Consider the following 142,382-nt stretch of genomic DNA (forward strand, 5'->3'; position numbering starts at 1 on the left):
TAAAACTATGCATTTATGACCTAATAGTCTTTCAGAAATGCCCTTAAAAATGCCTTAAAAATTGAGCTTATATAATTGGCTTAATAGAGATATTAATATTTAGACTAGTAATTAAATTAAATTCTAGTACCAACAGTAAAGTTTATTTAATTTTACATAATTTTTCTAAGTAATACACTTCAATTAATTATTTCACCTGAAGTAGTTCCATGTAGTCCACCACAAGGCCACTCTTATCTGGAACTAGCAGGTATAGAGGAGTCTATATTTAAGGGGTGGTTGGACTGACCCATTACATAGGGGTGTACTATGTTAAAATGACAATATTTGTATACAAAAACGATTAAAATAATATACAAAATAATGGGTATTAATGGACAAAATATGTAGAGAAAATATCAAAGGAAATAAATAATATTTTACATTAATAATGGAGATTTATGCCCAAAATTAAATGAAAAAACCCCAAAAAATCATCGAATAAAACAAAACATGCACTTATGAGTTGTAAGAAGTAAAAAATGCAAAAAAAAAATGCCCTAACAAGTATGTTTTAAAACACAGTTTATCACATAATATATAAATAATAAAGCAGCAATGCTTCTGGCTTACTAGATAAAAGATGCAATTTCATCAAAATCCTAGCCCTAATCATTAACATTACTATTAAATACATCTACTGCATAATATTATCATTGTTCATCGCCAAACTACCGATTAGCTACTGTGAGATGTGTTAAAATGAGTAAAGTATGCTATAAATTATTCTTAACGTTTCCAGACATTTAATTCTTCAGTGCATTACATTCATTTCTCAAGTAAGATCACTTAAAAGATTCATTATCCTATAGGAATACACACATTGATACCATAAATAATATATTTCCATCATTCCATATTTCAGTATGCATTCTAAATGATATGAGGCGAAAAGCGAAAAGGGTCGCAAATTAAAGATTTTTAGTTTGTTTTCAAATTCAGCATTACATTTTGAAAATTTTTATACCAAATTTAGAATTCTAACTAATAAATTGAATGAGTTATGCCAGTTTGAATATTTGTTACGGAAATGAGATTCTTTGAGAAAACAAGCTTTAAAGCTTAACATTGTCACTATCAATATAATTTTACATATGAGCCATTCAGAGCAGAAGTGGTGTAAGTCAAGAATGGGTAATGAGGGTTGAAGTAAATATTCTGTAAAATACAGCGCAAAGTAGCAATTAATATTCACTTTATTTAAACTATTAGTAGTCAGTGGATAGCAAGAACGACATATTAGTTGCTACTTTGCACTATATTTTACAGAATTTTTACTTTAAACCTCATTATCTAATTTTGACTTACACCACTTTTGCTCTGAACGGCTCATATTTAAGAAACTGTTAAATCGATATGAGCTTGAACAGGACAAACTAAGCTATAATAGTTGACAACGTACCAGCTTCGATATTTTCGACCCCAACTATCCATTTTGCTTGTACTAAAAATTTTACTTCCCCGACAAGAGGTCCCTTTTTTCGTCCCGCTTCACATATATTTAGTGATTTCCTAACATATCAATAAAATTAATTCAAATTAAACGAAAGTAACCGTTCTCAAGACATACACCAGCATCACACCACTTCCCACAGACCTTGTGTGACCATCTGACCATATCCTCAGTTAAGTCAGTGACGCGTCATTACCTCAAGTGGCCAGCACATGAATTCGTAATATTGGACATGCACGCACTTCAGGTATAACATTTGAAAGTCGTCAACCTGTAAATAGATTGTCAAGCAGATAAAACAAGAATAATCTTTCAATGCTGTCGCAGTAGAACGACTTTTAGTTTAAGTGTCGATCACGTCTCGCGAGGTGTCGAAATACCTTGCTATACCTTCTCCTTTGCGTGGTGGTATATGATGTGCCATTTAAGACTGTCTAACAAGCAATAACACTTTCTTCTTCTTCTTCGTTCTCTTTCTTGGCCTCGGGTTCAATTCAATGATCCCATGTAGCCAGCTAAATTATCTAATGTAAAATTGTATTCTCTTATGTACTGAATAAATAGCACCGAAGTACCGCACCGACCGGTGACTAACTATTTAAAAAAAAAACATGAATGAGTTGTGGATGATGAACGATGACAGTGCTCAATAACACTTTCCACACATATCGCATTTAAATTCTTTCTTACCAGTATGGAACTGCGCATGCTTCCTGAGATAACTGGATTCAGAAAACGATTTCCCGCACTCATTGCATTTGAACGGCTTCTCGCCTGTATGCATACGTATGTGGCTTTTCAAGTGAGCCAACTGCATGAAAGACTTGCCACAGTGATCGCATTTGAACAATTTCTCGCCTGTATGTAGACGAGCATGTGTCTTCAGATGTCCTGAATACCAGAAACTCTTTTCACAAATTTCGCACTTGAATCGTTTATCGCCTGTGTGCTGCCGGGCATGAGTTTCCAGATATGCCAACAAAGAGAAATACCTTCCACAGTCATTGCATTCGAAAGGTTTCTCGCTCTGGTGCAATATGATATGCTTTCTGAAATGCCCGGCCTCCGAAAAACACTTTCCACAAATATCACACTGGAACGGTTTTTCGCCTGTATGGACACGTACGTGTCTTCTGAGCTGTGAAGATTGCGTGAAAAGTTTGTCACACACGTCGCATTTGAAAGGTTTCTCCCCCGTGTGAATGCGTAAGTGTTCCTTCATAGTTTGCTGGGACGCGAAACATTTTCCGCAAAGGTCACATTTAAATGGTCTCTCACCTGTCTGCACGCGTGCATGTTTTTTGAGACATTCCCGTCGCGAGAAACACTTGCCACAAACATCGCATTTTAATTGTTTCTTGCCTGGGTGAAACCGTGAATGTCTTCCGAGTTCACCAGCACCTGAGTAACACTTACCACAAACGTCACATTTAAATGGTTTCTCACCTCTGTGCAAGCGCATGTGCGTTTTTAGGCTTTCACTTCGCGAGAAACACTTCCCACAAATATCGCATTTCAAGGACTTCTTACCTTTACGATTCAGCAAAGGACGTTTGGAAGGAGAAGAACTTGTTGAGTCCTCGTCCAAGGTATTGGCCTTGATTGAGGTGTTGGCCGATTTACTGCGATCCGAACTCTTCACTCTGTGACTGCGAGGTCGTACCTTCAAATCTCCTTTCCTTGTGAGGTCATAATTTGGACATTCAGCGGAAATCTCACGGGCAAGTTTCTCTGAAGACGTTGAGTTCTTGCATCTCTTGCCCCTCGTCACCCTCTCTTTGCGTGGATCACTGTCGCTCTGTGTTGATGCTGTATCCATTTGCGTGGCGGGAATGCTATCATGAAAATGCACCAAGAATTGTAAGGGTGATAAATTCACAATAAACAAGCATCAATATGAAAATGCATAATGATTCCTCTTCTGCACTGTGTCCAAGATGTCATGGAAGGGTTTCAAAAGATTATACGTTTTAAACAGATTATGATACATACATTAAACATGAATTAAAATTAGAAAAGAAGTATAGTTTTTCTCACCGATTATCACAGTCTATGTGGACTTCACTGGCACACAATAAAATGTCTCCAATACGTTGAAACCTTCAAGAAGCTTAAAGCATGTCTTCGTAGAGTCCGCCCATCAAAAGCTACGATAGATAGTAATCTTTTCCACGACAATGAAAGACCGCACACCAGTCTATACACCAGTGGCGAGATTACGAAAATTGGTTGGGACGTCTTGCCTCACCCAACATATAGTCCTGACCATAAGACTTCCATCTGTTTGGTCCACTAAAGAAAGCTCATCATTGGCAACACACTTTGAAAATGAGGAGACCCTGAAAAATTCCGTACGCCAATGGCTGAAGAAGAAGGACCCTCACTTTTTTTTTCACACAGGAATACATGCTCTTGTTCCAAAGTATACAAAAACTGTGAAAAAAGACGAAGATTATATTGATGAGTGACAAATTAATCGTGAATGATGTGTCTGTTATGCTATGTAAATTAAAAGTGGAAAAATAAATAAATAGGCATTACGATCTCACTGTCCTTCGTATATTATTGCACAGCCTAGATTCTTTAAAATTCTAGATTAAATCGTTTGTGTCTCCGGGGAAACACTACAGTTAGTGCTCCCTTCAAGTGGAAAGCCTACCACAGATTGTTCAGGAGAGCGCCCTTGATATTCAGTAATGTCAATGCAAAAAATTACTAGCTTGCATAGGATGGAGATAATTTTTCTTCTCTTTATTCAAGAAGATGATCTCTGCTATTCCACTTCCAGCAGGAATGCCAGATACTTATTCATTCTGCTAATATGGTACTTACTTCTCTCAGTTTTTTTTTAAGGGCATGTAAAATGGAATCCCATGTCTGGGTCAATATGAACCTCTTCTGGTATTATGTTCTGTGTCATAATACTTTAATAGAAATGAACTTGTTAATTCGACATTCCAATATTATGTTGCATGTTCACTGGTTCCAAAGTCAAGGTTGAACTGTCTACACTGTTCGTCTTCACAACATTTAACACTTGAAACTGAATTAGGAAACTTTTTAATCTGTCGCTCGTAATGGTCATAAAGTATGCCAGGGGTTGCAGCACGCTTTAGACATTTGCAGGCCACCCCTTCTCGAAAAAATCAACAGAATCATACCCTCTACATTCCAAAAGTCTATCGGATAATTATCCCTACAGATCGCACAATGTTGAATTTCTTCTTCGTTGACATTGTGTGATGCCATTCCATCGACTGCATGTTGGACTTCTTGCACACCTGAGCACACTCCTCTCGAATTGTCACTTCTGAAGTAATCATATCCACACACACAATTGAGAAACAATTCGAGTACAATAATACACAGTCTTCTAGCCATGGGTACTGCTTCAAGATTTATTTCCTTATACTAACATTTCCCAGTAAATTTTCTGATCCAATGCACGTTTCGGACTGCACTCAGAATAAAATTAAATTAAAGCTTCATTTGTGTTTCACATGTTAAGGAACACAGTACATTTTAGCAGTGAAAGGGGTGACTTAACCTAACTGCTTACGTTATCACAGTGCAGTAAAAAGATTAATATAGTTATAGATCACTCTGTACATTAATGACAGGAGTGAACCAGCAATAGCCGATTTCTTGAGATAGTTAACATACAGAACAATTCCTACTGAAAATGCATAGAGTTGTACGAACTGTGAATCAGAAAATACACATACATTGTTAAGGGCGAAGCCAAGCAGCAGTAGAGAACGATTCGAAAAAGAATTCAAAGAAATTGAATAATTCGTAATTAAAACAGAACAGAGTGAAACAAACTGACGTATAGAAATACTTAACAGCGTGTAAGATCCCAACACCTAAAACGAGTTGGCAGTACTGCTTACAGACATTCTTGTTGTAGTTTTTATCATAAAATATTAATTTCATTAAGTACAGTATATTCAGCACTCAAAGCACGATATTTTTAATCTGTATTCTTTGTGGAACTTATTTAAAAGTGTAGGATTTGAAAATTACATCTTGATTTTGTGATAAAATAAATAAAAAAACAGAAACGCTTACGAAACCTATAAGTCCCACTCGTAATGGTAACAAAATGCTTTTATGTTAAATCATTACACAATATATGAATGCGATATTTTAAATATGACTATCTCTTAACCATAAAGGTCTAGCATCGAAGTTCAAACAGAAGAAACTTGCAAATATTCACAAACAGAGCAGAACTGTTATATGATTATAGTTGCAAAGAAATACAGGTCAGAAGTTTATCCCATCCATAATAAAATTAGTTCTATATAATTACCACTAATAAATTAATATATATGTTAATCACTTATGTCACAGTTAAATAGAGGCTGGAAGATTTGAATGAAACAGTGTTCCTATAACATTCAAATTTTTAAAGGTTATTCAAGCCAGATAAATTAAGCTAATTCTTTGAAACTGTCCCACCCATAATTATGGAATTGCTGCATCTTCTATGCGGAAAGCCTCAAACAGAATGTGAGATATGCCATGTACAATTACGGTCAGATATATTTTATTGCATTGAAGGAAATATGAGTGTCCATTGACAATACGCATTCGGCTGACTCTACTTGGGAATGATTTTAATTCTGCAAATGTAGTTCTGATATTTTTATCCAGTAGGCTACAGGACTTGACAGAGTGATTTAGTTTTTATTGACCTGTTGTTGCTTATTTCTTAAATCATGAGGGTACATTTATTGTTATATATTTGTATTTATTTATACTTGACATTTCTGACCTTCTTCATCCGAATGTTTTATAGAATTGCGATGTTATGAAATCCGCCAAATAATTTGTTTGCGATTGTAATTGTTTTATTTTGTTTCTTTTTTAAACACTGCCGAGGGTCTACCAAGAACTGCTTGTTTTTATGAATTTTACGAATCACCTTTCCGGTAATGTGTTTGTGTACCTCCTTTTTAATGTGACAACGTTTTTAGTTCGTGTTAGCATTCAGCATTTTGTATTGTTTGTTTTTTTTTTAAAGAATATTACATGAGTGAGCAAATAGCATTAGTAGCTGACGCCCCCTTTTAAACCCCATTAACCAATCATGAGAGAACTATTTCTCCATGTTTTTTTTTATTGATGGTACAAGGGAAAATAAATAAATACTTAAAGAAATGTTACTTGCACAAAAATAAATAAAATAATGACGTACTTTCGCAAACCCTATTTCAATCAATTAACCATTATCTGGCTAATAAATTGACAATGTTTTAACCGCTTAATGTTGTTTCACCTCTGACATGTAAGGTGATTAATGTACTTACAGCACTGACCAAAATCAATGAGACGATGCTATTGGCAGTACTCCAGAACACCTAGCCACTCGACGCAGTCTAAAGGAGGACGAGCTCAAATAATATGTTGCATTGAAGAAGTGAGAGGAAACATTTGCGTCTTTATCTTGTTTCTCCATGTAAGGCTGTTTGTTGCTATTTTTTATGAATCTTCATGCATTCAATCATGACTTCTTGGAAGTTCAGGAAAACGCTAATCAGTTCCTCAGGAGAAATCCCTTGAAGAATAAGAACATACTATTTAACACACTAGTAACAATTCTTCACTGTGACATCATTATTGAAAGAATATACTATCAGTGTTATTATTACTAAAATTATTATAATCATCATCCCGCATCCTACTGCAAGCCATATACCTAGTACTCGTGTAATGGAATGCGCGCTGGTTTGTCCTCACAGGGAAGCAATTCGGGAGCTACGCTAAGTAGCAAAATCCGGTTACGAGAGCCAGCTACAATGGCTGGATGCATCATCGTAACAACCATACAATACTTCCGTTCTGATTGGATGATCGTATACCTCTACTTCGGCATATGGGCGTGAGACTAGCAGCCAGCAGGTGGGTCTGGACCCTTAAACGGCTGACGCGCCACGCATTATTATTATTATTATTATTATTATTATTATTATTATTATTATTATTATTATTATTATTATTATTATTGAGTACATATACTGAATAATATTATAATTGCTCTTCACCAAAGTACAGATTAGCTATTGTGTGGTGTGTTAGAGTGAGTAAAGGATATTATAAATTATTCTTAACGTTTCCAGACATGTAATTCTTCAGTCCGTTACATTCGTTTTCGAAGTACGATCACTTAAAAAATTCATAATCCTAAAGGAATACACGCATTGAGGCAATAAAAAATAATACATTTCAATCATTCCATAGTAGCGTATCTGTATCCATTGCAAATTATATTTATGATAACCTAATACAACAATAAAACTAATTCGAATTAAGCAAGAGTAACCGTTTTCAAGATATCCACCAGTAGAATTCAGGTGTAACATTTGAAAGTCGTGAAGCTGTAAATAGATTATGAAGCAGATAAACCAAGAAACATCTTTCAATGCTATCGAATTAGAATGACTTTTAGTTTACGTGTCGATCACGTCCCGCGAAGTACCGAGATACAGGAACACTTTATTGCTATTCCTTCTCCTCTGCGTGCTGGTGTATAATGTGCCTCTTAAGACTGTCTAACAAGCAGTATCCCTTTCCGCACATATCGCATTTAAATTCTTTCTTACCAGTGTGGAACTGAGCATGCTTTCTGAGATAACTGGATTCAGAAAAGGATTTCCCGCATACATCGCATTTGAACGGCTTCTCGCCCGTATGCATACGCATGTGGCTTCTCAAATGTGACAACTGTGTGAAGGACTTATCACAGTGATCGCATTTGAACAATTTCTCGCCTGTATGTAAACGAGCATGTGTCCTGAGATATCCGGAATACCAGAAACTCTTTCCACAAACTTCGCACTTGAACGGTTTGTCCGCTGTGTGCTGACGCGCGTGAGCTTCCAGATATACCAGCAAGGAGAAACACTTGCCACACTCGACGCACTTGAAGGGGGCGTGTCCGTCGCTCCCGTGTAGAACAGCGTGACTTCTGAAATGCCCGGCCTCCGAAAAACGTTTTCCACATATATCGCATTGGAATGGTTTTTCGCCTGTGTGGACACGTATGTGTCTTCTGAGTTGCGAAGATTGTGTGAAGTGTTTGTTACACACGTCGCATTTGAATCGTTTCTCGCCCGTGTGAATGCGTAAGTGTTCCTTCATAGTTTGCCGGGACGAAAAACTCTTTCCACAAACGTCACATGTAAATGGCCTCTCACCTGTGTGCACGCGTACATGTGTTTTCAGGCGTGTACTTCGAGAGAAACACTTGCCACAAACGTCGCATTTCAATTGTTTCTTACCTGCGTGAAGTCGTGAATGTCTTCCAAGATTATAAGAACACGAGAAACACTTGCCACAAACATCACATTTCAAGGACTTCTTAACTTTACGATTCCGCAAAGGACGTTTGGAAGGAGAGGAACTCACTGAGTCCTCACCCAAGGTATTGGCCTTGATTGAGGTGTTGGTCGATTTACTACGATCCGAACTCTTCACTCTGTGACTGCGACGTCGTGCCTTCGAATCTCCTTTCCTTGTGAGGTCATAATCTGGACATTCAGCGGAAATCTCACGGGCAAGTTTCTCTGAGGACATTGAATTCTTACGTCTCTTGCTCCTCGTGACCCGCTCTTTGTGTGAATCACTGTCGCTATCTATTGATGTAACTGCAACACTATCACGAAATTGCACCATGAATACATGCAAATGTAAAGGTGAAATGCACAATAAACAAGCATCAATATGAAAATGCATAATGAACCCTCCTCTACACCGTGTTCAAAACGTCACGGACGGGTTTCAAAAGATTATATGATTTAAACAGACTATGGTACATACATTAAACATGAATTCAATTAAAAAAGGAGTCAAGTAGTTTTTCTCACCGGTTATCGCAGTTGTATGTGGGCTTCACTGGTGACCTCCAAATGTCTAAAGTGTGCTGCAACCCGTGGCGCACTTGATGAACGCCATTACGAGAGACAGAGTAAAAAGTTCCCTAATTCAGTTTCAAGTGTTGAATGTTGTCAAGACGAACAATGTAGACAGTTCGACCATGACTCTGGACACAGTGTACATGCAACATGTCAAGTTAAAGTATTATGTTCCAGAACAGAACACCAGAAGAGTTTCATATTGACCCAGACATGGGATTTCATTTTACATGTCCTTAAAAACAGAGAGAAGTAACTACCATGTTAGCAGAATGACTAAGTGGCAGCTATACCTGCTAGAAGTGGAATAGCAGAAATCAGCTTCTTGTAAAAAAGAACAAAACTATCTACACAATATACAGGCCAGTAAATATTCTCTGCATTGTTATTACTGAATATCCAGGACGCTCTCCTGAAAAACTGAGGTGCACTTCGCAACTGCAGGGGGAATTAATTGTAGTTTTTCCCTGGAAACACCGATAATTCCAACTTTTCATCCATTTATTACACATAAATGACATTACATGACAGGGTCAAATTAGAATAAAACAGTAGTACAGTCATTAGGGTTATTTAAAGTTCAATGTAAGCACCAGCATTTGCTGCACATTTTTCCAGACATGGCTGAACGTTCTGTAGTGCCCTCACAAATGTATCATTCAGCAACTGATCACACTCTTCTCGAATTGCAGTGTCTAAAGCAATTACATCCTGCGCTTTCTGGCGTATACATTTTCTTTAAGGGTTCCTCACAAGAAAAGTCAACAGTGTTAAATCTAGGCTTCTTACAGGCCACTCGACATTCCCACAACACCCGATAAATCTGTCCAAGAAGAAGATTGGTAAGCCATTCCCGTATTATCAATGCACTGAGAATAACATTAAATTAAAGCTTCATTTGTCTTCAAATGGTGTGGAAGACAGCACAGTTTAGTGGTGCATTGGGTCATTTAACCTGACTGCTTACGCTACTACAATGCAATATGCTAACCAAGATATGCCGCATGGATAAATATATGAGATGCGAAACTGCGGTCAGCACCATCTGGCGGCAGGGGGCTCAAATAAGATGATCAGCGCCCAACGTCGTAGGTGGTGAACATTAGAACTACGTGCATTACCCAGAGTTCTCTATTTATCCGTTCGAGATATTGCTCGAGAAGCCAAGATGGCAGACACAAACTTGCTAATAAGTGAACATCAAGTGATATTACGTGTATGTATAAGCAGTGTATGTTAAACAGTGATGTTTACGGACGTTGTAAAAATAGTCTTGTTGAATGTATTGTAAAGTAATAGTAATATAATAAATTGAACTATCTAAGTAATTCGTGCAGACTTTTCCATTGCGCTGTACAATAAATACCCAAGGAATACCGGTCGAGGTGGGTTCCTCCAAGTGGTGACCGGGGGGTGCAATGGTGGCTCTCGTGCTCTTCTTTTCGGCCATTTTTCGTCCCATCACCAACCACTCCTCTTCGTTCTCTCTTCTTTTTCATCACTATTTCTCTCCGCCGGCCGCCATTGCATGCGGAACGTCCACCACATCATCATAGCCATTTTCACCTTTCCATCCCCGCTGTTTTTGTTCTTGCCACGTCCGCCAACATGACGGGATTTGTTAACAATGCCTGATGAGGCTTTATTCTTCTTCCCCTTCTAATTCTTATATCTATTATTAGGTTAAGTTTCTTAGGTTTATAACTCCCGTCTCACCGGCGGGGATCTTTCCTATCTCCGTGGTCCTGTCCCACGGTTTCGAGCGCGACTTCCAACTTGTGTGGCCCGACAGGGCGCCCAGCAACGAAGCAATAGTGGACCCTTCATACTGCCCCTATATGCAAGTCTAGGTGCGGAGCCCGGACCAGTAGTCTTGTACACTCACGTGGAGCCCCAATGGGGGCCCGGAGCGACTTAAACGTCCCGGTGACCGATTCTGCTCGCCGGGGCGGATATATCGCTCCGACGTGTTACCGCTGACGTATGGGTGTCGCAGTGTAATCAACCACAAGTCCCCTGAAGCTGCGTGCGGTCTCGGATTGCTCCGGCTTTGGGAGGGTCGGTCGGAGTTAGCCGCAGTAGTCTGGCACTTGTATTCAGTGTAGAGTGGGGAGCCACGGGCGGTTATTCCCGTGGTAGGGGCATAAAACTGCGACACGCCTCTGGTGTAAGACTTGCCATTAGGTGTGTAATGACCAGTTTGAAGGGTAACTTGCGTGAAGTGGGTTGCTTGGGATCGGGCTGTGGGGGGGTCCCCACGGCCGGCACAGACCAAGAAGACTTTTTTGGTGTCTTTTTCTTCCGTCCCCCCGGTGGCAGGCTGACGCCGACGGTTCCGTAGGGGGGGGCCAGTTTCAAAATGGCTTCTACGCGCTCTTCTTCTCCTTCTTCAGAAAAAAGTAATAAGAAACATAAGACAGGAGAAAGTACGACTGGTGGTCATATGACGAAAATTGCTATGGAATTGGACCCTGAGAAAGTTACTGTAAAAGTGCCGCCTCCAAAGTTTATCAGTATCACATTGGACGGAACGGAAAAAACTATGAAAGACATTAGTCCATTCTACGTGAGACGTGCGCTCGATGGACTCGTTGGAAAGGTCAGAAATGCAACTCGACTCCGCAACGGTAGTCTCCTCGTTGAGACTGCATCTGCAAAACAGAGTGAGACGCTGTTGAAAGCAAAGTTGCTGGGGTCATACCCCATCAGAGTTGAACGACACTCCTCGCTTAACACCACGCGAGGAGTTGTGCATACAGATTCTCTAGATGGTCTATCAGATGAAGAGATCCAATTAGAGCTGGCGGAACAGTCCGTGTCCAAGGCTTACCGTTTAATACGGAAGCGGGACGGACGGACTGAACCCCTGAGCACAGTCTTTCTGACCTTTGAAACGTCTCTCTTGCCAGAATATATCTTTGTTGGGTATGAGCGTGTCCCTGTGCGTGCGTATGTGCCGAACCCAATGCGGTGCTTTAGGTGCCAACGGTTCGGACATACGCAAAAACGTTGCACAAACAATATCATCTGTGCAAAGTGCGGCGGTGCAAGACCATGGGGATTCCCCATGTACTGGCGCCGAGCACCATGCTTCAAATTCTAAAAACTGCCCAAAGTATATGCTGGAAAAGACGATTCAAGAGCTTCGAGTCCGGGAAAATATTAGCTTCTTTGAGGCACGTAAGCGTATTTTAGATAAAGAAAAGAAGGCAACTGAAAAGTCCTATGCGTCTGTACTGCAGAGAGCAACAGACGGAATCGATGCCACCACACAAACGCCACCTCTTACGAACATACCTGGGAAGCGAATTGAGATCGCAACCCAGACATATGTAGACGCCGCTACTCAGACTGCTGAGTCAGACGACACTTGTGGACTTGACATCAGGCCTTACGTCCCTAAGAAAATTATTGCTATGACAGCAGAGAAGGATTGTAGGCCTAGTAGAACACCAGAACGTCGCACTCCTAGTTCGGGTGGCAGGTCGAGATCACGTTCTCGATCACGTCCTCGATCAAGATCGCGATCAGGAGTGCGACGAACTGCAAGTGAGTCGCCGGAGTCGAAGACAAAGCAGTCGCAGGCAAAAGCATTTTCCCATAGAAAGGAAAAGAAGAGAAGATCCCCTGTTAAGCCACCAACATGATATAGCTCCTCTTGATGACTGATATTGTACAGTGGAATGTGAACGGTGTACGCAGCAGATATACAGAACTACAGCAATTGATCTATCATGAAAACCCTGCTATTTTATGTCTCCAGGAGACACACCTTCGGTCCGAAAACTCCCTAAGTATCTCGGGATACTACGTTCACCGGTACGATCACCTTGCCGGTATTCGTGCCAACGGAGGTTGTGCTCTCCTATTCCGCCAAAGTATCTTTTCCTCTGTTATCAACATCAACAGCCCACATCAATGCATAGCCGCTCGTGTCACTCTACCTTCCATCCAGTTCTCAATAGTCTCTGTATATATACCCCCAGACACACCTTTCACAGTGCATGACATTGAAGACATTTTCTCGCAGGTACCTGCTCCATATCTGGTAGTGGGGTTTTTAATGCATCCCACCACTCATGGGGCTCAAATTCCGATGATGACAGAGGAAATAAAATAGCAGAGGTATGTACCCGTCTAAATCTTGTTACCCTGAATTCAGGGGAAGCAACACATCTCTCCTTAGCTTGCGGTACATACTCCATGATAGATATCTCCATTTGTAGCCCAGTTTTGTCCACGCATTTCGAATGGTCTGTGATTCACGACCTACATGGTAGTGACCACTATCCCATTCGAATGCGTATGTCCGCTTTACGTCCGGCGGAATCCCGATCTGCAAACTGGGTTCTTAAAAAGGCGGACTGGGTCGGATTTTCGGAGTCCATATCATTCGATGATAACGGACATGAAAATGTGGACTCCGTAGTAGACCATTTCTCAAATGTGGTTATAAAGTCAGCGGAATTATCTATCCCCCGGTCGTCCTGCAGGCCAAAACGCTTCTCTGTCCCCTGGTGGACGGATGCCTGCAGAGATGCAATCCGTGACCGCAAACGTGCTTTACGCCAATTTCAGAGCCATCCGACCCAAGAATATTTTGTCCAGTTTAAACGTCTTCGAGCCAAAGCTCGTCGCATTGTGTGCGATGCTAAGAAGACGTCCTGGACAAATTACGTCAGTTCATTGAAAAACAACGTCCCAGCTAACACCATATGGGACAAAGTCCGTCGAATAATGGGGAAACGTAGTTCTGTAATTCCGGGCCTTCTAAACAATGGAGTAACGACCACCAGTCCAATAGACATTGCTGAAATATTTGCTACCACATTTTCACAAATAAGCAGCTCAAATAATTACGACCCGGAATTTCTGAAAATCAAAGATACTGCAGAAAAACGAAACCTAAATTTTCAATCTGACAACACTGAAGACTACAATGCACCGTTCACATCCGAGGAGCTGGAGGCGGCACTAGACATATCCCCTGACACCTCCCCTGGCCCTGATAACATCCATAACCGCATGCTTCGTCATCTTCCACCAGCTGGAAAATCCTTTCTTCTGTCTATGTACAATAGAATCTGGACTGAGGGTGTATTTCCATCTGCTTGGCGTTCTGCCATTGTAATTCCAGTCCAGAAACCGGGAAAGGACCCTTCTTTACCTGGCAATTACAGGCCAATCTGTCTCACCAGCTGTGTGTGCAAGGTTATGGAAAAGATGATAAGCAAACGCCTGATGTGGGTACTCGAATCTGGAAACCGATTATCTAACATCCAATGTGGTTTTCGCAAGCGCAGATCCGCCGCAGACCATCTTGTTCGGCTGGAGACCGCCATTAGAGATGCTTTCCTCAAGAAGGAACATCTTGTGGCGGTCTTCTTTGATCTAGAAAAGGCTTACGATACCACGTGGCGTTTTGGAATTCTGCAAACCCTGTATGACTGGGGACTTCGTGGCAGTCTGCCAACGTTTATTGCGAAGTTCATGGCAGAGCGGTATTTCCGAGTTCGAGTAGGCACCACACTTTCTAACGAACATCTCCAAGAAAATGGCGTTCCGCAGGGGTCTGTATTAAGTGTTCTTCTCTTCTGCATTGCGATCAATGGCATTGCCCACTGTGTAGGTAACCGAGTATCTTCTCTCTTGTACGTTGATGACTTCAGTCTATATTACAGTTCCCGATACCTCCCATCTATCGGTCGACAGTTGCAACTGGTCATCAATGTGCTATCAGAGTGGTCTCTTCGCAATGGCTTTAAATTCTCCACTCAAAAGACGCAGTGTGTCCACTTCTACAACCAACGTGGACTCCATCCACATCCTGAACTGCGTCTTAATGGAGTGGAGTTGCAATATACAGACACTGCGAGGTTTTTGGGCCTTATCTTTGATTATAAATTAACGTGGGAGGCGCATATCCGTGATTTGAGAAGGCGTTGTGAAAAATCTTTAAACATTTTACGCCATTTGTCAGGGGTTCGCTGGGGTGCAGACCGCATAGTGCTTTTACGTCTATATCGTTGTCTTATCCGTTCAAAGCTGGATTATGGCTGTTTTATCTATGGCTCAGCAAATAAATCTAAGCTACGTTTCTTAGACACTATCCATCATCATGGGATACGACTCGCTACAGGTGCCTTCCGAACGAGTCGGATAGCGAGCCTGTATTGTGAAGCGGGGCAACCATCACTGTATCGGCGACGTAATGTCCTGTTGTGCTCATATGCGGTTAAACTCCGCTCGCAGCCTGAGCACAATTCTTTCGACTCTTTCCATCATTCGTCTCTTTACGGCCGATACAGTGAAAATCCACGGAGACTTCGTCCAGCAGGTGTGCGATTCCGTGAACTGCTCTCTGAGCTCGACGTCGATCTACCATCCATTCGCACACTAGAATACACCACCACTCCACCGTGGATTATGCGACGCCCCATGTTTGATGTAAGTCTGAGCCAAAGTTTTAAGAATTTTACACCAGCTTTTGTTTATAGACTTCGTTTTAGTGAACTTTTATCCCGATATCCAAATTATTCTTTAGTTGATACTGACGGATCCCGAGTAAATGATTGTGTTGGTTGCTCCTTCGTTGCAAATGGACAGATATTTAAATATAAACTGAGCGAATATACCAGTGTTTTTACTGCAGAATTATATGCTTTTTACAGAGTTTTATTGTTTTTAATTCGAGAACCTCGGGGCAGATACCTAATCTGCTCCGACTCTTTAAGTGCCATTCAGTCTTTGCAGTGTCTCTATTCAGAGGATCCCCTTGTGTTAAGAACTCAGCAGCTGTTCCACACACTCCTAAGCTCTGATTGCGAGATTGGAGTAGTGTGGATTCCTGGCCATGTCGGAATTCGTGGGAACGAGGCCGCAGATGCTGCAGCCAAAGATGTTGCCACGAATGGCACTCTGGTATATTGGCGCGAGAGGTGGCAAGACTTACAAAATTATTTGAAATGTAGAATATGGTGGCAATGGGAAGGAGAATGGTCTGCACAAGAGGAAAACAAATTACGAAGAATAAAGAATACTGTTCGAGTTTGGGATTCGTCCACAAGAGCGTCACGACACGAAGAAGTTTTACTCACCCGGTTGAGGATTGGCCACTGTTATCTGACACATGGCCATCTGCTACGTGGCGAGCTTCAGCCGGAGTGTGATCTATGCCATGTTCCACTAACGGTGGAACATTTTTTATTACATTGTAGAAAATATGACCGTGTCCGTCGGCAATATGGAATTCGGCCGACTCTTCGTGACGCTCTTGGAAATGATTTTAATTGTACAAATGCAGTCCCGAGATTTTTATCGAGTATTGGACTTGACAGGGTGATTTAGTTTTTGACCCGTTTTAATTATCCTCCGGACCCTTTACATCCGGAGGTTACACTTGTTATTTAGTATATAAGTTTTTTTAACAAACTTGACATTCGGACCTTTTGCATCCGAGTATTTTAGAAATACGCCAGATAATTTATTTATGGTAGCATTTGTATTGTTATTTTACCTCTTTTTAAATATTAGTTAAGGTCAGATTTTTATAATGTTTTATGCATCACCCTGTTGAAAATGCATTTGTGTACCTCGTTTTAATCGTGACAACGTTTTTTTTTTTTAGTTCTTTAAGCATTCTGATTATTGTATAGTTTCTGTTGTGTAAAGAATTTTAGATAAGGGCGCAAATAGCCATAGATGCTGACGCGCCCTTTTTAAACCCTACTACTACTACTACTACTACCCAAGGAATACAATCCCATATCTAACCTTTTGCTTTATTTTTCGTCTCTGTCTGCTTATATTTTAATTGGGTAGTGTAAAATAGATTGTCTCTTTTATCTTCCTGTTGGCTCCGGTAAGAATTTTCAGTAGAAGATGCTGTGAGGAATAAAAATGTAAATGTTTTATTTTAAATTGGGGTAGTTTTGAATATTGATGAGGGCGGGAGGGAATACTTTCTGCACAGTTTAACATTTTCGTCACCAGGTGTGCTGCTAAATGCATGGAGTAATTAGTTACTCCTTTTGCTACTTTGTGCGCTGCTAGATGTAATAACGCCCCTCCGCCCAACAGGTGGCAGCAAGATCAAATTCTACAACAGCGCCTCTAGTATGTTTTACGGGAAACTCAGTCAGTTTCCATCCTATTATATATTCATCCATGTATGCGGTTTAAAACATAATGTCACTGGGTTTTTCTTTTTTATGTGCTTCCCCCTTTGCTTATGCAGATGGCAGTGCTGTACAATTACAGAATGGGACCAAACTAATACGTTCTCGGAAGTCGGAGGAGAGTGTGGTGGATGTAGGAGCTGTGTTGTGAGAGCTGATCAGAGGCAGGAATGACGTAAGATGATCAACGTAATATCGTGAATGAAAATGTTACATAGTCTTCATTTTGGACAAAATGTTACATGCAAACATGTACAGCTGCAGAATCGAACTTCAACAAATGTGTTTAGTTTGTGTAATTTAATGTCAGAAAATGTAAATTAATAACCCGAATGAACAAAATAGCTCGTGTCCGGGCGCAGTTCAACAATGAATGCAGAATTATCAACTTACAATGCAATACACTAACAATTCAATACTCGGCATGGCGTAATAATTTTAATGTAAGCAAGAAATATGTACAGCAATAAAAAGAAATAACGTGAAAATCAGGAAATTATGTCCAAATTAGTGACAACACTTAGGACTGAAGTTTCAGTTACAATTAATGAAAAAATAAAACTGATGTAACTTTGTGAACAAGATGTAATTAACATTACAGTTTGTTGTTTTACGAATCTCTAATTCTGGGCGTTAATAATGGAATAAAGAGTAATAAACTCTGTAAATCACATTCCACTCACATCTTACTCAGGTACTATTCAAAATGTTCACCATCAGTGAGCGTGCAGCTTTCACATCTTCTAGTCCAATTATGACGAACTCTGGCCAGTAGTTCTTCACTGTTCCGAATTTCTTCTACAGCCTGGATCATGTCTAAGTATTCACGATTTCTGGCATATTGTAGTTTTGAAATAAACTAAACTGTATCGCTGTATGTTCAACTGCACACTACAGCAGCGGCTATTCAAATGAAGAAGGTGAAGAACATTTCACTTGTTATTTTGTGTGCCATTTGATTTATATTTCACATATTAAATTATTCAATTTTAAAAACTATAGCACTATAAATCAATAAATCTCAAGTACAGTATCACCAGTCTGTTTAAATATTCCCGCTGTTGTGTAACTTTCACGTCTCAGTTCCTTGAGCAGCAGCGACGAGGCAATGATTCTCAAATTTAAAATATTATTTTGTTCTTCTGTGTTAGGGTGGTGCTATGACAACGACTGAGACATTTCCCCCCGCACTTCCATACTTTTCAAGAAACGGGCATTGCTGTGACGAACACGTATTTGGTCTTCAGCCCAGTCGATGCGCTTTCTATAATGGGTGACACGGAGATTTACGACTACTTGTCTGTCCAGCAACATGGCCCATCCTAAAGAAAATTCTTTCCTAAAAGTTCTGCTTCGTCAAGTCTTCTTCCTATCTAGGTCCTATTATGTTTTATAATTTTAATTTTTGTGCTGATATCTTCATTCCTTTCATTTTTTATTCTTCTGCCTACAGTTTTACTGTCCCTCATAGGAAAATTCCACCAAAAATTAATACTATGAAAGCAATTGAAAGAAAGTTTGATATCCTGAACATAGCCTTGTTAGTGGAAGTTGTGAATGAATTTTTGCCTTTCCTCAGTGCCATAGTCTGTTTTTCGTCGTGTTTTGTGTCGGTAGGCCTATGTCGAGTTCTTGACTCTCACTATTCAGTTGTGAAAATTTTTAAAATACAATTTTAAATACTTATTACTTTATTAGGTGAAGACATTAAGTGTGTTTTAGATTGTAATGAATTTCTAATAAATGTGTTAAGACCTACTATATAAGTTTTAGTATTGTTATGTTGCAATGTGAAAATGAATCCGTTTAATGACACTAACCACCAGTGTGAGCAGTATAAGAGATATCTATTGTTTGTAGACAGAACTCGGCCAATTTTAGACATAAACTGTAAAACGTTAAACTCACAAGCTGATAAACATACGAATTTAATTTTAAAACTTCATGGTACAGCAAGCATCAGTGAGTGGTTGTGTGGGTGCCACTACATTGAAATACTATTTTGTTAGTCATGCCTACTACTTGGAGTTAAAAAAAAGTGTGGAATGAAACTGGATTCAGTGATTTTCTAAAATAATGTTAGTTGTGCTCTACAAAAACATGAAAATTCGGTGGAACATTTAAAGTGTGTGCTGTAGTTCAAACATTTACAGAAGAATATGAACATTATTGGGAATATTCTGAAAGAAACTGCTAGGCTATTGTTAGCGCAATATATTGAAAATGTTTGTTTAAACAGACATGTTGTGCGGTCAGTCATTGACGCTGCTTTGTATTTAAGCAAGCAGGACTTATCATTTCGGGGCCATGACAAAAGCACTTCTTTGCTTAATGTGAAAATTTCAGATACTCCACTATGCTAGAATTTTGAACGTAGCGAAAAGTAGAAGTGAATCCTCAGGGAGGAAGTACAGACTGCTGCTACAGTGGAAAAAGTGATGTAGAACATGATCGTAATCACAAGATATTGTTCTTTGGGATCATTGACATCATCATGCAGATCTATAAAAGATTTGGGGATTTAGAAAAACTTCGTTTCGTCAGCCTGGCTGATGCTTCCAAATTTGACACTTAGCCTATAGTAAAAACTTCCCACATGATCCGCTTTATTCACTGTAAGCTAGCTATTTCAGCATATTAAAAAAGACGCAGGTTCTAAAAACTGAACTTGAGCTTTTATACCAGAACAGTAAATATAGGAATATACCAGTTAAGAAAGTGCTAGACTTCTTTGTGACACAAAGATGTATTTGGAGAAGTGTATAAGTTATATTCCCTCATTTTAATACTACCACATACTAGCGTATCAGTCGAGAGGAGCTTCTCGTGTTTAAAACGAATACAAACAAAACATAGAAACTCAATGTCACAGAAGAGACTGTCAGCGTTAGGGAATATTTCGCTCCAAAAAGATGAGTTGGACAAGATGATGGAATCACAGCCCCTCCATGAGAACGTTATTGGCAGGTTCGCAGCCCTGAAGGAACGGAGGATCAACTTAGTGTACAAAAGTTAGGTAAGCAATAAGCATATCTTAATTTACATATACCGGTAATAAATACAATGAAATCACTTTCACGATTGAATATCATGGGAATTTATGGGAGGGAATTACTTTAGTTACACAGAGTTCCGATTAGCAATGCAACTAGCCTACATGGGCTTTGAAAACCTTGCATTTATTTTGGTTGACACACTACTCATGGTAGTAGGGGAATTGTAGCACTGGTACTGATTTTGACAGTGGTGATTGTAATAGTGGAACAATAGCAATGATTGTGGTTGAAACTATAAGTTATGGTTCATTTAACGACGCTCACAACAGCGAAGGTTATATCAGCGTCGCCAGAGTGCCAGAATTTTGTCCCACAGGAGTTCTTTTACATGCCAGTAATCTACAGACATGAGTCTGTCGCATTTAAGGACACGTCACTGCCATCGACCTGGGCCAGAATCGAACCCGCAGCCTCGAGCACAGAAGGCCAGCACTATACCAAGTTGCTACCATGGCCGACTGATTGTGGTTGAGACAGCATTCATGATAATAGCGGATTTGCTGCCATAACAGTGGTTGAAAGAGTAGTGACGGTAATAGTGGAATAGTATTAATGAAACAGGGAGAGACTGTAATCATGGTAGTAATGGAAGAGTAGCAATGATAGTGACTCTGACAGTAGGCATGGTAGTAGTGGAATGACAGTGGTTATGGTAGTAGTGGAATAGTAGCAATGATAATGGTTGAGACAGTAGTCACGGTAGCAGTGGAATAGGTAGTAGCAATGATGGTGGTTGTGACAGCAGTCATGGTAGTAGTGAAATGGTAACAATGCTACGACTACCGTGGTAATAGTGGAATAGTGCAATGATAGTGGTTGTGACAGTAGTGGTGGTAGTAGTGGAACTGTAGCAATGATAATGGTTGTGACAGCAGTCATAGTAGTAGTGGAACTGTAGCAAAGATAGTGGTTGTGACAGTAGTGGTGGTAGTAGTGGAACTGTGGCAATGATAATGGTTGCGACAGTAGATATGTTAGTAGTGGAATAGTCGTGAAATTAACAAAGATCACACTCACCTCTCAGCCCGTACTTCATTCTCTGATGACGTTTCTTCCAGCATCACGTCGTCCTTCAATAGATCCAAGTCACCCAATTCATCCTTAAAAAGGAAATAGGCAATATAGTGAGCTGGACCACTATTACCTCAAATTAGATGGTACAGCTTCTAGTGACAACACTGAAATTGAACATCTGTTCATAGCAGGTGGAAATTTTATGAGAAAAGAAGAGCCTGGGGCTGATGACCAAAAATGTATCACATTAGTATCCTTCGTGGGGATTCTTTCGTGACAGATGTACAGTACACATTGTCTCATTTGCTGTAGGAAACCATTTCACATATTCAGAAGCTACTGCCCTTCTAGCAGGAGAATTGGGAAATGAAGCATGTAGTCCCCAAAACTTTGAGTGTGCAACATTATTCCCAAGAGAATCTTCGCCGAGTGCGATATTAGACTGATAGTCCTGAACTCCTTACACTTCTTGGCATTATTTTTCTTTGGTATTGTAATCAACACTGCCTCCGTAAAATCTTCAGGCCACTCGCCTTTCTCATATTGATAGAATTTATTTCTTGTCTTACCCAAACATTTCACTAATTCAATGGGGTTCCATCAACTCCTGTTACTTTCCCATTCTTCATTTCCTTAAGTGCTAGTTAAACTTCTGTGCTTAAAATATAAACTCCTTTTTCGTCTTTTGATACGGCTTCTTTTCTCCTATAGCTAAGTCATCTGGATGATTCCTTGTCTCATATAACTCTTTTACATATTTCGTCCATCTGTTTACTATTCCTTGTTTGACTGTTACCAGTATTTCATTTGCGATGTCGTCCTGTATCAGGCTTATGTGTGTAATATTGATTTTCTTTTATACAAAACACACGAATTGTAGAGTATACTTTGTCCTCGTGGCAATCTTCTGATGAGGAAAGTTTTTAATAAAAAACTGTTATTGTAAAGATCATAACTAGGTAGACAAATTTGTTCTACCTTGAAAAAAAAGACCTTTCCTGATAATTGTAACAAATTTTCAACTTAATTGGAGTCCAACAATAATGTTTTGAAGAGAATTCGCACAATATATTATGTCAATTTCTTTAATCCTTGCAACCTATCAGGTCTACAATTACATTCAACCTACCTGGGGTTTCTTCTGATCCCAGATAATTTTTTTTTATTTTTTGTTGTGTTCTTATTATTTTATATATGCATATGATGTAGTATATAATTTATTATAATTATATTATATTAAATTTATTTATATTATTGTTGTGTTGTTTTTGTCTTTTATAAAAAATATTTTATTAAATTTCTATTTACTAAATGTTAAGATAATACAGTTATAATACAGATAATAGTTATTATCAATATCATACAAGGCTTGCTGCTCTATGTATGCTTTCCATTATACCAGCATTAGTATATAACCATAGTACCGTATAATGTAGTACAAACAACAACTTACTACAATCAGGTATTACTTATGACTGAAACCGTATCCAGCACAGAATGTTAGTGAAGCAGTGTACGTTACAACAATGGATTTAAGTACCAGCTGCATATTGTAGCTACACCTGGAGCTAGTACAGAGTCATAACAGCACTTAAATACCTTCAGATCAACAAAATGAAATAAAATGGGAAGTAGCACACAACCTAGCTGGGGTCGTTTGTGACCCAAAGTCCAAATATTCGAAATTAAATAAAAAAAAGTAAAAAACTAAATTAATAAATAAGTATAGAAACTAATTCAGAGAGTGTAACAGAAGAATATCTATAATACTGAATGAATATAATTACATTTTGCTAACTTACAAGCATATGCGAAAAGTATGGGGTCAGAATAAGTTGCGCGAGTTAAGACGAATGCCTTTGAACCGAATGTCTTGAATAGTAATTAAACAAATGTAAATTAGTAGTAATTTTAAGATTGAAAAACTGATACCTCGACTTCATGTGTCTTTACAGTACCATTAATATTAAATGCACTTTATTATCAGAGGACAACAGAAACAATAATTGCAAGAATGCTGTACCGTTCTGGACTCACATGTATCAGAACATTTCGTATATTAGAAACTGATCAGGAATTCACTTAATAAAAGTGTGATAATTTTTCGTAAACATAGAATATACTTCGTGCCGAAGAGCAAATTTACATTCTACAAAGGGCACATTGTGGATATATAAAATATGTAAGGCCAGTGTGCGAAAAGATAAAACAGGCCAGATGATAATCTTATACAGACCTCCATACAAACTCAATGAATTGGAATCCATACACAAAATTAAGCCTCTAGACCAACATAAAGTGAAAATGAAAATAAGCCTGAACTATTTTTCGACAAGTTTTTCGTTTATTCCGTTATAGACTGATTAAATGGATGTAATTGAACACAACAATGCTTTTGTTTTCGATTGTTGAAGCGAATATGTGGAATTGCAGGGTATGACCATATGGTAACACTGTTAATGCTAGGTTATTATGTTGTCAAATCTTAAACATCAAGTTCCTTATAATGAAATCTTTCAATCAATTTATTGAATTTAACTGAATTCGGAGACAAATAATATATTCATCACTCATTCAGTGTTCTGCCCAAGATCTGATCTTTCATTGCAAACCCATCATTCTCCAATGTTCCCTATTTTCTACCTTCCTATTTGTCTCCTCATATGATCCATATGAAGGGTACACGGGAAAAACAATCAAGGTCCACCAAAAATCGAAATTGAGTTAATAATGCTATCTTATAGTGGAAAGGAAGTACTATCATGTGGTCTAGCTAGTAATAAGAAATAATCGTTCTTGACATTCCACTACGTCAATTTCTATTAAATACACACATAACAAAGTACTAAGTGCTTAAACTTTAAAATTCGTTTTTCTCGAAACTTTCTAAAATGGACCTTGATCGTTATTCCCGTGTACCCTTCATATATCTTCATGTCGTCTATCATATGATATCTTCTTCTACCCCGAACTCTACTAACGTTCACCATTCCTTCCAGTGCATCCTTCAGAAGCAATTTTTTCTCAGCCAGTGAAACAACTAATTCCTTTTCCTCTTCCTGATCAGTTTCAGCATCATACTTTCATCGCCCACTCTTTCCAACACGACCTCATTTCTTATTGTCTGTCCACTTAACACGTTCCATTCTTCTCCATATCCACATTTCAAAAGCATCAATTCGTTTCTCTTCAATTCGTCGTAATGTCCACGTTTCTGCCCCACGTAATACCACATTCCATACAAATAATACAAAAAATAGAAAAATAAGAAAATCATTTTCACAATATCTGAACAAAGATACATAATTTCATCATTACAGGACACGTAGTCTCCTTCACTGTGCTTTCACACATATACGAAAATTTATAGAAAATCACAAATTATTGTCACAATACATTCATATGAACAAAACAAATTTTCGTAACATTATGTTTTACATCAATTTTTTCTGTGATTTTCATATATTTCTCTAGTAAGGTAAAACAGTATTTATGATATGACAGAAAACATCAGCTCCAGACACCTACATCAAATTTTGAGAACGTTGTATGCCAGAAGAGCATTCTCACCAGCACATAGCAGTTTTTTGCTTTCAGTATCGGAATCACTACTGTTCCACTCCATTGTAGCTTATATAATCAGACATTCTGCGAGTGACGTCCAGAAAGTAAGTTTCCCCGGAGTCGTTTACACAAAGAAAACACAATTTTATGCAAATATTTATTGGAACAGATATAACAAGTTAGTTAGTGAGGTTTCCAATCGGCGCGTCAGCTACTATGGCTATTTGCGCCATTATCTAAAATCTTTCACAAAACAGAAACACAATACAATAATCAAGATCCTTAAAAGAACTAAAAAGCGTTGTCACGGCTAAAACGAGGTACACAAATGCAGTTTCAACAAGATGATGCATAAAAATCATAAAAGTGAGAAGTTCTCAGATCGTAGCTAGTACTTAAAAGAAACAATAAAATAATAAAACTAATGCCACCAGAAATAAATTATCTGGCGCATTTCTAAAATAACCGGATGTAAAAGGTCCGAATGTCAAATTTGTTAAAAACATATACTAAACAACAAACCTGACCTCCGGATGTAAAGGGACTAGAGGGTAAGTAAACGGGACAATAAAAAACTAAATCATCCTGTCAAGTCCTGTATTCGATAAATATGTCAGAACTGCATTCGTACAATTAAAATCATTTCCAAGACCGTCACGTGGAGTCAGTCAAATTCCATATTGCCAACGGACATGGTCATATTTTCTACAATGCAATAAAAAATGTTCCACCATAACTGGAACATGGCATATACCACACTCTAGTTCAGGCTCACCGTGTAGGATGGTCATGTGTCAGATGACAGTGGCCAATCCTCAAGCAGGTGAGTAAAAAGCTCTTCGTGTCGTGACGTTCTTGTGGACGAATCCCAAACTCTAACAGTATTTTTTAGTCTTTGTAATTTGCTTCCCTCTTGTGCAGACCATTCTCCTTCCCCATTGCCATCATATTGTATGTTGTCCATACTTGTGGGTAACGGTTAGCGCGTTTGGCCGCGAAACCAGGTGGACCGGGTTCGATTCCCAGTCGGGGCAAATTATCTGATTGAAGTTTTATCCGGCGTTTTTCCTCAACCCAATATGAGCAAATGCTGGGTAACTTTTGGTGCTGGACCACGGACTCATTTCACTGGCATTATCACCTTCATCTCATTCAGACGCTAAATAATATAAGATGTTGATAAAGCGCCGTAAAATAACCTGCTAAAATTAAAAATTAAATTATTGTATGTTTCACGTAATTATGAATATTGTGACAGCTGCGTCGGGATTCGAACGCGTGTCCGACAGGGCACACAGGAGATGAAACGTTGGTCGCTGTGGTGGGCGGACTTAAGGGGAACGTCTGCATGCTGAGAGGGCAAGGGAAGTGCATTGCGGCGCGAGGCAAAGGAGGACGCAAAGCTGGTAGTGCTTCGCTGTGCGAGGTGAAGGGGGAGACGAAACCTCCCGAACAGAATCGTCCAGGAAGAAGCAGCGAGAATAGAAGTCTGTAGAAGGAGAAATTTCGAGCATCGTACTTTCTCGAAACTGTGGTTTAACTAATAAATACAGGACGCGAGGAGAAGAGAGTCCAATTCAGTTTTTGGTCAGCAGTGAAGCCAGCTTCGAGACCGGAGTTCGACTTGAGTGTGTCCGCAGCTGTGTGAGCGTCCAGTGGACTGACGCCGAAGTCCTGAGTTCGAGTGCAGTGGACCGCAGTTGGGGGACCTGAGTTCGAAGTTCAGTGGACTGTCTCTGAAGGTCTTGGGTTCGAGATACTGTGAACTTGAGTGACTGAGCTAGAAGAACTAGCCAAAGCAAACTAACTGAGAACTGACAGTTCTGTTTTGTAAATAGTGCTTTGTGAACATTAGTTAAGATTAGCAGTACATTGTTGTTCGCAATAATCCAAGTGAATTGCCATTGTCGTCTGTGGAGTGCAATAACGAATATTGTGTTGCTGTGTGAGGTGGAAATTCCAGTGTTGACGGGAATGTTTAAATTAAATTGTAGAAAGTGATTATTGTTGTGAGAATAAAATTACATTATTGTTAGAAATAAAAGTTACAATATCTCGCAACCTCTCACTCAAATACACCTCAGATACTTTATAGCACTGTCCCTTGCTGCAGCATCCGCTACCTAGTTCCCAGGAATGCCAACATGACCCGAATTCCACACTATTCCAATCTGACAATCAGACCTCAGGTTAGTGTAGAAAAGTTCCTGGCTTCTCAATACAAGCGAATCATCAAAATTCAGACAATGCAGGCACTGAATGATGCTTAAAGAGTCGGAGCAGATAAGGAATCTGGCCCAGGGTTGCTTTAATTAAAAACGAAAAAGCTCTGTAAAAAGCATATAGTTAGCTGTAAAGCACTAATGTATAGGCTCAATTTATATTTAAATAACTGTTCATTTGCAGCAAAGAAACAATCAACAAAATCATTTATACAGGATGTCAGTAAAAACTAAAGAACAATTTGGATATCGTGATAAGAGTTCACCAAAACCAACTCTAGAAAAAAAAAAAGCTGGCTCAGACTTATATAAAACATGGGACGCATATTCTAGTGTGCGAACTGTTGGCAGGCGGATGTCGAGCTCTGAGAGCAGTTCACGAAACAGGACACCTGCTGGACGAAGTCTCTGTGGATTTTCACTGTATCAGCCTTAAAGAGAAGGATGGTGAGAGGATCGTAAGAATTGTGTTCAGGCTGTGAGCGGAGCTTAACCGCATAAGAGCACAACAAGATTACGTCGCCGATACAGGGATGATTCTCCTGCTTCGCAATATGCGCTCTCTATCACATTCGTTCAGAAGGCCTCTATAGCGAAGTCATATCCCATGATGATGAATAGTGTCTAAGATACGTAACTTCGATTTATTTGCTGAGCCATAAATAAAACAGCCATAATCCAGCTTTAATCGGATAAGAGCACAATAAATACGTAAAAGCACTATGCAGTCAGCACCCCAGCAAACCCCTGTCAAAAGGCATAAAATATTTAACGATATTTCACAACGCCTTCTCAGATCACGTATATGCGCCTCCCACGTTAATTTATAATCAAACATGGGGCCCAAGAATCTCGCAGTGTCTGTATATTGCAACTCCACTCCATTAAGACGCAGTTCAGGATGTGGATGCAGTCCACGATGGTTGTAAAAGTGGAGAATTTAAAGCCATTGCGAACAGCCCATTCTGAGAGCACGTCGATAAACAGTTGCAACTGTCGACCAATGAATGGAAGATATCGGGAGCTGTAATATAAACTGAAGTCATCAATGTACAACACAGACGATACTCGGTCACTCACACAGTGGGCAATTCCATTGATCGCAATGCAGAAAAGAAGAATGCTTAATACAGAAACCTGTGGAACTCAGTCAGTTCTCTTGGAGATGTTCGTTAGAAAGTGTGGTATCTATTCGAATTAGGAAATACCGCTCTGCCATGAACTTTGCAATAAACGTTGGTAGACTACCACGAAGTCCCCAATCATGCAGAGTTTGCAGAATGCCATACCATCCTGTAGTATCTACATCAAAGAAGACTGCCATAAGATGCTCCTTCTTGAGAAAAGCATCTCTAATGGCAGTCTCAAGCTTAACAAGATCGTCTGCAGTGGATCTGTGCTTACGAAAACCACATTGGATATTATATAATCGGTTTTCCGATTCGAGTACCCACATCTGGCGTTTACTTTATCTTTCACATAACCTTACATATGCAGCGGGTGTAAGATACTGGTCTGTAGCTTCCAGACAAGATGGATCCTTTCCCGGTTTCTGGACTGAGATTACAATAGTGGAATGCCAAGAAAATGGATATACGCCATCAGTCCAGATCCTATGTTACATTCTGAGTACAAAAGATTTGCCAGCTGGTGGGAGATGACGAAGCATGCGGTTATGGATGCTGTCAGGGCCAAGGGAGAAGTCAAGGAATGTGTCTAGTGCTGCCTCCAGCTCCTCGGATTTGAATGGTGCATTGTAGTGTTCAGTGTTATCAAATCTAAAATTTAGGTTTCGCTTTTCGGCAGTGTCTTTGATTTTTTAAAATTCCGGGACATAATTTCTTGAGCTGCTTATTTGTGCAAAAGTGGAAGCAAATATTTCAGCAATTTCTGTGGGACTGGTGGTCGTTACGCCATTGCTCAGAAGGCCTGGAATTACAGAACTGCGTTTTCCCATTATTTGATGGGCTTTGTCCCATACGATGTTAGCTGGGACGTTCTTTTTCAATGAATTCACGTAATTAGCCAAGGCGTCTTCTTAGCATCGCACACAGTGCGACGAGCTTTGGCTCGGAGACGTTCAAACTGGACAAAATTATCTTGGGGTCAGATGGCACTCAATTTGGCGTAAGGAACGTTTGCGGTCTCGGATTGTATCTCTGCAAGTCATCCGTCCACCAAGGGACAGAGAAGCGTTTTGGCCTGCAGGACGACCGGGGGATAGATAATTCCGCAGACTTTAATAACCACATTTGAGAAATGTTCCACTACGGAGTCCACACTTTCACGTCTGTTATCATCTAGTGATGTGGTCTCCAAACATCCCACCCAGTCCGCCTTTTTAATAACCCAGTTTGGAGAGGGAAATTCCGCAGGACGTAAAGTGGACATACGCATTCGGATCAGGTAGTGGTCACTACCATGTAGGTCATGAGTCACATACGACTCGAAATGCGTGGGCAAATCTGGGCTACAAATGGAGATATCTATCATGGAGAAAGTACAGTAAGCGAGGGAAAGGTGTGTTGCTTCCACTGAATTCAGTATAATGGGATTTAGTCGGGTACATACCTCTCCCAATTCATTCCTCTGTCATCATCGGAATTTGAGCCCCAAGACTGGTAGGATGCATTGAAATCCCCCACTAACAGATATGGAGCAGGAACCTGTAACTGGATATGTTCAATTTCGTTCTTTGTGAAGGGAGTTTCTGGGGGCATACAGACACACTATTGAAAACTAAATCGTAGATAAAGGTAGTGTTGCAGCTATGCATTGATGAGGAGTGTTAATATTCATGACAAAGGAGAAGATACTTTGGCGGAGTAAGATGGCACAACCTCCATTGGCCCGAATACCGGCAAGATGATCATAACAGTGAACACTCTATCCTGATATATTCAGGGATGTTCAGATCGGAGGTGTGTCTTCTGTAGACATAAAATAGCAAAGTTCTCTTGATAGACCAATTGTTGTAGTTCTGTATATCTGCTGCAAAAACCGTTCACATTCCACTGTACAATATTAGTCATCGTGAGGAGCTAAATGATAATGGTGGCTTTACAGGGAATCTTCTCTTGTTATCTTTTCTATGACTTGGTGGCCTTGCCTAGGACTGCTTAGTCTTCGACTGTGGCGAGTCACTTGCAGTTCTTCGCACTCCTGATCGTGATCTTGATTGAAGACGTGATCGAGGGCGTGATCTCGACCCTCCAACCGAACTAGGAGTGCGACGTTCTGGTGTTCTACCAGGCCTATAATCCTTCTCTGCTGTCAAAGCAACGATCTTCTTATGGACGTAAGGCCTGATGTCAAGCTAATACATGTCGTCTGGCTCAGCAGTCTGAGTGGCAGTGTCCACAAACCTCTCGGTTGCGATCTCAATTCGCTTCCCAGACACATTTGTAAGACGTGGTGTTTGCATGGTGGAATCAATTTCCTCTGTTGCTTTCTGCAGTACAGACTCATAGGACTTTTCCATTGCCTTCTTTTCTTTATCTAAAATACGCTTACGTGTCTCGAAGAACGTAATATTTTCCCGCACTCGGAGCTCTTGAATCGTCTACTTTGGGCAGTTCTTCCAATTAAAAGCATGGTTCCCAGACCAATTCATACAGTGCTCGGCGCCGCCACATGGGGATTCCCATGGTCAGCAGCGCCGAACTTTGCACATTATGATACTGTTTGTGTGTTTCTGCGTATATCCGAACCGTTGGCACCTAAAGCACCGCATTGGGTTCCGCACATACACACGCACAGGGACCCACTCGTACCCGACAAAGATGCGTTCTGGCAAGAGAGACGTTTCAAAGGTCTGAAAGACTGTGCTCACGGGTTCAGTCCGTCCGTTCCACAGTAAACGGTAACCCTTGGACACGGACTGTTCCGCCAGGTGTAGTTGAATCTCTTCGTGAGGCATGCCATCTAGAGAATCCGTATGCACAACTCCTCGCGTAGTGTTCAGCGAGGAGTGTCTCTCAACTCTGATGGGGTTTAACCCCAGTAACTTTGCTTTCAACAGCGTCTCACTCTCTTTTGCAGATGCAGTCTCGATGAGGATACTGCCGTTGCGGAGTCGAGTTGCATTTCTGACCTTGCCAACAAGTTCATAGAGAGCGCGTCTCACCTAGAATGGACTGATGTTTTTCATTGTTTTTTTCGGTTCCATTCAAGGTGATACTAATAACCTTTGGAGGCGGCAGTTTAACTGTCACTTTCTCAGGATCCAAGTCCATTGCAGTGTTCGTCATATTACCACCAGTTGTACTGTCTATTCCTAACATCTGTTTCTTTCATTGCTATTTTTGTAGGGGAGAAGAGCAGCGCGAGGACATATAGATTTGGTCAACCCTACGGAACCGTCGGCGTCAGCCGGCCACCGTGGGGGCGTAAGAAAGAAACATCTAGAAATTCTTCGTGGTCTATGCCCCCATATCCCAATCCCAAGCAACCCACCTCACGCAAGTCATCCTTGAAACTGGGCATTATACACCTAATGGCAAGTCTTACACCAGATGCGTGTCGCAGTTTTATGCCTCTACCAGGGAATACCGCCCATGGCTCCCCACTTTACAATGAACACAACCGCTGGACTACTCGGCTAACTCCGAGCTCGCCCACTAATGCCGGAGTAATCCGAGACCACACAGCTTCAGGGGACTTGTGGGTGATTACACTGCAACACCCATTAGCCAGCAGTAACATGTCGGAGCGATATATCCGTCCCAGCTAGCAGAGTCAGTCACTGAGTGTTTCTAAATCGTCCCGGGCCCCCATTGGGGCTCTACGTGAATGTACTTGACCTCTGGTCCGGGCTCGCACCTGAACTTGGATATAGGGGCAGTATGAAGGGTCCACTATTGCTTCATTGCTGGGAGCCTTGTCGGGCCACACAATTCGGAAGTCACGCTCGAAATCATGGGACAGCACCACTGAGACAGGAAAGGTCCCCACTGATTAGACGGGAGTTATAAGCCTATAAAACTTAAACTAATAATCGATATAAATAGCTAGATGAGGAAGAAAAATTAGGCATAATCAGGCATTCTCAGCAAATTCCGTCATGTAGACGGACGTGGCAAATCTATACAGGGGGGATGAGAAGGTGAAAATGGCCGTGATGTGGTGGGTGTTCCACATGCAATGGTGGCCGGCAGAGAGGAAAAAACAGAGATGAAAAAAGAAGAGAGAACGCAAAGGGCTGGATGGCGAGAATATATCAAATGTGCGGAAAGGAATGCACGAGTGCGACCATTGAACCGCCTGATCACCAACTTGGAGGAACCCACGTCGACCAGCAGATACAGCAATTGTTGACCTATTTTTCAACAATTTCCCACCGAAACTGAGACATTCGTCGCACTGTGGGATCAACTTTTGTCCCTCGTAGAAGTCTCCTGTCTGGAATCAGAACTAGTGTGTGACAGCCATCTGCACCTCTCTGTTGATCCCAAAGTAAGAAAAAGTCTCAATTTGGGTGAGGAATATGTTGATAAAATAGCTCAACAATTTCTTGATCTATTCAAATAAATCTTTCCATAAAATTGTATTTTATTTCTGCAAACGGCCCCAGGGAAACTTACTCTCTGGACACGTCTCGTAGCTCCAATAACGCTGTAGCTGGAAGTAGTCGGTCACCCCTTGCCTTTTGGGGTACTCCCGACTTCTTCAAATCACCCATTTGAATTCTAATTCAGTCAATGGTGAGCCAGATCTTCCACTTGGCTGCCAAGCATTTTGTATAGCTACATCTAACAACTATGTGAAAATAGACTAAAACAGTTTTTACATGGACAAAGCAATTTTTTTATACAGAAAACAAAATTTGTCACATCTCTATCTTTAAAAATCACTCTCTGGAGAGATTGATTAAACTGTTGTAACATAGGGCCCACTGTTTTATCCACTTATGTTTCCCCGATGGCACCATTTCCACACATTGCAATGTTGACGGTATCATTCTCTTCCTATCACAGATGACTCAACTTCCTCTTCTTCTATAAAAGGAATATCGTCTGGTCCACCTATTCTGTCACTATTAAGAAAAATAACTTCAGCTTCAGCACTCAGTTTCCTTCCACTTAGGATGTCGAACCTGCCGCTCTCTACATCTGCAGAGTTCCCATCAGATACAAAGATTGGCTTTGGTGGCTCTATGTAGAATGCTCTAATTTGTCGTTTTTTAATTCCCAAAGTATCTCATGCACTTTCACGCACCTGTTTGTAACATTCATTTTGTTACTTGTACTTACTTGTAACTCCTCCATCTTACTGTTAGTAGCAAGAGAGCACAAAGAATGAGTGACAACATATTAGCCTAGCATTACATTATGATAACGTAAGAAACTGTATTATATCCACAACAATTTTATGGATTGTAAACTTGTGCTTGATGTAAATCACACTCAATCATCAATAAGTAATATACCACAACAAACATTACAAGCAAGTTAATCAAACTAACAAATAAATTATCTTACTTCTTGTTGCTCTCCAAAATTGCTGCTTAGAAAGCAACATCTACATCACACAGTTGCTCTTGCCCAACTAGTATAATAAAGTTGTGATTTCATAATGTAATCAGAAAGAACCAATCATGTAGCTTGGATTGACAAAGAAAAATTCCATTTTTATTAATTAGGGACAGGTGTGAAGCAAGTTACATTGCTTTCTGAGTTAAGTACAACACATTAATCTACAACCTGCCAACTGTCAAGGACTTTTTAAATTTAAAACATAGAATCAGTCAGCCCATGCCTTGTGGTCAACTTACCTCACATTTCACCACAGGAAAAGTGATTGGCACCGGAATTTCCTCAAATTTAATCTCAGATATGAGATCATGGTTATAGTCCACACATTCCTGCTTCATCCCAATCACATGAGGCTCCAGAATATTCTGCTCCTGAATAACAGAGCCATGCATATGCGTTACATAACGAATAAAATAATGATGGAATTGGGCCTGAATTAACGGCCGCATATCCCCTTCCGCCTTGTTGTAGAGTATACTACACATAATTTTCTTTTAATTGCTTTACAGTGTCTTGAATACTTTCGAAATTTTAAAAAGAATTGAATTTGATAGAAACGAAGAGTAACTCTTTTGCAACATTTCTATAACAGAATTATAAATTGGAATTTAAAATTTGGGGGCACCAAGAGTGAAAATTGCCCCAAAATTTTATTTTTGTTTGGGATATTTAGAACCCCAGAATGATCATGTGACCGATTTTTTTTTTCAATTTTTTAATTCGGGACTGAAGAGGATATTACAGAAAAAAAGGAGATGTCTACATCTGAAAGTAAATAACATCGCAATTACAAAATTACAAGTAATTGAGTATAAATAATAATATAGAAAGTGAAAGATCATCCTCACCCCATTCCAGGTCTATGAATATCTTAGGATTTCAATGTTCACCACTGTTTAGATATGTCCAGATATAAAAAGCATATGATTTACAATTATTCAATTTCATTAATTTCATAAAATTATTATTAAAATGCAATATCAGTTCTATGATAATTTATATCAAATTTTGCCAATATTTATATCTCAGTCTTCTTACTTTACACCTAAAAATGAAACGCATTCATTTCCTACTATTACTACATAAGCTAGAGAGTGGATTATAGTGATTTCCTAGTTGCCAGATTGAATTTCCTTTTCCCAAATATATGACACTAATTCCGGTACTGACGAATACTATAATTCGCAGTTACCTTCTAATCTATGTTGACGGCATAGTTTGTCTTTCGAAAAGCTGACAACATGCATGAAACGAAATTTATTAGCGAGTGTTATTTGAAATTTGAGGGTAAGCAATAATTAATAAAACAAATATATATAGAGTAATAATTTTGTTAATTAAACAGTATACATTTCAAAGTGCTCAGTTGGTAGAGCAGCTGGCTAAGGACTGGAAGGTCCGAGGTTCGATCCCAGGTGGTGACAGGATTTTTTCTCGTTGCCAAACTTTCAGAACGGCCCCGAGGTTCACTCAGCCTCCTATAAAATTGAGTACCGGGTCCTTCCTGAGGGTAAAAGGCGGTCAGAGCGTGGTGCCGACCACACCACCTCATTCTAGTGACAAGGTCATGGAAAGCATGAGGCTCTACCTCCATGCCCCCCAAGTGCCTTCATGGCATGTTACGGGAGTACCTTTACCTTTTACCTTTACACATTTCAAAGTGGTATTCGACATATAGACTTTGTTCTAATCATTTCATATGGACAACCAAAATAAATTTTTAAGTTGGATCTCATTAATCGTCAACAGTCTAGTCACATCAAATAATTTCATGTTGCCAGACAAAATACATTTCAATATTAGATCACCCATAAATAGTAGCAATAACACTAACACTAGCAATAATAATCTGCCTGCCTGCCTGCCTAGGCTGCTGCCTGCCAGTCATGCGATAATGGCTGAACGGATTTCTATGAAATTTGGAATAAAAATGAAGTTCATTCTAACTTACATTTTAGGCTCTATGGCATTCAAAATACTTTATTTAACAGGGTGGTTATAAGGGGCCTGAATTAAATTAATCGAAATATCTCGCTTATTATCGATTTTCATGAAAAATGTTACATACCAAAGATTCTTTAAAAATGATTTTCGATAATGAAATGAAAACAACTGACTCTGTCTATTTAAGGCAGACTTGCACACAACAAAGGATTATATTATTCATTAGCACTATTCTCATACAGATATATTTATATTTTATGATGGGAATACAATATAAATGTTTATCAATATTAATATAGAGAGAATGTTTGTGTGTTTGTACGAAGTAATCTCAGAAGCTAATTAACCGATTTGGATAATTCCTTCACTATTTCAAGTTTGTGGTTTCTCTAGATGGATGTAATGCTACATGAGTGAGATAAGAATAAAATAGATCTTTACGCACAGAAAACTTGATATTCTACAGAAATATTGGATAACTTGATTATTTTAACTTTATTTGGACCATATAAAATACTATAATTTTATACACTTCAGTTTCTTTTTGTTCACAGACATTAACAGTATTTTTAAGAGTTTTATCGTAAAGATGAGTAAGCCTATATTAATGGACCAAAAATACATAAATATAGAGTGAAAATAAGTATTTTGCCATTGAGCTCACTGGAGCAGAGTTATTTTAATAAATGTCACGAAATGGGAATCCTGCGCTCATGATTTACCTATATTCGTTTCCAGTGTTCCTTAAAATAATATTTATGTAGGGTACCTCATTTTTTTTTATTTTCATAAACAATGATATACAACCCAGCAAGTTGGTTCAGACAGTAGCATTTGAGACACGCATTCGGGAGGTCCAGGATTCAAACCCCATGGCCGACAAATCTGATTGGGGTTTTTCAGGATTTCCATTGGACATAAAGGCAAATGCTATTTTGGAAATATACATGCCATGATTCAGCACCACCTCAATCACCAATACCAGAAACATTAATCAAAGTTTATAATCAGTTACACAAACACAAGACATCCTGGACAAACTACGTCACTTTCTTGAAAAAGAAAGTCCCAGCTAACATTGTATGGGACAAAGTCCATCGAATAATGGGAAAACGTAGTTCTGTAATTCCGGGCCTTTTGATCATTGGCGTAATAACCACCATTCTCGCAGAAATTGTTGAAATATTTGCCAACACATTTGCACAGATAAGCAACTCCAGAAATTATGACCTGGAATTTAAAAAAATCAAAGATGCTGTGGAAAAACGAAACCCGAACTTTATATCTGATAACAGAGAACATTACAATACACCGTTTACATCCCAGGAGATGAAGGCGGCACTAGACATATCCCCTTACACCTCCCCTGGCAACATCCATAACCGCATGCTTTGTCAACTCCCACCAGCTGGTAAACCCTTCCTGTTCACAATGTAAAACAGAATCTGGACTGATGGTATATTTCCTGTTATCCACGTCCAGAAACCCAGGAAGGATGTTTTTGTCTGGAAGCTACAGACCAATTTCTCTCACTAGCTGTGTATGTAAGGTTGTGGATAGAATTATAAGCAAACGTCTGATGTGGGTACTCAAATCGGAAAACCGATTATCTAATATCCAATGTGGTTTTGTAAGCACAGATCTGCTGCAGAACATCTTGTTCGGCTGGAGACCGCCATTAGAGATGGCGGTAGATGGAGGACTTGTTTGATCTAAAAAGGCTTATGATACCACATAGCGTTATGGAATTCTGCAAACTCTGCATGATTGGGGACTTCATGGTAGTATACCAACGTTTATTGCAAAGTTCATGGCAGAGCGGTATTTCCTACTTCGAATAGATACCACACTTTCTAACGAACATCTCCAAGAGAACAGAGTTCCACAGGTTTCTGTATTAAGCATTCTCCTTTTCTGCATTGCGATCAATGGAATTGCCCACTGTGTGTGTGACCGAGTACCTTCTCTGTTGAACGTTGATGACTTCAGTTTATATTACAGCTCCCGATATCTTCCATCCATCGGTCGATAGTTGCAAACGGTCATCAACGTGCTAGCAGAATAGGCTGTTCACAATGGCTTCAAATTCTCTACTCAAAAAACGCAGTGTGTCCACTTCTATAACCATCGTGGACTCTATCCACATCCTGAACTTGGTCTTAATAGAGTGGAGTTGCAATATACAGACACTGCGAGATTTTTGGGCCTTCCTTTGATTATAAACTGAAGTGGGAGGCGCATATTCGTGATTTGAGAATGCGTTGTGAAAAGTCCTTAATTATTTTATGCCTTTTGTTAGGGGTTCGCAAAGGTGCAAACCATGTGATGCTTTTATTCTTTCATCGTGCTTTTATCCAATCGAAGCTGGATTACAGCTGTTTTATTTATGACTCAGCAAATAAATCGATGTTACGTCTCTTAGACACTATCCATCATCATGGGATACGACTCACTACAAGGGCCTTCAGAACGAGTCAGATAGAAAGCCTGTATTGTGAAGCAGGAGAACCTTCTGTGTATCAGCGAGGTAATGTCTTGTTATGCTCCTATAATGTTAAGCTATGCTCACATCCTGAACACAATTCTTATCACTCCTTCCTCCATTCATCTCTCTACGCCCGATACAGTGAAAATCCACGAAGACTTCGTCCAGCAGGCATCCTGTTCGGTGAATTCCTCTCTGAGTTCGACATCTGCCTGCCATCAGTTCGCACACTGGAATACCCCTCACCTCCACCGTGGATTATGCGACGTCCCATGTTTGATATAAGAGTCATTCCACGACAAATCACACAAAATTATACAAATTTTGACCTTCATATTTCTGACTGAGTTTATATTTTTTTACCAACTCTATGGGTCTAATAAACCAACAAGCGTATTTTTATTTCCTCCTAAGTCCACATGTTTTTAAAATATTACAAGTTAAAATTCGTTAAAAATATCGCAACAATGCAAGATTTAAAGCATCATATTTCTGAGGATAGTGATGTTAAAATTTATTTTGAAAATTGCTTTTAAAAGTTTAAAGTACTGTCTTCTGTTAAATATTTACGAACTAATTTTAATATAATTATTACAAATATTTTTTTATGATTCAATTTTTAAAAGTTAGATATCAATGTGAAATAGCCGTATTATAAATCTAAAAAAGATGCCTACTAGGTTCACTCAACTATTCTTAATAATTCCAGAAAGAACCACCATGGGATCTCCAATAGTTTAACGGAAATTTAATTACTTACGAAACAATGTGTAGCGGTCGGTGCAGCAGGAGTGGATGGGAAGCATTGAAGCGCACTGGAAGGTTTATCGGCACTGGTTGATCGAGTGAACGTTGCAACATTACACACAGTACGGATCAAGTCACTCACGGGAACACTGCTAATTTACTTGTTATGATATTGTGACAGCGACGTGAGATTCGAACTCACGACCAGCAGAAGGAAGTGCAAAGTCGGCCGTGTTTTGGGCGGGTTGCGCGCGCATCTGCCTCCTGGGGCATGGCTACGCGCGAAGAAGGAGGGGAGCAGCAGCGTGCGAGATTATTCGAGAATGCCATCCTGACATCCGTGGAAATCTTCTAGGCATCTATTGATTATTCGAGATCGCGAACTATCCAGAACTCGTACTTTCTCGCAACGATAGTTTGGTTATAAAAGAGAAGACGCAAGTGAACGCGAGACAGTCATACAGTCATTCAGTCAGAGAGTAAGTCAGTGGACAGCAAGCCAGTCTTGTGTAGCAGTGAAGCCAGCTTCGAGACCAGAGCGCGACTTGAGTTGTGTCCGTAACTATGGAGCCTGAAGCCCGGAGTTCGAGTGCAGTGGACCGCAGTTGGGGGACCTGAGTTCGAAGTTCAGAGGATCGTCTCTGAAGGCCTGGGGTTCGAGATCCTATGATCGCGAGTGACTGAGCTAGAAGAACTAGCCAAGACAAACGAGCTGTGAGCTGAGAACTGACAGTTCTGTGTTATAATTAGTGCTTTATAAATATTAGTTAAGATTAAAAGTTCATTGTTGTTCGTAATAGTCCAAGTAAATTGTCATTGTCGTCAGTGGAGTGCAATAACGAACGATGTGTTGCTGTGCGGAGAGCAAATCCTATTGTTAAGATAATAAAATTACATTGTTGTTACTAATAAAAGTTTACACTGGTGTCAGAATCGGGATATTATCGACAATGGAGAACCTACAGCAGATCCTGCAAGCCATTGCGGAAATGAAAGCAGAAATAAAAAAGGACATAAGCGACGTAAAAGCAGAGTTGAAGAACGACATAAGTGAAGTGAAAACGGAGATGAAAAGTGACATAAGTGAAGTGAAAACGGAGATGAAAAGTAACATAAGTGAAGGGAAAACGGAGATGAAAAGTGCATTAGGTGAAGTGAAAGGCGACATAAGCGCAGTGAAAGGCGACATAAGCGGAATGAAAGGCGACATAAGCGGAGTGAAAGGCGACATAAGCGGAGTGAAAGATGACGTCACTACGCAAATTGAAAGCGTTTCGGCCCACGTAGATGGAATTGTCGCCTTCGTGAAAGACGAACTTAAGGCCGATTTGGATAAACTAAACTAGAATTTTACAACTATAAACGAGACAGTAGCCGAGTTGAGACAGGATGTAGACCATTTCGACGGCAAAATCCGCGATCTCGAGCGTCGTCAAGAGCAGACGAGTGAGGTGATGGACAAACACGCTGAGGAGAACAAGCACATACTCGCGTTGGTGGATCGCCAGGCTAGAGAACATAAACAGATAGTTGCCGAGGAGGTTCGACGTGCCATGCAAGAAGCGGCCACAGAGTTGAGGACTCCATATAGTGGCCCTGCGGAACCATCGCCTTCAGCCAGACATTGCAACGTCAGGACGTCGAAGTTTGACGGTACGACGTCCTGGGCGATATTCTGTCGCCTGTTCGAGGCCATCGCAGAGCATAATGGGTGGAAACCGGCAGAGAAAACTACTCAGCTGCTGGTCGCGCTTCAGGGACAGGCGTCGGAGATGCTTCACAGCGTTCCAAAAGGTGGGACTGCCGCTGAGATAATGGCGGCCTTGGAGGGACGTTATGGTGACCATCAACTTGCGGCAGCATTCAGGACCCAACTGAAGACGAGGGTCCAACAGTCAGGCGAGTCCCTACAAGAATTTGCGATGGCGGTGGAACAACTTGCCCATAAGGCCCTCAGGGGTCTACCACCTAACTTCATCACTGGAGAGGCGGCCTACACCTTCGGCAGCGGAGATCGAGACCTGGAAATAAGACAACAGCTACTCTTGGCAGAGTATCGCAACATCAACGCAGCCCTGGCGGCGGCCCTCAGGATGGAGGCAGCCAAGTTGACGGCGAACGTCTCGGCATCGCACCGGATTAGGAGCGTCGCGGTGGCCGACATCGAGGAGCGTCAACCGAAATCACCCGAGCGACGAAGACGAGGAGTGCCTACCAGCTGGTCCTGCGGCGAACCTGGACACCTGAGGGACTGTGACCGATCTGGTCACAAACAGGAAAACTAAACGGGGCCGATGCGATAAGGGGCACGTCGGCGCCGTCATCACCATCCACTCGGCTGATCTTGAAGACCTTTAACAGAAGATGCGACGATGAGCTGTTTGTTGACGGATGGATAAGAGGCCGCCCATGCAGAGTACTAGTAGACACCGGGGCGTCGCTCACTATCGCCAGACCGGAAGTCGTGTGTGGCCTACCTGGGAGGACGCCGCTGCGCCGGTATGACCTACGTACTGCCTCAGGTGAGAACCTGCCCATCCAAAAAGAGGTTTTCCTGGATCTGACATTGGGAAAGAGGAAATTGGAGATGTGGGTGTTCGTCGCCAACATCACTGAAGACGTCATCCTGGGACTCGACGCCATGCGGATCTTCGATGCAACGGTGGACGTCCGGAGCCGTATCCTCCGTTTTGGTCAGGATGAAGTGATCCTGAGGGACGTCGAAGACCAACCCATGACCAGCAGACTCACCTTGGAGAATCATGTGATAATCCCGGCAGGCTGCGAGATGGTGGTGACGGCAAGACTGGACGGACAACCTAAGAGAAACCTGCTCCTCGATTCGCAAACAACTTCGATAGATGGGGTTTATGTGGCCAGATCCCTACTCCCGAATCAGAAGATGGTACCGGTGAGGGTCCTGAATGTCACCAATAGGGACAAGGAGGTGCCTAGTGGAACTGTACTAGGTACCGTCGAGCCGGTGGTGTCTGTGACGTCTCTGGCAGATAACGAGGAGTGTCACCGACCACGTCCAGATCTAGACCCATCACTGAAAGACCTGGCTCGAGAATTGGCGGGGAATTTAAGCAAAGGAGAAAGAAGACAAGACCACGATCTACTGCCAGAATTTCAAGACGTGTTCAGTCTGTTTCAAAACGACTACGGAAGATCGGAGAAAGTATCAGACAACCTCCTCGACGCGTCCCTCTAGCTAAACAGAGGGAGAATGACAGCCAACTGGAGGGCATGAAAGCAAGAGGGGTCATCGAGGAATCCGACAGCCCTTGGTCATCACCTGTGGTGCTGGTGAAAAAGAAGAATGGGGACCTGCGTTTCTGCGTGGACTACAGAAGACTGAATGACGTCACCAAGAAGGACTGCTTTCCCCTGCCACGAATTGACGACACCTTGGACACCCTGGCCGGAGCAGAGTGGTTCTCGACGTTGGATCTCAAGTCAGGATACTGGCAGGTGGCGCAACATCCGGACGACAAGGAGAAAACGGCATTCTCTACAGGCCAGGTACTATGGCAGCTCACCGTTATGCCGTTCGGCCTCTGCAACGCTCCAGCTACATTCCAGAGACTAATGGAGTCCGTAATGAGAGGCCTGACATACGACACCTGTTTGCTGTACCTTGATGACGTCATCGTGGCGAACAACTGTCGAACCTGAGGAAAGTGTTCGAGAGACTGCGACAAGCCAGGCTGAAGTTGAACCCGAAGAAATGCCATCTGTTCCAGAAGGTCAGCTACCTGGGGCACGTAGTAGGGACCAACGGAGTGGCCATAGACCCGGAGAAGCTACAAGCCGTCAGAGGATGGCCGAGACCGAGGGAAAGCAGGAGATGCGCCGCTTTCTCGGCCTCTGCACTTATTACAGAAGGTTCGTAGCTGGGTACGCCAACATTGCTAAGCGTCTAACCCAGCTGACCGAGGAGAAACGACAATTCCAATGGACGGACGAGGCGGAGTCATCCTCCCAGTCACTGAAAGAGGCGCTCTGCACTGCTCCTGTACTCGGATACCCCATCCCTGGAAGGAAGTTCACACTCGACACGGACGCTAGCAACGTAGGCATCGGCGGAGTACTCTGTCAGGAACAGGACGGGCAAGAGAGGGTGATTGCCTACTTCAGCCGAACACTATCCAGGGCTGAGAGAAACTACTGTGTGGCGCGTAGAGAGCTTCTTGCCATTGTGGTAGCCCTGAAGCATTTCCACAAATATTTGTATGTCCAGGAATTCCATCTGAGGACAGACCATTCTGCATTCACCTGGCTATTGGGCTTCAAGAATCTGGAGCGGCAGATCGCCCGTTGGGTTCAACGACTGCAGGAGTAGAACTTCACTTCCGAACACCGCCAAGGGAAGAAACATTCCAACGCTGATGCACTATCACGACGCCCGTGCCCGGATGGCTGCAAACACTGCCTGAAAGTAGAAGAGCGAGATAGCGCCCACGCAATCCGAGCAATTGCCGCCCAGCCGAGCCCAGGATGGGATAACGCCGCCATAAGGAGGGAGCAGCTGGAGGACTCAAACATCGGACAGCTACTGCGTGATGTGGAGCCCGGCCAGAGACCAGTATGGGCCGATATCGCCAACCGTAGCACAACTTACAAGAGCTACTGGGCACAGTGGGAATCCTTCACTGTCAAGGACGGTATCCTGAAGAGGATTTGGGAGTCGGCCGATGGAAGAACCCGCATAGAACTTGTCCTGCCCAGGAGCAAGGTGAAGGAAGTGCTGGAGGAGACTCATGCTGGAGTGACTGGAGGCTACCTGGGAGCCAACAAGACACTGGACAAGTTAAAGCAGAGGTTCTACTGGTTGCATCAGAGAACCGACACGGCATAATGGTGCCGAAGATGCGACACCTGTGCAGCCAGTCGCGGACCAAGGACACGCAGCAGGGGAGCCATGCAGGAGTACAACGTGGGAGCTCCTTTTGAAAGGATCGCCATCGACGTTGCAGGACCGTTCCCAGTCACGGATCGCGGGAACCGCTACCTGCTAGTCGCCATGGATTACTTCACAAAATGGCCAGAGGTGTACGCGTTACCCAACCAAGAGGCTTCGACGGTGGCCGACGCGCTGCTTGACAACTTTATCTGCCGATTTGGGATGCCCCAGGAATTGCATAGCGATCAGGGGCACAACTTCGAATCCAACCTGATGGGAGAATTGCTCGGGCGTCTGGGGGTGCATAAAACCAGGACCACTCCCCTCCATCCACAGTCCGACGGTATGGTGGAACGCTACATCAAAACCGTGGAAGAGCACCTGCGGAAGGTGGTGTCCAACCATCAACGAGACTGGGATGTCAGAGTCCCACTGTTCCTCTTGGCCTACAGAGCTTCGGTCCACGATACAACAGGGATTACACCGGCAAACATGGTCTTCGGGAGAGAGCTGCGCCTGCCCTGTGATCTGCTGTTTGGCACGCCACCCAGCGCCGACCAGCCAGCGACTGACTATGTGGCAGAACTCACCGAGAAGTTGAATGGAGTCCACCAACTGGCCAGAGAGCACTTCAAGATGGCCAGCGACAGGATGAAAGTGCGCTACGATAGATTAGCCAACTCTGCAGGATTCCAGGAGGGCGACCTGGTGTGGCTGTATCGACCTACCAGGATCAAAGGAAAATCACCAAAGCTGCAGCGTGCCTGGGATGGACCATACCGCGTGGTAATCCGGATCAACGACGTGGTGTACCGCATCCAGCGACAACCCCGAGAGAAGATGATGGTGGTGCATCTGGACCGACTAGCGGCCTACCAAGGGACTGTCCGGGGCGGCCAGTCCTAAGGAGGGAGCAATGTGACAGCGACGTGAGATTCGAACCTCACGACCAGCAGAAGGAAGTGCAAAGTCGGCCGTGTTTTGGGCGGGTTGCGCGCGCATCTGCCTCCTGGGGCATGGCTACGCGCGAAGAAGGAGGGGAGCAGCAGCGTGCGAGATTATTCGAGAATGCTATCCTGACATCCGTGGAAATCTTCTAGGCATCTATTGATTATTCGAGATCGCGAACTATCCAGAACTCGTACTTTCTCGCAACGATAGTTTGGTTATAAAAGAGAAGACGCAAGTGAACGCGAGACAGTCATACAGTCATTCAGTCAGAGAGTAAGTCAGTAGACAGCAAGCCAGTCTTGTGTAGCAGTGAAGCCAGCTTCGAGACCAGAGCGCGACTTGAGTTGTGTCCGTAACTATGGAGCCTGAAGCCCGGAGTTCGAGTGCAGTGGACCGCAGTTGGGGGACCTGAGTTCGAAGTTCAGAGGATCGTATCTGAAGTTCTGGGGTTCGAGATCCTATGAACGCGAGTGACTGAGCTAGAAGAACTAGCCAAGACAAACGAGCTGTGAACTGAGAACTGACAGTCCTGTGTTGTAAATAGTGTTTTGTAAATATTAGTTAAGATTAAAAGTTCATTGTTGTTCGTAATAGTCCAAGTAAATTGTCATTGTCGTCAGTGGAGTGCAATAACGAACGCTGAGTTGCTGTGCGGAGAGCAAATCCTATTGTTGAGATAATAAAATTACATTGTTGTTACTAATAAAAGTTTAAAATATCTTCAAATATTTCTATTTTATGCTTTTTTAACGTTTGTTTTCATTCACACTACACTTTAAATTTTCATTCGCCTACCTTCTTTCTCGAAAGAAAATTGTTTTACTAAATCTTCAGTTTTTGACAACGGAATGAAAGAATGTAATTTTAATTGTAATTTGTGTATTGGTTTAGATTGTGGTATCTGGCCTGCAAATTTTCAGTGTGGTTTTTGTGCTTATTCAATGGACAATAAACGACACGTTAGAAATGTTTTTGTGACCAATCAAACAGTTCTTTTTGGTGTTGTTATAGGATCTTGTACAGGCTGGCTCTTGTGGCAAAGCTTTTAAAAGTTCCTCCAGTGCCATCACATGGAACTTTACCATGAGACGTAAAGAAGTTTCATTCAGCGCTAATTCCATAATCGTCTTCATGTAAGCAATTATTTTTAAATTCTTTTTGTTTTTGTTTTGTGAACTTGATCCATCGGAAAAGTAGAAGATTTTTTTCATATAGTTGAATTCTTACTTTGAGAAATTGATTGCTTCGGATTGAAAAAAAGTGAAAGGAATCGGTGTCATGTTTCATGCTTTCTAAGATGACAACTATACTTTTGTGATGAATTTCTGTATCTTCTTTGAAATATACTTCGAAAGGATGTATTGTGGCTTGGCATTTGTTCCAATCCACCTTGTACTGAATATTGTATGAATAATCTTCAGAAAAGTCTGCAATAACTATTTAATTTTTAGGTTGTAGATTTTCTTTGAATTCTAGCAAAAATTAAATATGGTTGACTTTTGAAGGGATGACGAACCATCTTCTACATGAAAAACTTTACTTGCTGGGGAGCCTTTTACTTTTTGAAACTTTTCACGGGGGTACCGTATCGTTTTTGTAGTAGTTTTCGTTTCTTGATAGGAGATTCTATTGACATCAAACTCTTGTTGAATTCCTCAATATTACTGATTTCTAGTGCTGTATCCATATAACTTCTAGAAGAAGAACTGGGATAATCACTTTCTCTGTCCGAATTTCTATTTGATTCATGTTTATTAATATCACAAGAACTACCGGCTTCACATATAATTTCACTTGACCTATCCTGAAGTTGATATATTTTTTTACGGAACGAATAACATATTCGCACATTCAAAGACTCCTTTAAATTGAGCTTTATCAATAAATCGCGACTTACGCGTCTTAGTGTACTTTTCTTTTTAAAAGCGTGATTAGGAAGGTCAAATGGATTTAAACACTTGTTATATATTACGCAATCTTTACCGTCATTCATGTTGTATAGAAGTCACGTCACTCCATGAAATTCAAACCCTGGCTGATTATTTTTCTCTTCTATATTTTGTCTTCTGCCATCTGTTTACTGTCAAATTTTACTGCCTTACCCAGCCTTGCTATCGTTAAACACTTGGCTATATTACAGTATAAAAATAGAGCATTGTGAAGGGCTCCCCCTCTTAGCTAAGCTGACAATAATAAACTAACTTTAGATAAGATATTTACTGTTCCTAAGGTATTAATCATTTGATGAATGAATGCATTTGTTTGGAAGTGTGGCGACATAGGAGGATTTCGTAAAACTTTCCGTGGGCAGCCTTCTAGTCCACGGCCACAAGCAGTTCATTAGCTGGGGATCGCGAGCACATGCATGTCTCCGGAAAATAAATTGTTACAAATGTATGTGTGCAGATCCCACATTTCTAAATGCCTTAGTGTACAGATAATATGTACATCAGAGAACAAGTCTATATTTTTTTTCAGATTTTAACTTGGCTATATAATATAGCAATTTTGCTTTGAAAAATAAATGATTAAAAAATTAGGCCAAATTTTTAATTTATTTGTGATAAGCCTAAAGTAATAAAAAAAAGTGTTGTATTTAGTGTTTCAAATGCGCCAAACCCCAAATTTCAATTATATGTAGACACAGAGTTCCAAGTGAGTTTTTGTAACAGTGCGCGCATAATTGGCGTAATTTCAAATAGTCATAATTACACAAATAATTAATAATTGTGAAAATAAAACAATACGGGTCTCCTTGTTAGATATCTGGAATTCATGAAAAAAAAAATCGACCACTTACGAGAAGGTCGTGTTTTATTGCTGTGCGATTTGACGTGGAATGACTCATATGAGGATGTTGTCCCTCGGCAATTATAACGGTATGTAGATTATTTTTGTGAGAAATTCTTGTATCCCAAGAACTATCCATTGTGTCTTTTGTCTCTGAGGAATTGTCAAAGATAAAATGTAAAAATATAATCCAAACTAAAAAAACAGCATGTGCGAAAACATGGGACCGATTTGTCAATGAAATCTATACATCCAGCTACTTAAATGTTCCTTTTTATAAGATTACAGCTTTTAGTCACTCCTGCTTGTGCCATACGAAAGCTTGCTTTTCGTACGAATCTACTGTCAAATTATTCCTTTTAGGAAACTTCGCAAATTTAGTGCACAGGGATTCCTTCTCTATGAACATAATGCCAATAATATCTGACAGATGAAAACTGCTTATAAAATTCGTTCAACCAGGTTTTCCATTTTGAGAACTCCCCCAGATAATGTTTATTTTCAACAAAGTTGGAGTTTGGAGTTAGGCCATAATAGGTTCTAGAAAACTTATACACTCTCTTCAATACTACAAATGATAAAAATTGGGAAACTGAACATTTTAATTTTTCAGAAAATTTCACTTAAATGGAATCTCTTCTGCAGTACACTAAAAAAAAAAATCTATTTCGTTTATATGACGTCATTTCATTTTCGACTAATGGAATGTAATGAGATTTTGAATTCCAACCAATCACAGTCATACATCGCAATAATTTTTGCTGCTCGATTAATCGCTATCAGTTTTGCATATTCGTTCTTTTGTTTGGTCAGTGTCGCTAACTGTTTGACCTTAAATTAATGAGCTTGGATCCACTGTACTAAATAAAGTGTGAAATCCTCCTTTCACTTCTAAGTACATCTTCATCTTCTAATTCCATGTCCATTGTATCTGAAGACAAGGCATCCCTTCATAACAATTGTTCATTTAATTAATGTATTAATCAGGTCATTTGTAATTACATTATAAAATTTTTAAATTAAATAATGATTACAGCAGATAATGAAAATGTATTTCTGTTAAAACAACAAGAGAAAAGCGCAGTACATGTAATTAACATTGTTAGATCAGAATTTCGCTTTTCTCAATTGGTATTACTGAATAACATTCTTTTTTTTTTTTTTTTTTTTTCATTGCAGTAATCGATATTCATCTGTGTCAACTTTACAATGTCTGAATAGGTTAAGTCTTAATAAATATACAATTATTAACATTTAGTGAGCAAATTTTAGAATATACTATTTACATTTTTATATTATTAATGAAATAGTCCTAATAAATGTCACTCGAGGTCCGAGATTATTATAGATAATTTTTAACAGAGTATGACAATACGCCTCATCCAAAACAAAATAAATCCTTTTCAACCTAAAAATTAAAATGTAGATACAAGAACACCGGGAGGGGGCGGGGGAACGGAGGAGGGAAATTCCTGATCTTAAATTCAACACATTATGCTACACATTGCAGAAATAATACCTCACTAAGGGAAAATGTAGCAAGGAAGACTACTTTTCAAATGTAACATTTAATATGAAATAGTAGTTAACCATCAGACTTCTCTGCAACAAATTAATAATAAGCAGAGTGATGAGAGTCTTAGGGCCTGTACTGCGACTGTCGGATAAAGTTCTGGTTTAAACGTATCCGGCAGATGGCATATTTGTCCGGAACTTGGGTTGTAATCGCGTACTACGACTTTCGGTTATGTGCAATCTGGAGGCTAAACTTCCAGATTAGCAATCCAGAAGGCAGAGTGGCAGATAGGCGTTATCCGGAGGTTGGAACTCGGTGTTTAAATCAAGATGGCTGCACGTCGTACAGCTGGTGATTTTGTGGATGAATTTAATTTTAATACCGATTCCGATGATGAAGTTCTAGAGCAGATGCTTCGTGATGCCAGAAGAGCAAAGCGGATCAGGCCACGTCCAGATAATTTTGAAGAGTGGGACGACGACGAATTTTTGAGACGGTTTCGAATATCAAGTTTTACATGAAATTAATGTCAACTGCAACATAACACAGATCGGTAAGTACATAGTTAATAATAAGCTACATCATATCGGTACTGCATTAATATTTTGTATAATAGTACTGTAATAATTATTTTAAAGTACAGTAACCTGTAATACAGTAAAAGTGAGGTTAGAATGTTGCTTCATGCAGGTATTGTTGCCCTTACAAGATATTGAAGCGATTGATATAATAATATATGGCAACCTACAATAATAACAGTTTCAAAATACTTTTACATAAAAAAATAACAGTATATTGTGAATTTTATTAGTTACAACAATGTAATTTATTCGTCACAACAATAATTCCTTTCTACAATTCACCTTAAACGCTCTCGTCAACAATTGGATCTCCACTCAACACCGTATTCGTTATAGCACTCCACCGACGACAATGACAATTTACTTGGACTATTACGCACAACAATGAACTGTTAATCTTAACTAATATTTACAAAGCACTATTTACAAATCAGAACTACCAGTTCTCAGTTCACAGTTCTTCTATCTCAGTCACTCGAGTTCACGGTATCTCGAACCACAGACCTTCAGAGACAGTTCACTGTACTCGAACTCGGGTCCCTCCAACTGCGGTCCACTGCACTCGAACTGAGGTCCCTCCAACTGCGGTCCACTGCACTCGAACTCAGGCCTTCGGATGCTGACGCAGATGCGGACGCACACTCGAGTCGAACTCCGGCTGGCTTGCTTGCTCTGGCTTTCTCACTGACTGAATAACTGAAAACTCTGCTCGAGTTCGCTGGCGCCTGCTCTTTTATAGCAAAATCATAGTTGCGAGAACCTTCTACAGGTGTGTAGAGAATTATCTCGATATCTCTACATCGACAGACTTCTGGAATAGTCGAGAAGGTCGTTCCACATTCACTGCGTTAAGTAGCAGCTGCGCGCGCAGACTCGCTCCACTCTCTCGCCGTGTTGGCCCTTTCCCCTCTTCGCCGCGTGCCATTACAAAGTGCTCCGCGCGATCTTCTCTCCACCGCGCGACGTCACTCAATGTTCTGTGGAGCCTGTGCGATCTGCTTTCTTGCGGGACGCTTGTCGTGAGTTCGAATCTCACGTCGCTGTCACAATATAATATATCCAAATACGACTTGACATGGTATGTTGCTTCATGCAGGTCTTCTGTTGCCGTAACAAGGTATTAAGGTGATTGATATAATAATATATGGCAACCTATAATAATAACAGTTTCAAAATATTTTTACAAAAAAAATAATAATAATAGTACCGGTATATATTATATCCAAATAAGACTTTATATGGTAAACTATGATTTCGTCACAATTGCGTTACCACTTTAAGGTACAAATGTATTCACGTATTTGGCTTTCAGTCAAGTCATATGTACCTTAAGCGAAAGAAAAATTGAGTGGCGACACCAGTTCGCACCAAATAAGGGTGGAAAGTAGCTGTGAAAGTGGAGGCCATTGGAGAGGTATGGACAGGCGAGATCGCTCTGTCGAGGTGGAAGGGGTAGGCAGCAGGGAGGGGCAGCACATTCATTTCATTAGTGTGTTTCCTTACTTATTACAGAGAAAAGACAAGTTTTCGTATGATCGAGTTAGTGACAGGTTAGGTTAGTATGCTCACAATTGTTTAAAAACAAAAAATCACTTCTACAGCCAAAACTCTCTCTCGCAGGCTATCCTGTAGGGAGTCCTTGCTATTTGCCTTCTTTTGGTAACGCTATTGTAAAGATTTACTGGTAAAGGTGTAACCATATCTCATTATTTGTACATTTTTTTTCAGAAATAATGCCTTAGCTCCAATGAACCAACTACTACTGGCATTCAGGTTCTAAGCCACTGGGGGAACATTGACAACAGTAGGAGATTTTTGTGAGGTCCACAAAATTACAGCAGGAACTGTTGTCAATAGAGTTAGTGCAGCACTTGCTTCACTTCGAGGAACATATGTTAAGATGCCTCAAGGAAGAAGAGAAATTCACACTCTGCAAACCAACTTCTACAGATTAGCAGCATTTCCCCATGTGATTGACTCACTGGATTGCACACATGTTCGCATAAAATCTCCAGGTGGAGATACTCCTGAAGACTTCAGGAACAGAAAAGGTTACTTTTCTATAAATGTGCAAACTGTATGCGATCCACGGCTAAGGATTAGAGACATTGTGGCAAGGTGGCCAGGATCAAGCCATGATTCAACAATTTTCAGCAATTCTGCTATCAAGGCAAGATTGGAGCAAGGTGAGTTTGGGGATTCAGTTCTTGTGTGCGATTCAGGGTATGCCCCTGGTTTACACTTGCTACCCCCACTCAGAAATCCATCAACTCGAGCTCAGCAGTTATACAACGAGTCTCTTATAAGAACTCTTAACACTGTTGAGAGGCAGTATGGTGTGTGGAAAGCCCGTTTTCCAGTGCTTGCACTAGGTATCAGGCAGAAAATTGAAAATGTTCAGGCTGTGATAGTCGCATGTGCAGTTTTACATAATGTTGCTATTGATAATAATGAACAGCAACCAACTCTTGAGCCAGAAGTTGAGGCTAGAGTCAGACAGGCTATAGAGGAAGGTGAAGTTCACGTTGGTTTAAATGAGAATAATGGACCAGAAGCTGTCAGACATACCTTCATCCAGCATTTTGAACGGCTTCTGTGAATTTTTAGCAACAGCCACTAATTCTTTTGATTTTATCAACACTTTCACTCGTTGGGTGGTACATGTCCGGCAGATAGGGTTGCCAACCCTCCCATATTTTCCAGAATCTCCCTATTTGCCCTTAATTTTTAACAGTCTCCTGGCTCCCATATTATTCTTCTCTTTTAGCATTTTCCCCCCTTATTTTTGCATTGTGTAAAAATTTTTTATTGTAAACATTTGATTTTGCCGTGAATGAGGATTGTTTATATTATGAATTTTGTTATTCAAGAAATGCATTAAAATGTGCAGTCCTTTTCAGAAAATAATGCTTGCTAGAAATGGGTTTTAGTGCTCACCCGTTCAAAATCAAACCATGTTAATGTTATAAATTTGGAAAAACTGGCTAGTTTTGTTCTAAGCAAACCAAGCAGTAATGCTCATACAAAGAGGGTGTTTCACCTCGTGAACAATAACTGTACAGATGTTTGAAACATGAGCACAACGCATTTCGACTTCAGGCTGGTATTTATTTATTATTTTATACTTTATTGGCATCTCTTCCTTTATTAGTTGGTGTATTTTATATTTATAGTTTTTTGGGTTTATTATAGTCCTTTATTAATAAGTAATTTTTATATTAATAATTGGCTATATTTGTGTATAATTATGGCAATTTTTTGTTAAATGCCAAATCAAAGCTGAAAACTGCAGTCGGCTTCAACTACATATGACGCAAGACAAAATCTGTCTCAAAATACTCTTAATTTAAGCCTAGCTGCCAAAATGAAGAATAAAGTTGTCTTTTAGTAACAGAACGGAAAAATTTGTCTATTTTCTATGTGAAATTTTGTCGATTCCTTTAGTCTCCCGTATTTTCTTAAAAAAAAGTTGGCAACCCTACCACAGACCCTCTATTGTAGTTACAAATGATAATTACCAGTATGTATTAATCAGCTTCTGGAAAAATGTAATGTATGCATCAAATTCTCTCGATTTAAGGAAGTTGCTCTCTCTTTTGTTTTCCAATATATTGATATTAGGTCATTATGTGTCTTAAGAAATTCACAGACTTGTATGGGATACATAGGCTATCCAGCTCTACTTCTTCATGGCATAGGAGACAATTAGGTGTCGTGGTTATTCAAGGAATCCTATAGAGATGTCTGATTAAACCATTGTGTCTAGTATTAATCTAAATATGGCTACAATTAATTTACTAGGTGTTTCAGATATCAAACCAGGATTCTTGAGAATTTTCATCTAATTACAATTATAATTTTCACGAATTAATTTTAAATTGTAATTACAATGTTCTTTTTATGATTATTTTTATTTGTTAACATGTAAGTTGTCTATTTACATATTATTTGTCATAATGTGTTAAAATGCATTGTAAAGCTATGTTTTTATCTAAATTTTGAATTTGTTTTATGATATGAATTTTGTTAATTTTTTACATTTTTTGACATGTAATAGATGCTACTGCTTCAATCGTTTGCAGCCTCAGAATCAGATAATATAACAATTTCCTGCACTGTTGCAACCACAGAAATATTTTTTTCCAGAGATGTATAAATTGCTTCAATTTCACTATCAAAACATGTGGCACATTCACCTGCTTTCTTTAAAAAAAAGAGAGAGAGAGAAGTGACAAGTTCCACTTGCATCACCTTCTTCAACCTTGTCTGAGAGAGAATTGTCAGTAGCCTAATGAGTCCATTCAATCGATGGATAATTTGTATAAATTGTTTCTGATGTAATAACTTCTGCTTCAGAAGGAATGTATGTTTCTTATTAGCAGTTTTAAGTCCAGACTATTTTATCTAGATAGTATCAATTGGGTTTTTACTGTATGATAGAATTTCTTTTTGTTTTAGTGCCTAAATTGTTTTTTCGTTTGATCAACTTTCATATGAATCCAGCTTTTTTTCTTAATCTGGGCTTTCAATCTAGAATCTAGTCCATGTATCACAGTTTAGCTGCCTAATTAATTTTACATAAGTTAATAGAACTTGCATGTTAAATTCTAAATTTAATAGTTTGATTGAAGTGATGATTGTAATGCTTCAGTGGGAGTAGTTTTAATTGCGTGAGCTATGAAGTGTAAGGCTTGGTATTTAACTTTTTTCGAGGGATTCTGTTATTTGGATGCAGTTATGAACTCTCCTGAGTACAAGTTTTATGGTACATATTACAGGTAGTGATTTAAGTTTCCCTAGAACCGTCATATTTTGTGCTTGCTTATCTCTTAAAGTTTTGGCATTGACATTTACTTCAGTTAAGAGAGCTCTTCAATTCATGGTAGGCTAATAAATCATGTACGTACCCGCAAGGCGGGGGGGGGGGGTTTGCCAGGTTTAAACCCCTCCTCCCCAAACTTAAAATGACATATTTAGATTCAAATATTTTCTTCTATCCATAATCGTTTTCCCCTTCTCTAATTTTTCACTGTCAGAGTAACATAGACAATACGTTAATGATGTGGTGAGGAGAAGAGGGAAGGAAATCCGGGAAATAAATAGATTGGTATTGGACCAGGAGAGATATAAGAAATGGGTGGAGGACCCGATGCTGCAAGGCATAAGGGATAGATGATGATGATGAAGAAGAAGAAGAGTAACATAGTCCTCCTGCCTCCTCCTTGAATGTAATCCCTTTGCTTGGGCACGTTCAAATTATAACAATGCTATCTTTATTATAGAGAGACCTACCGCCTAGTACCAACCTATAATAAAATGAAGTCGACACAATATGAAATTTAACTTGTTGTGAAACATATTGAAAAGGTGGTTTTGATAGTTCTGCAATGCAGATGTTAAATATCATGCATTTGTCAATTTTAAACTCTTTTTAAGAGGGGTATTCACTGGTTCGTTACCTTGAGTTCTGACTTTATTCTTAAAAGTGTAACACTTTGTGCATTTGAGAGTTCATATTTTTAATATAAACTTCACATTATCGTTCCAGGTTTTTTGATATGTCTAAGCGACTGCAAAGCTCAGTTTTACAATTCTTTTGCAAAAAGTCACATAGTCATTCTCCCGAGGTTGGTGAAAAGTTCATATTGACAAATGTTTCTTCACAGCCAGTGTGCCAATGTTGTGGGCATTCTTCACTGATTTCACATCCCCTGTGAAAAGAATGCTGATGATGATGATACACAACATTTAAAATACCGATAATGTAAATTGTAAACAATTTTAATAATAACCCCCCTTGACAAAATTCTGCTTATGCCACTTTATGCACACATATTCATATTATTAATTTTTAAACATATTTCATTCCTTGAATTCATCACAGTACTAAGATATCTGACACAATGGAGATGCACTATAGCTACAATTCAAATTGCAATTTATTTATTTCTCATAAACAAAATATCGTTGACGCAACATTTCTCAGGAGGCATAATTATTTATTGCATCCACTACATCATTATCACATTTACAAATTAATAATTAAAAAATAGGTAAGAATGCATAATAACTATAATTTAACACAACACAAATACAAATGTAACTACACAATACTTGAAACTTAATTCTACTGTATAGGCCTATACACTATACTTGAAATTCAAATTCAATACCTGAAACACTACACTATGGAAACAGTTAAAGTTAACCCCTTTCCGCATACTGGGACAGATATGGCACATACCGGTTTTATATTCATATAACTGATAATATAAGCATATATTTCGAAATGCATACTAGGACAGATATGGCACACTGTCAAGAATAACTGGATTTGACCATGTGTCATCAGTTTGAGGAAAGAGAGAACTATGTATGTAGTGTGCTGTATCTGTCCCATTCGGTAAAGGGTTAACTTTCTTGATAATGATACTGTACCTACTACTATTTTGCATTATTAAATCAAGATGTTAATATAATTTTTCCTCATTTTTTATATTGCTTCTTTTCTTTCTAATATCTAATTTCAAACTTCGAAGTTGAGCTTTCCTTATCTCAATTTCTTTCTTTCTTATTTCCAAGTCAAATTCGTGCAGTTCCTGCTCCCTCTTCTCTCTTTGAGCAAACTGTTTCCTTAACAGCTCCTGTTGTAGGGTAGCCACACAAGTTTTTTCTGTCACCCACGAATTCAGCTTCTGGCCACTAATAGAATATGTCCTCGTACATGGCCCACCTGCTAAAGAGAGAAAAAAGTAATGTGAAAACCACAAATGGTGCTTCTGATATGCCAAACCCCATCTCCTTCCAAACATAATGGCATGACTTTTATTTGTAATAATTTTTAGTACAATGTGAGCATCCAACTTTCAACCAATATCATTGTAATAGTATTGAAGTCCATGTAGTTCTTACATCTCAAGTATAATGAAGTCTACATTAAACTTACAGTTTGCTGAGGGAGAAGAATTTCTCATTGCAGTCAGTGCATTCCTTAGGGGCTTGCTTTTCCTCTTTTTTAGCATCCTTGGAGTGTAATTGGACCAGTCATCAGCTGAAATATTTGAGAGGAATATACGACTGTATTCAGATATTTGTGAGTTTACACTGAATATACCAGTTTTTTCACTTAATACTTACATTCACTGTGCTGTGTAGACAGCCCTGCAGGGAAAGAACCTTCAACACCATCTGCACCAGTTGATCCTATAATGTTTTAAGATTCGAGTTAATTCTTACAGTATTTGATTGTGGAGAAAGATGTTCTACTAGAAAAGTATGGACTCTTCAAAGTCACTTGTAGCTGTTCTGTATTTTCTAATGTGCTCTTAATCCAAACTCAAAGAAAGACAAAGAGAGAGGGAAAACAAAAGTTGTATTACAAATCGGTTACCAGTAATGTTTTTATCTTGTGAAAACTTATTTTTAAGTTTTCCTGTATATAATATTGTAATGCAAAGATGTTTTGGTTTCATGATATTAATTTTTTGTCACCATGTCATTTATGTTTTAACTTGAATTTTTTTTTTAACTTTTGCATCATATCTATTGCTCACTGTAGATTTCATTTTATATTATGTGTCAATTTTTATTTTGAATGTGTTGATTGGAAATGCTGTATAGCTTCCATGGTGCCTTTGAATCTTTATTTTGAATATTGTAAAGCAAGGAAATAATGTGTGCTTCTGCAAGTATAGTTAGGTATATATTTTGTAATAACCATGTATGAAAATTTAGACAAGTAAAGGGAACATAACATAGAAGTATTTAACAAGCGGCATAAAACAGGTTAATGTGACATAAATGTATAAAAGAAAACAACAATAGTATGAAGTATGATTGATTAAACGACAAGGAAATAAAGTTTTCAAATGTACATGTTCCAATGGGAAGAACATTCGCCTAAGGGATTTTCACTAAGTGAAAGAAGCAGTAGACACATGCTTTGAAGTATTAGGTGTAATGGAGTTTCAGTTTGTGGATCAATGATTCAACCAAAAGTCAAAGGATAACTTTAACAATTGTAGTCGGAAAAATGTTTGGGTAAAACCTTGTTTCTTCAGTATAACGTATATGAAATAATATATATTTTCTGATGTACATTATATTGATTTCACTGCACTTTCTTTTGTCTGATAAAGTACCTACAATCCGACTATTGGGCATTATAAAGAGATATACCAACTGGAAGAATTGGAGATGGTGGGTTTGTTGATTGGGGCGTGAGAAACAATTACCGGATTCCTGGTACAGTTTTGAAAGGAAATTTTGTCTACACCAGTTCTTAGAGATGAGATCTATTCAACTGTATAGAAACCACTGTTGTAACTTTTTTTTAATAGAACCAATTTGAACTTTCAAATTATTTGTAATTAATATAATTTGAAATATTGTTAACGAATATTATTATGTTGTATATTATGCTTTGTCTTAGAGCAACCTTCATTTTAGAGGAAGCAGAAAATAAATATACGAGATTATACTCTTTGCTGAACTCTAATTGAGGTTCTGGCTGATAAGTAGTCTACATCTATTATTCTCACTTGGCAATATATCAAAGGAAGAACAATTGTTTGTATATATCTTTACTATGATAAGCAATATATGTTACTAGTCAGTAATGTATACAATAGAACCGGCCACCATATGCCATTATCTCCTGGCTTAGTTTCCTCTCGAGTAATTACCTTATTGGTGTCCACGAGATTCCAACCTGTCTTCGGACAGTTGGCTAAACAACAACAATACTATTTTCATTACGTTATACAGTATATATTAATGTTGAAATGTTTTTACCTGTATTAAGGATTGTAATTGATTAGTTGTGACTTATGATAAGCTGATGGTGTGTGGTATTTTATCGTTCTGTTTTTCACTACTCACTGTGGCTGAAGAACTGAAGGAACTATTGATTTGTCAAATCGTCTGACTAAACAGTGTGTATGCCACATCTCAGTCAGATTGTTCTGCTCTTGTCTGTTTCTTGAAAATAAAGTAATATTATTACTTAAGGATATTTTCCTGGCACATTTGTAATTTGTCAGAATGATCTCATGTTCGAAAGATTTTCTTTTGGAATTTATTGACTTGTTTCATGCACATGACATGTTATGGAAAGTGAACTATAGAAATTACCACAACAAAGCAAAAAGAAATTAAGGTTATGATAAGCATAAGAATTCGGTCTCGTCCACTGCATTGGGTAAGCACAACAATCACAATGGCTTGGGCTACAATCCTCACTGTTATAAACTAAACAACAGGAGCAAGTTAGATAGGCCTCTGTATCTGACAATGTGTGGAGATTGTACAGATCAGTTTCATATGAAACAATTTCACTGAAGGCGAAACGGGTGCGCTTCCGAACAGGGACAGCGGCATTTCCCCTAAGGTTAGAGCCCAGTTTAGGTGTGTGTGTATTAATCGGAAATAATGTCATATAAACATGCGTCCTATTGTCAATATTTTCAAGCCCCTAATTTTCGATTAATATACACACACCTAAACTGGGCTCTAACTTTAGAGGAAATGCCGCTGCCCCTGTTCGGAAGCGTGCCTCGTAAAACTGATAGTGTATGGGGCCCTTTGGAAAGTACCTTGAAGTTGCTCTCAACTGGGCAAATGTTGTTGTTGTTGTTGTTGTTATCTAATGCCGGGCTTTGGCAACGAAACCATTAGCGTTCTTGCTCTCCAATATTTCTCTAACTGGGCAAATGTAGTTACATAGATTTCATAAAATGCCACATACATTTTTTAGCTATTTCAGATTGGAGAAGTAAGCATCAGACATAGAATGTGAAAGAACTTTATGTAGTAAAACAAAGTTACCTGGAGATATTATTGGGACGTCTGGTTCCACTTCAAAAACTTCAGACTTGTGTTGTGAATCTGAATGATACTGTGAATAAACAAGAAATAATGATTATAATGCAATACAATAATAAATAACATTTTTGTGACCATTTACAAGAATCTAGTTTCATTTTTTCATCTGTAAAGCTCATTTCTTGTTTCACTTTTCCTTACACACTAACCACTAACCTCATTTACTGCTATGTTATTTCCTGTCCCAGCATCAGTTGAACTTGGTTCAGTTGCTCCTTCTGCTGTAAAATAAATATATAATGAAAAAGAATTGAAGGTATAATGATTTTTCCAAATCAGTGTTATACAATTCTTTCTGCTTAATATTAACTTACAAAACATAAAGTGCACTTACGCATTAAGTCTGAATCAAAAATGCTGGGAAGGCCCTCAACTGATAGGTGAATTAACTCACGGACTTTCTCGAATATTTCATTTGGTTTCACTTCAGTTGGAGGGCCTCCACCTGTCTGCAGCCTGCGCTGTCTCTCTGCAGCAGCACTTTTTCGTGTGTCCTTTTTTAGAGATTCAAATTTGTTCCTAAGCTGTTTAGGAGTCCGTGTATTTGTGCTGGTGCTGTTAAACTCTTTAGAAATCTTGTCCCATGCTTCATCCTATATTATTGGAAAGAAAGAAGAAATTTACTTTCATATGTAACCCACAACATTGGACAAAATATTTGTCACTTCCTCATATTTATGTTTTATAAGCAAGCAAAAGCTTTTAAATAACTATAGAGCCAGTAGAATACAAATAGGTACATGCCTCTACATAGAAACTTAGGGGAAAATGTAATATCTGCTTTGTTATTTTACGAGGTGTCTAATGCGCATTATTATTAATAAGTGACTATTGGGAAACTGGTAGCAGCAACATATATGGAATTTAGCGAAAACTTCTGCCTAATACCGTTTCTTTCTTTAATAATGACATGACAAATATCAGCTCATTTTTATCGGTATGTAGTACACAAATTGAAAGCACACAAATATTAATCATAACGCAAAAATAATTGTGACTACTTTACTACTTCAATGTGCAATTATATACGAATAAAACAAAATGAATGCGCATCATCATGCTTACGAAAGGGCACTTTTCAGGGCCAATAATTTATTTTGTGTGCACGAGGTTGGAATTTTGAAGTAAGAGGGAAAGGAAGGAATCCGTATTTTTTAATTTATCCGGGATAACTATTATTATTATTATTATTATTATTATTATTATTATTATTATTATTATTATTATTATTATTATTATTATTATTTGAAAAGAAACATAACCTCTACAATCTTACCTTTTGCTCCTATGTGACGCTATCAGTCTTCTTATTCTCCACAATATATTTATATTTTTTTACACATTCTATTAAATTCAATGTTTCTTCATACGTATAATTTTCCGTTCTTCTTTTCTTGCCTTGAGCTTCCATTATTGTGATATAAATAATACAAACTTCGAACTTCAAAACAACTACCACGTGTAGAACGAAAGAGAAAACGGGCGAGGAAGGTATACCAATATAATAAATTTCACTAAATTTCAGTAACTTCATTGCCAACGTAATAAAAATGTTACTATATCTTCCGGATAACAATCCTGCAGTTAAAATCCGCTGGTAGTACAGAACAAAATATTTAACTTCCAGATTGCTAAACTGGAGTATACGTATCTGGAGGTTTAACAGGCGATCACAGTACAGGACCTTACTGTCGCCACAGTCTACTATATACAGTCACGAAGCTTGAGTTTTGAGGGTGCTAGAAACAATAGACTGTGACGGTTCTATTTTGCATTGCTTGTAATGAGGCGATATTAGCGATCCTAGTGGTGAGCAACTACTAATGTTTGCATATTTACTACGTATTGAGCTTCGCGACTGTATATACTAGACTGTGCTGTCGCTATGATAGACCAACTACAGCTGTAAGAGATATTGTCTGTGGCAAACAAACACAAAAGAAACATACAGCACATCCATTGTAGTCCACTCACCTCATGTTCATCTTTCATCAAAGGCAATGTAGTGGTCAAAGGAGTTTCCTCACATATAATCTCAGATGCGAGGTTATGACTGTGATCTAAATGTTCCTCCTTTATCCGAATCATATGATGCTCCAAATAATTCTGTTCCTGCATAACAAAAAACTCATTAAATGAACAATTTATTACAGGCTGTTAGAAGATGACGTCAAGGGTTATAAGCTGCTTTATGTGTCCGCAAGTCAGAGATTGATTACAACCAGCTGCTATTCTTTAGATTATGAAAACAATGAAGCTGGAATAGAGCCAGACCTTAATGCACTGGATTAATAGGCGACAGGTTGTTGAAATGTCTTCTACTGCAACTGTGAATATTGGTATTCCCCAACATTCTGTTTTAGGACCATTCCTTTTTTTACTGTAGCTGCTAATGACCTACCTGCTGTCATCCCTAAAAAAATCATTGCTTATGCTGATGATACTTACTTACAAATGGCTTGTAAGAAACCCAAAGGTTCATTCCCGCCCTCATATAAGCCCGCCATTGGTCCCTATCATCATACTCCTTCTCCTTCAAATCTATTTTAATATTATCCTCCCATCCATGCCTGGCCTTCCCAAAGATCTTTTCCTCTCAGGTCTTCCAACTAACACCCTATATGTATTTCTGGGTTCACCCATACAAGCTACATGCCCTGCCAATCTCAAATATCTGGATTTAATGTTCCTTGTTATGTTGGGTGAAAAATACAATGTGTGCAGTTCTGCATTGTGTAACTTCCTCCTTTCTTCTGTAACTTCATTCCTTCTGCACCATATATTTTCCTAAGCACCTTATTCTCGAACACCCTTAACCTTTGTTTCTCTCTCAAAGCGAGAGTCCAACTTTCACAACCATACAAAACAACCGGTAATATAAGTGTTTTATAAATTCTAACTTTCTGTTTTTTGGAGAGCAGATTGGATAATAAAAGCTTCTCAACTGAATAATAATAGGCATTTCCCATATTTATTCTTCATTTCCTCTCGAGTGTCATTTATATTTGTTACTGTTGCTCTAAGGTATTTGAATTTTTCCATCTTTTCAAAGAATAGATTTTCAAGTTTTATATTTCCATTTCATACTACGTTCTGGTCACGAGACACAATCATATACTTTGTTTCTTCGGGATTTACTTTTAAACCTATCTCCTTATTCCTTCAAGTAAAATTCCCGTGTTTTCCCTAATCATCTGTAGATTTTCTCCTAACATATTCACATTATCCGCATAAACAAACAGTTGATGTAACCCATTCAATTCCAAACTGTGTCCCTGTTTTCTTGGACTTCCCTAATTATTCAAGAGCAAAGTTAAAAAGTAAATGACTGATAATGTATCTGCTTGCTTTAGCCCACAGTGAATTGGAAAAGCATCATACAGACACTGGAAACTGGCCTGTATTGACTTTGCTGTAAGTTTCACTGCAACAAATTTTAATTAATCGAACTAATTTCTTGGGAATACCAAATTCAATAAGAATATTCTATAAAACATCTCTGAACCGAGTTGTATGTCTTTTTGAAACCTACGAATAACTGATATCCTGTGCCCTTATATTCCCATTTTTCTTCAATATCTGTCAAATACAAAAAATATTATCATCATTTAATGGTATCACAATATCAAAATTGATATGAAAATCATTTTAAACAATTTGAATGAATGGTTTAATGCTAATGGGTTAAGCTTGAATTTAAGTAAAACTCAGACTATCTTATTTATTATTTAGCCTATGAAATTTGGAAATAAAATATAGCCCTGTTAATTTATTACGTTTTTGGTTGGACAATAAACTTACTTGACAAAATCATACTCAGTTTTTATACATTAATCTATCCAAAGCCTTATATTTGCTAAGAAGATTGAAAAAGCTTATACCATCTAGTGCAATACTAAATTCAGTCAATGCCTTTTTTTTTCATAACCATTTGACCTATGGTGTATTTCTATGGGGTAACAGTGCCAGTGTTAAATATATTTTTATACTTTTAAAGAAGGCACTGCATATCAGTAAAATATGTGGTCCTAGTGATCACCGTAAACAAATTTTAAAGATTTAAGGGGGGAGGTACACCATAGGCCTGCAAAAATTAAGTGAAATTAATTTTTTTGTATTTCAGCTGCTTTAGAAGTTAAATGAACAAATCTTTTCATGCTTAATATATATACACTTTATAAAAGACTATTCAGGATATTAGAATAGCTAATAATTACCTGTAAAAATTATATCAAATTACAATCATAGAGCATTTACATAAGAAAATATACAGTTAATTAATTTTTTTTGTTATTTTACAACGCTGTATCAACATCTAAGTTATTTAGCGTCTGAATGATATGAAGGTGATAATGCCGGTGAAATGAGTCCGGGATCCAGCACCGAAAGTTACCCAGCATTTGCTCGTATTAGGTTGAGGGAAAACCCCAGAAAAAACCTCAACCAGGTAACTTGTCCCGACCGGGGTTCGCAACCAGACACGCTGACCGTTACTCCACAGGTGTGGACTACAGTTAATTAAATATCTGTATGATTCTTTTAATGGAATGTTTTAAAGACCTACATCAACATATTCTACGATATTTTACTCAATTTAATACTGAAAGCAACGATTTCTTGAATGAAAAGGCAAAAGATCGTAGACATGCTTTAAAACATTCCAGTAAAAGAATCATGCAGATATTTAATTAATTGTAGATTTTATTATGTAAATGCTGTATGTTTATTTAAAAAATATGCAAATTTGATAATTATTTTTTGGCACGTTTGTCTCTTTTGCTATATATACAGCTATTGTTGTTAAGACGTAAAAGTTAAAATTCCCACACAGAAACTTGTTACTAGGAAAATCATTTTTCATAACATGACACTATATTGAAATAGACCCATCGCAGTGCACTTATTGTTACTTACTTACCATTACAGTGCAGTTTTACAAAGGGTTTGGAATAATATTACTCAAAATTGTCATTGCAATATATATTGTAGGCTAGTTGCAATTTCAAAAATATGATCGTGCAAAAAATGTTGCACAATGCATGTTTGTGAAGTGCATTACAAAATCTCAGAAATATAAAAACTCGCTTAAAAAATCTCGGAAAAACAAAAACTTTTCCTCTATTTTGTAAAAAGCATTTCCCAACTTTGTATTCGTAATATACTATTACACGTAATTATTAGCCATTTTAATATTCTGAGTACTGTTATAAAGTATAATGTATGTAGCCTATATTAAGCATGAAAAGTTTTGTTTATTTAGATTCTATAGTAGCTGATAAATAAAAAAATATTTGTCACTAACTTTTTGCAAGCTAATGGTGTACCGACCTCCTTAAAGGTATTAACACTCTCTTCTATGTTCTTGTCTGTGTATTGTTTGTTTATGAGAAATTTGATATGAGAGTAGCCATGAATGATGTTCACAATTACAATACGAGAGGTAATTTGAATTTAGTTGTTGCCAAGAGCAGATTAAACAAAATATTCAATAGCCACATTATTTTGTGAAATAAGTTTTGTAATAAATTTCAAGAAAATATAAAGATTAACTTTAAACATAATGTTAAAACACTTCTGTTAAATAAAAATGTTTAGTGTGTGCAAGAGTACCTGGATAATGATTTTATTTAATTTTATCCTTAACTCAGCATACTGCAAAGTAATTGTGATTTATAGGATACTGAATATATTTTTATGCATTTTTATTGTGTAAATTTTTTATGGTTGACCTAACCTATTGCAACTGTATTGCTGAATGGTTGTAATAAAAGATATTGTTGTTATTATTATTATTATTATTATTATTATTATTATTATTATTATTATTATTGTTACTATCATTATTATCATTACTATTTTTTTTAATAAATTGCAATGGTCAAAAATTGACACATTTTTATGTGTGGTATAATTCTACAGATGTTCATTTTATTTCTGATAAATAATTTTCGGGAAATGAACACTTCAGTTCAAACCTCCTTTTCAGTTCAATCAATTTTTATTGCAATAATGTTTTCCAAACTTCCCAAAATTCCATCAATCTCTGAAATCGACAGAAGACATTCTTTTGACTGTTCATACATCATGTTTACTGTAATGTTGCCACTCACGGCTCCTTCCTCCAACCAATCTAGTGAACAGTTAAAATAATGGACTGCTGCACGATTCTAAGGTCGGAGTGTGGTGTGCCAAGAGTGTGATTGGAATAATTCACCATCATATTTTTTACGAAACAGTTAATGCTGTCTGGTACATATCTCTAATATTGAAAGTCTTTTCCTCACATGCCTGAAGAAGAATGAATGCATGACGGGACTACAACTCATGCAGCTCGAACTTCATTGTGCATGTGATTGGTGACATCTTTGGTGATAGGGTAATTAGTGCAGAGTTGTGACCCACTTGATCCCAAGGCCTAAAGTCCAGTATCATGATAATAAATTACTGAAAGAATTTTAGTTTTGTCCTTTAAATGTGCAAAAATGTGTTAACATTTTAAAATTCCTTTACAGAATGAAAAGTCATATGAGGATCACTCCAAAAGTAATGCACAACATTTATTTAAACATTACATTTTTATCCTACAGTTTGCTATTTTCACAGAATGTAAATACATCCTTTAGGAACAAAATGTCACTTTTCCACATAATCCCCGTCCCTTTCAATGGTCTTACGCCACCTGGGAACGAGGGCCTGTATACCTGCACGATAAAAGTCTGGACCAACAAGTCTGAGCCACTCTTTAGCAGCATGCGGGAGGGAGATATTTTCAAACCTCATTCTGCGAAAGGATTCCTTCAGTTTACCAAAGAGATGGTAATCACATGGTGCCACATCAGGACTGTAAGATGCCTGTTTCAGTGTTGTCCATCTAAGTTTTCTGATCTAGTCTGTGGTCTTGTGACTGACATGTGACTGTGTGTTTTCGTGCAATAGCAGAACTTCCTGCTTCTCCCAATGTGATCGAACACAACTCAGTCGAGCTTGAAGTTTTTTAAAAGTTGCCACATACTCGCCAGAATTAATGGTGGTTTCGTGTGGCATGATATCCACAAGCAAGAGTCCTTCTGAATAGAAAAACCCAGCAGCCATAACTTTTCCTGCCGAAGGCGCAGTTTTGAATTTCTTTTTCTATGGTGAATTTGCATGATGCCACTCCATTGTCTGTCTCTTTGTCTCTGGTTCAAAATAGTGAAGCTATGTTTCATCTCCTGTCACAATTTTTGCAAGAAAGTCATCTCCACCCATCTCATACTGGTCCAAAAGTTCACTGCACACTGTTTTTCGGGTTTCTTTGTGGGCTTCTATCAAGAACCCACTTGGCACAAACCTTTTTTAACCCCAACTGTTTCAATATTCTGCACACACTTGCTTCTGCTATTCCATCTTGGAGAGACAATTCTTTCACTGTTACGCGATTGTCAGCCACAACCATGTTGTTAATGCGCTGCACATTGTCAGGACTCAGGACTTCGTGCAGTGTGGGGTCTGCTGCTGCGAGGAGTATCCCGAATATTGGCGTGCCCTCTTTCACCAGATAATCTGCTTGTCCACCAAATAACCGTACTAAGATCGGCAGTTGCTTCTCCATACAGATTTTTCAACCTCTGGTGAATGTTTCCCACTGTCTCGTTCTCACAGCACAGGAACTCAATAACAGCATGTTGCTTCTGACAAATGTCAAGTACAGCAGCCATCTCGAAGGAGTGCTATCATGGGGGCCACTCATGGGAATGACTTAAATTAAATTTGAATACAAGCAGGAAAGACGTATCTATGATCTCCATAAATTGCAAAGGTATACAATAAAAAATTAATAAAGAAAAAAATGTTGTGCATTACTTTTGGAGTGACCCTCGTGTGTCTGTGTATACATATATGTATATATGCCAGGCCAATGGATGAATAGAGAGGAGTGGTGTCCGGTTTCCGGAAGACAGCGACAGCTGTTATGACAATAGAATGATTGATTGCCATATATATTGTACTTCAATAATACAAATGGAGTATTTTACGACTTTTCGTGATCTGCCAATTCATACAGAACTGGAACTCTCATAATTCGATAACGTCATAATATTACGTGAAAATGTTGATGGTTCTTCCTGAAATAAATTCAATATTAAAACAAACTTCATAAATTAAAGACAAAATATACTGTACTTAGGACTAGAGATAATCAAGGTTGACATGAGCACCATGCTCTCTGTGCAATTTTCTGATATGTATAATTTTACAGAAGAAGGATGGGGTTTAAGCGTTTCTATGAAACATATTTTCTAGTTTTTCATTTTCAAAATTCCATGTAACTTAAGCTAATTGAATCTGAACCTATTATTTCTTTCATGCAAAAATATTTCGGAATTAATTTTGGCGGATTTAGTATAAAATTTAAATATCATACCAAATACAATATAATGCAATATCCTCAGAAGGTAATTTACACTCTTTTAGAGGTATGTCCCTCTAGACACTACCTAAAATATACAATGGCTAACTTGTGAACTGAGAAGCATAAGGTTTGCTAAGTTCCTAATCAGGGAAAATGTGGGGCCTACTGGTCGACAAAATCTAATTCATTAATTCAGCCATGGGCACTGGTGTGTCATTTGAGGAATGGTTTCATACTGACCATGACAGTGCTTATCGTGCTATGCAAATCAACTTCTTACTCCCGTTACTCTTATAAAACAATAGGTGTGGGCAGATAATGTTCAATATCAGTGGTGGCATCATGGCTTATCAAAGCAGTGTGCATCTACGAGGTAAAAACGAATACATTGTATGTTATGTTTGAAAGTCCTTTTGGACACTAATAAATTCAATAATATGAAACTACATTACAGTATTCCTTATGGCATAAAGACCATGCTGAATTTAAAAGTATGAGAAATTAAATGTTTTTTGTATGTACTACTTTCTAAAAAAATGTGTAAACATAAAATTTGTGTAGAATACTAAATATGACTTTTTGTAATTATCTTTAGTTCCAGGACGTGTAAGACTCTTAAGTAATCTTAAGAAACGCTAGACAATTCAACAGAATAAATGTAGGCAATATGATGTACAATTAAAGTTACCAAATTAACCTGTGGAAGTGAAATAAATAATTCTAGAGTATTACATTATCCTGGCACTGGCATAGTCATAACACTCAGTCACTGATCGCATTAACGATTACGACAAAGTGGCACAGGTCACAGTTCATATTTACCATCTAACTCTGCCCTCCTAGCAAACAAAGTAGGGCCTATTGCATATTCTATGCGTCACATAATGGAAAATTATGTCAATTTATATGTAATAATTGAACTGTTACTTACTTGTAATGAACTGGAAGTCCTCTTCAGTTTCATGGCGTTCTTATTTTACATGTTTATAATATTTTGTGCTCTGCTTGTCGTTATTACTACACTTCAATACTTACAACACTAACAAGAATTAGTGATCTTCTAGACGAACTTATCCACGCAACGAACTCCACAATGCCGGAATTTGAAAGTAAGTCGGATATGCATCAACAATGTAAGCACCGGGAACTTACTGCTTAGCTGCTTGATGTAGAACTACATTTAACATTTTTAAAGGTTTAAGTGCATAGGATTTGATGCTAAATTTTGAATCTCGAATTCGAGAAATGGCACGTACATTTTTCTTTAATGAGGTCATATTTATAGGAAAGGCACCAAAAGTGTGTGTACACTTAGTCTATCATTGAATACAAGTAGCATCAAAATCTCAATTTTTTTTTTTTAAATTGGCGCTTAGTTGATTAATGCAAAATGCAGTTCAAATAATAATTGAAACAAGCAGCCATCACTAATCATGCCTTTCAATTCACCTGTGACGCAGACATCTTGTCTCCTGTAACTTTGTTGTCAATCATTTGCACAGCCAATGGGTCAAATTCTGGTTTCATCTTGTGCCCATCCATCAGAACTGAAAGAGTTAATCGAGAAATTGTCATTCATTTTCAAAATGTCCGCTGTTATGATAAAACTTATTCTGAGTGGTGATAATAATAATAATGTATTTCCGAAACAACTAATGGTATATAAAAAAAACCAACATATTAAGTATTAGTTGGTAAGGAACATTGCAGGAAATCTTCAAAGATTCAAACCGATATTTCATCACTTTTTTAATCAATGAGAGAGAAATGAAGTTTGATACCATTTGTAACATTTCCTACAATGTCAGCTAGTTCCAAAGCAAGTCCCGTTTGCTTCCTCCACCAATTCTAATTTATTAAGTTCACTTTTGCACTATTTTTAGTAGGTATACTTCAAGGTACTTTTGTCGGATGGAGTGCAGTAAGAGATCGTGGCAAATTGACATTTTGTATTCATTTAATATTCACGTAATATTGATAAACGTATTTTTATGTGGTGAGGGAGATTTTGAGATGCCATATTGTAATATTGTACTGGGTTATGTTATGGTATTCAGGTTATGAAATATGATGATCAAAGTGGTACTCCATTTTCGTGTTGGGAATATTATGACTTATTTTCTGTGTTTATGTGATGTTGTACATATATTGTAATGATTGCACCACTCGATATCCTACTGTGTCATATTAGTTTACGTACCTTACAGCTTGCGGTGTTGTATTGGCATTTTCTTTCAATGTGTTGATTGTTTTCCTGTGTTCGTAATGAACATTTGTGGAGACGACAGATCTTCAGATCATGACACTCACTTTTAAACATCAGTTTCGCACACATACACTTATAACACTGCGTTCATTACTAACTACTAGTGAAAGGTAATGACAGGTGCTGTTAGGGTGACACAAATCGCAAGTTTTGCTAAAGGCGTTGCTGCATTTACTTTTGAGTTCGAAACCTAATACAGTTCTTGCGTGAATAAACACTTCAGCATTGTGCGTCTCTTTCTTACTCAACAAAATGCCGAACAGTTGCCGGATCATGGAGTACCATGCGAATGAAAATTATTAGTTTCAGTTAATTGTGCATGTTTATGTAAGGAAACAGAAATCAGTTTCGTTACAAAAATAAGTCCTAATAAAATAATTAAATTCTCTTATTGACTCTGTGTCAGCTTCTTTATCGTATTTCTTGTTAAAACTTGAAAATTGTTTTCAAAATTCATGTATGAAAATGTTAAAAATATACCCTTGCAATACAGGGTAAAAATAAAAATTAACAAAAATTTGTGTTTTATTCTCAATAATGTACCTGGATTAAGAAATTCCATAACAATAAGCCATATATGCCAAGGAAATAACGCCCACATGAACATTACTATAGACAGACAGCACACAGCAATAAGAACAAACTCACAGTAGAGTCACGAGCACCACAGCACAGAAAATAATTTCGGACATTTTCGCACATCTCTGCAAAAAGAGAAAACGAGTGCGATTACAGAAAAAAAAAAACAGAATTTAATGGTTAAAGTTTCTTTGTGGATCCGTGTGAGTCTCTACACTATAAGCTCAGTTAAAACTTGAAAAATATTTTTAAAATGTATATTTGCAGGTGTTATAAAAACCTTTTGTGATACATAGTAAAATTAAAGGAAAAAGTGTAAAATGTATGTTATATCCTAAAGAAAATATTTGGATTAACAGATTCCATAACAGTAAATCAAATTCATCACACAATAACCATCAGTTAATCGTTCTTACAAAGACCGCTTTGCACGAAGACTGAACTCACAGAGAAGGTTCGGACCAATGAGACAATGTTTATACTAGCCTACAAGTAACAAACAGCTAACACAGTTGTAAAAGAGATGCACCCTAACCCTCTTTGTACAGTTAAAACCACAAATTAATGCTCATTTCTACCCAAATCAGAAAGACAAAAATTGATTTTTGTCCAGCTAGATCTCACAAATTGTACACTGTTTGTTGTAGAAGTGATTGTGGGACTCTGTTAAACATTTCAGGTCTGTGTCGAATTTGAGCAAACAGCACAATCAGTTCCTCTCTGGTGTACATGACACTCTTCCAAGACCCCCAAAGAAATAATCCAGAGGTGTTAAGTCAGGTAATCACACTAACCGCGCAACAGGCCCCCCTTCCCCTGTGCATTGTTCCCCATCGTTGTTTTCAGATATGCTCGTACAATCAGGCTGAAGTGCGGTGGGGCGCCATCATGCTGAAACCACATGACTGTGCTCATCGCAATGGTCCATCCTCAATGAGCAGCTGAAGCGTATTTCAAAGGAACTCAAGACAAATTGCTCTATTCAAAAAGGGCGCCAAAATGATAGGTCGCAGTGAATGATTAAGAACAATTATTACAACCCGGATGTTTACAGCAAACCCTTGCTGGTGGCAGACCTGCAATGTTCGATGGAGATCGACAATTACTGCTACCACGGTGTAATGAATGTAATGAGGTCCAGAGTAGGATATTTTAACAACTTCTGTAACCTATCCACAAGGGTACTTGAAGAAAGAAATGAATAATTCATTTCATAATTTTAAATGTCACTAAAACCTGTCTTTTCTTCTATGTTTTTTTTTTTTAATTTTATTGGGTTATTTTACGACGCTGTATCAACATCTAAGTTATTTAGCGTCTGAATTATATGAAGGTGATAATGCCGGTGAAATGAGTTTGGGGTCCAGCACCGAAAGTTACCCAGCATTTGCTCGTATTGGGTTGAGGGAAAACCCCGGAAAAAACCTCAACCAGGTAACTTGCCCCAACCGGGATTCGAATCCGGGCCACCTGGTTTCGCAGCCAGACGCGCTGACCGTTACTCCACAGGTGTGGGCTTCTTCTATGTTACAGAAATCCTAAATAACACGTCAGAGAACATGGGTTGTATCAGGTAAAATGATCCACTTTGCAAAATCTATTGTTTCTTAGACTTCGGCTCAGGTGTGCAAGTTGTCCTGAAATAACCTGTACAACACAGGAAAATAGTTTCATTTGTTATACCGTAAACTGAGGTAAACGTGACGACTGGAGTAAACTTGAACACAAAAAAAAATAGATTTAAATCATATCAGTCCCAATTGTGACTAAGAAGTATAAAAAATACTTATGAAATGTAGGGAAAAAATGACCTTTAAAAATATATTCAGTGCATGTGATATGATTTAAATATTTTTCTCTTTGTAGTCAAGTTTACCCCAGTTTACGGTATTAAATTTCATGATGTTATGACTGAGATACTTGTTGCAAATTTTTTTACCTCACCTAGAATCGGTGGGATGCGGATCATAAAACCCACTAGTCTAGCTACAGATATTGTTCCTTTGTTTTCCAGTATGAAGTGTCGTGCACTACATGGGAAGTTTTGTTAAACATGTTGTTGCTTTATTTAATTAAGTACTATTAAACACTATGATAAATCAGCTCGCCAAAGATTCCCATTCAAAATTGATCTGTCAATTATGTTTACAAGAAAGTCAAACTCATCTTGGCTACCAGGAGAAGTGGTTCGAGTCATTGAAAACCCCGTTCTTTGTCATTATAGCGAATAATGGATTAGAGTATACTAAGAATGAATATACCGAAAATCGAATTTTTGTTTGTATGTCTGTCTGTATGTTTGTTACCTTTTCACTCGATAATGGCTAAGCCGATTCCTATGAAAATTGTTATGTAAAATAAATAAGTTTCCACTTAGATTTTAGGATAGTGGCATTTGAAATACTTTATTTAAAAGAGAGGTTATAAGGGGAAGTAAATAACATTATTGATTTTTTTAGGAGAATGTTACATAACAAAAGCAGCTTTAAAAAATGTTTACAACAAAATTTGTTGTATGAAAAATGTTCACAGGCTCATATTTAACAAGATATATATATATATATATATATATATATATATATATGCGTTTTAACTAACAATGCTTTTTATGTCAGTGCCATATCAGTCAGACTAATATACGCGTAATAATGAGAGAATAAATGGCCTACATTTATTTAAGGCAGCCTTGCATAACAATACTGGAGATCATTTAAAAACTCTCTTGATATGGATATCATTCTATTTTATGATATGCATACGTGATTATACTTATATAAAGAGAGAGAATATTTGTGTGTTTGTATAAGGAAATCTCGGAAACTATTTAACCGATTTGAATAGTTCTTGCACATTGGAAAGTGTAGTTCCTCCATAACATCGTTTCCCAACCTGTGGTTCGCGAACCCCCAAATTTCAAGGGGTTCGCCAAAACTTTTCCGTAATGGCGGGTATCGAGGTTAGGCCTATTATTGTTTCCTTCATTTCTGCGGCATAGTCATTATTATTACTTTAAAATTAGATTAACCCTATAATGTCCCTTGTTACATATGTCTATGTGTAACATCGGGAATTTATCACATTATTTCCACAGTAAATCAATATTTACCGCGAATGCCTGATTTACAGTTATGTAACAACATTAGGAATGCATTTGATTTCGCTACAATGGAAATTTCGTCTGCCAGCTTCTTTGTGTTCTAACAATACTAACAACAGTACCGCGACCCGACTAAGGAATGGTTACATGGCGGTCAGGCCTTTGATTTTGATGTTAATGTGGAATTTCAACAGACTTAGCCTATATTTAACTTTGTATTTTCAACAATAGCCTACTTCTTCTTTCCTTGTGGCAAATACAGTAAGTTGACAGTTGTGTATCAGAATCGTTTCCGTTCACATTAAAATGGATAACTGGTTGAAAAGTGGAAGTTTGAAAGGGAAGCAGAGTTTAACAAAATCGCAAGTATGTGTTGTGTCAACAGATCATTCAGCTTCTAGTGATGTGTGACAATCCGACAAAAGTGAACCGTGTGTGAAGAAAAGGAAGTACGATGATAATTACATTAGGTTTGGATTTTCATATATAGATGACAAGGACTGTCCAGGACCACAGTGTGTTGTTTGTGGCGACATTCTTGCTAACAGTAGTCTGAAACCTTCTCTATTTAAACGCCATTTAGAAACTAAAGACCCCACCCACGTAAACAAATCTGCAGATTTTTTTTACACGAAAAGCTAACGAGTGGAAAAATGATTTCACTATTTTTGTATCCGCTGCAAACAGTGACAATGAGAATGCTCTTGAAGCGTCTTATCGCATTAGCTACAGAATTGCTAAAACTGCGAAACCTCATTCAATAGCTGAAGATTTAGTGTGGCCATGTATAAATTATGTAGTACAGTGCATGCTTGGATAATCTTTCACTAAAAACGTCAATATATGATACCATTGTCCGACAATACGATCAGCCGCCTGATTAAAGACATGGCAAATTATGTCAAAAATGAAATTTTGGAAATAGTTCGTGCCAGTCCTTCTTTTGCGATTCAACTTGACGAATCGACTGATGTTGCCAATTTAGCCATTTTGTTACTCTTCGTCTGTTGTATTACTGGGGACTCTGTAGAAGAAGAGCTACTATTCTGCAAACTCTTAAAAGAGAGAACTACGGGAGGAGACATATTTAAGTTAACCGACGAATACTTTTGCGAAAATTCAATAGACCGAATTCGCTGTGTGGGCATTTGTTCAGATGGTGCGACATCTATGACAGGGTGTTGTGCTGTGTTTGTTTCCAAAGTGAAATCGGTAGTGCCGAATGCTTCTTGGACACATTGTTGCATTCATAGAATCTATCTGTCTGTCTCTCTGTCTATCCGTCCATCCATCCATCTATATATCTACCTACCTATCTACCTACCTAATCTACTAATCTACCTGTCTACCTACCTACCTAATCTACCTGTCTACCTATCTACCTACCTACCTACCTACATAAGACAGACAAACAGAGATGATGACGATTTCATTTTTCAGCAAGATTGGGCTCCGCCACATTTCCACAATGCAGTTCGTGCTTACCTGAATACGGATATGTCTGATCGTTCGATAGGACGTGCTGGAGTAAGGGACAGATGTTTCATAACATGGCCACCAAGGTCACCCGATATGACTGCATGTGACTTTTTTCTATGGGGTCTCTAAAGGACCGTGTGTTTGTACCGCCTTTGCCACGTGATTTAGAGGAACTAAAAACCAGTACTCGAGAAGCTGCCGCCACGGTCACAGAGGATATGTTGAAAAGGGCATGGGAAGAGTTTGATTATCGTTTGGACATCTGCCGAGTCACTCATGGTTCTCACATTGAATCTCTGTAAAGTGTAAAACAAATTTTGAAAGTTTGACTTTAAACTGACGTGTTTGAAAGTGCTATCATTAGTAGTTTTTGTGGTAAAATCGTAATACAGCGAACGCTAAGCTCCGCCCACAACCCCTTTCCACTTTTCCCCTACAAGCTCCCAACACACTCTAGCGGAAAAGGGTGGGGGTGACATCTAGCGGAGGAAAGTGGAACAAAAAGAATTATTGCGGCATCTAGGAAGCAATACAGGAACTTCGTCCTGCCAACCTCTGTCCCTCTCACTCCAGCCTCTCCTTCCCTGTTCCTTGCTTCATGTCTGTTTTTTTTTTTTTTCTTATGACTTCGCAGTAAGTAGGATTCGATCCGGGTATGTTCCTAACGAAACGCTCGCACGCTTTTTGGTCACGCTTTAGACCTCTCGGCTACCGAGGCGAGTTGGTGGTAGAAGGGCAAATGAATCTATTTATGTTCAAGGGAAATGCCGTAACGTATTGCAGAAATACGATTGATGCAAGGATTCATAGCGGGAGACAATGATGGAATGACGTGGGGGACAATGACCGAATAGCGTGGGTAGAAAGTGGCGGGCTTGTGAATTTAGCTTGGTAGGGGTTGACTGCGGGGGTGGCATAAGTGTTAACGCGCGCTGGTAAAACTTCATTGTGTCCGTGTCCAGCTTCGTGTACAGACGGAACCACGTGTCTTGATGAGCCGTACCGAAGACGTGTACTTCTTCCTCAAATTGTGCATGCAGAATTTGAAGGCGGATACTATAAGGTACTGTGAGGAGCATGGATTACAGCAGACGAGCCTCTGGTGACTATTGTGTTACTTCGAGGACAGTGCAAAGTTAACGGGTGAGTGTTGTTTTATGAAAAACCCACATTACATGTGGCTGTTGTCTAATGCGCCCTAATTTGTGCCCATTTGGTTGTGATGTGTTGTTGTCTAATGCGTAATTTGATTGTGTTGTATATTAGTACGTGTTAGTTCGAGGAAAAAACGTATTGTGTTGTAAAATATGAAATACGTGCGAGGCGGTAGGCAGTGATCCACCGAAGCGGGACAGGTAGTAGAGAGAGAGAGAGAGAGAGAGAGAGAGAGCAGGCGAGCGAGGTGACGAGCGGCGAGGGTGGGGTAACTTTCCCTACTGGCGTTCGCTGTTTCACGATTTATCTATTTTTGTGTAAAAAAAAATATTGAAAGTGTTCCAGGACTTTTGATATGCCCTGTATAAACATACAGTAATTACTAATTTATTTTCACAAAAATCGAATGAATTTTATAACTGAAAAACATATGCATAATACCAGAAGAAATGTCCCAACTCTTTTGGCAGAACCTACACTACAGCTGGATTAAGACATAGTAGGAATTATGGACCAAGACTATACAATTCAGTATTGAAATATAATCCAGACCTAAACAATTTACACATTCTTAAGTTTAAAAATAAAGTGAAAATGTTTGTATGATATTTGATAAATTTTGTTATTATTTTTAAGTGTTACTAGCACCATAGCCTAGTACATACAGTCGCGAAGCTGGGGGTGATTTTTTGCATTTCCCGCGACAGCTGCTAGCCGCTTGGAGCGCTGTGTGTACTAGGAACAATAAACTGTGTCACTGCCATCGTGATCTAATACAGGTCGTAAGGCAGACCAAGCAACTCGCTTAACCCGATCACGAAGGGCGGCGTTTCAACCATATAAATTAATTGGAATGCATAAAAAGTAACATATATTTCTCTAAAATGTAGTGTAATCGCATTAATAAAATTTAAAACAATGATTAGGAGACACTTCAGACATAATTCCTTGCGCGTTAAGGTGTAATATTTTTGGTGTGAAAATTACGTTGTTCGTATGTGTAATAGACCTACCTGCCTTTATTTCGATTAAATATTGCGAAATTCTTGTACATTCATTTATGCACGATTCAATAATTTTCAGTTGCACCGCACGAATATTTAGATATGTTGAAATTATAGGTTATGTTTACTGTCCCAGTTGCCCCTTTCTGTCATTTTAGTGGTCTCCAATGCCGTGCCATTCACATGGAAATATTATAGGTTATGTTTACTATATCTTATATTCCTAAATTCGCAATTATACATTATAATTAAGCATAATGTCATGTCATGTATGATTTTCCACACATTCAATTGGTCTGTCTTCAATACTACAATTGAGTATTGAATTATTGTATTTATCTACTACCTAAGAGACGAAGTAACAATCGAACGTACACTAATTTCATAAGAGCGGTATGATAAATTTTCTGTCTTTATCAAGGAAGGTAGATGTGCTATATTAAAATCACAATATAAATTCTTTTTCATTAAACCTCAAAATAGCTTCCATTCTAAACTTAAAATGTTGATGCAAAAAGATTATGTTAATATGTAAAATTCTCTTCACATTAAAATAACACAGTTTTGTAATTATTTCTGCAACATATTATGCAACAAGAAGTAAAGGGAACTTATGGACACATTACACTAAATAAAACTTAGCTATGATACGCAATAAAGTTATAATATAATAATTCACTGAGCTCCATACACTGAATTAGAAAACCAGTACATATATTACGGCCTGGTCTAGATCGAAAAGGCATTGACTGTACCGTATTTTGCATTGTTGTGAAAAGTTTTGTAAACTGTGAAATGTTCATTATCGTTTGTAATAACTGTAAATGGCTAAAATACAATAATTTGAGTAATAATATGGAACAAGGAGACGTTTGTTGCACTATAAATTCTAAGAAAAAGAGGTGAGAGTTATCCTTCCGAAAGATCCAGGAAGGTGAGTTTATAAAATATAATATATACTTTATGAAAATAATATATAAACCTTATGTATTTCATATTTCAATAGTGGAAGGAAAGTGTCAATTTTTCAAAAGAACACGATATCAAAAGTACAATACATTTTATCATCTGCTAGGGAAATAGTCTGTGATGAGGCGACGGTTAGCGCGTCTAGCCGCGAAACCAGGCGGGGTTTTCCCTCAACCCAATATGAGCAAATGCTGGATAACTTTCGGTGTTGGACCCCGGACTCATTTCACCGGCATTATCACCTTCATCTCATTCAGACGCTAAATAACCTAAGCTGTTGATAAAGCGTCGTAAAATAACCAACTAAAATAAAAAAAATAAATAAAGTGATGAGGCGATAGTAGCGATCCTGGTGGCTAGCAACTATCTATGGATGCATATTTCAACTGTCTATGTTTGCATATTTAGTAAATATTGAGCTTCGCAATTGTATATACTAAACTGTGGTAGCACTATATGGTACTAATTTTTATTGCATTTATCTGATGCATGTAACCTATAAGATAAAACATTGCAATAAATATAAATAGATCATTTTCTTAATTAATAACAGTGTATATTTCCAATAAATGATTTCTTAGCATCGCCACAGATACATTTGATTGTACTTGTCACTATCTCTGTCACTAGAGAGTTCTTCAAATTTATATTTTCCCCACCATTCGTGAAATATTTTGATATGATACTTCTTGCACAAAAGGGGAGATCTGTAACTGAAACTTGATTAATATATTTCGGTATTATTTGTTTTTATCCTGGTAATAATGAACAGTTTGACTCGTAGACATATTGTTTTTCAGCATTAACTTCCCATGATTGTACGAGAAGATTAGAAGAGAACGGCAGTTACGTAGACTTTCGGCTCCCCCCTAATACCAATAATGGATAACACAATGTCAATATGGCGGTTGCTGTCGTCTGCGATACAACGAACTTTTCTGTTGATTTTCGAGTTCATTTTTTTCTGGTTATTATATACTCATTTTAGTTGTGTTAACTCTCGCTAAGTGGTTTTATATTTTATTTTATCAGTCTTAGTATTTATTATTGTAAACATTTTTATTTTATTACTATTATTATTATTATTATTATTATTATTATTATTATTATTATTACTATTATTATTATTATTACTATTATTATTATTATTATTATTATTATTACTATTATTATCATTAATGAATTATTTTGTATTACTATTACACCTCCGTCACGATTATTATATTACTACTATTATTACTACTACTACTACTACTACTACTATTATTATTATTATTATTATTATTATTATTATTATTATTATTATTATTATTATTATTGCTGTTGTTGTTACTATTATTTCTATCATCAACATTATTATTGATCTCTGTAAAATTTATGTAGACTACTGACTGTACCCGAGCACGAGCATATGCTCATTTCGGATATCTATTCATATGTATTCATTTCAAATGCAAATTTCGAATAAATTTGAATTTGAAAAACCTACTTCAATCCAAAATCCACGGTATGAGCAGTATTACATCACTGTACAAAAATAATGTTCTGCCACTGATAGACGATGGACTCTACAACTTCAGATGAACATCCAAAAAGTTCAGCTAATTTCATTATGGGCAATTACACTTAAATGCAACGAAAGCAACCAGTGCATCAACTGAAATGGAAACTGAACTGACAAAAAGACGCCAATTCAATTGCACACTTAATTAGGTATTACTTGTTGCAGGAATGATTGCCGGCGACTAGTAAGCACTTAAAGCATAAACACTGGATCATATCGTATAACCACAGTCTACTATATACAGTCACGAAGCTTAATACTTACTAAATATGCAAACATAGACAGTTGAAATATGCATCCATAGATAGTTGCTCACCACCAGGATCGCTACTATCGTCTCATCACAGACTCTCTCCCTAGCAGAAGATAAAATGTATTGTACTTTCGATATCGTGTTCTTTTGAAAACATTAACACTTTCCTTCCACTATTGAAATATGAAATATGTAAGGTTTATATATTATTTTCATATTATATTCTATAAACTCACATTCCTGGATCTTTCAGAAGAAGGATAACTCTAACCTATTTTTCTTACAATTTATAGTACTACAAACGTCTCCTTGTCCCATATTATTGTTATTCAAATTACTGTATTTTAGCCATTTACAGTTATTACAACCGATAACGAAAATTTCACAGTTTCCATAGCTTTTTACAAAAATGCGAAATACGGTACAGTCAATGCTTTTTCGATCTAGACCAGGCCGTAATGTTTGTTCAGGTTTTCTATTTCAGTGTATGGAGCTCAGTGAAATATTATATTTCAATTTTATTGCATATCATTGCTAAGCTTTATTTAGTATAATTTGTCCATAAGTTCCGTTTACTTCTTGTTGCATAATATGTTGCACAAATAATTACAAAACTGTGTTACTTTAATGTGAAGAGAATTTTACATGTTAACTTAATCTGTTCGCGTCAACATTTCAAGTTTAGATTGGAAGCTATTTTGAGGTTCAATAAAATCGAATTTATATTGTGATTTTAATTTAGCACATCTACCTTCCTTAATTGTAGACAGAAAATTTACCATACCACTCCTATGAAAATAGTGTAAGTACGATTGTGTTACTTCGTCTCTTAGGAAGTAGATAAATACAATTCAGTATTCAATTGTAGTATTAAAATACTGACAAATAGAATGTGACGGGTCTCATACATGACAATATGTTTAATTATAATGTATAATTGCGAATATAGGAATATAAGTTAAATATAGTAAACATAACCTATAATATGCATATGATATAACATACATATGTAGTGACAGGGCATTGGAGACCACTAAAATTAGACAGAAAGGGGCAACTGGGACAGTAAACATAACCTATAATTTCAACATATCTAAATATTCGTGCGGTGCAACTGAAAATTATTGAATCGTGCATAAATGAATGTACAAGAATTTCGCAATATTTAATCGAAATAAAGGCAGGCAGGTCTATTACACATACGAACAACATAATTTTCAAACCAAAAATAATATTACACCTTAACTCGCAAGGAATAATGTCTGAAGTGTCGCCTAATCATTGTTTTAAATTTTATTAATGCAATTACACTATATTTTAGAGAAATGTATGTTACTTTTTATGCATTCCAATTAATTTTGAAACGCCGCCCTTCGTGATCGGGTTAAGCGAGTCACATGGCCTGCCTTGGCCTGTATTAGATCACGATGGCAGTGACACAGTCTATTGTTCCTAGTACTCACAGCGCTCCAAGCGGCTAGCAACTATCGCGAAAAATGCAACTCGTTGGCAATAAATCATCCCAAGCTTCGTGACTGTATATAGTAGACTGTGGTATAACGCAGCGCCAATGCCTCTCTCGTAATCGATAATCATTCGTGCAACAAGTTATACTGGCTTCTAAATTGTATTATAGGTGGGGGGGGGGGCAATCAGCAAGTTAGGTATGTCACATGACTCAAGTTCTCATTGTGTGCGTATGAATTCGCTTAGTTATGTACATCTTAAGTGATGAACGAAAGCTGAATGAGTAACACTAAATTAGGTATAATTGCATTGCAGTTCTTGACATATGAAAAATTTCCAGATTTTCAAGTAAAATATCCGATCTGACCCAAAAAATCGCTAATCCCAAACGTAAATATTAGTCCCTACTATGTTTCTGAAATAGGCCTATCCTAAATTTAGCGACTTTTCCCCCCAAATTCACAACAAAGTTACAACTTTGAAGTTATTTTCAATTAATTAAGTACATTTTTCTCCCATGTGTCGGATTGGGAGGTATAAAAGTTTCACCGAGAAACAAAACATTCGACTTGAACCAAATACTCAATAACAAGTGCAAGAAAAGTGGCATGCGACGCTGAAACTTCCAACTTGCATTCTTCTGTTTTACGATACGAAATGTGCGACAGCTTAGGTTAATTTAGGCTTTTGTTATGCCTGCACATACCCTACTAAATCAAGTGAAATGCATTTCGCATTCAAATTGAAGTGTTCTACATCTTTATGTCGAGTGTAAAATTATAACTTTTAGGTTATCTTCACCAGTCAATTATTTCCGATTTTTACCCATTTTACGTTTTAAAATGAGCAGACGTCCTATATGATTTCTTCACATTCCCACTACCTTCCCCTCTGAAAATTAGACCTTTCTTTTCACTTTTTCTAGCCAAAAAAACATTCAATGTCACGTGCTATAGAAAACCGTTTCAGAAGCTCATCATACTTAGGCTGTGTGTCAAAGCTCAAGTCCATACTACACACTAGTGACTAACAACTAAGTGACTTGTGAACTACACACTAGGGAGCTTTGGAAATGTATGCTTGAAACATGGCCTTCTTCATAGACTATTTTTCTAAAAACCATGACATCACGGTGCAGCACTGAATTAAGAAGGCAGTGTCCTAATGCAATTTCATTACGAATTATGCGGAAAAGATAAGGGCTTAATATATTACAATAATGTTTAAAACATTGTACAGAAGGTACTAACAATGTCAGTGTTCAAAGTTAACGTGTTATTCTACATTATATTTACATTATTTCACTTCCAAAGCATTTTCAGATTTCATAACCCCAATTGCTGATGAGGTATCCATGTTTGTTTAGTGAACAAGTCAACAATCAAGCAAGCATTTTCGTTTACTAGCTACTACGGACTTGATTGCTATGCACTATGTAGCTTTGAATCATAACTTCTGACGTCACATCCGGCTATTTAGTCAACAATCTATACTAAAAGCCAGGTTGTGAACCGACTAAACCGGAAGCAACGTTCTGTTGGTCTCTTTCTGAGCTCTGTTGCCACATAGTGGGGCGAGATTCAAAGCGTGTTCAGAGTTTGTCACCGATATGTTTAAAATAACTACTGTCTATAGTTCTCGATAACACTATCAACAATATTAGTAATTAAAATTACTGTTTTTAAGAAAGCACGAGCTAATGACGCTGGTACGAAATGCGACTCGTAATGCACGTGGTACTGCAAATGAACTGGCTACACTGTCTCCGTGATTCCGTTGCCAGATTTTCGTTAGCAGACGACATTTTCACGTGAGGTCCAATGAAAAGCTCCGTTCTCGTTCTCCCCTCCACCCCCCCCCCACTCTCAACGTGACATTACTGCACAGGCTACCCCTCTAACTCGCACTTTCCTCTCGCCAATCCAACTACTTCCTGTTTCGCCGGTTCATAACCTGGCTTTTAGTATAGTTCACTTCAGCTGAAAATGTAACTTTGAGACACGGCCTACATATAAAAATAATAAGCCCATAAATTTTCACGCCTATCACTCATGCAATGTGAAATTCTAGTGAAAGACCACACATTTCCATGTGAACCATATTATCCAAAGTAACGAAATAGAATAAGAGGATGAACATATACCTGATACCTGAGTAACACGAGCACTACACAGTAACAAATTCCGCAGGAATTACAAATTTTACACTACCGTTGTTTTTACCTGAACTTCATATAAATAACAGGCGTGGAGAAGATCTAGCGTCCCGTGACCAGGGTCGCCAACAGGACAGAAATTACGTAAAAACTGACGGAATATATTTCAATGTAGGCCACGGGGACGGGAAATGAATATGTATGTATGTATGTATGTAATGTATGTATGTATGTATGTATGTATTAGTCGTCAGAATACAAGGATTCATGGCATCGTCAGATAATAATTACATGTTAATACACTAGTATAATAGTAATGTAAACAAATACAATAGTAATGACAACAATTATAATTACAACATAATAATAATCACTTTCTAACATTGTATATTTTATTATAATGACAATCTTGGCAGTTTGTCTTATGACCATCGTGCTTCTACCAGGTACGTGAAGAGGAAAGTAAGGAGCAGTAAACAGGGAAAACAACAGCAATCAATAACAGTATATAAAATAGAGATTGTTACATTTCCTGTTCAAGATTTAAATTTAGGTACTCGTTTATGCTCAGTGGCATGGGCGTCAACAGTATATTTTTTTTATCAATTTCTTGACCATTTTTTGGGTACACTTCCTGATATGTAAGGGGAGCTTGTTGTACAATTTACAACCATTATGAGATATACTGTTAAAACTTCTGGTAAGCCTATGGTATTTTAAATGCATATTACTGGAAGTTCTAGTGTTGTAGTCATGGTATTCAGAGTTTGGTATACACTGTTTTGCATTCTGATGGATGTAACAGACTGTTTCTAGCACGTAGATACAGGGGACCGGTTTGTTTCATGATTTTTATTATTCTCTTCTGCAATTTTAGTGTCTGTAAGGATTTTGATGATGAGCCCCAAATGATTATGCCATATGCAATAACTGAGTGTACATAACCATAGTATATTGAGAATAGAAGCTTCAGGGGCGATATTTTGGTTAAGATACGAAAGACATAACATAATCTGGATAATTTTTCATTCAAGAATTGCACATGATATTCCCATGTTAGATTTGAGTCAATGTCAGGGGCGTATTTTGCGGGCTACCGGGGCTACCGGCGGTAGCCCAAGGAAATTACAAAAGAAAAAGTTTATAATATAACATAATGTAATAATTTTGTATTATTAGTTTTACCATAGTAATTAAAATTAAAGTAATTGTTAGATATATTTTGTGTAATAATAGGGTCAGCGGTAGCCCAAACCCTTTAACCAGTATACGCCACTGGCTCAATGTATATGCCTAGGAACTTTGTATAACTTTCTTCCTTAATCCTGATATTATTAAATAATATTTGGACAGGATCGTGTAATTGTTGTTGGCTACAGTTTATGCAAATGGTTTTGTTTGTGTTTAGCCTTAATTTATTGTGTGATAGCCATTTCTCTAAATGAGTTGATGTTTCATAGAATAGCTTAGAAGGGTGACAGATTTTCTGGCGAAAATTACGATTTACATCGTCTTTTGACTTTTTTAGCTCCTGTCATTTTCATTGTTAAAGAACTATAGAGGAAGGTGATATGGATGAATTATTATTACTGCAATCAAGATTGGCAAGGAAGTTGCGTTAATATTTGCTCTTATTTATATACAGACATTGAGTGCGTCTTATTAATGTTTTTTTTTTTTTTTTGACGGATTTCCGAGTATTAGAATTATGGGAATACAATTTTTGTCTTGGCGACACTGGCCGAGACAAAGTTTCTTAAGGTACGGTCAGAGCCACTACCACTCTGTAGCGGAGAACTGAGAAATATGTTCCCAAATTGAAGTAGCAGAAAGCCGCCATTTGTTTGTTAGAAAACGCGCGGGATTTCGAAACCGCTATTTGAATACGTGTTGTATTGCGTATCCGAAAGCTAAATGTTTTTATTTGCGATATATCTTTAATAACGTGCGTCTCCTGTCAGCAGAGTTGCTAGGTTTTCAGCGAGGGAAATCGGGATATCAGAAGCTAACTTAAGACATTATATTTATCATCACTTTATCAAAGAGATTTATAGTTCTTTTCTGCAAAGTAGTATTCGCGTGCTTTTAATGTAATATTCGCCTCCCTAAGAAACACTAAAATACGAAAGACACACAGTAGGCTACAGTGAATACTACAGGCTAATCGTTTTTTTCTTTTATTAACCATGAATATGTTTTAACCATTCGCTACTAAATTAACTTTGCAACTCTTCTTTTTCGGAACCGGTACTGCAACAGTACATCGACGATGAGTCCATGTTTAAACATAGTTCACTGCACTACAAAACGCAGCAATTGTATGTGTCTGTTATTAGTGTAAAATGCAATATCAAAACGCTCTTTTTTTTGGGGGGGGGGCACTCAACGCACCTAAAATACACAATGATGATTACTTGCGAGAACAGCAACTAAGTACCGAAACGGATTAATCAACAATGTGGTAGAACTAGGGGAACTATTATCTTGCGAGTAGAGTTACCTTACGGCAATCAGCTGGGTTACCTCACAGACTTACTAAATTTCCGCGGGTTACCTCTATGTTTACAATGTAACCATCTGAGTCAATATATAAATAAAAATATCGGATAATAGGAAATGCAGACTAACTTGTTTAAATTGCGTTCTAGGCTATTATCCCTCAAATCGGGATTTTTATCAATCTCGATCCGCTTTATCGGGATTCAACCAGGCTGTCAGAATTGCATCATTTTCATAGGAACTCCGAATGTGAATATTCATAACCAAGGTTAATAATGTCTACTTTTTAATTTAATCTGTAGGTTAAACTGTTGTATAAAATCAAAAAGCATTATTATTATTATTATTAGTAGTAGTAGTAGTAGTAGTAGTAGTAGTAGTAGTAGTAGTAGCAAGTAGCAGGAGCAGCAGCAGCAGCAGCAGTAGCAGTAGTATAAAAAACTTTCATTAATCCGTAACTAAGACAAGAGTTACTTTCAATCAGGGATATTAAAAAATTAACTTTTTGTAGTTTATACAGTTTCTGTTGAGTTGTCCAAAGGAACGGTGGTGTGAAAATTCCTTCCTCTAACAGGCTATGTGGCCTAATACTTGTTCTGGCAGATGAATTTGAAATGTGTTATGCCATTACTTAATGAGTGGTTAGTACATGCAGTATTAATAAACATGTTTAAGCTTTCAGGCTCTAAAATTTGTTTATATATATATTTTAAACAGGATCTATTTCTACCGTCCCGCGCCGTGGCGTGGTGGTCTAAGGCATACTGCCTAGGACTCGCATTACGGAATGCACGCTGGTTCGAGTCCTCATGGGGAAGAAATTTTGTCATGAAATTTCGACCAGTGTATGGGACCGGTGCCCATCCAGAATCGTGATGCACTTGGGGAGCTACGATAGGTAGCAAAATCCGGTTGCGAAAGCCAGCTGTAAAGGCTGGGGGGATCATCGTGCTAACCACACGATACCTCTATTCTGGTTTGATGATCGTCCACCTCTGCTTCGGCATGTGGGCGTGAGGCCAGCAGCCGGCTGGTCGGTCTGGGGCCTTCACGGACTGTAGCGCCACGGAGTATTATTATTATTATTATTATTATTAATTCTGTATCTTCGAATTCGGCGAATAATTTTATTATTCATGTATGCACTGAAACAACAGCTGTTTGAAGAAAGGGAAGGATATGGAGTGGATGAAGGACAGTAACAATGTATACGATAATAACGTAGTTTGAGAGGTAACAACTATCTTCGAAATGAGTTGAAACACTGAATGATTCATTGTAGGGTAGAAATTCTCTCTGCAGATTGCACCTATCCATTTTCGGTTAAGGGAATCTTTACTCAGAGGAAATCTGAAGCACAAACAGCCGTATAAGTACAGTAGTTTGTCTTCTGTAACATAATACGGGCCAAATATATTGTAGAAATTAAAGATTAACTAATCAGTGAAATGTAACATTCCTTCCTTCTTTATCTTTACATCTGTGTGGATTGCTGCAATTAAAAATAGCACACGAACTAAACCTGTACTTATTCATCTCAACCAAGCAAATGGCCGCCCGTCGGCTGTTCAATTTGGGAGCATAACACTAACGCCAGTGAGCGGTCTAGCGGTTATTTAGTAAGTCTATGGTACGGTCACGCGGGAGCCCCTACAGCCGAGGCCGCGCAGAAGTTTTAGAGTAGGGACAAATTGAAGCTTGCGTCCGCCGCCATGCTTTGGGAGAAGCACCGGCTAGCAGACGGTTGCACTATACAATGCTGAATGTTTAATATATATGTCTGGTGTCTCTTATAAATCAATCTGAATGGATAAATGAAAAAAAAAAATCGTATTAATATTTTAAGCGACCATGTTAAAGACATAATCAAGCTTAGTTACTGTTAGTTTGACATGAAACGAAAGAAAACTGTAACAATTTGATACCGTAACTAAAAATGTTATATAGTTATTTGACAACATATAGAGCGAGCAGAAATATAAATGCATATTGTAGTAATAGTTCAGATGAAAAGAAAATTATTAGTATTAACTATTTTTAACAAAACATTGCCTGTGTAAGACGTTACATTAGGCCTACATTGTAAACACGTTTGCTTTGATGTGGACGAGAAATGAACAATTATTACTTAGTCGCTTCCATATCACATAATATAGGCCTACACCTGTAAAATAGAAACACGTACCTAATGTTTTAGTTAGAAATATAAGTAGGCCTACCGTGCAATAGCTTATTATCACAGCTGTAGAATGAAATAAACGTCACATGCATGAATTAGTCAATTAGTCATATAATAGAACTCAGGCCTAGTGTACAGAACATCTTGCCTATTGATTTATTATTATTATTATTATTATTATTATTATTATTATTATTATTATTATTATTGACTCCGTTAAATATTGTCTTACAACATTTTTATGCAAAGTCGTGTTGTACTGGTAATCTTCAGCTGTGTGTTAACATCTGCTCTTTATGCAATACTTTCTTTTATTTGATTATTTAATGACGCTGTATCAACTACCAGTACTAGACTATTTAGCATCGATGGTATTGATGATAGCGAGATGATATTTGGCGAGACGAGGCCAAGGATCCGCCATAGATTACCTGTCATTCACCTTACGGTTGGGGATATAAGAAAAAACCCAACCAGGAAATCAGCGGGAATCGAACCCGCAACCGAGCGCGACTCCGGACCGACATTCCTTAGTCCACTGATCTACGTCAGTAGATCTTTATGTACTTTTATGGTCAGTTTAACATGTTTAAAATATGATTCTCGGGAGGAATCTGTGATCCATTTTCTAAAATATGTTCCTATAAGTGTAGAAAGATTGTACAAGTGTTCTACTTCTAGAGCACATTGTTTTCACACGATGTAAGAGTTGGTGGTAATATGCCATTGAACTGTCAACATCTGTTTAATCGCTCTTTCACTTATGCGGCATATTTCTATAATCTCAGATGATGGTATGACAAGACTCCCATTATTCTTTCGTAAAAAAAAAAAAATAAAAGAGATTCTGTTTACTGCTGTTAGGCTACGTACCATAAATTGAGTCTTTAGATTTATTACACCATATTTTTCTTAATGATTTAACAACTAATTCATCAATGAATACAATCACATTTTGACAATATTGTGTCACTGTGAATGATGTAAGAATGAGGGAATTGCAATCAATGTCTGCAGTAGAAGAGTCATATCGCCTCTGATTCTCAAAACACTGAGGATTATTATTACAGTGCGTTAGGTGTTTGGAAAATACCATTGGGTATATAGACTTTTTAGCGGACATCCCTCTCTTTGTAATATAATTTAAATAAATTATTTACGTATTTTCTAACGTATATAAAAAACCATAAGTAAAAATATTCCATGTATTCGGTCATAGGAAATAGAATAAATAAGTCTATTTATGAGCAATATAAGGCGTTTATATTTAAAACAACGCTTAGTTACGGTACAATATTTAGATTTACTTCTGTTATTTTATATTATACGTTAGAAAATACGTAAATAAGTTTAGTTATATTACAGTGAAGGAGGACATCCACTAAGAAAACGCCTATATGCTCACCTATATGCTCAATGGTATTTTCTAAACTTCGTATGCTTTATATAAACAATCATTCGTGCTCCCAAAACATGGCGTCGCGCGAATCTGCGCGAGAGGTTTCAAATTTGTACACGGCACCAGCGCAAATTGTGTGTCTAGATATATAACTACAACGTCTTTGGTCACGCGTCGCTACTTTTGCAGCGCTACAGCAAAAAAAAAAAAAAACTGCGCAACTCTTGTACTGCGACGTGTGAACAACGGTGCAACCAGAAAAGTAGCGCCTGCCGAACCTGCTGCCCGCTACTTTTTCATGCTGCGCGCAGCTTAAAAGTAGCGACGTGTAAACAGGGTTCTCAGGGTTGCAGCCGCAGATTTTTGATATTGGTTTTGTAGAAACTTTTGCTGCGGTTGCGACCATGTTGCCACCCAAATGTGCCAATGATACTTTTATTGTTTGGATGAGTTTCAATGTTAGATGTGATGAAAATAAATTATTTCTAACAATTATTAAATGCACAACACAGTCTGAGCATATTTGCTGACGATATAATTCAATTTTTTAATTTTCCGCAGCCTAGATTCAAACAGGAGGGTTGCCAACATCGATTACGTGAATATGCTGTTGGTTATCATTTAAGTATATAGGCGTTTTAAAAGCTTTATAGTAAAAATAATGCCAATTTCTGAATACTAGTTAGGACAGAAAAGCAAATAATAGATAAGTAAGCTTTCGCATGAATTTCTTAATAATGCGAACATAACCACAAAATATATATTGAGAAGTCAACACCTTCGAATATAATGCTCGAAGGTCAACACGGAGATGAAAACTTGCAGCATGACTGCGGCTGCAAAAGTAGCGCCTTGTGTGTGAACAGACTCGCAACCTCCAATTGCAACTTTTGCTGCACTCGGGTTGCGCAGCACGAAAAGTAGCGTGCAGCGCGCTACTTTTGGCTTACGTGTGAACACAACAAGCAACTTCTGTAGCTGCAGTAGCGATGTGTGACCGTACCACTAGTTTCGAACAACGAGTTATACACTATAGAGAGGCTACAACGCCTTCTACTTGAAGACAATTTAACATTAGTCCGCCATGTTTTGTTTAGTAAAAACAAAGGGGCATGGCTCGAATGTTATAGGAAATGACGGTGAAGAAGTTAGTATTCTTGTAAATTGAGATTAAGTCTATGTTAATAAGTAAAATACACACACAAAACTTCACGATTTATAATAGCTGTAGGTCTATGTTTTATTAGTTTCACTAAATATAGCCCAGATATTAAATGACAAGCTATACTCAATGCAACCAAACCAAAGCACAGAAAGACGTATGAATATATTCGGCAAAAGAAAAATACATAATCTTCGTCACAAATTTAATTACCTTACAGCTAATCTAACCTAATATAAAACAATGTAATTCAGTGCTCACTAAGTGATTTTAAGAGAGATGACGTATGTAACTAATAGTAGTAAAATATAGGGAAAGATGGTGGCGAAAATTAAAAAAAAAAAAACAATAATTATTTAGAAAAATTCATTTGAAAATGGAATTAACAGAGTAATTTTTTAAAACTGCAATTATTAGAACTACAAATAACCTCTTAGCATGCAACATAAAAGTTAAAGAATGACACTAATAGAAAGTTACTGATAATCATAACTACTGGTACCACATTCATTGAAACGATAAGATACTTACGGTTAACATTGTTATCAGAAGCAACTGGAGCCACAGCTAGCTACACTTCTTTTTGCGTGATGGACACATCGTGTAGTCTAATATAATATGAATCAAATTTTGTCTCACACTTGTCTCGCAACTAGGCAGAGGCTTTTGCAGAATAAAACTGTTCTTACATTTGACGCAGTAACGACAAATTGTGTGTGATGCAAGTGCTGACTTTCCTCTTTGTTAACAAAACAGAGCCCTACGCATTAATAAAAAAAATTGGTGTAAGCCCTATAAACACAATGGGCCGATTGCAGAAACGATGACCGATTTTAAATCTTAGACACTGTTTAACGAAACAATTACGTAAAAATTTCCGTTGCTTAAACAATGTTCTGCCGGTGTTTAGTAAGGCACCGTTGTAGTTCAGTGACGTTATAATTACTTACTAGTTACGGTTTTAGTTGGGAAGGAGAAGTGTGATGTATCTGGCATTTAGATTATTTCCCGATCAACAATGGCGGAGCCAATGGACATGTTTCATTCAACGAGCACAGAATAAAATGCATAGAGTAGACATGAACAGCTTGAAGGTGAAGCCGATTTTGTGAACAGTCGCCATTATGATGCTACCAAAACATTGGGCTCCCGGTTAGCACATGGGCAGTTGATTGTGATGTTGCATCGTTGTTTTAATTAATAAATGAACTAATTCCAATATGCCTACATGTGATGCGTATGGCTGCACAAACAGGTTTTCAAAAAAATTCCTGGAATAACTTTTCACAGGTAAATGTGCACGTGTGAAATGTACTTATTACCGGTAGATAATGAATGATTTAGCCTAGGTTAGTCGGTTAGATTCGTATTGTTCACGTATTAGTTTGATTAAAAGACACGATTAGTGTATTGATATTATTGTAATTAATTTTTATAATCACTAAATCAGACTTACGCTATGTAGACTTAGCATTTATGAGCAAAGTTAACCTAACAACCAAAGTTGGAAGTTTGTGTCGCGTGCTATAGAAAATGTGTGTACCGGTAACGAGGTTTCTTTTGAACCGAATCCACGTATTCGCTTGATGGAAAAGAAATAGTGTCTTAATATTATTGTAATTAATTTTTATAATCACGAAATCAGACTTATACTTTACATACTTAGTAGCTTCATTAACTCGGTCGTGATCTAACTTGACCCACTTGGCAATAAAACTTCACTTTTGTTCGCCGTAGTATAATGTATTTATATACTATAAACGAAGAGCCTATCAAATATTGTATGGTTAAGAGCATTTCACTTTTTCTCTAAATAAATCGGGACATCTATACGAAATATTGGCAAAAGGAAGAGAATGATAATTTGCGTTAAGAAGCAAGTTGCATTATTAAATCGAAGCAAATGGATCAACCTATAAAAGTAAGGATTATAGGCTAGCATTTTATTGGACTAGTAGAAAAATAAGGTCAAACTGTTATCTTCCTTTTTTATCATTATTGTTTGTTTAACCTTCCGGAGTACCAATTAAATACCATACAGCAATTTGAAGAGCTGTCAATTTAAATATGTATAGCCTATATGTGATTTATCGATGACAGTTTTGGAATTTTTGCTAAAAATACGTGCCTAGCACTTCTGTATTACGAAACAAACAAGAAAGTGTGAGTCCTCCAGGAAATTAGGAACATATGGAATTCCTGTTACCATAAGATCTTCTATAACGTAATAGCTATTTTGCTATGTTTTGGTAGCAACAAGATGGCGTCAGGTCCATCAAACTGGGATCACTCCGTCCAATGGTATTGAGATGCTAGTGTCTACTCTATGTATTCTGTGCTTGTTGGTTTCATTAACGCTGGAGCCAACAGTGTTGCCAGCTGGACGGAAATTCAGACAAAATTGGCGGACTTTCAACGTAGGGGACGGGAAAAGAATGGCTTTGACGGGTGACCGATATTCTGGCGGAGATTACAATTAACTGTAAATCGCCTTTTTAATTTTTAACTATCATTTTGTTTAATTTTTGGGGGATTTTACTTTTTCATTGAGCTGTGTCGTACCACAGTCTACTATATACAGTCACGCAGCTTAATACTTACTAAATATGCATACATAGACAGTTGAAATATGCATCCACAGATAGTTGCTCACCACCAGGATAGCTACTATCGCCTCATCACAGACTCTTTGCCTAGCAGATGATAAACTGTTTTGTACTTTCGATATCATGTTCTTTTGAAAAAATTAACACCTTCCTTCCACTATTGAAATGTGAAATACATAAGGATTATATATCATTTTCATAAAATATATATTATATTCCATAAACTCACATTCCTGGATCTTTCGGAAGAAGGATAATTCTAACCTATTTTTCTTACAACTTATAGTACTACAAACGTCTCATTGTCCCATATTATTATTCAAATTATTATATTTTAGCCATTTACAGTTATTACAAACGATAACGAACATTCCACAATTTACATAGCTTTTCACAAAAATGCTTTTTCGATCTAGACCAGGCCATAATGTTTGTCCGGGTTTTCCATTTCAGTGTATGGAGCTCAGTGAAATACTATATTATAACTTTATTGCTTATCATTGCTGAGCTTTATTTAGTGTAATTTTGCCCATAAGTTCCGTTTACTTCTTGTTGCATAATATGTTGCAGAAATAATTACAAAACTGTGTAATTTTAATGAGAAGAGAATTTTGCATGTTAACATAATCTGTTCGCGTCAACATTTCAAGTTTAGAATGGAAGCTATTTTGAGGTTCGATAAAAACGAATTTATATTGTGATTTTAATTTAGCACATCTACCTTCCTTAATTGTAGACAGAAAATTTACCATACCACTCCTATGAAATTAGTGTACGTATGATTGTGTTACTTCGTCTGTTAGGTAGTAGATCAATACAATAATTCAGTACTCAATTGTATAATTTATAGTATTAAAATACAGATAAATAGAATGTGACGGGTGTCATACATGACATTATTGTGACAGCGACGTGAGAATCGAACTCACGACCAGCGTCCCGCAAGAAAGCAGATCGCACAGGCTCCACGGAACATTGAGTGACGTCGCGCGGTGGAAAGAAGAGAGAGGGTGTATTACGTCACGCGACGAGTCCGCGCGCGCAGCTGCTTACGGAGGGAAGGGGGAACGGACCTTCCCGGCCCTTCCAGAAATGTCGATGTAGAGATATTGAGATAATTCTCTACACACCTGTAGAAGGTTCTCGCAACTATGATTTTGCTATAAAAGAGCAGGCGCCAGCGAACTAGACAGTTGTTGTAGAGTTTTCAGTTATTCAGTCAGTGAGAAAGCCAGAGCAAGCAAGCCAGCCGGAGTTCGACTCGAGTGTGCGTCCGCATCTGCGTCAGCATCCGAAGGCCTGAGTTCGAGTGCAGTGGACCGCAGTTGGAGGGACCTGAGTTCGAGTGCAGTGGACCGCAGTTGGAGGGACCCGAGTTCGAGTACAGTGAACTGTCTCTGAAGGTCTGTGGTTCGAGATACCGTGAACTCGAGTGACTGAGATAGAAGAACTGTGAACTGAGAACTGGTAGTTCTGATTTGTAAATAGTGCTTTGTAAATATTAGTTAAGATTAACAGTTCATTGTTGTGCGTAATAGTCCAAGTCAATTGTCATTGTCGTCGGTGGAGTGCTATAACGAATACTGTGTGAGTGAAGATCCAATTGTTGACGAGAGCGTTTAAGGTGAATTGTAGAAAGGAATTATTGTTGTGACGAATAAATTACATAGTTGTTACTAATAAAATTACATTGGTGTCAGAATCGGGACATTATCGACAATGGAGAACCTACAGCAGATCCTGCAAGCCATCGCAGAAATGAAAGCAGAAATGAACAAGCACATCAGTGAGATTAAGAACGACATAAGTGATGTGAAAACGGAGATGAAAAGCGACATAAGTGAAGTGAAGGGCGACATAAGTGAAGTGAAAACGGAGATGAAAAGTGACATAAGCGAAGTGAAAACAGAGATGAAAAGTGACATAAGCGGAGTGAAAGATGACGTCACTGCACAAATCGAAAGTGTTTCGGCCCACGTAGATGGAATTGTCGCCATTGTGAAAGACGAACTTAAGGCCGATCTGGATAAATTAAACCAGAATTTTACAACTATAAACGAGACAGTAGCCGAGTTGAGACAGGAGGTAGACCATTTCGACGGAAAAATCCGCGATCTCGAGCGTCGTCAAGAGCAGACGAGTGAGGTGATGGACCGACATGCTGAAGAAAACAAGCACATCCTCGCGTTGGTGGATCGCCAGGCTAGAGAACATAAACAGATAGTTGCCGAGGAGGTTCGACGTGCCATGCAAGAAGCGGCCACAGAGTTGAGGACTCCCTATAGTGGCCCTGCGGAACCATCGCCTTCAGCCAGACATCACAACGTCAAGACGCCGAAGTTCGACGGTACGACGTCTTGGGCGATATTCCGTCGCCAGTTCGAGGCCATCGCAGAGCACAATGGGTGGACGCCAGCAGAGAAAACCACTCAGCTGCTGGCCGCGCTTCAGGGACAGGCGTCGGAGATTCTTCACAGCGTTCCAGAAGATGGGACAGCCACTGAGATAATGGCGGCCCTGGAGGGACGTTATGGTGACCATCAACTTGCTGCAGCATTTAGGACCCAGCTAAAAACGAGGGTCCAAAAGTCAGGCGAGTCCCTGCAAGAATTCGCGATGGCGGTGGAACAACTGGCCCATAAGGCGCTCAGGGGCCTACCTAATGACTTCATCGCTGGAGAGGCGACCTACACCTTCGGCAGCGGAGTTCGAGACCCCGAAATCAGACAACAGCTACTCCTGGCAGAGCATCGTACCATCAACGCAGCTCTGGCGGCGGCCCTCAGGATGGAGGCGGCCAAGTCGGCGGCGGGAGTATCAACACCGCACTGGATCAGGAGCGTCACGGCGACGGATGCTGGGGGGCCCCAACCGAAGCCACCCGAGCGGCAGTCAACGGAGCGGCGGAGACGACGGGCGCCCACCTGCTGGTCCTGTGGCAAACCGGGACACTTGAGAAGGGACTGTGACCAATCCGGCCACAGGCAGGAGAGAGAGGTGGCCGACGTCGAGGAGCGCCAGCAGTCAACGGAGCGGCGGAGACGAAGGGCGCCCACCTGCTGGTCCTGCGGCAGACCGGGACACCTGAGAAGGGACTGTGACCGATCCGGTCACAGGCAGGAGAGAGAGGTGGCCGACGTCGAGGAGCGCCAACAGTCGACAGAGCGGCGGAGACGACGGACGCCCAACTGCTGGTCCTGCGGGAGACCGGGACACCTAAGGAGGGACTGCAACCGCTCCAGCCACCGGCAGGAGAGAGAGGTGGCTGACACCGAGAGAAACCAACAGTCGCCTGAGCAACGGAGACGACGGGTGCCCACCTGCTGGTCCTGCGGTGAACCTGGGCACCTGCGGAGGAGTTGCGACCGACCTGGCTACAGTCAGGAGACAGAGGGGGCCGATGCTCGGAGGAGCACGTCGGCGCCGTCGGCGCCGTCATCACCGTCCCCTCGGCTCGTCCTGAAACCGGTCGACAGAAGGTGCGACGATGGGCTGATTGCTGAAGGACGGATAAGAGGCCGTCCATGCAGAGTATTGGTGGACACCGGGGCGATGCTCACTATCGCCAGACCAGACGTCGTGCGGGGCCTACCTGGGAGGACGCCGCTGCGCCAATACGAGCTACGGACTGCTTCAGGCGAGAGCTTGCCCATCCAGAGAGAGGTCTTCCTGGACCTAACCTTGGGGAAGAGGAAACTGGAGATGTGGGTGTTCGTCGCCAACATCACCGAGGACGTCGTCCTGGGACTCGACGCCATGCGGTTACTCGATGCGACGGTGGACGTCCGGCGCCGTATACTCCGTCTTGGTCGGGATGAAGTGTTCCTGATGGACGCCGAGGACCAACCCGTGGCCAGCGAGCTCTCCTTGGAGGGCCAAGTGGAAAATCAAGATGGCGCCCACGCAGTACGAGTATTGCTGCCCAGCCAAGCCAAGGATGGGGTGGCACCACCATAAGGAGGGAGCAGCCGGAGGACCCCAAACGTTGGACCGATTAGCAGTCTACCAAGGGACTGCCCGGGACGAGCAGCCCTAAGGAGGGGGCAATGTGACAGCGACGTGAGAATCGAACTCACGACCAGCGTCCCGCAAGAAAGCAGATCGCACAGGCTCCACGGAACATTGAGTGACGTCGCGCGGTGGAAAGAAGAGAGAGGGTGTATTACGTCACGCGACGAGTCCGCGCGCGCAGCTGCTTACGGAGGGAAGGGGGAACGGACCTTCCCGGCCCTTCCAGAAATGTCGATGTAGAGATATTGAGATAATTCTCTACACACCTGTAGAAGGTTCTCGCAACTATGATTTTGCTATAAAAGAGCAGGCGCCAGCGAACTAGACAGTTGTTGTAGAGTTTTCAGTTATTCAGTCAGTGAGAAAGCCAGAGCAAGCAAGCCAGCCGGAGTTCGACTCGAGTGTGCGTCCGCATCTGCGTCAGCATCCGAAGGCCTGAGTTCGAGTGCAGTGGACCGCAGTTGGAGGGACCTGAGTTCGAGTGCAGTGGACCGCAGTTGGAGGGACCCGAGTTCGAGTACAGTGAACTGTCTCTGAAGGTCTGTGGTTCGAGATACCGTGAACTCGAGTGACTGAGATAGAAGAACTGTGAACTGAGAACTGGTAGTTCTGATTTGTAAATAGTGCTTTGTAAATATTAGTTAAGATTAACAGTTCATTGTTGTGCGTAATAGTCCAAGTCAATTGTCATTGTCGTCGGTGGAGTGCTATAACGAATACTGTGTGAGTGAAGATCCAATTGTTGACGAGAGCGTTTAAGGTGAATTGTAGAAAGGAATTATTGTTGTGACGAATAAATTACATAGTTGTTACTAATAAAATTCACATTATGTTTAATTATAATGTATAATTGCGAATATAGAAATATAAGTTAAATATAGTAAACATAACCTATAACATCCATATGACATGACATACATATGTAGTGACAGGGCAATGGAGACCACTAAAATTAGACAGAAATGGGCATCTGGTACAGTAAACATAACCTATAATTTCAACATATCTAAATATTCGTGCGGTGCAACTGAAAATTATTGAATCGTGCTTAAATGAATGTACAAAAATTTCGCAATATTTAATCGAAATAAAGGCAGGTATTACACACACGAACAACGTCATTTTCACACCAAAAATAATATTACACCTTAACTCGCAAGGAATAATGTCTAAAGTGTCGCCTAATCGTTGTTTTAAATTTTATTAATGCAATTACGCTTCATTTTAGAGAAATATATGTTACTCTTTATGCAATCCAATTAATTTATATGGTTGAAACGCCGCCCTTCGTGATCGGGTTAAGCGAGTCACATGGCCTGCCTTGCGGCCTGTACATGGATTTTTTTTTAATTGGTGGCACTTTATATGCCTGTTTAATTAAGTTCCAGCTCTCTCTTGGACCCTTGCCTACATGGATACATATATAATAGGATGCGAAACTGTGGTCAGCACCATTTGGTGGCGGGGGTCTGAAATAAGATGATCAGTGCCCAACGTCGTAGGTGGTAAAAATTAGAACTACGTGTTGGATGCATTACCGTTGCAACTTACATTACCCAGAGTTCTCTATTTATCCGTTCGAGCACTGCCGTCGTGATCTAATACAGGCCGTAAGGCAGACCACGTGACTCGCTTAACAGCTGATCGCGAAGGGCGGTCTTTCAACCATATCAATTAGTTGCAGTACACGAAAAATAACATATATTTCTCTGAAATGCAATGTTATCGCGTCAGTAAAATTTTAAACAGTGATTGTGAGACACTTGAGACACAATTCACTTGCAACGTAAGGTATAATATTATTTTTGGTGTGAAAATTATGTTGTTGCAGGCAAAGTTCGTATGTGTAATACCTGCCTTTATTTCGATTAAATATTGCGCCCTTATGTGGTTAAATGAATTTTTGGTGTTATAAACAGTAAACATGTGTAATAATATACACGTGAAAGTGAAACATTGACTGGGATGTAAACTAAATTATGATTAGGCCTAAGTGCAGCGTTACTGATGTTACTCTTGTCTAATCCATTTTTCTTAGTTTACCGTATTTGTTTTATTAAATTTAAATTATTGCGCCGTTCTTATGTGTGAATAATCTACATTATAAATAATACGTTTGATAATATACACAATTTGAACTAAAAGCGAGATACATATAGTATATTATGAAAAATTATACCTTATAGTTTTCATTACTGTTACAGTGTCTAGTATTGTAATTAATTGAAATAAAGCACGCTCGCTTCATTACGAAATTCTTGCACATTCATTTAAGCACGTTTCAACAATTTTCAGTTGCATCACACGCATATTTTGATGTGTTGACTTTATAGGTTATGTTTACTGACATTATAGGTTATATTTACTCTATCAGTACTTGCCTTATTTCTATATTCGCAATTATGCATCATAATTTAGCATAACGCTACGTATAACTTGTAAATGCAATTTGCCTACACTTCAATTGTATTTATTCGTTTCATACGGTACTCCAGTCTGATTAGTTTAATATGTTACCAGGGCTAAACTAGCGCTGAGGTAGTTCCCTTCGTATTCATACACCTTGCATATACTAATTAGTTCGGTTAGTTCAGGCTTTTATTATGCCTTGCATAGAGGATGAAATGCATCTCCACAAAAAATAAATTCAACTGTTTTCAGTTCAGAAGTTACCGGAATTATACCTCAGCGCTCGTCTAACCCTAGTTAAGTAATATAACCGAATGTACATTTCATAGGAGGGACTGTAGTGAATTTTTTACCTATAAGTAAGGAAGATAACCGTGTTCTGAAAATTATCCTAAATATATTTTTCTTTATTAAATCTCACAATAGCTTTTGTTCTCAACTTGAAATGTTGGCGCAAATAGGTTATGTTAACATGGTGAATTCTCTTCACATAAAAATAACACAGTTTTATAATTATTCCTGACACATTATGCAACAAATAAATGGAACTAGCCGGAACTTATGCACACATTACATTGAATAACAGTTTAATTGTATTATTTATTTGTTCCCCACTATACTGGGTCGTATTGAATTCTATTTATCTAACCTACCAGATGAAGTAACACACAACAGTACGTACCTACACTAATTTCATAGGAGGGACTGTGGTAAATTTTCTACCTTCAAGTAAGGAAGATAGATGTGCTAAACTAAAATCACAATATAAATAATTCTTCTTTATTAAATCTCAAAATAGCTTCCATTCCAAACTTAAAATGTTGATGCAAACAGGTTATGTTAACATTTAAAACTTCGTTCACATTAAAATAACACAGTTTTGTAATTATTTCTGCAACATATTATGCAATAAGAAGTGAACGTATCTTATACACACATTACACTAAATAAAATTGAGCACTGACACGCATTAAAGTAATATATTTCACTCAGCTCCGTACACTCAAATAGAAAAGCCCGACCCATCGAGTGACGTCACACATCCTGCATTACGGCCTGGTTTAGATCACGATGGCAGTGGTTCGAGATATTGCTCGAGGAGCGAGATGGCAGACAGACACTGCATCGTGATCTAAACCAGGCCGTAATGCAGGATGTGTGACGTCACTCGATGGGTCGGGCTTTTCTATTTGAGTATACGGAGCTGAGTGAAATATATTACTTTAATGCGTGTCGGTGCTCAATTTTATTTAGTGTAATGTGTGTATAAGATACGTTCACTTCTTACTGTATAATATGTTGCAGAAATAATTACAAAACTGTGTTATTTTAATGTGAACGGAGTTTTAAATGTTAACATAACCTGTTTGCATCAACATTTTAAGTTTGGAATGGAAGCTATTTTGAGATTTAATAAAGAAGAATTATTTATATTGTGATTTTAATTTAGCACATCTATCTTCCTTACTTGCAGGTAGAAAATTTACCACAGTCCCTCCTATGAAATAAGTGTAGGTATGTACGGTTGTGTGTTACTTCATCTGGTAGGTTAGATAAATAGAATTAAATACGACCCAGTATAGTAGGGAACAAATAAATAATACAATTAAATTGTTATTCAATGCAATGTGTGCATAAGTTCCGGCTAGTTCCATTTATTTGTTGCATAATGTGGCAGAAATAATTATAAAACTGTTATTTTTATGTGAAGAGAATTCACCATGTTAACATAACCTATTTGCGCCAACATTTTCAGTTGAGAACGAAAGCTATTTTGAGATTTAATAAAGAAGAATATATTTAGGATAAACTTCAGAACACGGTTATCTTCCTTACTTATAGGTAGAAAATTCACCACAGTCCCTCCTATGAAATGTACTTAACTAGGGTTAAACGAGCGCTGAGGTATAATTCCGGTAACTTCTGAACTGATAACAGTTGAATTTATTCTTTGTGGAGATGCATTTCATCCTCTAAGCAAGGCATAATAAAAGCCTGTACTAGTATATGCAAGGTGTATGAATACGAAGGGCTAGTTTAGTCCTGGTAACATATTAAACTAATCAGACTGGAGTACCGTATGAAACGAATAAATACAATTGAAGTGTAAACAAATTGCATTTACAAGCTATACGTAGCGTTATACTTAATTATTGTGCATAATTGCGAATATAGAAATAAGGCAAGTACTGATAGAGTAAACATAACCTATAATGTCAACACATCAAAATATGCGTGCGATGCAACTGAAAATTGTTGAAACGTGCTTAAATGAATGTGCAAGAATTTCGTAATGAAGCGAGCGTGCTTTATTTCAATTAATTACAATACTAGATACTGTAAAAGTAATGAAAACTATAAGGTATAATTTTTCATAATATACTATATGTATCTCGCTTTTAGTTCAAATTGTGTATATTATCAAACGTATTATTTATAATGTAGATTATTCACACATAAGAAGGGCGCAATAATTTAAATGTAATAAAACAAAAACGGTAAACTAACAAAAATGGATTAGACAAGAGTAACATCAGTAACGCTGCACTTAGGCCTAATCATAATTTATTTTACATCCCAGTCAATGTTTCACTTTCACGTGTATATTATTACAAATATTTACTGTTTATAACACCAAAAATTCACTTAACCACATAAGGGCGCAATATTTAATCGAAATAAAGGCAGGTATTACACATAGGAACTTTGCCTGCAACAAAGTAATTTTCACACCAAAAATAATATTATACCTTACGTTGCAAGTGAATTGTGTCTCAAGTGTCTCACAGTCACTGTTTAAAATTTTACTGACGCGATTACACTGCATTTCAGAGAGATATATGTTATTTTTCATGTACTGCAACTAATTGATATGGTTGAAAGACCGCCCTTCGCGATCAGCTGTTAAGCGAGTCACGTGGTCTGCCTTACGGCCTGTATTAGATCACGACGGCAGTGAGACAGAAATTTGCTAATAAGAGAATATAAAGTGATACGTGTATGTATAAGCAGTGTATGTTAAACAGTGATGTTTATAGACGTTGTAAAAATAGTGTTGTTGAATGTATTGTAAAGTAATAGTCATGCAATAAAGTGAACTATCTAAGTAGTTTTTGCAGACTTTTCCATTGCGCTGTACAATAAATACCCAAAGAATATAATCCCAATTATCTAACCTTTTGCTTTAATTTTTGTCTCTGTCTGGTTATATTTTAATAGGGTAGTGTAAAATAGATAGTCTCTTTTATCTTTCTGTTGGCTCCGGTAAGAATTTTCAGTAGAAGATGCCGCGCGGGAGGGAGGGAGGGAATACTTTCTGCACAGTGTAACATTTTCGTGACCAGGTGCGCTGCTCCAAATGCATAGAGTAATATTACTCTTTCCGTTACTTGGTGCGCTGCTAGATGAAATAATGCCCCTCCCACCAGCAGGTTGCAGCAAGGTCAATATCTACAACAGCGCCTCTAGTATGTGTTATGGGAAACTCAGTAAGTTTCGCATCCTATTAAATATTCATCCATGGCCTATATTAGGTCCTAGTACTCACAGCGCTCCAAGCGGCTAGCAACTATCGCGAGAAATGCAACTGGTTGGCAAACAAATAATCCCAAGCTTCGTGACTGTATACAGTAGACTGTGGTCCTACCATTTTATAGAATCCCATATTTCTGATTTTCTCGTAATGAAGTCAGAGTTTGACGAATTAATATTTTAACCAAGATTTGTAAGTAAGTTGTGTTAAAATTTCCTTTTTATTTGTATAAGTTTAGATATATATAGGGGTTTATTTATTATTATTTATTTATTTATTTATTTATTTTCAATTTTGATGAATTCTGACGGATTTCCAGGTGTTAAACTGACAGGGATACAATTTATGTGTTGGCAAGACTGGCGCCAAATGGAAATCAGCTGTTTCACAACAGACATAATGTCGAAACGTGTTTCAAACCTTTCAAAGGAAGAAAAGACCGCGTTATCGGATATAATAAGTTACGATGTTGTAGAAAATAAGTCATACAACAGTGAAGCTTTGGAGAACAAGAAGGCGGCGTGGCGGAAAATAACAAATGTTTTTAACAGCAGTTTTCCTCAGAACTCGCCACGTGATACAAATACATTAATGGGTAAGTTAAAAGTAATTTTGCTATTTTATTTACAAGAATAACAGTTAGGCCGTTCACTGCGACATATTGAAACGTGAGAAATAAACGTTAAACGTGAAAAACTGACTGTTAAGTGAACAGGTGTGTGCTAAATTACGTCCGGTATATTCACAGGCCTGCCGCGTCGATTAAAGCTGCAAGCGAAATGCAGCTTGGACAAGAAAAAAAACATCAGCAAAGGAACAGGAGGTGGACCTCCAGGAAGCCCGATTACCACTATAGAAGAAAACGTCATAGCTGTATTGGGTAGAGATGGGAAAAGTTGTTATTTTCTCGTAACAGTTCCAACTGTTCCAGTTCCACGAAAGTACTAGGTTCCAAATAACAGTTCCAAAATAACAGTACCACCATATATTATATAGCCTACGCCGAAGTTCGCTCCACAGCACTGGATCGAATCCCTCTCCTCCAGTGTTTTCCCTTTGTGGCCTGACTCCATGTTGTTACCATAACAGATAAATTCTGTAGGATCAGAAATTAATTTACACACACACACACACACACACACACACACACACACACACACACACACACACACACACACACACACACACACACACACACACACACACACACACACACACACACACACACACACACACACACACACACACACACACACACACACACACACACACACACACACACACACACACACACACACACACACACACACACACACACACACACACACACACACACACACACACACACACACACACACACACACACACACACACACACACACACACACACACACACACACACACACACACACACACACACACACACACACACACACACACACACACACACACACACACACACACACACACACACACACACACACACACACACACACACACACACACACACACACACACACACACACACACACACACACACACACACACACACACACACACACACACACACACACACACACACACACACACACACACACACACACACACACACACACACACACACACACACACACACACACACACACACACACACACACACACACACACACACACACACACACACACACACACACACACACACACACACACACACACACACACACACACACACACACACACACACACACACACACACACACACACACACACACACACACACACACACACACACACACACACACACACACACACACACACACACACACACACACACACACACACACACACACACACACACACACACACACACACACACACACACACACACACACACACACACACACACACACACACACACACACACACACACACACACACACACACACACACACACACACACACACACACACACACACACACACACACACACACACACACACACACACACACACACACACACACACACACACACACACACACACACACACACACACACACACACACACACACACACACACACACACACACACACACACACACACACACACACACACACACACACACACACACACACACACACACACACACACACACACACACACACACACACACACACACACACACACACACACACACACACACACACACACACACACACACACACACACACACACACACACACACACACACACACACACACACACACACACACACACACACACACACACACACACACACACACACACACACACACACACACACACACACACACACACACACACACACACACACACACACACACACACACACACACACACACACACACACACACACACACACACACACACACACACACACACACACACACACACACACACACACACACACACACACACACACACACACACACACACACACACACACACACACACACACACACACACACACACACACACACACACACACACACACACACACACACACACACACACACACACACACACACACACACACACACACACACACACACACACACACACACACACACACACACACACACACACACACACACACACACACACACACACACACACACACACACACACACACACACACACACACACACACTTTAATTTGGAAACTACACCAAAATAAAACACACCAGGAATGAAGGAAACTCCTCCAGAGTCAAGTCCCTAAATTCAGTTTTGTCAATCTGTGAAGCGTGTGACACAATTTATTTATGTTAAAACCCTTTAGTCAAAGTAATTTATGCAAACATTTGGGTAAAAAAGGCAAAATTATAAGTCGAGGGCCATGAGAAAGTCCAAAAGTCATACTGACAGTACTGACACCACGAAACCAGTTACGTTATATTTATGCACGACGCCAGTTCAGGATTAAAAGTTGGTATTGATTTTGTCCCTGAAAATTGTTAAAAGTAGCCAGATCTAGTGACAAAGTCGCTAAATTGATAACACTGCAGCAACGGTTGTCATAAAGTAGTTCCATACACGGCCGACTTGATGCTAGCTACGCTTCGCGAAGGGACCATCTACAGTGGCTGTAGTACCATCAAGTCGGCCGTGTCCCATAACATCGAGTATATTGTAACATGTAACAGCAAGTATTTTGTATAACAGGTACAGGACTACTAGTATAGAATGTAACAGTGGTATTTTGGAACAGGCCGTTACGTTATTTTATAGTCATGTCATAACTCATAATGCAGTTCCATAACATCGAGTATTTATTGTAACAGCAAGTATTTTGTATAACAGGAGTATTTAATGTAACAGTGTTATTTTGGAACAGGCCAGTGAGCATAGAGCTCACTGGAAGAGCCACGTACTCTAGTACGTAATGTAACAGTGGTATTTAGGAACATTTACGTACGTACGACTAGTATGCAATATAACAGTGGTATATAGGACGCTAAATGATCACATACGTACTTCCCTGTATGCCATGTGATGCAGTACGATGTCATAATGAGTCGAGATGTGAATTCCTGGAAATGAAATCTTTTCTAATGTTAAATTGAATTCGTAGATCAGATTTGTTCGAAACAGGAAATGTAATGTAATTTTAAATTATTTGTAACTTGGTCACGGAATCGAAATGGATCCCAGTGGTAAATAAAACCTAACCTATTCTTCCTCTTCTGCTTAGCTAAAGGTCACAATAGTGTTCAATTTCTCCAAAAATGCATAAATAAAAGCTATAATCATTTCGGCCGCGCTAAAATTCATATTAATAATGTACCGTCATGAAGAATAATAATAATCTCATTGTAATGAAATGTGAAAATTTACCGTTTTACTTTTTTAAACAAAAGAACTTCAATAATACAGTCACGTTTCAACAGACTTTAGTTTAATTTCAAGAATTGGTAATGAAACTAAAACTGTAAAATATTTGGAAATAAAACATAACCTATATATTTTCATCTCCCTTGATAAAATTCACAATGTAGTTACTATAATACAGGCATTATGTTATTTGATAGAATCTTATACTCAATTGACATCAGTTCCAAGATAATGTGTACATTTTTTTAAAGACGATCTTCGTATCTTTACTGTTTATCTTTTACTTTAGTTTCCAACATTTATTTCAGTACGACGAAAGGATTCCCAATTCTGCTTTCAAACAGTAGCGACAACTTATATGGGCTCGTGGGATCCGAGCCCACCCAATGTCGTGTTGTGAGATTTGTTTAACTTAAGTCTCGTCAAATGTTTGAGCCCACCCACTGTTTTCCAAAAGTTGGCGTCACTGCTTTCAATAGTACCAAACATGTTCCGTTCTGTCACTGCCATCATGATCTAGACCAGGCCGTAATGCAGGTTGTGTGACGTCACTCGATGAGTCGGGCTTTTCTATTTGAGTATACGGAGCTGAGTGAAATATATTACTTTAATGCGTGTCGGCGCTCAATTTTATTTAGTGTAATGTGTGTATAAGACCCCGTCACACTTCTTATTGCATAATATGTTGCAGAAATAATTACAAAACTGTGTTATTTTAATGTGAACGGAGTTTTACATGGTAACATAACCTGGTTGCATCAACATTTTAAGTTTGGAATGGAAGCTATTTTGAGATTTAATAAAGAAGAATTATTTATATTGTGATTTTAATTTAGCACATCTACCTTCCTTACTTGTAGGTACAAAATTTACCACAGTCCCTCCTATGAAATTAGTGTATGTACAGTTGTGTGTTAATCTGGTAGGTTAGATAAATACAATTCATTACAACCCAGTATAGTAGGGAACAAATAAATAATACAATTAAATTTTTATTCAATGTAATATGTGCATAAGTTCCATTAATGTGTTGCATAATGTGGCAGGAATAATAAATAAAACTGTGTTATTTTTATGTGAAGAGAATTTACCATGTTAACATAACCTATCTGCGTCAACATTTTAGGCTTAAGTTGAGAACGAAAACGGTTTTGAGATTTAATAAAGAAGAATATATTTTTAGGATAAACTTCAGAACACGGTTACCGTCCTTACTTATAGGTAGAAAATTCACCACAGTCCCTCCTATGAAATGTACATACGTCATATTACTTAGTAGCGCTGAGGTATAGTTCCGGTAATTTCTGAACTGAAAACAGTTGAATTTATTTTTTGTGGAGATACATTTGATCCTATAAGCAAGGCATATTAAAATCCTGAACGAACCGAACTAATTTGTATATGCAAGATGTATGAATACGAAGGGAACTACCTCAGCGCTAGTTTAGCCCTAGTAACATATTAAACTAATCAGACTTCAGACTGGAGTACCGTCTGAAACGAATAAATACAATTGAAGTGTAGACAAATTGCATTTATGAGTTATACGTAGCGTTATGCTTAATTATAATGCATAATTGCGAATATGGAAATAAGGAAAGTACTGATAGAATAAACATAACCTATAACTTCAATACATTAAAATATGCGTGCGATGCAACTGAAAATTGTTGAAACGTGCATAAATGAATGTGCAAGAATTTCGTAATGAAGCATGAGTGCTTTATTTCAACTAATTACAATTCTAGATACTGTAACAGTAATGAAAACTATAGGGTATAATTTTTCGTAATATACTATATGTATCTCGTTTTAAGTTCAAATTGTGTATATTATCAAACGTCGTATTATTTACTGGTATAATGTAGGTTATTCACAAATAAAAAGGGCGCAATAATTTAAATTTTATAAGACAAATACGGTAAACTAACAATAATGGATTAGACAAGAGTAACATCGGTAACGCTGCACTTAGGCCTAATCACAACTTACTTTACATGCCAGTCAATGTTTCACTTTATATGTTATTACACATATTTAGCCTACTGTTTATAAGACCAAAATTCAGGGGCGTATTTTGCGGGCTACCGGGGCTACCGGCGGTAGCCCAAGGAAATTACAAAAGAAAAAGTTTATAATATAACATAATGTAATAATTTTGTATTATTAGTTTTACCATAGTAATTAAAATTAAAGTAATTGTTAGATATATTTTGTGTAATAATAGGGTCAGCGGTAGCCCAAACCCTTTAACCAGTATACGCCACTGCCAAAATTTCACTTAACCACATAAGGGCGCAATATTTAATCGAAATAAAGGCAGGTATTACACATACGAACCTTGCCTGCAACAACATAATTTTCACACCAAAAATAATATTATACCTTAAATTGCAAGTAAATTGTGTCTCAAGTGTCTCACAATCACTGTTTAAAATTTTACTGACGCAATTACACTGCATTTCAGAGAAATATATGTTATTCTTCATGCACTGCAACTAAGTCATATGGTTGAAAGACCGCCTTTCGCGATCAGCTGTTAAGGGAGTCACGTGGTTTGCCTTACGGCCTGTATTAGATCACGATGGCAGTGATTCTGTGGAACAGGCGTTGTCATAATGTAGTTCCAAAGTGAAACGAGTATTTGTAACCGCAAGTATAGGGAAGACCAGGTAACTTGATACCCTAAGGGTGAAACCTAACCATTTTTCCCCCATTACTACAAATGCTAGTGGATTATGGTGATTTTCTAGTTTGAAGGTTGAATTTTCTTTTGCCAACTTCGTTTCGAATTTCGATACTGACAAATACTATAAATGGTAGTGATTTTGTAACTGGTATGTTGGCAGCTGAGGCAAATATCGACAATATTTGCCGGTACTGGAGTTCCATGAAATTAAAATTGTACTAGATTTCTCAGCCGGTTACTGGAAGATAGTGAAATTCGAACTTATTAATAATTAATTAATATTAGTATTAATATTAATACATAATAGTTATTTTATGTGTTGCGTTGTAGTTATAATTCAAGAATAGTCAGATAAGTACGAATAAATATAATATACTTGGGCGTGATAATGCACGTGGGTAATGGATAGAAATATTATTTCAAATTTTAATGAATTTCTTTCGTGTTTAGATTTTTATTACTATGTCAAAAAAATGAAATAGTGTTGCAGTGACTCCTCCAAGGAAGAAAATGTGTGGCATTCAGAGTACGCTTCAGAAATCTGTAGTTCACGTGTATAATGAGTTGAAGAAAGAAGATAATGAAGAAGGAATTATGCTAACGGAGACAGCAATTACAACCAGAATAGGAAAATTATTAGGAGTAAGTATTCTTAAGCATACATTTCAAAGTGGTATTCAGTTTTAGGAGTTTGCACTAATAATTTCATGATTGTGGTCAAACAAAACAAATTTTTAAGTTAGGCCTAGATGTTTAATCAAGTCAGTGATTTTCATATTGCCAAACTAAATACATTTAAGATACTGTAATACTGCAGTAGGTGATAGCTTAAATACATTTACAAATTAGACGAACAAATAATCAAACAGCACGAAAGTAAATTTCCAGTTTTCTCTTTTAGTATTAAATTAACCGTTCAGATCACAATTTACATGCCACATCGGCCGAAGAAAATACAAGTCATATTGTAATTATTAACTTGATATTGCAGCAAATATTACATGAATGTTGGCCTGTTATGGTGCTTAAAAATAATTCAGTTTTATATAATGACTATATAACATACTCTATAAAGCATAGGAACGTTGACTCTGGCTGAATAATTTATTCATGACTGGTCTAAGTAATATTAAATATGGTGTTTCTTCAGAAAAGCTACCCCACCCAAAGTACTTGTTAAGATATAACACTCGAGAGGACGAGGACGCACTACTGGGAAACTAACCATTTCTCTTCGTCATGGACCTCTCGCATGTTATATTGGTAATTAGTAACAAGTTTGAGGGAGGGACTACAACAATGCATTAGAATATACAGGTAAGTGTCAAAGGATTTTTGTGCTGAATGTATTTGTGGCTGTGCACTAAAACCACGTGTTCATCACTATGTAAATATCACAGAAATCAATTAAACAAAATAAAATTATGCCTTCTTTGATGTAGCTTTTCTGGAGAATTACCTAAATATTAGCCTACTTAAACCTATCGTAGACCCAACCTAACATGTTGATCATTTTCTATTCATATAGCTGCAAATGTTGGTATCATGCATGAATTTTATGATATAACAATTTTTAGAAGTGTTATGTTATTGTTTGTTATTACAGCTTGGCTTTACTACAGCCACGAATGTGATAAATTCACAGAAGGGGACCCCACTTGTGACACCAGGAAAACATAGACTACGTAAACATCCAGTGACTGATGCTGATGATTTTACGAAAGATGCAATTGCGAGATTTATTTATGACAAGTTACATAAAGGTAGGGAAGTTACAGGAATTATTGTGTTGATTTATGCAATGTAATTCTGATATTAGTCATATGTATAAAAATATGGCATACTTTTCATTTACTGTTACAGGGGAAGTACTAACAGCAGCAAAAGTTCTGGAACATATGAATGATGATTATGAAACATATTTATTTAGAGTATCCTTATCATCGGTGAAAAAAATTTTGAAAGAGATGAAATTTCTATGGAGCAAAGGGGATCCTTATACACATGTACGAGAAAGTGATGTTATTCGTTTTTAAGAGAATATATAAGAAATGTGGAGCGTGAGAACCCTAAACCGGTAGTATTCTTGGATGAGACTTGGATTTTTATGAATGGTAAATTTCAATGTATTGTGAGACATTGAGTGATTGAATTTGTTACTAACAAATAGGTTAACACTTATGTGGAATATGAAATTGCAATTAATATAGGCTACTAGTAATGAATTCAGGTGGGAACAACATGTTTTGCAATTAATAGTTTCATATTATAACTAGAGGTTAGTTATAAAATTCTTGAACGGTTTTTCTGTCTTTAAAATTTTTGTGTCTCTTAGAGTGTCAATGTGAATTGCTTTTCTCTCTCTGTTTTTTTAAGTAGGATCACCCACTTATTCATGAAATAAACGAGGTGAAGTTTCCAGTGACATGAATGGTGTTATTCATAGACCAACAAATGAGGGTGGAAGATTAGATGCCGGAACGAAAGGTGGATTTATACTCGGTAAGTTATATTGATTTATATTTTACATAAATTTGGCAAGAGTAATTTTTTAAATCAGGGTACAAAAATATAAAAATTGGTGACTAAATAAAAACGTGGGAAAGCCTTTCACCAAAGAGGATCTCATGTCATGTTATGTTATGTTATGTTTTATTTTCTTTATTTAAATGCTGTGAATTCATGTGACGTAATTATATGCCCAGGTATAATTTTTATTGCAGGTGCTGATTTAATTTTTTCATGCAATTGAAAGAAAAGTCAGGACTACCATAGTGCCCTGTAGTTGAGAAGTGGGTGCAAACACAGTTGTTGACCTGAGAACATTAGGGCAATGCGTTATTGTCATGGATAGTGCTGCATATCATAGCAGACTTGTGAAAAATCAGCCAACAACAAAATGGAGGAAAGAACAGCTACTGGTGATTGCAACTGAATATAATAGATTTGTTGTACTAAATGATAAGAGTTGATGGTGTGAAATCACCTTTTGATATTATATTTCAATATTAATTTCCATACTTTGCAGTTATTATTATTATTATTATTATTATTATTATTATCATTACTACTACTACTACTACTACTACTACTACTACTACTACTACTACTACTACTATTGCAACTACTACTACTATTGCAACCGTTTCTCTTATTTCTCATAATTAGGCATACTTATAGATGCTACTTTTTTCTTTCAGGTGAAATTGAATCTACATAAGAATCCTAAAACAACAGAGCCTTGCCAATTACTGTTCTGAAGCGGCCTTGTCTTATGTGTTGTGTCTATATACAATTAATTCTTTCAGTTTTTTTTCCCCCTTTAATCTAATGAAGTTGTTGGTTGATTGATACCAAGTGTTCAGCAGTTGATGTCATTTGTTATCTTGCACTCCAATATTTAACCAGATGATTGAAAGCTGTATAAAGTTAAACAGTCAAGACAATGATCCATATCTTCATTGAGATTTCAGAAATGGCATGGGGAGATTCTGAAATATCAGTTCTTTGTAAATATTTGAGACAATCATGGCCTGTAATAATATGAGTACTGCCACTGTAGATTTTCATAGAAGTTCAGTTATTAAATTAGGTGTATTATTTTTACTATGTATTGTACTATATTTTTGTTTCGCTTAATTGATGAATTATATATGCTGTAAATTCAATAGTAGACTGTAGGCCTATAGCTTAACTGATGAATTGTATGTGCTATAAATTAAATAGTAGGCTGTATACCACAAGTGATGAATTGTTTATGCTTGTAATGTGAAGTAATTTGCATGATATTTATTATCAATTTCTGTATATTTCAACTGATTGAATTGTTTATACTTTTAAATTGAATTAACTTGCTTGCTATGTATTATATTTTATAGCTTAACTGATGAATAATTGTTTAGGTTTGTCAATTTAATAATCTGAGTGCCATGTACTTCATATTTTTAGTGGAGCCACCAATGTAGCTTAGTCGGTAGACTCGTTGGCCTGCAAATTCAGAGCTGCACTCGAGGGTAGTTTGGATCCCCCATTTGGTCTGATTAGTTGGTTTCTTCTGAGGATTTTCCTCCATCGTGGAGCGGATGCTGGATGGCCTATTGCAATTTTTTCATTTGCTTTAGAATCATTCCGATTTTTGTTACCATATTGTCATGTTCTGATCTTGTTATTCTTTTAACAGTGTGGTAAGATGCAGGTATAGATAACCTTACAGTAATTTTGCTACCTTTCAACTACCTCATTACCTCCCACTCCATAAAGTTCATGGATCCACGGAAGTACCAGTCGTCGATGTAATTCGACCATTTTGCTTAAAATATTAAAACACTGTAAAATATTGAGATTTCATGCTGTTACGTCCAATACTGCAGCAAGAATATCTGATTTTGAATCTGATAGTATGACAGCCTTCTCAGATTTATGAAGTTGATACTGGAGATTTTGTAAGCTTAAAAGTGTATCTAAATTTTCACTATCAAAATTAGTCAGTGTTTGAAGTTAGTTAGTTAGTTAGTTAGTGGCGTTTAAAAAGGGCGCCTCAGCTACTATGGCTATTTGCGCCCTTATCTAAAATCTTTCACTAAACACAAACACAATACAATAACCAGAAAGTTTAAAAAACTAAAAAGCGTTGTCACGGTTAAAATGGGGCAAACAAGTGTTTGAATATAATTCCCTGTAAAAGGGAATATACTGGTATTGTACTACAACACCACTACATCTATGGCTTGGTAAACAGGATCCATCTATAAAAAAATACTGTATGTAGTCACTCACTGACCAGATCATTTATCGTTTCTAATGATTTTTAAAATGTCTGGAGAAGTATCACATTTCTTAACATCATCTGTTAAAGTTAACTTATATACTATTCATTTTGAAATAACTTGGGATTGTGTTTTATTAGTAAAGTTTCCCTTGATTGAGCAAGTTTGAGTTCTCCAAGTAGAGTCAAAAAGTCTGTTGGGATTTTGGCTCAGTTTATTAATATTTGTGGACTGTGATTTTTTGTTCTAGACAACCATATTATCTGCAAATGATGAGATTATCATAAGATCTATTTCTTTAGTTAGACCATCGACATTAATATTGGAAAATGTATTCCTGAAAACAACAATGTGGGAAGCCCAGATGAATCTGTCTCTATTTACATATTTGTGACAATGAATCAAATAATCAAGTCACTGACCCAGTGTAACACTTTATCATGGACACCCTAAGTTTGCAATTTCTTAAGTGATTTATATTTACAGAGCCATATGATCCTTGAAAATAAATTAAAATTGCTAAGGTGTTTTGTTTTCTGTTTAAAATATCTTTAATATCTTGACTAAAATTTAAAATCTGTCCATTTGTTGAATGTAATTTTCTAAAGTCAACTCAATAAGATGAAAGTTAGTTACTAGATTCCAGGAACCAATTCAATCTATGAAATCATCTCTTCCATAATTTTGGCTATCATACTGGTAAGTGGTATTTGTCGATAACTCGAAAAGATATTAGTTGAATAATTGCTTTTCAAAATTGATGTTATGATAGATTTTCTCCAGACAGATATTGTATTTTAGATGAGATTACAAGATAAAAGTAGTGAGTTTGCTTGTTTGCCAACATATTTAAGAAAATCAGCATGTGTATTGTCTGGACTTGGAGATGTTTTGGGTCTTATGTTATTAAATTAATAGTAATATTCAGTTCTTGATTAAATATTGTTATATAAAGTAGATTGTAGATTTAATATTTCTTTCAGTTTTTCCTTAATAGTCTGACGTACACAGATAAAACTAACACCCACACCACCAACTAATCTAATAGAAATTAAAATATAATTAAATGTAGAAAAAGTAATTAAAATTATAAATACACGTAATAAACCATACCCCCTAATTTCAACAATATACTATTTTATTCCCTTTTACAGCTTGTAGATAATTATTAATTATAGTTATTACTTATTAGCATAATATTTATTGAACTTATTGGCTATTTCACTTCGTTTGAAAGATGTTATTGTGTACAAAAAGCATTTTTTGATGATCGTTTCATGCTGTATGTTGTGTATAAATCTATGATTTCTGGCCATCTGTTCTGTGTAATCCATCTTTTGTATAGAATTAATAAAATACTCTTTTGATAGTAATTATTTTATTAATTGAGTATTTAATTTTCACCAGCTCACATTTCTTGAATATTTGTTTTTTCTTATTTAAATTTAGGACACAAGAGCCAAAAAGAGACTTCACAGTTATGTATCATACATTTTTTCAATGACAGACGTGGAGTTGCAGAAATAATAAGTGTAAGTGTAACATTATTAAGCAATTTACAAACAAATGAAATCTTTAAAAAGGTATCTATAAGTGAAATTACTTATGGCTTTTAAGGACCAAAATTATTTTTGTAAGTTGATTTATTATTATTTCAGTTTTAGCCCAGTTGTATTATCCATTTCCTTACTAATTTCAAAAGATAATCAGAAGTTCATTCGAATTCCAACCAAAAGTCAATTGGTTATTAATTTATCTACCTTTAGGAAGTACAGTATATGTACGCTGGAATCTTTGAAGTGAAGTGACAATAATTTAATTGGTCTTGGAACAGATTTGATTCTTGAATATTATATACTATACTTTGTTGTATATTTACGTCTAGTAACCTATTAATGCTAATGCTAATAATAATGTAAAGGAATAAAAGAATAGAACATAGCAATACATTTCTCATTATTATTGAAACTATTTAGAATAACCTTCCAACATTAAGGTAAAGTACGGTGAGTAAAGAAGTCATTCAGTACATAGGATCGTGATTTTACTACATGTGGTGATATCTGGTAACAGTTGGCAACACTGACAAGGCGGAAATATTTGCTGTTTGGGAACTGAACTTACGTGATCCTCACTATATTTCGAGCAACACTGTTATTTTGGAACATAGTGTTCCAAGGTGCTGTTACATTTTGGAACAGTTCCAAACAAGGAACAGTTCCAAAATAACTGTTACGTTATTTTTTCCCCACCTCTAGTATTGGGTGATTCAGCCGAACCAATAGAAAACTCCTACGACGATGAGGGAGGATATGCTGAGAAGATACCGGTACGTGAAATGTATACTATAAACGAGCCTATATTATTGGTGTCTTATAAGAGTAAAAAAATATAAATGGCATGACGTGCGTATTAGTTGTTCCCTGTGAAAACAGATTTCTCTGGAGGAAACACTCACATTGGATGTTCTCGTGCTCTGTGTACCGAACTGAACGACACCGCAGGCGTGAATCCTTCACCTCAAACTCCACCGTAAGCAACAATCAGCAGTAGTGAATTGTGTTGTGTCTACTGAATGCGTAGTACAGTATTTCATAACAGGAAAAATTAGTCGTTTTTTTACCTCTGTATTTAGTCCATGTTTTGTGAATTTCCAGAGTAAAGTCCAATAAAAGGAGGAGCCAGGAAATGGACGAGGCAGATGAAATGATGAGGGAAATTCACGCTAAACAGCTGCGGGTGTTGGATTTACAAGAAAGGAAGGCGTTATTGGAAATTTATTTTATTGAAAAAGAAATTAAAAAAAAAAGGCTATGAAATATCTGAATGGCATACAAAGAATTAGTCAAACACAAGTTAATAAGTGTCTGATAAATATGTATGTTACTATAAATATGCAATAAAATGCTGTGTTTTTTTTATAGTTGTGAGTCAGTTATCTTGACCTAGCCATGAAATTCTATCCTGTGAAATGGTATCAGCTGACGCCATCTGTTCCCTAACATGTCATCATCTGGTGGTGGATCAACTGGTACGTCATCATTTGGTATCTCTCCTTCAAGGTCAAGTTCACCGTGCTGCACAGCCAGGTTATGTAGTACAGCGGTCGCAACGATGATTTTAAGAGTTTTGTGTAGCTTTGTTCGCAAACCAAATGCAAGGCAGGTAAATCTCTTTTTCCATACACCAAAAGTTCTTTCCACTATGTTCCTGGCCAATACATGAGCTCGATTATAACGCCTGTCAGCTGCATTTCTTGGGTTCAGAATCGGCGTAAGTAAATATTTCTTGCATGCATAACCAGACTCCCCTAAAAGATGTCCTCTAATAGCTCCTCTTACCAAGCGGTTATTGATGGTGGAATTTCGAAATATTCTACTATCATGCGTTGAGCCAGGCCAACGAGCAACAATGCTCCTGATTTTCATCTTTGCGTCACATATCACCTGCAATCAAATGAAAATACTTCTATATCATATTGTCATCTAGCGTCTACGTACGGAAATTGATATTTTTGGTAGCAATGTTGTCACTAGGATGAGTGGTGAGGCAACAAATTACTTTAGGAACACTTGTCGTTATTTACTTGGCAGTTAATGGAATAGAATTCCTTTCGGTTTATGTGCACAACTGCTCTCTCACGATTGGGACAGGTTATTCTAATATGAGTGCAGTCAATGGCACCAATTATTACTGCGAAATTATCCCTAGAAAGAACGAAATAAATATAATCACGTTCTTAACGAATTGGCAGACCACTATACGTTAGTAATGAAATGAGGTATACTAATAAGTTACGGCTTACCTGGAAAGGACAGCGAAATCATTCTTAATGAAAGGGAGTTCGTCATCGTTAGGGAAATAGATTACTCTTAACCTCAAACTGTTGATGACAGTCAGAACACGATCTATTGTCCTGCACACGGTCGATGCACTGACATTCACGGTATCACCATTCACAACATAAAATGCACCAGTTGCTAAGAAACGTAACGCCAAAAGAAGCTGCAGTGTTATAGGTAATGGATACCTCTCGAGTGATGCTCAAGTAAATATCCGATATCGCGCAGCAGGTCTCTTGCAGTTTCCTTTGAAAAGCGAAAGCTTGCTTTAAATTTTGCGTCTCCATATGTCTCGAAAGGATTACTACGATCAAGCAAAAGACTGCGACGTAGAGGAGGCCGTCGAAGTAGAAACAAATATCTCCGGAACCGTTTCAACACACCAATATAATTAACGTGCTCCATTGAATTTACATTGAGACACTCGTTCCTTGTGTGAGATTGAGGTTAAACAGTGTTCTAGACGGTGTTTAAACATCGACTCCACAACGTGGGAGCCATACTTAGGCGTTTTTTAACCTTAAACATTGTCTAAATATTGTTTCTGCAATCGACCAAATAAATACTAAACTCGTGATCGTACAAAAGTATTAAATATATATTTCGTTCATGTTCAGTCAGTCTTATTTTACAATTCCTTGGGGCTATGCAACCTGTATTGAGCGGGTTTAATTATCCAGAAACGAATAATACGATTTACGGTACATTTAATTTAAATCCAAGGGAAAGAGACATTTATAGAAATTCGTTACTTCTCTATTTATTTATAAATCAGCTTTTTACAAAAACAATAGCGAAATGTTTAATTTAAATATTGATGTATCCGAACTATATAATAATAATAATAATAATAATAATAATAATAATAATAATAATAATAATAATTATTATTATTATTATTATTATTATTATTTATTTTATCTGGCAGAGAGTTAAGGCCTGCTCCTTCAGTGACCCAAGTCTACAATTAATACAAATACATAAGTAATAATACTTACTGGCTTTTAGGGAACCCGGAGGTTCACTGCCGCCTTCACATAAGCCCGCTATTGGTACCTATCCTGAGCAAGATTAATTCAGTCTCTTATCATCATATCCCACCTCCCTGAAATCAATTTTAATATTATCTTTCCATCTACGTCTCGGCCTCCCCAAAGGTCTTTTTCCCTCCAGCCTATCACCTAACACTCTATATGCATTTCTGGATTCGCCCATACGTGCAACATCCCCTGTCCATCTCAAACGCCTGGATTTAATGTTCCTAATTATGTCACGTGCAGAATACAATGCGTGCACTTCTGTGTTGTGTAACTTTCTCCATTCTTCTGTAACTTCATCCCTCTTAGCCCCAGATATTTCCCTAAGAACCTTATTCTCAAAAACCCTTAACCTATGTTCCTCTCTCAAAGTGAGAGTCCAAGTTTCACAGCCATAAAGAACAACCGGTAATATAACTGTTTTATAAATTCTAACTTTCAGATTTTTTGACAGCAAACTGGATGATAAAAGCTTCTCAACCGAATAATAACAGGTATTTCCCATATTTATTCTGTGTTTAATTTCCTCCTGAGTATCATTTATATTTGTTACTGTTGGTCCCAGATATTTGAAGTTTTCCACCTCTTCAAAGGATAAATTTCCAATTTTTATATTTCCATTTCGTACGATATTCTCGTCACGAGACATAATCATATACTTTGTCTTTTCGAGATTTACTTTCAAACCTATCTCTTTACTTCCTTCAAGTAAAATTCCCGTATTTTCCCTAATCGTTTGTGGATTTTCTCCTAACATATTCACGTCATCTGCATAGACAAGCAGCCAGTTACATCAAACCAGTTCAATTCCAAACCCTGTCTGTTATCCTGGACTTTCCTAATGGCATACTCTAGAGCAAAGTTAAAAAGTAAAGGTGATAGTGCATCTCTTTGCTTTAGCCCACAGTGAATTGGAAACGCATCGGACAGAAACTGACCTATATGGATTCTGCTGTACGTTTCACTGAGACACATTTTAATTAATCGAACTAGTTTCTTGGGAATACCAAATTCAATAAGAATATTATATAAAACTTCTCTCTTAACCGTGTCATATGCCTTTTTGAAATCTGTTAATAACTGTCCATTATCTGTCGAATACAAAATATCTGATCAATAGTTGATCTATTAGGTCTAAAACAACACTGATGATCCCCAATAATTTCATCTACATTATGGAGATAATATTTTTAAAACAATACAGTATTGGACAAAATTTTGTACGACGTCAACAAAAGTAATATTCCTCAAAAGTTACTACAGTTAGTCTTGTCCCTCTTCTTAAAAATAGTACAATTATGGACTCTTTCCATTGCTCTGGTACAATTTCCTTTTCCCAAATAGGAAGTACAAGTTTATAAATTTCGTTAGATAATGCGCTTCACCCTCTTGTATTAATTCTGCTGGAATTTGATCGAACATAAGTAATAATAATAATAGTAGTAGTAGTAGTAGTAGTAGTAGTAGTAGTAGTGGTAGTAGTAGTAGTAGTAGTAGTAGTAGTAGTAGTAATAATAATAATAATAATAATAATAATAATAATAGATATGTTGTGAAATATTATTATTGAAACAGTATCATACAAGAATATGAAATAAAGTATTCGTTGAAAACTACGGGACACCTGATTAGTCAAAGTCTTCCGTAGTATTATAACTCGTTGCCTGTGGTATACCCAACGTATAGATAATTAATACAGTATGGACACTTCGGTCGGCACTTTTTTGATGTAGCTAGACTGATTTCAATGACCTTCAAACCAGTTGAGCGTGAGTTTCTCCTTTCTCCCCGGAGTTGGCACTGACATCACACCAGCCAGCAGTCGACACAGAGGAAATATAACACATACAATTAATACATCTAGGTACATTATGTATTAAATAAAATAAATTGGACCGATGAAATTCGTCATTAACTGTAACATCTAAACTCATTAAAATATGTAATGATATGATATCGCTGAAAATGGAAAAACAAAACTCCTATGAGAAGTAAAACCATATTCCTATATTATATTCTATACAAATATTAAATGAATTAGATACATAATTTTATAATGTATATTATTTTATAATATAATTTATTATATATAAAATATAACAAATTATTCTTACAACTGGTATGTCACTGAGAAATAAGGAAAAGCTGTTAACTTGAATTTATTTGAAGAAAAGCGTTACTGGATTATGCAATAAGGTAGGCGATGTTTAGATCCTGTGTCTCAACTCTATTCTCTATTATTATCTTAAACTGAAGCATTGACTACAGTGTATAATAAAATTATCTCTTCTCTTTAATAGTAACAGTATAACTACAGATCTCCTGTGCTCGATTACACTAACCTCTAGCGCCTGAAAGTGGAACTAAACTAAACTACTGCGTCGGCCGCGTTCGCACCGCGGTCCGCACCAATAAGAGCCAATCAGCGCACAGATTCTCGGCTGCCCCCTCCCTCTGGGACTATAAATTAAGGAGCTGGGTACACAGCCCCAATTCCCCCCTTACAAGGACGTGTTTTCACGTACCTTTAAAGTTTCTCCTCCCACTTCCCCCCTCATTCATTCATTCATTCATTCATTCATTCATTCATTCATTCATTCCCCTATATATGATCAGAGATAAGATGAGATCACAGAGAGAAGAGGAAGAAGTCGCCAGCAGTCTCCAGCAGATCGACCGACCTACCAACTGGCAGGCAGCAGCAGAGACATCATAGATTCTACGCATCGTCCTTCCGCTAAGCGTAGCTCAGGTTACGTAGCGGCATCTTCGAGTGCGGTGCGCGTAGTGGTCTCGTCCCTGAATATAAACCACCACTTCGTTACCAGTAGCAAGAGGAGACTGATATTCTAGCAGTCAGCAGCAGAGGCATCAGTCCACCAACTCAGCACCCATCCGACAAAGCTTATATGAAGCTACGAAGCGGAAGCTTCGAGCGTAGCTCGCAGCGCGGGAGCGATCCGGAACCTAAACTTCTACAGCGGAGATAAAACATCAACCTCCCGCTAAGACTATGACAACCAAGACAACCACTACAGACGATCCACAGACAGACAAAACAACCACGGAACAGCTGGTCGAGGGGGTTCTACGTTCTGCTATGCAGAAAATAGAATCCTACATTGACCGGCAACTAAACAGACTACAGGACGAAATAGTGACATTCACTATTTCCTTACTCACTACAGACACAAACCCCACGAAACGACACACGACACTTGCCACAGCCAACCAGGCAGCCAGACGGCTTCTACGGAAACGAGTAGCCCACCACTTTGTTGGTAACAGGTTACGAGTCTCCCTAGCGCCACTACAAAAACGTGACTAGGACAGAACTGACCAGAGCACTGGACTCTCCACCTCTCATTAACATCTGCGAGGCATGGTGCTAACTTCACTTCACTCATTTCACTCACAATTCAACTGTTAGCGTGTACATGTCTCATTTTACCATTTACAGGGGAAAATACACTACTGTTAGATGAGAGGGCAATCGGCTTTTAGCTGGGAACCTCGAGCTAAAGTTAGTGAATTGCAAGTCGGGAACCAATGGAGGCATGGGATGCTTACCCTGCCTGCCATTTTAAACATCATTCATTCTTTCTTCGTCCCCTTTCATTCATCATCATCATCAACCTCCCGGCCCTCATAAGGGCCTCCAACACCGAAGCGCCCCTGCCGTATACAGGATCAACGAGCCTTCGCAAGTCAAATATACGCCGGATTCATCGCAAAGAAACACGTTTTCAAAGTTCTCGACCAGTCAACGAACGACGACGAAACGCCACCCCCAACGTCGTGAATCAGCAAGAAAAGTGAATCTCACTATTGCTGATTATCATTTTAGTGAAAGTAGCTCCCGGCAGCGCGTGATTACCATCAGCAAGAAAAGTGAATCTCACTATGACTCAGTGCGAGTTCCAACAGTGCGTGATTATTATTTTAGTGAAAGTAGCTCCCGGCAGCGCGTGATTACCATCAGCAAGAAAAGTGAATCTAAGTATTGCTCAGTGCGAGTTCCAACAGTGTGTGATTACATTTTAGCGAAAGTAGCTCCCGACAGCGCGTGATTACCATCAGCAAGAAAAGTGAATCTCACTATGGCTCAGTGCGAGTTCCAACAGTGTGTGATTACATTTTAGTGAAAGTAGCTCCCGGCAGCGCGTGATTACCATCTGCAAGAAAAGTGAATCTCACTATGGCTCAGTGCGAGTTCCAACAGTGCGTGATTATCATTTTAGCGAAAGTAGCTCCCGGCAGCGCGTGATTACCATCAGCAAGAAAAGTGAATCTCACTATGGCTCAGTGCGAGTTCCAACAGTGTGTGATTACATTTTAGTGAAAGTAGCACCCGGCAGCGCGTGATTACCATCTGCAAGAAAAGTGAATCTCACTATGGCTCAGTACGAGTTCCAACAATGCGTGATTACATTTTAGTGAAAGTAGCTCCCGGCAGCGCGTGATTACCATCAGCAAAAAAAGTGAATCTCACTATGGCGCAGTGCGAGTTCCAACAGTGCGTGATTATCATTTTAGCGAAAGTAGCTCCCGGCAGCGCGTCATTACCATCAGCAAGAAAAGTGAATCTCACTATGGCTCAGTGCGAGTTCCAACAGTGCGTGATTATCATTTTAGTGAAAGTAGCTCCCGGCAGCGCGTGATTACCATCAGCAACAAAAGTGAATCTCACTATGGCTCAGTGCGAGTTCCAACAGTGCGTGATTATCATTTTAGTGAAAGTAGCTCCCGACAGCGCGTGATTACCATCAGCAAGAAAAGTGAATCTCACTATGGCGCAGTGCGAGTTCCAACAGTGCGTGATTATCATTTTAGTGAAAGTAGCTCCCGGCAGCGCGTGATTACCATCAGCAACAAAAGTGAATCTCACTATGGCTCAGTGCGAGTTCCAACAGTGCGTGATTATCATTTTAGTGAAAGTAGCTCCCGGCAGCGCGTGATTACCATCAGCAACAAAAGTGAATCTCACTATGGCGCAGTGCGAGTTCCAACAGTGCGTGATTATCATTTTAGTGAAAGTAGCTCCCGGCAGCGCGTGATTACCATCAGCAAGAAAAGTGAATCTCACTATGGCTCAGTGCGAGTTCCAAGAGTGCGTCACTATCATTTTAGTGAAAGTAGCTCCCGGCAGCGCGTGATTACCATCAGCAAGAAAAGTGAATCTCACTATGGCTCAGTGCGAGTTCCAACAGTGCGTCACTATCATTTTAGTGAAAGTAGCTCCCGGCAGCGCGTGATTACCATCAGCAAGAAAAGTGAATCTCACTATGGCTCAGTGCGAGTTCCAACAGTGCGTCACTATCATTTTAGTGAAAGTAGCTCCCGGCAGCGCGTGATTACCATCAGCAAGAAAAGTGAATCTCACTATGGCTCAGTGCGAGTTCCAACAGTGCGTGATTATCATTTTAGTGAAAGTAGCTCCCGGCAGCGCGTGATTACCATCAGCAAGAAAAGTGACTCTCACTATGGCACAGTGCGAGTTCCAACAGTGCGTGATTATCATTTTAGTGAAAGTAGCTCCCGGCAGCGCGTGATTACCATCAGCAAGAAAAGTGACTCTCACTATGGCACAGTGCGAGTTCCAACAGTGCGTGATTATCATTTTAGTGAAAGTAGCTCCCGGCAGCGCGTGATTACCATCAGCAAGAAAAGTGAATCTCACTATGGCACAGTGCGAGTTCCAACAGTGCGTGATTATCATTTTAGTGAAAGTAGCTCCCGGCAGCGCGTGATTACCATCAGCAAGAAAAGTGAATCTCACTATGGCTCAGTGCGAGTTCCAACAGTGCGTGATTATCATTTTAGTGAAAGTAGCTTCCGGCAGCGCGTGATTACCATCAGCAAGAAAAGTGAATCTCACTATGGCTCAGTGCGAGTTCCAACAGTGCGTGATTATCATTTTAGTGAAAGTAGCTCCCGGCAGCGCGTGATTACCATCAGCAAGAAAAGTGAATCTCACTATGGCTCAGTGCGAGTTCCAACAGTGCGTGATTATCATTTTAGTGAAAGTAGCTCCCGGCAGCGCGTGATTACCATCAGCAAGAAAAGTGAATCTCACTATGGCTCAGTGCGAGTTCCAACAGTGCGTCACTATCATTTTAGTGAAAGTAGCTCCCGGCAGCGCGTGATTACCATCAGCAAGAAAAGTGAATCTCACTATGGCTCAGTGCGAGTTCCAACAGTGCGTGATTATCATTTTAGTGAAAGTAGCTCCCGGCAGCGCGTGATTACCATCAGCAAGAAAAGTGACTCTCACTATGGCACAGTGCGAGTTCCAACAGTGCGTGATTATCATTTTAGTGAAAGTAGCTCCCGGCAGCGCGTGATTACCATCAGCAAGAAAAGTGACTCTCACTATGGCACAGTGCGAGTTCCAACAGTGCGTGATTATCATTTTAGTGAAAGTAGCTCCCGGCAGCGCGTGATTACCATCAGCAAGAAAAGTGAATCTCACTATGGCACAGTGCGAGTTCCAACAGTGCGTGATTATCATTTTAGTGAAAGTAGCTTCCGGCAGCGCGTGATTACCATCAGCAAGAAAAGTGAATCTCACTATGGCTCAGTGCGAGTTCCAACAGTGCGTGATTATCATTTTAGTGAAAGTAGCTCCCGGCAGCGCGTGATTACCATCAGCAAGAAAAGTGAATCTCACTATGGCTCAGTGCGTGATTACCATTTTAGTCAAAGCAGTCTTTTTATTTCTATTATATAATTTTTTTAACGCAAGTACCCCCTCTTCTATGAGAGTATGAAATAAAGAATAAAGTGATAACCATCAGTAGTGCGAAAGCAGTGAATAATTTCAAGTGGAAAGTAATAAACATAAGAGATTTAAAACTTGAAATTAAAGTCATATTGTGTACAAATACGGATTCCAAGGAATAGAACGCGGAAAAAACTTAAGTGGTGCCAGTGAAAAAGTGAAGTGACCATTTCTCTTGTGACCTTACATAAACAAAAGAAACGCAACAAGTCAGACCAACATGGAACATGACAAACCACCCGACAAGATATCCATTAACAACCGCCGATCCCAATCCCTAGACAGACTGATATTCCCAAGAGACTCAAGACACACAGACAAAAAAACCACGACTAGACTACTGTTGGACTGATCCCGGAACAAGAACCCCCCGATGTGTACTCCGAATCTGACGCCGACCACATATTAATATATAGCTACAGCGCTACCCAACTGCACTCCACCTTAAAAGAAATTTCGATACACGTCCGCTGGTTCAAGCAAAAAGACCACCTCTTCATTATCAACTTCCACTCCCACACCCACCTATCCAAATTCACTCTTCACATCCCACCCTCAGCTTTCGGCCCCCACAATCAAACGCAATACCTCCTACCTTCCCAAGCCAAACAACAAGCCCCATGGCTTAGCCAGCCCGCCCAGCGCCCTTTCAATCCCAAATCTGCCTCCCAAGAAATAACCACACCCTCCCACAAAACTACGACCATAGCATCACCCAGAGAAACCCGATATAGAATTGAAACTCTCCTATCATCCTACCCTCTCACCACTACCCCTAATAAAGCCAAACAAACAACTCACCAGCCTACACAACCAAACAAACCGACAACGACAAAGACACAACTTACACCCCCCAAACCCCCCCTACTCTCCGCATCCAAAACCAATCACTCCACAAAAACAACCCTAACTACATATACAAGAAATCCATAGATCTAATGATAACCCCTCCCAAGCAAACCTGGTCCCAAAGATTCTCCTCCACCACACTGATATTTCAAGAACACACTGACCTCGAAACATTTATCAACCATATACACCCATCCACTTTCGGCCCAGACGCAGACTACTATCAAAAAACCCACAACCCCACAACCAACTCAGCTTCCCTTAACCTCCACGTCCTCCGCGAATCCAATGTAGTAGCCTCAGGAATAACCCCTGAAATAGAACCGGAAACAATCTCAGAAGCTATGAGGTCAGCCAATATTTCACATACCCGAGTCACCAGAATTTTAAGCAACAACGGCCCCACACCACTGATCCGTATTTTCTCCACCAGCACCGACACCATCGCCTCTCTCCTGACACATGGCCTTCAATTCTGGGGGCGGATATACAACTGCCAACCCCCGAAACTCTCTGTTGACACCTCCCATGCAGAAAAACTGCCCCAACCCCTCCGTTTGCTTCAAATGTGGCAAAATTGGTAACAACTGGAGACATACAGACCGACCACACCGATGCGCGACATGCAAACAAGACGGACATTACACTGGACAAATGCACTGCTCTTTGTATCCAAAAGACGTAGACCTACCAGACGAACCAACTCTCAGACCCGTCCTAAAAAAACCCACTCCAAATTCACCTACCAAACCAAGCAGTATGCCAAAGCCAACCCCCGCACCACCCCCACCAATCTTCAATATGGACAACTTCCCCCCACCCACCAACACATCGCACGAACCAAGCAGCACCAAGGACATCCAATCTTCCTCACGCACATATGCCAAAGCCGCCACCCCTCCCCAACCCTCCCTCCCCAGTCCACAACAAATTTCCGACTATATAGACCGACGCATAAACGACCAGGTCACAACCCACATACAGCGCCTTGAAAAATACATTGAAGACAAACTAAACCAAGCAAACGACAAACTGACTTCCTTCTTTACTGCCACCACCATAAACACAACCCTCCCCTCCAGGCTGGAGGCCACCACAGCAGCTATCAAAATAACAGCCAAACGAACAATCAATAGAAATGTATCAGTAATCCCATATGGCAACAATATAGATGTGATTATCACCCCCATTGTTCAGAAACTACAATCCGCCATATACAATGCATTTCAATCAGCTCTGACGGACAGACTTGACCTACTTCCCGGACCAACCCCCACCATCAACACCCCCACGAACCCACATCCAGGTAACACCTAAATAAAAGATACTTAATGGGCACTATTCGACTCAAACACGACACGACTATAATTCACTGCAACATTCGACACCTGTACAACAACAGAACCGAACTTACGCACTTAATACAAGAACAAGACTCAGACGTTGTATGCCTCAATGAGACATCACTGAGACAGACAGACAGGTTCACAATGAGAGGCTACAATACATACAGATACGATCGACAACCGCACGCCCCCCCCCCCCCGTGGTGGAGCCTTGATAATGACAAAACATGACGTCCACACAACACACATTCCTATCCCCCCTTTTCTCGATGACAACGAATGTGTAATTGTACGATTCGACCACGGAACTTACCACATACATATGGTTTCTCTCTACGCCCCTCCCAACGATCCTATTCCAGAATCTCTTCTCTTATTTCTGAACAACCTCACCAACAAAGTAATAGCAACGGACATTAATGCCCATTATCAAACCCTCCACGACAACAACAGAAACCTCAAAGGAACCCAATTAGTTACCCTCCTACCCACTCTCACTTATACCCAAGTCTCGCTCCCAGCACCAACAAGCACTCCATATGGAAACCAAAACTTCACGACACCCGATAAAATCTTCGCTTCCCCACTCCTTCATAACCGCATCACCTCACTACAAGTCCTGCCACCTTTAAACACAGATCACTCCCCATCCTACTGAAACTTGCTTCACCCTCATATCACCACACCCATACAAATGAAACCTTATGTATATGAGACTTCAAACACGCCGACTGGACTAAATTCAAAACGCATATGACAACTAACCTCCCCCATGTTGGAATTACAAACACAGACGATATCAACGACGCAGACACCACTTTCGCACAGGTGTTGAATGAAGCCCTAGAAATAGCAGTACCGACAAGAAAACGACGCACAGACGCACGCAGGCGACTACCACCTGACATAGTCAAACTAATTAAGATGAAGACAGCGGCACACGGACTCTACATGAGAACGCACGATGACGATGACAGACGACTATACCGCTCCCTACAAGAAGACGTTCGCAATGCGATCACCCAATACGAAGCGCAACGATGGAAAAGACTAATAGACAAACTAGATGACAATAGAACATCAAACCCGAAGCGCTTCTGGGACACGATAAAGCGTATTCGGGGGAGAAATACTTTTCCAGTCCACCCACTCCGCGACGGCGACACAACAAGTCAGGCAAACTAAACCTTTTCCGCAACACACTTGAAGCTATCCACACTACTCCAAACAACCACAACTTCGACGCAGCACACTACAATATAATAACCAGACACATCAGAAACAACCAACCCTACAATCCGCTTCCAGCGCCACAACAACGCTCCACTAACGACGCTATACTCGACATTACAGCCATCGACTTAACAATAGTACTAAAACAATGCAAAAACTCAGCCCCCGGACCAGACGGCATTACGTACGACGTTCTAAAACAACTTCCACCTACTGCACTTCACTACCTTGCCGGACTCTACACGGTATGTCTTAGACTCGGACACATTCCCCCCCGCTGGAAGCACTCACATGTTCTTCTTTCCCAAAACCTGGCAAAGACGCGTCCCAACCAACGAACTACCGACCAATCAGCTTGACAATAGCCAAACTAATGGAGAAAGCAGTCGCGTCGCGTCTACAGGTGCACCTGGCCGAGCGGGACCTGATTCCGGTCACTCAGGCCGGGCGTCCGGCTGCACGACCAACTTATACGGGTGCTTACCCCCATTGAAGTGGCTCACACACATAGACATTACACTTGACGCACAACGTGCATTTGACACGGTGTGGATAGACGCCCTTAAGTACAAACTTTCCCTATTCCATCTCCCTCATGAAATAACCAGGTGGATCTCTAGCTTCATATCAAACTGTACAGGACAGGTGAGACTCGGAAGGAGCGAGATATCTCAACCCTTCCGAATCGAAGCTGGAGTCCCACAGGGTTGTGTCCTCTCTCCAATCCTATACAATATTTTTGTGTCGGACATCCCTCCCCTCATAGACAATAACGTTGGACTAGCTCAGTATGCAGACGATGTCGCATTCTGGGCGACACATCCCCGACTATCTTCCGCCAGAGCCAAAATAAACAGATCACTGCAGCGATATATCACCTGGACCAACATGTGGCGAATACAAATAAACACAAACAAAACACAAACATGCGTGCTCCGTCCCTCCCTCCGCTCCCGCACAGTAAACGCCAACCCCATCACAATTGGTACCACCCAAATCCCACTTCGGCGACAACTCACCTATCTCGGCATCCCAATAAACTCCAAATTATCCTGGACCACTCTTGCCAATAACACCTGGAACAATTTTAATACGGCCACCAAAACAATCAGCTACCTTAGTGGCATCAGACGCCCAGGCTGCTCAATTCCCACACTCCTCCATCTTTACAAAGCATTGGCTCAATCCCTTTCTATGCACCCCTCCATATTCCTAGTACAAACATCCAACTCCAACAGACGAAAATTTGAGGCAAGAGAAAGGCGCATTCTAAGATCAATTTCCGGACTCCCAAGACGAAGCACCAATCACACCGTATATCAAACAATAAACACAACACCACTCTTCACACACCTACAAGACATCAAGGACAAATACACATTCTCCGCACTCAACAGGCAAAAAAAAAATCTCTCTCTCTCTCCCCCTCCCTCCCTCACTCCATCCCTCCCCCGCTCTCTCTCTCTCTTCACACAACCACCTGACACAAATAACAGAATAGAAAAACTACTCACACACTAGCACGATCCACAACATCCACAGTAACACATACATAAACATAAAAGAACTACATGTTGATTCATCTGTGTATCACCGCTAACCAATAAAAAGGGAGAGAGACGATGGTGACCAATATACCTAAGCACTAAAAACATGAACCAGCGGACAACCATAATAGACAATAGAAAACTACAATAGTCAAACGATATAATGAAACGCATCGGGATCTCTTGTTCCAAAAAAAAAAAAAATTAACCACTGGCACACACAAAAAAAAAAAAACATTATTTATCCTTTCAAATTTTAATCATCTGTTGTTCCACCTGCTGTTATGTAAACATGTACACTTTGTTATTATGTTACCATATATCCCATGTTTATTGATCACGACGGCTAAAGAGGGCACACCAATAAGTCCCTGAAACAGCCGCCGGCAATGTATACTTTTGTATATTATTTCCGGAATAAAACATTTGAATCGAAATCGAAACCCCTAGATATTATTCGGGAGGGGGGGGGGAATCTCTTCCCAGCTCCCGCGCTTTCCTTCTCAAACATCGTCGTCTGCTGCTGACGTCACGTGGAGGGTAGCGTGGTGTGATCTGTGGTAGCGTGGCTTGGCAGTAATACACTGGTAATGCGCTGAAGAAGCTTATTTATTTTGTTTTATGGTTATATTAGTAACAAAATAGGCTAATGTAAAGGTTGTGTGTCTTTGTACATCTTGTTAATATTTTTGTTATTACTACAGTACTTCTATTACTTCGGTAAGGTTTTTAAACATGGAAAGTTAGTGTCTTCAACATGAATAAAAGTTCCAAATATAAAGTTAATTGTGCTGTGGCACAGTGTTCCAATTTAGGAACAAAAACTACTGGAATTATGTACCACAGATTACCTAAACGTGAAGAACTTAGGCTTGTGTGGATATCACGGTGTAAACGGAGTGATAAATTTAATGCCGATAATGCTCGAGTGTGCTCAGTTCATATTCGCACAGAGGATTACGAACGAGACTTGTTTACCACCAAAACAAATGTTGTGTGCAAATGCAGTTTCGTGTCTGTCAATTCCAAACTGGCATGGTGATTCATTTTCCGGATCTAGCACAGACATCAGCTCCAGTACCAGTAAAATCAACCAAGAGGTATGTCTTTATCTGACGTTTAGTATTATTACAAATTAATGTCGGAAAAATATAACTGAGTTTACGATACATAATGCAATTTGGTTTTAATCATGCATGAGTACATTATTACACATTAATTTTCATTTTGCAATAGGCTTAATTAAATTCGAATAAATTTACTAAGATGGGGTTTCTTACGTGACTTACAGATACCCAGTGAGAGAGAATGGCGAAAAGATTCTAGGGAAGTTAGAAAAAGGGCAATATTAACGTTGGAAACGTTGCCTCCAAAAAAAAAAAAGAAATCTTGACCAATCGACTACTGCGGAATTGCATTATAATACCCCCAATGTTGAAGAAATCTCTGATTTCCCTAATGTTGAAGAAATTCGTAATAATTCCTCTAATGATGAAGAAATCAGTAATCTCCGGAAACAAATAGAAACTTAAAAAAAAAGACAACGCAATTTTAAGACAAAGATACGCGAACCTCAGAAAGTTCAGTGGACCTAAGTATGTTGTCTCAATCAAAGGGCGACCATCTACCACCAAAGTAAATAAGGGATTAGTTACAAAACAATTAAAATAGATTCTCTCGAAATGTTTTACACCAGGGCAGATTCGGTGTCTTTTACGCGGTAACGAACGCGTTAAGTGGTCCTCAGATGATATAGCAAATGCTCTAGCATTGCGATCGCTTTCCAGAAAAGCTTACGATTATTTAAGGGGTCGCAACATACCCTTACCTGGTCGTTAAACACTTCAGAAATGGACCCGATAGTATAGGTGCAGACCAGGAATTTTGAAAGAGGTACTTTCTCTACTGAAGGCTAGGGCATTAAATTTCCAAGATCATGAGAAATGTGCTATTTTAATGTTCGATGAAATGAATGTAGACGGTCGCATTTGCTATGATTCAAAAGATGACCGTATATTAGGACCCCACAGCAATGTCCAAGTGGCAATGACCCGTGGGAATTTTGCACCATGGAAACAGCCCATATATTATGATTTTACGTAACTATGATTGCAGTGTTGTTGAAAAACATTATTAATGAAATTGAAGATTGTGGAATCTGTATAGTTGCAGTAACTTATGATATGGGAGGGAAAAATGGAAAAGTATGGAAGGAATTAAATGTAAGTATGGAAAAAAAAACTTCTTCATGAATTCCAGGAACAATACAAGAAAGGTGTGGGTTTTCTGTGATGTACCCCATCTGTTAAAGTTACTAATTATTGAAGATGTTTTGGATATCCAAACAGAAGATCTCTCAATAACTCACCACATCAATACAACTCACCTTACATTAACTGGGAGGTCTAGACAAAATGTAAGAATGGCTGCTCAATTGTTCTCAAGACGAACAGCTAAGGCAGTAAAATATGTCTTAAATAAGAATAATGAGAGTAATTTTATTAAATTAATTAATGACGTTTTTGATGTAATGAACTCCAGGGTACCGAAAGACGAGAAGACACCACTCAGAAGTGGATATGGAATGAAATTGAGAAGCCAAGAAACACTTTGACGCGATTTCTGGAAGTGATTGTTCAAGTGAGAGTAGGCAAACACAAAAGTTTACTTCCCTTTCAGAAAGGCTTTATTATATCAATAAAGTCCCTGTTAGGATTATATGAGGATATGAAAGAATTAAATATGACTTACATATTAACCTCCAAGTTAAACCAGGATTGCTTAGAAAACTTTTTCTCTCGTATTCGAGGCTTAGGAATGTTTTATAACAATCCTTCCCCTTTCGAAGTGCGCAATAGAATTCGACTTCTGTTACTTACAGGCACCAAGGAAATCCCTCTTTCTAGTGGAGCATCTGTTGAAGCTGAATGTGTTCCATCTACAAGTGATGAGCCCCAGAATGTCAACAACGACGACTTATTACAATTTATTACAACTGAATTGTGCATAGATATTGTTGAAGGACCTCCAACAGCCATTGAATGTGAGGAAACAACATTATTAGAAGAGGAATATTCCACTACAATTCTAGAAAATGAGGATGTTAATCAGGACGCAGTAAAATATCTCGCCAGATACATTGCCTTTAAGTGTCGTACTGTTGACAGTACTTTAGGAATTATTGATGAGACGTGTGAACTGCCACAGGAAGTGCCTCAGGATTGGATATCTATCGTTTCAAAAGGAGGGCTTATTCGGCCAACTGAAGAATGGTGCAAAAAAGTAGTCGGATTTGAAATTATATTTGCTACTTTTCATGGGTCGACTTTATCAAAGTCTTCTTCTGTAATGAAAATTTTACCTTCTACAATTAAGCCAAAATACAATAAAATCGACGAAAAACTAGTTTCCCTATATGTTAGGACTCGTACATTTATTAGAATACGCCACCTTAACAAGAAAATGAAAATAGAAGCCATGGAAAACCAGGCAGCCAGGAAGAGACGGTTGTGGATGGCATCTAGATCTTCCAAAACAACATAACACATCACGCTTCTAAATGTAAGTCTATTTATAAAATTTAAAAAAATCGCATTTCTTTTGTTCTAAATATTATGTTGTAGTTGTATTATAACGAGGTTAGCATATTTATGAAGATTGTTCCTTATGCATTTACATAATAAAAAAATCAATTCATAGTGTATACTACTTGCATGTGAGTTATATTCTATTAATTGTTCATTTAGTACATTGTATTTCTTGTTAAGGTCAGTTTAACCTATGCTATGTACGTAAGTAGTCTAATTCTTTGAATTGTAGCCTATGACTCATGCATTGATATAGGGGGTAGTATATAGTTTAAAACGAAGTTTACACGTAACTTTAAATTGTAATTCGAAAGACGCGCTATGCTTTACCTTCCAAGTGACGCCAGAGGCGGGCAGCCAATGAGAGCGAAAAGTGCGGGAATGGCCTACCTATTATATTCTAGTTACATTGGATATCATTTTACCCTGAAGATGAGGAAGGTGAACATCCTCGAAACGTCTAAATCTTGTCAAAGAATACACAATATTCAACACAGGACAGTGGGGTCCTCAAATGAGAAAATATATTGTACCAATCTGGCTCAAAACACCTCTTTTAAATACCGCATTCTCTTTTGGGGAAAACTTTTGAGATAGGCTATAGAATTGCAACTGAAACATTTGCCCCATTATCATAATGAAATGCCAATTCATCAACACTCACCTCTTTTACATCACTCTACGCCAAATTACCCTCGAATATTAAAGACTTTCAGATGCTGAGAAATTAGAATTTTTACTTTTCTTAGTAGCAGTTCCCTCACTAAAGTCTGAAATACTGATTTTCCCGCCCAGATCAGACATTTCAAAGATGCTTATTAGATTATTTTTATTTTCTGAAAAAGTAATACTTAAAAGAGTGAGCCTATATAATCGAAGATTTACTTCACTTTGCCACACTTAACATTTTATTCCTTAGAGGCTTAGAGCAATTGTATGGTTGAGCACAAGGAACTGAAAGAAATAACAGTCATTGAATAGCAAAGTAGACTGAAATCTAATTTTGTACGCATTGAGTAAAAGTGTCGGGAATTGGCAATTTATGCACAATATTGTGGCAACAATGTGCTGAACTGTAAAAACTTAACGCATAACTCTAAATAACACATGTAACTTACCAAAGACTTGAAATAAAAATTAATAAAACAGCTATCTACATAACAGAAGGTGATTTTAATCATTATGCTTACTCGAATCGTCCCTTTATAATGTATAATTTATGCAGAATATCTATTGCATAATTAGAAGTTACACGTTATTCTTTACAGTGGTCTTATGATAACTGTAAGAAATTTGCAATTAAACATTTCAAATAAGCTACCCAGTTAAAAGTTACTTTGAAAGTGAGACAATAAAACTTCACACGACTATAATTGCCAATAGAATTCCTAGGCCTACACCTGATTCAATTGATATAACAGTCTCTAACGATTTATAAAAATAAACTACAAGGCAATCTGTCTTTCTTAACTTAAAATTACATTTTATTCATTATCAATCAATACACGATTTGATGTTACAATACTACCATTATATTATGGCTTACCGTATTTAAAATGAGTGCTGAAGGGGGTTATGGGATTCCGGAAGGTATGAGCAAGCTCTCCCTTGCACTCCCCTGGTGATCAGGGATGAACAGTACAAATGTGACGATGATGTCGCCTTATAAACTACGTCCTCAGTTCCATAGATAAAACTGAAAGTCACAATCGAATCGAATATTACTGCAACACTGCTCGTCATTATGGTTCTCGCAAACATCCAACCCTACAATTCTGGCTGATTTTCATGTAAATTTGTTCATATTTTCCATGATTTTTTCCTCATGTACAATAGTTATTACGGTCCTTGTATTGTATTTGGTGGAATAACAGTGATATACATTATACATATTACCAGTATTAAGTATTTGCATTGTGGCATATTACTGACCTTCTGTATTATGTAATATATGCTCTTAATCTTTCTCTTACAATTTTAATTTCGCCAGATAAAAATAACTGTTGCATTTTCAATAATGGTATGTTAATCTTATACATACAGTAGAACAAAATAATTTCCTTGTAATTACTTGTTAAATATTACAGTACAGTACGTTTAGTCGCTACAACATAATGCTCTCTTGTGTGAGACTTACAAATTACATCATACTCAGGAACAGTACCACAAGGTGATTGAAAAGATAGGACAAATAAGAAAATTCACATAAGTATTTTGAACTATTACGAATAGCAGGATGACACTTAAAAAGAAACAATTACTGGAGTTATGTAATTAAGCTGAAGAGTAAAATTAAACAAACATATATTACTCAAATTATTCAACTGAACTGAAAAGTTGTTTAGTTTGAAACCTCGTGACACCAATTCAGTTTAAAACACACACTTCACTGAAATTATTTAAACTAGTACGAACTAAACATTAATCAACAGTTAAAAAACCAGTCACTCAAATCACAGTAAAAAAAAAAAAACATAATTAAATCATTTAGGTGAACTGAGGAGTACACTAGAAGAAACATTACTGAAATTACTTTGACTATTAGAAAATAAACAGTATTTAACATTTAAATAAAACGCAAAGTCACGAAGTTATAACATTAAACAATAAGAAACTCCGAAAAACGAGGTTTGAGGTAGTTCCGGTCATTTTGAAAGTGAAAATGATCGCATTTGTAAGGGACCTTTTGCGGAGATGGATTTTAAAAGTTAAGGATTTTATAGAAATGATATTCTTCGGAAATGTAGTAATTACGTGTGAAATAAGAGGTGCGTGGTAATGGAAGTGCAAACATTTCTAGGAACATAGGGACACAAAACACATGATACGAAGTGGTGTGAAGAACGTAAAACTTGTATTAGTTCAATAACCAGTGGAATACAGTTAAGCACAACAAATAATAATGAAACAGACACAAAGTTTCTATATTGTAACTTCGTTTCCACGTCGGCCATTAAGCTGACACCACTAAACAAAAATTACAAGGCTTAGAAAATTCTGCAGAGATTCGTATAAAAGCCTAAACTAATCTAACCTAACCTGTCACAGATTCGTATATGCAACGCATAGTCTGAGTGTATGCTACCATGCAACTTTCGTAATGTCGCCAAAGTTATGTTGGTTAGAGTCGGGCAAACAGCCTCTTACTCCCGCTCGTCTCGTAGGCGAGACTGGCTGGCCGATAACGCCAGTTCCGAGAATCGTATTCTCGAGATTGGCACTCTCGGGAACGAGGAATACCGGGTCCCGGCCTGTTATCGCACGGCCGACTTATCATTACGAAATGCGTACACTGACTGCCGGCTTAATTGCCGCTCATCACTGAAATTCGTGACTCTTTCTGAAAAATATTAATGTTCATGAAGTAATTTAAGAAGGCACAGCAGTGTGGTATGCAATAATACAGCACATTATGATTGTCGACATTCTTACAGAAGGCACACTATTTTAATGAACTACTTATTGCCTTTCTGGAGAAGCAAAATAATGCAGCACTTTCAGTCGTTACCTAATCCTAAGCTAGTCTAAAACAATAACAAGTTATGGTTGGAGCTATGATATACTTTCTCGCTATCAGCATTTCGTTGACATTGCATATTTAATCATTCGATAGTGTTTTGTATATGCTATAGTAATGGATAACACACGTCTGTATTATTATATAGCGCGTTCACATCTGGATGTTTCGTTGTTATGCAACGGCATCTTCATCAGCATGGGTAATTATTGTGCTGTGTAAGGACGAAATAAAATAATTAATACTTATTTATATTATTATAAAGGACCAAAGACTCTGCCAAAAGATATTTTTGTTTCCCAACTGATAAAATGCTGCATGTGAAATGGAAACACTTTTGCAAAAGGAAGAACAGAATTACGAAACAGAGTAGATCCTTTCACAAATTGATCATAATTACTTACAAATGCATTTTAAGGAACCCGGAGGTTCATTGCCGCTCTCGCATAAGCCCGCCATCGGTCTCTATCCTGAGCAAGATTAATTCAGTCTCTACCATCATATCCATTTTTATATTATCTTCCCATCTACGTCTCTGCCTCTCCAAACGTCCTTTCCCTCCGGCCATCCAACTAACACTCTATATTCATTTCTGGATTCGCCCATACATGCTAGATGTTCTGCCCATTTCAAACCTCTGAATTTAATATTCCTAATTATGTCAGGTGATAGTACAATGCGTGCAGCTCTGCGTTGTGCAACTTCCTCCATTCTCCATCCCTCTTAGCCCCAAATATCTTCCTAAGAATCTTATTCTCGAACACCCTTAACCTCTGTTCCTCAAAGTGAGAGTCCAAATTTCACAACCATACAGAACAACCGGTAATGTAACTGTTTTATAAATTCTAACTTTCAAGTTTTTTGAGAGCAGGCTGGGTGACAAAAGCTTCTCAACCGAATAATAACAGGCATTTCCCCTCATATTTATTCTGCGTTTCCTCCTGAGTGTCATTTATATTTGCTTTATCATAACAACAGAGAATAAAAGAGGGTTATTATTATTATTATTATTATTATTATTATTATTATTATTATTAAATTAGTTACTTTACGACGCTTTATCAACTGCTATAGCTATCTAGCGTCTGAATGAGATGATAATGCCAGCGAAATGAGTCCAGGGTCCTGCGCCGTAAGTTACCCAGCATTTGCTCTCAATGGGTTGAGGCGAGAAACCTCAGCCAGGTAAAGGCTGGTTCACAATAAACCGGGAACGGAAACGACAACGAGAAATAATCTATACTAATAATAAATCTGTAAGCGAAATTTTTCTGGTAATTTTCGCTTTTCCAAAACTAATTGGTGTTAACATATTAATCATCCTGAAACCGAAAATCGCTTTTTTGAAATTTTTGTTTGTATGTCTGTCTGTCTGTCTGTCTGGATGTTTGTTACCTTTTCACGCGATAATGGCTGAACGGATTTCGATGAAAATTGGAACATAAATTAAGTTCGTTGTAACTTAGATTTTAGGCTATATTCAAAATACTTTATTTAAAAGGGGGGGGGGTTATAAGGGGGCCTGAATTAAATTAACCGAAATATCTCGCTTATTATTGATTTTTGTGAAAAATGTTACATAACAAAAATTTCTTTAAAAACGATTTCCGATAAGTTTTATTCCAGGCAAAATTTTGATAGGACTGATATTTAAGTCTGTCTGTCTGTCTGGATGTTTGTTACCTTTTCAGGCGATAATGGCTGAACGGATTTCAGTGAAAATTGGAATATAAATTAAGTTCGTTGTAACTTAGATTTTAGGCTACGTAGCATTCAAAATACTTTATTTAAAGGGGCGGTTGTAAGGGGGCCTGAATTAAATAAACCGAAATATCTCGCTTATTATTGATTTTTGTGAAAAATGTTACATAACAGAAGGTTCTTCAAAAATGATTGTCGATAAGTTTTATTCCAGGCAAAATTTTGATAGGTCTGATATTTAAGGATATAAAAGAGTTTTAAAATAACAATACAATACATTTTCACTGCCGCCTCAGATTATAGCGTCGTTGTTCCGTAACTGCTATGTGCAAACTATTAAATTTTTTAGTAGGAAGAAAAACAAATTTATTCGTTCTATGGCAGTAGTGCATAGGAGATCGTGAATTCTTACATTTTTACACAATCAACTCTATTAATTTGGAGTGATTTATTAAAGGATGCATTCAAGACTAATTTAGAGAAATGTTAAACGAGTTTTATTTGCACCAAATGAATGGTCTCTGGACCAAAATGATAGCATTTTAATTATTTAAATACAATTTAAATTAAGTAACATATTAAACGATTTATTCTTCTATCAAACACGAATGTTCCCTGGACCCAATGTTCTATTTTAATTATGTAATTACTTTATATTTATTTCTAATAAGTGCAGCGGAGCGCACGGGTACAACTAGTGTTAAAATAAATGTATTTAAATGTGAACATTCACAATTAACGAGAAGATTGCCGGAGCCCGGAAACGGGAACGTGAAAGTTAATTGTGAATGCTCACATTTAAATGTATTTATTGTAACAATATTTCCGTTATCGTTGTCGTTTCCGTTCTCGGTTTATTGTGAACCAGTCTTAACTTGTCCCAACCAAGATTCGAACCGGAAGCCGATCGTTTCACAGTCAGGTGTGCCAACCGTTACTCTACAGCGATTATTATTATTATTATTATTATTATTATTATTATTATTATTATTATTATTATTATTATTATTAGTATTATTATTATCATCATTATATCATTATTATTATTATTATTAGTATTACTGTTATCATCATCATTATCGTAATCATTAGGATGATTAAGATTATGATTATCAGGATTATTATGATGGTTATTATTTATTACTGTCTTGTAAGTTATCATTAGGTACAAGTATTAGAAATCTGATTAATTCTTAATTTGTTATTCTCATTCCTATAACATAGGATAATTATTGTAAATCATATAGGCCTATATAATTTTATATTGTAACATGGCTAGAATACAATAATGATTGTTCTGTAACAATAATTTATAACGTGCACACTAATAGAAAGTGTAGTTTTCTATAGTATAGGCTGGTTCACAATAAACCGGGAACGGAAACGAGAACGGAAATAATGTTAAAATAAATGTACAGTATTTAAATGTGAGCATTCAGAATAGTTAATTGTGAATGCTTACCTTTAAATACATTTATTTTAAAAATATTTCCGTTCTAGTTCTCGTTGCCGTTTCCGTTCTCGGTTTATTGTGAACCAGCTTTTAATATTTTCATGTTTCATATCATTGTGTTACAAACAATTTTTTTATTTAGTTGCTATAAAAGATAGCCTAATTACTATAAAGTGTAAACCATCTTGGACTATATAGCCTCATTT

At 38.3% G+C, this 142,382-nt stretch overlaps 2 protein-coding genes and 2 long non-coding RNA genes across 10 annotated transcripts; 2 read left to right on the top strand and 2 right to left on the bottom strand.

Moving 5' to 3' along the window:
* Window positions 1-517: 517 nt before the first annotated feature.
* LOC138710270 (zinc finger protein ZFP2-like) lies at window positions 518-84,246 on the bottom strand. Of its 6 annotated transcripts, none has more exons than XM_069841009.1 (9): window positions 70,981-72,259; window positions 69,621-69,718; window positions 61,754-61,891; window positions 60,114-60,372; window positions 59,936-60,000; window positions 59,723-59,792; window positions 57,035-57,100; window positions 56,844-56,948; window positions 55,322-56,630 (listed from the first exon to the last, which is right to left on the bottom strand). In XM_069841009.1, the coding sequence occupies exons 1-9, from the start codon at window positions 71,042-71,044 to the stop codon at window positions 56,368-56,370; spliced, it is 1,128 nt and encodes a 375-aa protein (XP_069697110.1). In that variant the 5' UTR covers window positions 71,045-72,259; the 3' UTR covers window positions 55,322-56,367. The 6 variants fall into 6 exon arrangements, with proteins under 6 accessions (XP_069697107.1, XP_069697108.1, XP_069697110.1 ...); XM_069841008.1 differs by having other exon boundaries at window positions 55,330-56,633; window positions 70,981-72,255; XM_069841011.1 differs by lacking the exon at window positions 57,035-57,100 and having other exon boundaries at window positions 55,323-56,630.
* On the bottom strand, window positions 7,073-9,147 carry LOC138710272 (zinc finger protein 723-like). The gene has a single exon (XM_069841012.1). It carries the CDS (start codon window positions 9,071-9,073, stop codon window positions 8,000-8,002), a length of 1,074 nt encoding a protein of 357 aa, XP_069697113.1. The 5' UTR covers window positions 9,074-9,147; the 3' UTR covers window positions 7,073-7,999.
* A 26,295-nt stretch (window positions 84,247-110,541) lies between the features above and the next one.
* Window positions 110,542-115,234, top strand: LOC138710273 (uncharacterized). Of its 2 annotated transcripts, none has more exons than XR_011335198.1 (6): window positions 110,542-111,159; window positions 112,124-112,280; window positions 112,381-112,631; window positions 112,897-113,019; window positions 113,241-113,438; window positions 113,718-115,234. It is a non-coding gene; the product is annotated as an uncharacterized lncRNA (long non-coding RNA). The 2 variants fall into 2 exon arrangements; XR_011335197.1 differs by having other exon boundaries at window positions 110,544-111,159; window positions 112,894-113,019.
* Window positions 115,235-117,426: 2,192 nt separating this feature from the next.
* Window positions 117,427-118,205, top strand: LOC138710274 (uncharacterized). Its single transcript, XR_011335199.1, has 3 exons — window positions 117,427-117,612; window positions 117,719-117,815; window positions 117,941-118,205. It is a non-coding gene; the product is annotated as an uncharacterized lncRNA (long non-coding RNA).
* Window positions 118,206-142,382: the final 24,177 nt, after the last annotated feature.

This window comes from Periplaneta americana, chromosome 12 (assembly GCF_040183065.1).
Source record: "Periplaneta americana isolate PAMFEO1 chromosome 12, P.americana_PAMFEO1_priV1, whole genome shotgun sequence".
NCBI classification, from domain to species: Eukaryota; Metazoa; Arthropoda; class Insecta; order Blattodea; family Blattidae; genus Periplaneta; species Periplaneta americana.

What these genes read in the sequence shown, in the direction of transcription:
- LOC138710272 (XM_069841012.1), bottom strand. Translation starts at nt 9,073, where the DNA reads ATGTCCTCAGAGAAACTTGCCCGTGAGATTTCCGCTGAATGTCCAGAT.
- LOC138710270 (XM_069841006.1), bottom strand. Translation starts at nt 71,044, where the DNA reads ATGTTCATGTGGGCGTTATTTCCTTGGCATATATGGCTTATTGTTATG. An exon ending in TTCCTGTGGTGAAATGTGAG is followed by an intron (nt 21,745 to 34,216) that starts GTAAGTTGACCA and finishes TTCCTTTTTAAG; the next exon opens with GATGAATTGGGTGACTTGGA. An exon ending in AATGAAGTACGGGCTGAGAG is followed by an intron (nt 3,328 to 21,661) that starts GTGAGTGTGATC and finishes TTTTCATGATAG; the next exon opens with CATTCCCGCCACGCAAATGG.